Source organism: Eubalaena glacialis, chromosome 15 (assembly GCF_028564815.1).
Source record: "Eubalaena glacialis isolate mEubGla1 chromosome 15, mEubGla1.1.hap2.+ XY, whole genome shotgun sequence".
NCBI lineage: Eukaryota > Metazoa > Chordata > Mammalia > Artiodactyla > Balaenidae > Eubalaena > Eubalaena glacialis.
In genome coordinates this window covers 79479001-79622824 of record NC_083730.1, presented here as the reverse complement: position 1 = coordinate 79622824, position 143824 = coordinate 79479001, and the positions used below count along the sequence as shown (strand labels likewise).

At 47.5% G+C, this 143824-nt stretch overlaps 1 protein-coding gene across 1 annotated transcript; it reads left to right on the top strand.

Moving 5' to 3' along the window:
• The first annotated feature begins 50429 nt into the window (after nt 1-50429).
• Nucleotides 50430-93353, top strand: TBX5 (T-box transcription factor 5). The gene is made up of 8 exons (XM_061169902.1): nt 50430-50576; nt 52209-52303; nt 54443-54562; nt 55398-55545; nt 59108-59260; nt 67361-67452; nt 83344-83570; nt 92776-93353. Exons 1-8 carry the CDS (start codon nt 50430-50432, stop codon nt 93351-93353), a joined length of 1560 nt encoding a protein of 519 aa, XP_061025885.1.
• Nucleotides 93354-143824: the final 50471 nt, after the last annotated feature.

The following is a 143824-nucleotide window of genomic DNA, read 5'->3' as shown; positions in this document are numbered from 1 at the left end:
GCTTCTGACCTCCTGTGATGCTTTCCTGTGTCCACAGTTGACTCTGCATGAACCATAAGATAGACAAGTGAGAGGAGAACAGAGGTAGCCTTGGGGTCACAGAATGAGAACTGGACCAAAAGTCAAAAGACCTCTTATTAGCCAGGTGACCTTAGACAAATGACTTGACCTCTACGAGTCTTGGATTCTTCATCCATAAATGATAATGATGATAATAATCAAATACAGAGCTGTTGAGAAGTTCCAATAAAATATTATCCAGAAAAAAATATGCATTGATATATAAATGCAAGATATTCTTATGAGAGAAGGGGAAGGTAGACTGTTATAATGGACTGAAGGTGAGGGATAGAATCAGAAGCCTGGGATTTGAGCTCTGCCCCTTGCCAGCTGTGTGTGTTCTTGGAAAAATGACACCACGTCTCTAATTCTCAATTTCCTTATCAGTGAAAGGAGGGTCGGGTGGGAATGCCTGCAAGTCCGCCTCACAGAATTGGGGGAAGTTCAATTGAGATAAGAGATGTGAATGAGATTTGAAACCCATCCAATGTTCTATTGATGGGAGAGGAAGAAAAAGAGAATAGATATTTGTTGAAAAGGCGTAGGATGGGGTTACAATAGATGTCTTAGGCAGGGTCCCCAGAAGCAGATCCTGAGACAAGGTTCCCCGTACAAGTAGTTAGTTTGGGAGATGATCTTAGGAAAAGGGAAGGGAGGCAGATGGTGGTACAGGGTAGCAAGTTACCCAGCTGGGCTCTGGAGCTTAATTCCACTGGGGAATTGTGGGAATCAGTGTAGACCACACACCTCAGAGTAACCCACCCCAGGGGCAAGGAAGGTGAGACATTAATTCTTTGGCAATTTCAGTTTGCTCGTGAGCGAGCCGAGAAGGCTCCAGTGGCTAGAGAAAGTCCTCAGGCAAAGAATTTCAGGTGCTGGCCGTTGGAAGTTCAACCAGCATGCAGAAAATGGAGATGTGACTGATATGGACAGGCACGAACGGCGCCTCTATACATAGATGACCACGGTTACCTCTTACATCCAACCTACTGACAAGATAGGATAGAGAGGGTGGCCATAGTCAGTTCCAAGGTTGTCTACAGCCCAAGGGGTATTATCTTGTTTAATTCTCACGCAACCCATGAGGTTAAACAAGATAACGCTGGTAGAGGGTTTGCCCAGTGTCTGGCATGGAGTGAGCCCTTGATTGCAATTAGACATTCTTCTTGTCATCCTTATCACTGCAAAGGAAGGGACTTTCACTAAGAAGGGAAGGTCAGAATCTCTTCTCCCTGGTCCTTGGTGACCTTAGAGGAGCCCCATTCAACATCTGAGTTTCTCCATCCTTGAAAGGGGATCCAGACTGCTTCTTCCCTCTCTCCATCTTTCCACTGGGCAATCGTCATGAGTGTTGGACATTTAGGGTCCCTTAGCACGAAGGCTTAGGGCAGCCCTAAACTTCTGAAGTGCATCTCACTCCATCCTGGTCCAGGGCCCCCTCGCCCTCTTCTCAAATCTTGGCTTTCGTGCATCTGGAAATCCTTCTCATCCCACCCAAATACCCATAAACCTCTTTTTATTAGTCTTTTTCCATGCCCCCCCACCCCGGCCACCTCCAGTCATTTTACAATGATGACTTCAGAGATATTTAATACACATATAAAGGAATCCATCCCATTGAGAGTGAAGACGGGAAACTCATTTTCTTCCTTCCTTTTAAAAAAAATCTACAAAAGAGTTCTTTTTAATGCGCATTTCAGAAATATCAGAAAGCAATGTGGAAAACAAAAGAGGAAAAGTGGAAAAACACCCACAAACCAAGGTACCTGGAGGTAACCAACTCTAAATGTTTAAATGTCTTTTTAAACGTTTTCCTCTGCATAGAGATTCACAGGTACTCTTTGACGATTTATTTTTAATAATTTCATTATTTTCATTTACTTTTAATAGGCAAACATTTACATGGCTCCCATGTTAAAAGCTACAAAAGCATAAAGAGTGAAAAATCTGCCTCCTAATTTTGTGCCATGCAGCTCCATTGCCCAGCCCAGAGCAACCAAAGTCATCACTTCCTTGGGTATCTTTCTCCTTTTTATACACATTGACATATTCTAGACCCACTGCTATGAGTCTTAGCTTTTTCTTTAGCCATATATCTCAGAGATGGGTCCCCTTTTCCTCTTTTTAATGGCTGTATATTATTCCACTGTGGGGATTAAATCATGGTTTATCTAACCACTTCCCTACGGTTGGGTATTTAAAATCCCTTGTAGATACATGGTTGTGCAAATTTGCAAGTCTATATCAAACTATTTTGTGACCTTTTTTTAAACTTAGTGATACGTGTGTGTGTGTGTGTATGTGTGTGTGTGAGAGAGAGAGAGACAGAGACAAAGACAGAGAGAAAACTAATAATAAAATTCTACACCATCAGGGATGTTGGGCATGTTTCATTTTGCAGACGTATCCTTGTTCATTTAAGCCATCCTTAATTTGGGAATGATCGGCTGTTTCTGCCACTGTAGAATTAAAAATTGTTGCGGAATGACACCTGCTTTGTGGCTAGTAAGAAAGCCATTTGCAACCATGAGATTCAATGCGAAAAAGAACAGTGACTCAAAACGCCACTCCATTAGACATTAAGACGATTCGAAAGCATGAGAAAAAAGTATCAAGAGCCTGGGTTTTATTTTTGTTTTGTTTTGTTTTAAGTCAATAAAGTGTCAGAGATCCTTTTTAGTTATTTTTTTCTCCAATAAGGATTCAATGTTTTAACTCAGACTGTGCAAATAAATTATTTATAAATGACATTCCTTTCTTTTAAAATAAACACCCTTCTTCCAGAAATTTAGATAAATAAAATGTCATCTATTTATCAAATTGACTCTTCATGCCTAATAACCCACAGCCCAGCTAAAGGAATTGTTATCTAACAGCTAGGTCAAAAGTGCAAGAGTCCAGACTTATTAATTCTAAGCCGAGCCAGGCCATTGATTAGGTCTGTGGAGGGAAGGGGGAGGGAGGGGCCTGTGGGCACTTCAGTTCCCTGGGTCTTCTCCGCTCCAAGATGATACCATTTTCCCTAGCCTCGGCTTGTGTGTTTAACAATGTTTGTGTAGCACTCAGATAAAAGGCGCAGGGTGAGACTTAAGTGGTTGTTAAAATTGTCAGCCCCAAAGTCATCAGAATTCCGATTGATAACCCGCACTTACAGTGAGAGGAGAATTTGTTTTCTTAGGGAGGCTGATTTTCCCTTTTTAATGACTGGGAAAACTTCCACTTCCACTTTGCAGCATTTTGGTCCTCAGAATCTTACACACACACACACACATATATATATAGAGAGAGAGAGAGAGAGAGAGAGAGAGAGTTTTTTTTGTTTGTTTTTTTCTGTAAGAATTGAGCTTCTGAGCTAGGAGAAAGGGCTCATAGAGATCCTGAACTGGAAGGTCAGGAAAGGTAGGGTTCAGGAACATAGGGTCTTAGAATGATGGTACAGTCGTGGAAACTGAGGCCCGGAAAGGGGGCTGCCTTGTACATGATGAGTTGGGGACAGCTCTGGGATCAGGACCCCAGTTCTTCACTCTTGGTCCATTGCGCTTTCCGTTAATGGTTCCTTGACTTTCCTATTTAACCCCTTGCCAGACCACTCGCAGAGGCCAATCTCCCCATTTAACAGGTGGATAAACTGAGTAAGAGACGACCCCACAATCATTCAAGGTTAACATCCAGAATGCCTAAATTTTGTTCTCTACATCGGCTCTGCTCCTCAGAAGCCTTGGAGCCTATTTGCACCAAGTCTAGTCTATTCTACTAGACTCAAAGCCGCTCTAAGTTTTAAAAATATCTAGCCATGTAGAGAGAACGGTTAGAGAAACAGAAACAGCCTAAACAACTCCTCACATCCTGGAGTTTTTAGAAGTTATGACTTGGGGTCAAATCCCACCATCACTGCTTCTCACCTCTGTGGTCATGGGAAGCGGATCTCCCTAGGACTCAGTTTCCTCATCTATAAAATGGGGATAATAATGATCCATACCTTATAAAGTTGTGAGAATGAAATTAAATAATCCATGTAAAGTTACATGACACTGATTAAATGAAAAAAATTTTTTTAAATCTATGCTTAGCATAGTGCCTGCCTCCCAGGATGCCCTCAGTAAATGGTACCTGTTATTGCTATTGTTGCTGTTGCCATCGATGTTGTTGAAAGGGGTGTGGCTTCGGGCAAGTCACTTCACCTCCCTATGCAGCAGTTCCTCTCCTGCAAAATGGGTTTACTGTCTACCTGAAGGGATTGTTTGAGGATTAAATGAGATAATACATACACAATTCTCGACACAGTGTCTGACACAGGATTCATGTGAAATAAATGGCGCATATAGTATCTAAGTGATATTTATCTATAAGAAACACCAAGTAAAAGGTCGTAAGAATATTTATGATGACATGACTTATGTCCTTCTCTATACCTTAGGACTTTCTTCTAGAAGTGAGCGGCAGTGACGCCTCCAGCAGTGCTGTCATTGTGAGTGGGCATAAGAACAACCCAGGTAAGTGTTAAAATCGCTGATGCTATGTATCAGAGATTCTGATTCATACCGTTAGGCTGGGGCCTGGGAATCAGTGTTGGAACCCATCCATCGGGTGATAGGGTAGCAGGTGGGCCTAGACACACACTTGGGGCAATAATGCAATAAAAGTGGGGCCATTTTGCATAAGGCCAAAAAATTTTCATGAATTAATTGATTCGTTTGTTCGCACATCAAGGAGTTATTGGTGCCTCTGAGTTCCAGGCACCACAGAGGAGCTGGCCACGCAGAACCCATGGAAGACCCTGCCCCGGAAACTTACAGGCTCCTGTTCTGGTGGCCGAGCCAACAGGTTCTGTGTCCAGCTGTGACAGATTTCCACTTCTTCCTTCTCTCAAAAGCCAGCCTGCAGGTCTTCTGCAGGCTAGTGGGCAAGAACACTTACTTCTGGTGGTTCCTTTAAGGATTTTGGCAAGGGAGGGCAATAATTAACCTTCTCTAAAATGGCTCAGTGCCCCAAACCTCAGCCCCTTTGTAATGGGACCTCTGCTCCCCTTCCCCACAGCCCCCAGGCCTCAGTGGCCCCGCTGTCAGAAGGTTTCAAAGACCATTTGGAATTACTTAGCCCCAGGGTCACTGGGCCTCTCTCCAGCCCACGGAGATGCCCAGCTTTGCCATTTTCCCGTTTCAGCTTCGCTGGGTTTGTTCATTCATAATAGCAACCAAATGTCCCCCAGGCCTAAAAGGCCCTCCTTCTCACTCCCCTTTTCCACGAGCCTGTCTACGCTAACTCCAAGCTCCTTAGAACAACCTCTTATTGCAAACCCACCTAATTGACTTCTCCTGACTCTGCCTCTTTCCTGTTCTTGCTGACTCTTCCGGGACAGCTCATTATCAGAACTGGAAATCCAAGCAGGGAACACCTCCACCCACCCACCGTGGCCCCATTCAGGGTTAGCAGGGTGTCATCTGGGTTTGTGAACCCCCAGAATCCAGAACCCTGGCTGCAAGGGCAAAGAAAGCTTCTGGGAAGCTCTAAAGCAAGAGCCTCAAAAGGGAAACGAACGTGAATTACGTCTTTTTCTCTTAGCCAATGAAAGAAACATGCATCACTGTAAACATTGAAAATATGTTATTATGGAAAAGTTTCAAACATACACAGAAGTAGAAAGGACAGTATAATGAACCATGGTGATTTCATTACCCAGCTTCATATATATATATATATATATATATATATATATATATATATATATATATATATATATATATATTTAAATTGAAGTATAGTTGATTTACATGGTGTGTTAATTTCTTCTGTACAGCAAAGTGACTCAGTTGTACATATATACATATTCTTTTTCATATCTTTTTCTATGATGGTTTATCACAGGATACTGAATATAGTTCCCTGTGCTGTACAGTAGGACCTTGTTGTTTATTCATCCTATTCATTACCCAGCTTCAAACATCGACCTTTGGAGGAGGGAGATAGAAAAGTACAAACCCTTCAAACTCTGTAATCCTGCCTCCCAGTATTAACATCTTGATGTATACACACCATCGTTTTAATGTGTATGTAATACACACACACACAGATGCACACACATAAAGAAAATGGCATCATAAAAATATACACTACTTTAAATCTACTTTCCTCCCTTAAAATTGGATTTTTAGTAGCTATGTAGTATTCCATCTGTAGCTAAAACATAATTTTACCAGTCTTCTATTTTGGCACATCTAAGTTCTTAATTTTTTGTGTGTTATTACATATTTCAAGATTATGGACTTTTTTTTTAACATCTTAATTGGAGTATAATTGCTTTAAAATGGTGCGTTAGTTTCTGCTTTATAACAAAGTGAATCAGCTATACACATATATCCCCATATCTCCTTTCTCTTGTGTCTATAAATAAATATTTGTCCACATTTCTGGGGACTTCTTGAGAAAACTTTTCTAGAAGTGAAAGAGTCATTGCGTGTACTTTAAAAATAAAGTGCAAACTGCCAAAGCATCTCCAGCAATGTTGTTTCACATGTACAGTCCCCATTGTCAAAGAAAACTTGCTGTTTCAGTTAAAATCAGGTCCCCAACGACCCTGAATTTGAAGGCCCCAGAGACTTGGTATGCAGTTCTCATTGTAAATCTCCCTCCCGCAATAAGAGAGCTCTGAGGAGAGAGGAAAAGATGGGATGAGAAAGGGCGATGGGTGTCGTGGGAAGAGAGAATGACAGATAGGAAGGAAGGAAGGAAGAAAGGGAGAAAGGGAGAAAGAGAAAATAGGAGTAAAAGAAGGTGGGAAATGGAAGAGACCAAGAGAAAAGGGGGGATGATTATTCTTTGCTAGAGAGCTAGAAACTGTTGGGCAGGAGACAGAAGCAGCCCAAACCATTGGTCACTATTATTCTAAACAAGGAACAAGATATTGTGGTCCAGGAACTCTTCACCAAAGTACTCTCCCCTGCCTTGTGTTCTGGCCACTCTACCTTCTCTGAACAGATTCCACAGGCACTGGCCCTGCCCGCCTGTCACTGGGGGGGCACAGCCTAGAAATCTTCACTTGGAGCTTCATGGGTTTGTCAAGAGGATGCTCTCTATTTATAAACACAAATACCATTTGGGAAAACAACTTTGCAAAACATATACAAGGGAAATTTATAAAAATCATGTGCTGACTGTTGGGGGTGGAGGTGAGGAATGGGATCAACAGTATGGTTTCTTAAACTTGACTGCACCCTGGCAGGGAAGACCACACGGGGAGCCAGGACCAAAAATAGACAAGCCTCATCTCCCCTGGTTCCTGTTTGTCCAGCGGGTCCGATGTCGCTCAGCCCTCCATCCTGAAAGCCTGCCCCTCCACACAAAACAGAGAGTGACTAGGGCTCTGGGAGACCATTTAAGGCTTTGAAAACCTCCTGCTCTGAAATGCAAGTCTGGTGACACCCCCGTGCCAAGGGCGGATGAGCATGAGTTGTTCCTGGGACGTGTGCTATCTCTGATCGGAATGTAAGAGCTGTCTGAGCTTCCTTATCCTCTCTCTCCACCCCCCTCCCTCCCTCCCTCCATTTCTGTCCTAAGCAGCTAAAATGACCCTGAGCAAAACTTGACCCTGCACCATTCCCCAGGACCCCAGCCCCACCGATGCCCATTTTTTTGTGCAGTTGGCAAGATCTCTTTTTTGGGTCCAGTGATTAGTGATTAAAAACCCACACCATTAAAGTGCTTCATCCAGTTAAGCAAATAATAAAAATGCAAAGTTCAGAGCAGTTTCTATTGTGAGCTCCATTTGCAATCTAAAAGGTGGTAGAATATAAAAAGATTTGCAAAATACGAACTTGGATACCAGTGTTTGGGTGAGGAAACCAGAGGAGGAGGAGTCAGGGGTCATTTCATATCAGACTCTTCTCCTGCTTGATTTTTTAAAATTGCATTTATGTGCATTCATTTAAAAAAATCTATTGTTATTATCATTATTATTATTATCAGTAGTAGTAGTAGTAGTAGTAGTAGTATTTAAAGCCTTGTGGACCTGGTTTGAATCCTGCTCTACTAGCTGTGGGCATGGGGTATGTGACTTCACTAGTTCTCAGCTGTGAAATGGGGCGATTGGACTGTTTGCCTTGTAAGGTTGTAAAGCACAGTTAGAGTGTGCAAAGCTCTTAGCACCAACCTGGTGCATGTGGTCAATAAATGTTGGTCCCCAGCATCATCATCATTATCACCATCATCATCATCATCATCATCATCACCATCATCATCACCATCATCATCATCGTTAGTGTGTCTGTGGTTGTTATTCTGCCCACAAAGAACCTGGTTGATTGTTTGTTTGTTTCCTGAAAGCCAGGAAACCCCTGTAATATCACCCACTGGCTGTTCTTTGAAGTAGGGCTGCCTGCTCCACCGACCGGGGAGGGGGGGAGGGAGGGAGCCATGTGTTACGGTCCTGAAGCATATAGATCTTCCCCTGCAGATCATTAGGCTCACGTTTGTCACATTTATTTTAAGGAAACTGGTAGGGAGAGGGTGGGTGAGGTTAATTGCTCGATGGATGCTGGGCGGCCCTGTTCTCCAGATGGAGGGAGGTTCAGCAGGGCCCGGAGTGACCCTAGAGGCATGACTAAGGCCCCCGAGCCCAGGCCTGACCAAACAGAAACAAGACTCTCAGCCTGGATTGGTGGCTGGAGGCTAAGCTTTCACCCCTGGGACACTGGGCTAGCAGGGAAACCCGAATAGTTTGGTTGTGATTCTTACCAAAGCTTGGGAAAGCACCAGACTTCATCCTATCCAGAGCGAGTCAGGCTGGACTCCTCTGGAACCCACTCCCAGGGCAAGTCAAGGGCCATTCTGTGTGGAATTCTTCTCTGGCATGAATCATTCCATAGGGCGGGGAGGAAATGGTATGGGGCCTTTTGGGCTCTAACTGCTTGTCCTTCAGGTGGCAAACAGGTCCCCAAGACAAGCTAGTGAAGGGATCCGCTCTGTCCATCGTCAAGGGTCAGACGTTCCACAAACTTTTATCAGGGGCCTTCTGTACGCCTGGGTGAGGCACAGTGAGGGCCATTTGGGGCTGATCTTCCTAGAGCTGTGTGACTCTGGGACATCACTTTACCTATTCAAGCCTCCAATGATTCATCTGCAAAATGGGGAAAATAAGAGTTCCCACCTTGTAGACTTTTTCTGAAGGATTAAAACACATAAGTGGTCAATAAATGGTAGCTACTATATCATCCTTATGATCATGACCCAAGTTTAGCTTTCTCCTGAGAATCCTCTCCTAGCTCCCAAACTCTCCATTTTCCCAAAAAGAAAACAAATTAATCCATTAAACCGTATGCCTCAGCCCTTCCAGAAAATAATCAGGAATACACAACAGTCCTGGATAAATTGGTTGGAAATTATCTCCTGGTAGATAGGAGAAGGAAGCGATATATCTATTCAATGTTGATTTTTCTGACCACCAAAAATATTCCTTTTTGCGGACCTGCTGGAGCTTCATAGATTAACAGCCTTGGCCCAGCACTCAGGCTCTCATCGCCCCGACCCCGGCAAAGCTCCCCAGTCCCGCGGAGAAGGTGTGACTTCAGACAAAATGGTAAGGATGAGGGGGTGGGGGGCGGAATGCAAGCCTGTGTGTGAGGTGATTGTAACCAGAAACACCTCGGCAGGCATCTCGCTGCCGTCCGGAGCGGCCGCTGGCAGGCAGCCGGGCCGGGAGCCGGGAGCCGGCCCGAGGTGCCCTGGTTCCCCGCTGACCGCCCCTCTTAGGCCCGGACGGCCGATAGCTTATCGGGCCCACTCCGGGGGCGCCCGGTGCAACAACCGGAAACGCGGCTGGAGGCCAGGGGATGCTGCATGGAGCCATTTGTGGCGCGGTGTGCGCGCGCCAGCGTTTAGGCTCCGAGTGCGGGCCTTCGTCCGTCCACCCTCGGCCAGGTAAGGCATCAGGTGGGTGGGGAGAGACGGACGCGCCTCTGCTCTCAGGGAAGTGTTCGCTCTGGGCCAGTAAAATGCTGGCAATTTATGGGCACCGGGGAGGTGGGAAGGGGGTGTGGAGGTGGAGAGCCAAAGCAGGGATGCCAGAGGTCAGTGCAACCTCGGAGCATCTGGGCTTCAGGGTGGGGATGTCACGAAAGCAAGGAGAGGAGAGACAGCGCTGGGACCCAGGCTGTGCACCCCAAGTTGTCAGTGAGGGAGCGTCTGCTAGGTGTGCCTGACCTCCGGTGCGCTTTCTCACAGCTGGCCGGAGACTCCTGGGCTCAGGCAACAATGTTCTGTTCCGCTGCGCGCCAGCATGCATTTGGGGGTACCTGTGTGTTGGGGTGGGAAGCCCTGAAGTAGAGGCTGATCGTGGTGCACTAGGAAACGACAGGGGTTTGGAGTCTGAAGCCCTTAGTTTGAGTCCAGGTTCTCCACTTTTTACTGTGCACTCTTGGGCTGACTGCTTAACCTCTCTGGGGTCCAGCCCCCTCGTCTTGGAGAGAGACATTCTAAAGGCAACTAAGTGGGTTATTGGAGTTTAGTAAAATGATGATTTGGAAGATCGTTATAAAATAGAAAAAGCCTTATTTGGCGTGGTCTATTATTATTCGAAATTTGGGGTACTGTCTAGGGAGAGTCAACCGGCTCTGGGATGTGTGGTCCCCTGGAAGGAGGCCAGGGCAGGATCAAACAGGTTGAACCATGGCCTGCTCCTGCTCTGAGCAGGTGTCCCCAGACTCGACTCGGGTAAAGACGTTTGGGAGGAATGACGTTGGGAGGCAAGAGTTGCAGACTTCAACCATGTGCATCTCCAGGCCTAACTCCAGCACCCCTAACAAGTCGCTCGGGACTGGGACCCTGTGAGATCGCGCCCAGAGCCTGGCCCCCAGCGCGTGGTCTCCACGGTGCGCCCGGGCTCACCGCGCGCCCTCGCACCGGGCTAGCCGCGCGCTCCCGCAGCGCGTCGAGTTCACTCGGGACAGCCGGGGACCCGCGGGCAGACGCGCAGACAGACAGACGCCGCGGTGCCGGGCGGTCTCCGGCTGCGCCCGGGTCTGCGAATCAAAGGAGGGGCGGGCGTACTCCTCTCACCCTCTCACCCTGCTCCGCTCGCCGGGGAGCCCTGAGCGCGGCTCGCACGAGTCAGCTCACGTGGCCCCCGAGCCCCGTGGCATCCTGGGGTCCCTTCCAAGGGCACTGGTCAGGGTTTACGCTCCGTCTCTTCGCTTTAAGCAGGGGACTTTCACCTGCTCAGGGACTCCGAAAAATTGTATGCAAAATCGCCTATTTAAGTGCTGTTTTTTCTTTCTTTCTTGGTGCGGAGGAAGTCCATTTTTAAAATCTGCTTCTCAGTGGGATCCACATTCCCCCAAAGGTTAAGAACCACCTTTCCCCACCAGGAGCTCCGGGTCTTATCCTGGATGCAAGGTGGAACATTCTAGGTTTTGTGTTCTCCTACATATACCTTCAAAATCAGTTGGCTGTGAAAGAGAGTACCCCAGTGCTCGCGCGCGCGCGCGCGCGCGCGCGCACACACACACACATCTCAAAAATGTCTCTTCCAAAAGTTTAAAGGGAAACTGAGGCTCAGAGAAGATTTGCTGCTAGCTCAGGGTCAGACAGCCAGTTAGAGGCTGGAAGCAAAGCTCAGGCCCCTTGGATCTTAATCTAAAGCTTTAAGAATCCTGAGTGTCCTGAGTCCAATCGTTACTCTTTAATGGCGCAAGCTAACCTGGTTTGAAGGACAAAAACTTGTGGAGCGTGCAGCTGCCAGCAGCACGGTGAAGGTGAAAGACCCAGCTTAGCTCTTTCCTTAATTAGAGGGTTTTTAACCTTTCGGATCCACCGAAAAGCTAATGAAAACCGAGTTTTCTCCAGAAAAATACACCAATGTCTATAATTTTGCAAATAGCATCCAGTGCTCTGCAGATCTTTGATGGCCACCCATGTAATCACGTTAAGAACCTTCATTTTAACTGATCCGAAGATCAGGCCTGGGGGAGAGGCCTATTTGGGGGACCCCCTCTGCACACCCTCTCTCTGAAGAGGCTTGTCCCCGGGAATGTACTGAATACTCTACACACGTGTACACGTAGACACAATCCATCAGCAGACCCGCATGGGCACACGGCGCAACTATTGGCATGGTCCCGCAGACCCCTGGCTACGCACCCACAGCCAAGCTGCGGGGCGCCAGGAAAAAAGTTCAAGTCGCCAGCCCACTGCCAGCTTAAGCGGTCTTTAGCACCCAGGCCCCTTTAGCCTCATTGTTTATCCATCTGAACGACTCCCCTTCCCGGCCCACTCCCACTCCCCCCCCCACCTTTTCTGAGGTCGACTATAAAAATAAACTATTTTTCCTTGTTAATAAATCTCCGCCCGGCGCCCTCTTTTAAAGAACTCAAAAAAAAAAAAAAATCACTGAGCCCAACGCGAGCGAGCAGAGAGATTAATCTCGAAGCAGGATTTATGTGGCGCGGGCATCCTCAAACAATTGGAGTCATAAAGTGAAATGAGATTCGGAGGCGGGTGGGGGAGGGGGAGGGCCTCGGGAACCACAAACACGTTTGTGTAGCTAAACAATGTGGAAACTCTTAAAGACCCTTTTCTGCAGACATCTTGCAGCAACGGCGCTTCCCTGTCAGCCCGCGGGAAAGGGAGAAAGATATATTAACTGAAGACACAATCTAAAATTACTTATGGGTTTTAAACATGCGGGCAATGGGGGCGGGGGTGCTGATAAACTGTTGTCCATATTTCCTTCTCTCCGTGTATTATTTCCAAGATATTTCACCCCCCTTCACAATGTCCCCTCTCTCCCCGCCCCTTCTTTTCTCTCTCCATTCATTACGTTGACTAGTGTGCAGCGGCCGAAGCCTGGCGGGACTGGAGACCAGCCGGCAGGATCCTGGTTTGCGCCTATGTGCGGAGCGCAATTGCGCTTGTGCGTGCGTAAAGACGCGGGTGGGGCGCACGGCGCAAAAGCACGGGGGCTTAAATCGCTCACATCCGCCTCTGGGGTGACCTTTTTCAAGACCCTTTCTGCCGTTACCTGCGGACGTTCTAGAGTTTTAGGGGCTCTAGGAATTTCGAGCAGCATATGTAAGAGTGGCCTTGGGCAGGTTGGCAGGGGAACCTTTCCCTTCTCGCCTGAAGAGTAATGGCGCAGGAACACACGAATGCCCAAGCAGTTATGGGTCCCAGGCCTGATCTGTAAATTTAGAGCTGGCTACAGCTCTTCCAAGTTTCCAGTCTTAGTCTGGCTGGACTGCTTAGCTTAAGGTGTTCAGCTAGGGGAGAGGCGGACCCTCCGTGTGGTTGGAAGGACTTGTGTAGAATTATAGTAATTCTGAAGAAATGGGTGGCCACGGGCTCAGCACCCTGGAGCGATGCCCCAGAGCAAAGGACTCACACGGTCATCAGAGACCTGCATGAACCAGGCAGCCTGAGTTAATTAGCCTGTTTGAGCTCCAGTTTGCTCGTCTGTAAAATGGGGACATAACAGTACCTACCCCTAATAAATGAATGTAAAGCTCGATGAAAAGAGTAGGTGGTCAATGAATGACAGATGTTTTTTGTTATGACTGAGTTTTTAACAATGACAGATGTCACTTGTTATGACTGAGCTGTGAGACCCTGGCGGGGGCCACTAGACTGCCCTGTTATTCTACAGAGGGGACATCAGAGAGAGTGACATTCAGTCTCTGGGAGGGAATTATGATACACTTAAGATTGAAACCCTGATTTCTGGATTCATTCATTGATTCAATAAATATTCCATTAGTTTCAGCCTCCATTCTGGGCCCTGGGGACCCAGCTGTGACCAGGATGGCCCTCTGTCCCGTCCCGCAACCCACCGATCACTAGGAGAGACCGTTGAAACCAACGGTGTCTAATTTGGTGCCGAACTCTCGCCTGCGCATTTCCTTAACGCCTTTCTGGTCACAGCTGGGGCGATGCAGACGGAGTCCTGCTCTCATGGGGCACACAAACGTGGAAGCCACTCACACACACAAAAAGATAAAAAGAAAAACCCGCAAAAGGCGGAGACGTTCTCCTCCACCGAGGACGCCACGGTGGCCGCCGCTCAGCGCCAGCCTGGGACCCGGAGCGCAGCTTCGCCCAGGCCGCCGGCTGCTGCTGTCGCCCTCGCGGGGCAGGCTTCCAGCAAAACATTTCTAAAAGTGTCTGGGCCCGATTCCGGAGTGTGAGGCAATTCCTCCGGCCCACGCTGCCGGAGGACCCTTTATTTAGGCGCGTTTCAGCCGGGCAGCTCTCGTCAGCGCCACTTAGGTCATCTTTTCTGGGTGCGCGCGGGCAACTTTTCTCCGCTTACGCCCAGCGACCTTCTCTGAGTGGCCCCCACTTCGGCCCTGCGGAGCCAGCGATTTGCTCCCGGGGAGCGGGGGGAGGGGTTGGCCGCCGAGAAAAAGTGGCCGCCGCGACGGTGTTCTCAGTGCCTCGCGAGTGTGGCCGAGGAAATTCCAGCTCAAACCGCGCATTTTAAATTAAAACAGAACGAAAAACAACTACACTTTTTTTTTTTTAACTGTGGCTCGAAATCGCCGCCTAGTTACAAATTCTCCCATCATATGTCTCTTGAATTATCCAGGCGAAATTGCCAAGTATCCAGATGTTATCCTGAATTTTCCAAAATTTCCTGGATTTGCCAGGCGGTCAAAATCTACTCTTATGGGGAGTAGGCTGTATTAGCAAGAGTAAAAGGTTCCATCCACCAGCTATGACTCTGAAGGATACACAGTCTCCTGAATTTTCCAGATACTTCGGGAGTGTCTTCCTTTGCCAAATTTCCCAGTGGCCCCGAGGTTGGGATGGAAGGAGAGAAAAATGGATGTGGTGTTGAGGGTGGTGAGGAGAGCTCAACTGGACCTCTTCTCAGAGCTTGTGGGTTTCAGGGTGCTTTCATGGCCTAGGGAAGAGCCTCAGAATCAGCACCAGGTTTCCCAAATGGATGTTCGGCCCCCTCCCCATATGCACACACAACTCCCCCACGTACACACAGACATAGGAAATTAAAGGGGTCCTTCTGGTCGTCCAGACATTAATCCTCTAAAATTTCCCCAAATATCCAGATAATTAAGTGTATGTGGGAGAAGGCAAACTAAGGCCAAAATTTCGAGATAATTTTCTAATTTCCTTTCATCTCCATTCTCTCAACGAAGGTGTAGAGACACGTTTTATCTTGAAAGGCAAAAGACAAACCCAAAACCCCTGTATGTGTTTGTTTTACACAACTCCCTCCCAGCACTTAGCAGCCTAGAGCTCCTCAAACCCAGCCGAGGTGACTGGGGAGTGGGAGAGGCAGGTCAGGTTTGTGGATGATTTCGTCGACTTTTTCAGCTTCGGAAAAGACTGTCAGATCTCACCCGGAGCGGATATGGCTTTGCAGCCGAGGCGCCAATTTCTGATCCTTCCGTTTCCTGGAGGGCCCCTGCAGGGGAGAAGAGGGTTTCTTTGGCGACTCTCGCTGACACAGCCTAAGGATAGAGGCCGATTCTACACTAGCAAAGCACGAGGTTTCACCAACAATTTGGATATTTGGAACGGAAAACCCGCGGCTGGCTGGGGGCGGGGGTGGAATAATCCGGGCGAGCTGGGTCTTGACTCCCCTCCCTGCCGTTCATCTCAAGGAGGTAGATGTCTACTCGGAAGCAGGAAAGTCTGAAAGTCAAGACTTTTCAGAAGTCCCCTCCTCTGGGGCTCCTTGAGGATTGGGGTTGATTATTGTCCTCTAGTTACGAGGGGACATTTTTTGAGGGCACAGTGGTGCCTTGAATTTTACAGCTGGAAAGAGGGGATTAAACTGTGTCCGTGGTTGTCCCCCTGGCTGTATGCTGCCACCAGCAGCCTACAAAGAGGAGGGAAGGTTAGGATATGTGAAGGGGCCATCCTCTGCTCTACTGTCCCCAGGAAGCCTGTGATGGTTCACCCAAGTCACAGGTGAGGCCCTAGATCACAATCGTGGTTCCAGAGACTTTACTATCTGGGTTCATGGGTCTCTGCCCCCTTAGAGAGAAGATGCTGCGTTTTTATTGCATCCCAAGGATATTCCTAGCCCCCAAATGTTAAGGATACTCTCACTAGAATCTGTTTCCCACCAGCGGTTCCCCACCTACCTATGGACTCTAATTAAACTGAAATAACTCGGTATGGGGTTGGGAATGCAGTTATCAAAATTCAGGGTTTTAGAGTCCCAATACCTGAACCGTATTACTCTCTTTACTTGCTGAGTGACTGTGGGCAAGCTATTTAACCTCTCTGAACTCCTTCTCCTCTGTGAACCATGATAGCAACGCTTCCTTCACATGGCTGTTAGGAGGAACCAGCCGAGGAAGGGGGCAGGAGGAGGGGACAGCCACACCAAGGTCAGGTCTGATGACTGAGTTCTCAGCCAGAGGGTTGCAGAGCGCAGGCTAGCAGCGCTCATCTTGGCCAGATGGTGCCAACATAGTAAAATAAATATATATTGATGGGCTATTGCAGAAACAGCAGTGTGTGGTGTGGGATATCTTCCTACCTCAGCTGTGTGGGTGGATGTCTGCTTCTCACTGCCAAGCCCTAAGCTGTGGGTTCCAATCCAAGCCCTGCCCCTTTCTAGCTGGCTAACTTTGAGCAAGTGCCTTCCCCTCTCTGTGCCTCGCCTGCGCAGCAGAGGTGAGTCCTCCCTCTGGGGTGGTTGTGTGGATCAAATAAGTAGGTGCCTGGCACATGGCAGATTGAGAGATACAATATCACAGCACGTCGTAACAAACACGTAAGCAAGCCTAACACAATACACACATACTAATGGAAGGTAAACGCGGTATAATATCCGATATTACGATGTGTTATATTGTATTATAATCCTGGGCACACGTGTGCGCGCTGGGAGGGACGGACCGCCTTAGCCAGGACATGCTTCGCCATTGCAGTGCCTGTGGGGGACACTTGGGCTTGCTCTCCCACCTTTTCTCCAGCGGTCAGCTGGGGTTTCACAGCGCGCGCCAGCGCTTGGCAAAACGCAAGAACTTTCGCTTTCTCCGCGTGGCGCTACTCTGAGCTGGCTTCACCCCACCCGCGAAGGTTTTAGGAGGCTCCCGGACACTGCGAAACCTTGGCTGGGTCCGGCCGTTCTGGGAGGTATCCAGTAGTCCACAGGCACCAAGGAGACCGTGCGTCGGAGGAAATCCGTGCTTGAGCTGGGCGCAGTGCTATGCAAACACCCGCCGCTGCTTGGTTCGCGCCGACCTCTGGGAGCAGGAAGCTTGGTGGAGGCCAAGAGAGGACCCGAAAACACCCACCGGTTCTTTCCACTCTCTGCTTTTCCGTCCACGCCGGGAGCGGGCAGAGCCCGCTTGGAGATGGCACGGTTGGAAGCAAGGCTATTTTTCTTTTACGCGCTGCTTCTCGGGACGTAGCCAGTCCCGCAGATGTGCACTCTGACCAACCATCGAGAAACGATTTGGAGGAGCCCTTTCTTTGGCCCTGTAAAGGCAACACACACCCACACAACTGTTTGCAGCGCTAGAAGCATTGGCGAGAACACCAAATCTCTTGCACTCTGAACAATTTGCCCAAAGAATTAACACCCACATAGAGGTACTCGCGCACCCCAGATCCCAGATCGTCGGCACATGGGCACGGAATTGTTTGCACATCGATGATCGTTTGCGTATGTTCTTTGCACTTTCTGACACGGATATTTATATTCTATCTGTAGACAGAATCACCTTTTCGCACACACAATTATTTGCACGGGCGTTAGCGTGTATACACTTCATTATATACTCGCAAATCAGGGCACACCCGCGGCCATCGCGCTTCTGCGCCGCCCTCGGCGCACACACACGCGCATAACTCAGGGTGTTAAGAGGGAGGCGAGGTCGAGGTCTCTTATCTTCTCGGGAAAGGCCCAGGGTTTGGAGGAAAAAACTCTCTCGGGTCTGCGTTGGTTCTTTGTTGTCCTCGTTCTTTTTTTTTTTTTTTTCCGGACAGAGGTCGGAAGCCAGACAGTTTCCCCGCTAGGAAAGACGGGGGTGGGGGCGGGGTGGGGGACGGGACAAAGGCCAGGCAGCGGGTCACCAGTTTTGAATAGAGGTCCAGGAACGGTTCTAGGGTTACGGGCAGGGCTGTGAGCCCCGAGTCTTCGGAGCAGCCTCCCTGGCCTCCCCGGGGCCCGAGAGCCAGGTGGAGCCGGGAGGGACCCACGGCCTGCGCTCAGAGGGCCGGGGAGCTGTGTTTATTTTCTAGTTATTCTTGGCCGCCTTCCACGCGATTATTTGTAGCAGCGCAGGGAACTTCAGGGAGAGAGGGGGCCTCGGGGGGTGGATAGAGGTGGAGGTCACTTTGCCAGGCCTCACGAGTTTTATGGCACCGAAGCTCACGCTCGGAGGGCGAAATTACAGGCGGCATCAAAATGTGTAAATTATAGGTTTGCGTTGTAAAGAGGCCTAAGCGCGGTCGCTGGAGAAAGGCGGGTTGTGGGTTCCAAGCCGACTCCGAGTCCGGCGCCGCGCGCGCCAATGCGCCGTGGGCGTTTGCGCACTCCGTTCCGAGGCGCGGCAGCCTGGGCGCCGGGCCGCTGGAAAAGACTGTGTCCCAAACCGGGTGGCCCCAGCAGCCGGAGAGAAAGAGACCAGGCCGATCTCCGGCGGCGCCCGAGGCCCGAAGGTCTCGCAGCCAGAACCGGGGGAATTGGGGCCCTGCCTCCCCCACGCACCCCGCACCCCCATCGTCACCGGAGACGCCTTTTAGCCCGGCTTGCTAATTCGGTCTAATCGAAAATGGTTTTATACGCTTAGCCTTGGGCAAACGCTCATTTAAGAAGTTAGATGTCTGTGCGGCTGTAAAAGTGGAGCGCGTTGGAGACGATTTCGGCAACATTTCAGTTACGGGCTGTCTTAACTTCATTTCTCATCACTTAGCTTTTTCCTGGATCTCTTCTGTTTTCTTTTCTCCTTCATGTCTTAACTTTTTCCCCCTTCTTCATCGCTTTTTCTTACGTTGCTTCCTTTCCCCTTCTCTCTCCTTCTCCCCATCCCTCCTTGTCTCTCTCTCACCATCATTTTTTCTTTTCCTTCTTTTTGTCCTCACCTTGGAGATATTTCAAGCCCCCCTTCTTTGTAATATCTTTTTCCTTATTTACACTATTTTGCATTTCCCTTTTACTCTCACCCCTTCCTCTTTTTATAGAATTACCTTTTTCCCTTCCTTCCTTTTTCCTTTCTACTTGGGTTCTCCACTTCTTGGCGTTGAATGTGCAGCAGTTGAACTTAAACTTTCTTGATTATAGAAAATCCAACTGAAGCAGGTCCCATTGGCCTGGAGAAAAGCAGAAAGGGGGAGACAAATAACAGCCTCCAGAAGCCCTGCATTTGGTTAGCACCAGCCTCTTCAGGATCGGGTGCATTGGAGAGGAGGAGTGGGCTGGAGGGTTAATAAGAACTCGAAAGTTCCATAGGCAATGGGACTGTCCACTTGGGTGGGGTAAAATACCCAGTTATCAGCGGTCCACCCTGTGTGTTATCAACCACATGTACATACCAAGGTCTGTGCATGTCTGCCGCCCATTCGATTCCCATCTTTGTCTGATCTGAGAACTCAAGAGAAAACCTTGCCAAGAGTTAGCAAGAATTTCAAGAAGAGAAACAAACCACCCACTGTTAAAATCCTTCCGAGACCACCTAGCTCCCTTCCTGGATGCCAGATTTCTATTTTTTTTTCCCCCCTGTGAGCCCAGGTCTCCCTCTTCTCAACAGCTATTCGTCCATTGTTATATTTATTAGGTAAATATAAACCCCATAAATATGCCTGAATGAAAACCTTCATGTTCCCTAATATGCTGTGCAGAGCCACCAACATTCATCTTCCAACCGTTTGACTTCTTTGGTTTAACAAAGAGTGTAGGAATTCTACACTCTTGCTCCTTTTCATAAGTGATGAGAATATTAACATCTGACCATTGTGCCCCCATAAGTAGCCTCCACCCCATCTACCTTTCCAAGGCTTCCTTATTAATAAGTCATTTCCTCCCAGGCCTTAAACTCAGCCTGCAATTCAGACCAGACAGGGAGAAAATGTTGACATCTCGGAGCCACTGGCCACACCAGGGTGATTGTAGCCTTGTGCAAGGAGTGGCCCCCTGGGGACCCACGCTGGGAACTTGTGCTTCTAGGGATGGGGAGACACACACGGGTGTTCCTGTGTGGAGATCAAGGAGGTGACTTCTGGGGAAGAAATACTGGTAGCAGCATCACTGTTCATTTTCCTGAGCACATATTCTTTAAGTCTGGCTTTCTGGAATGACTGAAGCAGCTGGCTGATAAGCCCTATTTCTGAAGTCATTGATTGCCTAGCACTCATGAAGCTGGAAACCAGTAAGAAGACTGGTGAAGATGAAAATATTTAATTAACTCGCAATGCTAATGAGGGTGTGGGAAACAGCCACTCTCAAACATGGATGGGGAGAGGATACATGGTTACAACCAGTATGGGGGCAATTGGGTATACCCATTAAAAATAGGAGAGCATGATCCTTTAACTCAGCCATTTTCTTCTGAGGTCTTGGTCCTACGGATGCAGTCATACATACGCAAAATGACACACGTATAAGGACAGTCAACGCAGCACTGCTGTAATAGCAGAATTTGGTAAGCGATTTGATAGATATTAACAGGGATCTGGTTAAACTAATGATGGTAAAAGGAGCATTAAAATATTATGCAGCTAGAGAAAAGACGGAGGGCTTTCTGTATGTCCCGATAAGAAAAGACCTCTAAGGGTCTTCCCTGGTGGCGCAGCGGTTAAGAATCCGCCTGCCAATGCAGGGGACACGGGTTCGAGCCCTGGTCGGGGAAGATCCCACATGTCGTGGAGCAACTAAGCCCGTGTGCCACAACTACTGAGCCCGCATGCCACAACTAGTGAAGCCCGTGCGCCTAGAGTTCGTGCTCTGCAACAAGAGAAGCCACCGCAATAGAAGCCCGCGCACCGCAATGAAGAGTGGCCCCCACTCACAGCAACTAGAGAAAGCCCGCGCACAGCAGCAAAGACCCAACGCAGCCACAAAATAAATAAATAAATAAATAATTTTTTTAAAAAAAGGTCTCTGAGATGTAAGTAAAAAATGATTAAAAGCGAAGGGCAGAATGGTTTGTAAAGGATGTTTGTCATTTGTCAGAGGAAGTACAATTGCATGTGTGTGTACAATTGTGTGTGTTTAGGCTCTACAGAAGGGGATACAGGACCCTGTCACCCTGTCACCATAGTTACTCCCAGAGGCATGGTTGAGGGAGGAAAAGTTACTTCCACTGTATAGTCTTTTCTACTTTTTCAGTTGTTGTGCCTTTTGCATGTCTGTACCCACAGTGACTTTTAAATGAATTGAAAAAATAATAAAAAGTGGTAGCTGTCCACATGGTCATTTCCCCAGTAGCCCCTATATTGCCATCTTCTGTCCTCCTTTCCCTTCCAGAATAATAGCCACCATCTGATGCACACTCACCATGAGCAGAGGCTGGGCCAACCACTTCTAAAACATCTCATTTCATCGTCACATCCGGTCTCCCAAAGAGGCATCCTTAGCTCCATTTTACAGGTGGGTAAACTGAGGCTCTCAGAGGCAAATCTCCTACCCAAGGTCACACACTTAGTAAGATGCTTTCTATCCCAGAAAGCCTGTTTCCTAAACCAAATAACTGCAGTCTGACCTCACTTCAGCGTCCTCCTCTTTGTCCACTTTTTTCTTTTTCCAACTCCTCCAGTTCCTGTCCCATCCCGTGATTCCCACCCCATCTTGCACCACTCACAAGTGGATGAGTGCAAATAAAATACTTGAAAGAGAACAAATAAGTCCAGACCAAGGCAGGTCAACTTGGTTCCAAGGTAAATCCAAAGATAATTTGCCAGAATACATGGCAGCAGATGGCCTTGAGAGGTGGACTTGGACATGGAGACAGAAGCAAGTCAGGCACGTCCCTCAGCTCTTCACAGGAAACCTATTCGGTGCTTCAAAAGGATTTGGTCCCAAGTCCTGTCCTTTTCTCCAGCTCCTACAGCCGTTCCCATAAATCCTAGCTGGTCTTCATGCCTGGAGCCAGCTCTAAGCCTTGAAAGGTAATGGGGTGTGAGAATATGGCTTCGGAAAATTGCTCGGTTAAGATCTGGATGTGGAGCTAAGATTCCTGTGGGGAGCCCTTTAACATAGGAGCTGGGGCCGTTACCAAACTTCCTCTTATCTGAGGATTGGCCTTCTGCATGTGATGCCTTTCAACTTCAAATGCATTCCTTTCCTACCAGAGCAATGCCCCAGGAAGATACCAGGAATCCTATTTTTTGGCAGCTGGGACTAACTCATGGCCAAGTCAGCGAATAGCTCTTGAGCACCTAGGATGTCCAAGGTGCTTACTGCACACCCAAGATATTAACATGTGTGTTAGTTTCATATATACTTGCATATTATAAAAATTCAATTTGAACTCTTTAAAAAGTTACACAGTGGAAAACATGTCTCCATCTCAGCTCCTTCCGCAGTCTTCCAGTTTCCTTCTTTCCAGGCAATCCCAGCTGTGGCTCCTTTCTTGTATATTTTCTGGACATAATCTATGCATGATTAATTTCTTCTTAATGGAAGCTTTTAGACTCAATGAATAGCCATGGCCTACTGGGTAAGGGCCCAGGTGCCTGGGTGCACATACTGGGCTGTGACTTTTTTGTTCTGGACCTCTGGCAATTTCCTCAACTTCTCTGCCTTGGCTTTCTCATCTGTAAAATGGGGTTGATACCTGCCTTAAAGGTTTCCTATGAGGAGTAAATGTGACAAAACATGCCAAGCATCTAGGATTTTGCCTGCCACAAAGAAAACGTGCAATGAATATTAGCTTTTAATATTAGAATCAATAATAAATAATTGTGCTCCATTTGCAGCGTTTCTGCCCTATTCTCCTTCACTGGGTTCCTTTCTCATGTAGGTCATAGTGTCTTAGACCTTTGCTGGAAAAATAACTGAGGAATTAAGTTTCTACCATCAGAGGAACAATCTTACAATTTGCAACATTTGAAAAAGGGGAAAGGATGCTTGACTTCTCTAATCCTGGCTTCTTCCAAATAGAGAGATGGGGTGCGGTGGGGTTACAAAGTAGAACTGGTATTACCGTTACTACGTGTGTTTGCTACGTGTGTGTGTGTGTGTGTGATATCAAAAGTTGAAGGTAATGCCTGAACCCAGAATCTGGTCACTTTGAATGTGGGTTGGATTCACTAAGGAGTGGAATCTGCATTAAACTCGAAAATGTTTGTGGTCATATTAAAAAGTAGAGTGGCATTTACAAATTTAAATAAATTTAAGGCTGAAACATACTATAAACTATTGACTTTTTCTTTTTTTTTAATTAATTAATTTATTTATTTTTGGCTGCGTTGGGTCTTTTGTTGCTGTGCGCGGCTTTCTCTAGTTGCGGCGAGTGGGGGCTACTCTTCATTGTAGTGCATGGGCTTCTCATTGTGGTGGCTTCTCTTCTTGCGGAGCACGGTCTCTAGGCACGCGGGCTTCAGTAGCTGTGGCTCGCGGGCTCTAGAGCGCAAGCTCAGTGGTTGTGGCGCACGGACTTAGTTGCTCCGCGGCACGTGGGATCTTCCCGGACCAGGGCTCGAACCCGTGTACCCTGCATTGGTAGGCGGATTCTTAACCACTGCGCCACCAGGGAAGCCCAAAACTATTGACTTTTGAAATGAATTCTTCTGGATAAAAATTCATTCCCTTTCATAAGTGTGTTCCAGCATTGTTTACTTAAATTGAATCCTTTCTCTGCACCGTGTTTTTTTGTGTGGCCATTGGAAGATGGTATTTCCCCTGTATTCTTTTGGGATTCTTTTGGGATTCAACTGGCAGGTTGGCAATGGAGGGCTTTCTCAGGCCGGGGTCTGCGGTTTAGGGCGTGGCTGGAAGTCTCTGTACCTTATAGAGACAAACAGTAAACGCTGGGTTCCTCCCTGGAGATGTGTTTTGAAAATGATTTCATAGTTCTTTGCAAAGATCATTGTACAGTTGGATGGTAAATGATGCTTTTTTCTTTTTTGGTCATCAGTAAGTAAAATTTATCCCTCCTCCCTTCCAGGAAAGAAGCCAAAAACACAGGAGGACAGCAAGATCACAAATAATGCTGAGTGTGAACTTCTTATAGCAACATAAGCAAAAACTCTGTGTGCTTTTTCTTTGCACCTGGAAAAAATTCTTTAAATACATGGTGCATAGATTAATAGATCTAATTCCTGTGTACTTAACACCCAGAAAGAAAACTTCACATATTAACATGTGGTCATATTCATTTCAAACCTTTTTTTTTAATAACACAAGTAAAAAATATTATAAAGTTGACGTGCTTTTCCCTTTTCTGATCTCATCTCCATATTTCTTCCTCTCCTTAGAGGTAACCACTACTGTAATTTTGGTAAATACCAGCAGTCCACATTTTTATACTTCTATAAAATATGCACTTCTCCAAAAGCACTACAAAAATTTGGTTTGTACTTTTTAAATTTGCATGAATCTCATATTCTGTACATAGTTCTCCAATTTGCTTCTGTCACTCAGTGTTATATTTCTTTCTTTTTTTTAAATATTTATTTAATTTATTTATTTGGTTGCGCCGGGTCTTAGTTGTGGCAGGCAGGCTCCTTAGTTGCAGCACATGTGCTTCTTAGTTGCGGCTCGTGGGCTCCTTCATTTTGGCATGCGAACTCTTAGTTGCGGCATGCATGTGGGATCTAGTTCCCTGACCAGGGATCGAACCTGGGCCCCCTGCATTGGGAGCGTGGAGTCTTAACCACTGCGCCACCAGGGAAGTCCCATCAATGTTATATTTCTGCGTTTAATTTGTATTGGTAAATAGATATGACGTGTAATTGCATATATTATATAAATATATAATATTTAGTTCACTTTAGTTGCTACATAGCAATTTATTTTAGAATAATAATTGTGGCTGACACATGCATAGCACTCTCCATGTGCCAAGCACTGTTCTAGCATTTTCTATAATGAATTCACTTAATCCTCACACCTATGAGATAGCTGCTATTATTATTCTCATTATCCAGATAAGAAAACTGAGGCATACAGGGTTAAGTAACTAGCCCAAGGTCACTTTCTCTGTTGACGGTTATGTAGATTTTTTCCCTTTTTTCACCACTATAAACAGTGATACAGTGAACATCTTTGTACCCACTTCTTCTTGTATACCAGTCATTTTTCTGTGCGCAAGAGTTTCTTTCAAGTAGATACCCAAAAGAATTGCTGGGACTTGTACACTGCTGACTTCACGAAACATTTTCAGTGTCACATTTGCATATGTGACCTTGGGCAGCCTTTGCTTTACTGAGCCTCAGTTTCTTCCTTTGTAAAAAGGGGACATAAGAGCTAACTTGTGGGGACTTCCCTGGTGGTCCATTGGTTAAGACTTGGCCTTCCAATGCGGGGGTGGTGCAGATTCAATCCCTGATCGGGGAGCTAAGATCCCACATGCCTCCTGGCCAAAAAACCAAAACATAAAACAGAAGCAGTATTGTAACAAATTCAATAAAGGCTTTAAAAATGGTCCACATCAAAAAAAAGCTTTAAAAAAAAAAAAAAGAGCTAGTTTGTAAAGGTTGAGGTGGGGATTAAAAGAGCTATACACGTGGTAAACACTCAGTAGCTAGTAACCATGATAGTAGTAAGAATATTACTGCTGCATTAGACTATGGCATTGTTGGCCAGACTCTAATCAAGGATACACTTTCCCAAAAAAAAAAATACACTTTCCAAAGTTAAATGATCTCTAGGCCCAAACTGGACAATTCTTCTTAGCTGTTATCATTTTATAGGCTTGAAAATAAGCAATAGGAATTTTTGTTAAATTTATATATGAAACCACACCAAACAACCCAGAGTGGGCAAAATGAAGCAGAGCCTTGAAATACAGAACTGGGCCATTCTGGGCCAGATGATGACTGCTGTGTGACCCTAGGCAGATCACTCGACCTTTCTGGGTGTCTAGTTCTCCAGCTCTCAAGGAAAAAATAATTTTACTTTTTAGCCTTGCAACCTAAGGCTGCTATGAAGAAACATAGACGGATGGATGGAGGTGATTCCTTTTGAATTATTGAAAATAAAAGATCTGATGTATAAAGATATTATTTTCTGTACCTTATATTTGGCTGGACATCCAGAAACCATTTTTCTGTTGCATACGTATCCAAAACATTTCAGAAAAAAAAAATCTTAACTTTTGAAATTGGTTTTCCTTAGGAGATAAAAGGAGCACATTATAATGGTGTGTTAGGGAATTTTTCTCGTTACTGTGCCAATTTCTGGTTTGTGAAAATGTTAAGACTTTGTTTTTCTACTTAAACTAATTTAGGTAGTAAAGAGATGACACGGAGAGGAAAATACACAGATGCAACTCAATCCAACCGTTGTTTTGCAAACAATTGGTTACTTGATGGAATTTAATTAGTTGTTTTCACAACGTCTTGCCTAACCAAATTCATTCTTTTCCTTTGCCTCTCTACCCCACGGCCAAGATTTTATACTAGTTGCGTTTGAAATTTCTTAAATCAGTTGTCAGCTAAATTCAGCTTATTTTTATATCAAGATAGCTCACTGGTAGCTTAAGTCAAACCAACTGGCTTCTCTTCAAAGTGGTTTGTCTGAGGCTTGAGGCCACCGGAAATGCTCCGGCCTTGCTCCTAGCTGAGACCCCACTGATGTCAGTTGGAGTTGGGCCATTTTCATTTGCTAGTAAAGCCTCAGAATCCATGGTGAAGAACTGATGAAAGATGCTGGCTGCTGCTGGTTGCAGGGAAACAATGCAACATCTCCTCGGGGGAAGGGAGAAAATCAGAAGTAAACGTAACCAATGGTCCAAACCTACTGTTTCAGCCAAGTCCTAATGGTATACTGGGTGGCTTAGTTTTCCAAAGATGATGTGGGGGATAATAGGGTTGGGGAGAGAGCGAGAGAGAGAGATCGAGAGAGAGAGAGAGAGAGAGAGGGAGAGAGAGAGAGCGAGAGCAAGGGAGAGGGAGAAGGAGAGAGAGAAAGAGAGAAAGAAAAAGAGAGAGATTGAAAGCAAGGTCAGTGATGAAGTAGATGTTTTTTATTTGTGTAAATTAGCTAGGAGAAGAAAGGAGACTGGACATTACTCAAAGACAGAAAAGGGAGTTTGTATCCCCTGGTGGGGTAAGAGTTAGCATGCTGTCAGCGGTATGTGGGGTAGTTGTATCATGTCAGGCAGAAGTACTGCTTTGTTGATGTCGTTATTTGGGGATTAAATACAGTTTAATGAGATGTGTGGGTGTGAAGCTGACAAGGAGTGGTGTGGGGACTTGGTACTGCGTTTGTGTGCATTTATATATTACAAAAGTCATTCCTTCCTCAAATCTAGTCCTTATCGAGCTCACCTCATGATTTTTGCCATATCCAAGCACTCTCTATTCTATTTTCTTTTTATTCACTTTTCTAGACCTGAATATCTACTTTGGGCTCATTTTGAGCCCATGAGTTTGGTGGGTTAGTCTTTTTAAAAAATAATATGCATGAAAATGAATATATAAATATTAACCTTTTTTTCTTCCTAAAGTTTATCTGGTTACACTTCAAAGCACCTTGAGAATGGCCAAAGTATGGGCCACTTGAGGGTGATGGTTAAAAACATAGGATTTAGTGTCAGACCTGATTGAAATCCCAGCTCGAACATTTAGCAGCTGTGTAACTGCATTCAAGTTACTTAAGCATTTTGAGCCTCAGTTTTCTCATCAGTAAAATGGGGATGATCGTGTCATCTTTATGGGGTTATTGTGAGAATTAAGTCAGATGAGGCATGTAAAGTGTCTGCACAGTGCCTGGCACCTCCTACGGTCCTCAACAGGTAAGTAAAAGTGTGTTATGGGCTGAATTGTGTCCTTTAAAAATTCTTATGTTGAATTTCTAAACTCTGGTCCCTCAGAATGTGACTGTATTTGGAGACAAGTCTTTTTTTTTTTTTTTTAATTTATTTTATTTACTTAGGCTGTGTTGGGTCTTCGTTATCGCATGCAGGCTTTCTCTCGTTGCAGCGAGCAGGGGCTACTCTTCGTCGCGGTGTACATGCTTCTCTTTGTGGTGGCTTCCCGTGTTGCGGAGCACAGGCTGTAGGTGCGCGGGCTTCAGTAGTTGTGGCACACGGGCTCAGTAGTTGTAGCTTGCGGGCTCTAGAGCACAGGCTCAGTAGTTGTGGCGCACGGGCTTAGTTGCTCCGCAGCATGTGGGATCTTCCTGGACCAGGGATCGAACACGTGTCCCCTGCACTGGCGGGCAGATTCTTAACCACTGCGCCACCAGGGAAGCCCTTGGAGACAAGTCTTTTAAAGAGGTAACTAAGGTAAAATGAGGTCATACAGGTGGGCCCTAGTCCATTATGACTGGTGTCCCCACAGAAGGAGAGATTAGGACACACAAAAACACAGACAGAAGAAAAACCATGTGAAGACACAGGGAGAAGGTGGCCATCTATAAGCCAAGGAGAGGACTCAGAAGAAACCAGACCCACCAACACCTTGATCTCAGACTTCCAGCCTCCAGAATGGTGAGGAAATCAATTTCTGCTGTTTAAGCCCCCCCCTCACCCCTCAGTCTGTGGTACTTTGCTATGGCAGCCTGAGCAAACGAATATAAAGCATATAGAATATCTATTCACGGAAGTCTCTACTTTATAATCCTGGTGATTAGCCATATACAGACATGGATTTAGGCTCTATTTAGATCCAAGATGATGACACACAAACCACAAAAAAATAATAGTGGAAACTGGCTTGAAGTACTGCCTTCTTGTTGCCTTCTTGGCAAATTCACAGAGATGTTGTCATCCAGAAATGTGGTTATCACACGAGAAGGGTGACTAATCCCCAGTGATTCTAACTCATCATAATTTTTAGGTAAAGATTTTTGGGTTCGGTGAAATGCAGTCATTTTTTAATCAGGCTGAAATGTTCTAAAGAGCTTCTGGCCCAGATTCATGGTTCAAGATGCAGTTCATGTTGTCAGATGTTTCTGATGGTTTCTCAGGCCTGAGAAATTCATGTTCATCTAAGAATCTTTCTTCAGCTACTCTCTCTTGGCAAATGTCATTAACCGCCCCCCTCACTACCACATGCCCTTCCAATCACCAACTAGACTATTCATATGATTTAATGAATTCCAAAATAGTTCTTAATTGTGATTACAAACCAGTCTCTATACACTTTATTCCCATGAGCGATGAACAGATTTGGCAAGGTAGGGCATGCATTGTCATGCACCATGGATGTTTGATGGTTTGAGCTTTCTGTAAACAGTGGTCAATGAAGGCTCATGAAGGAGAGTGCTTGGGCTGGCCCTTCCAGGCCAGAATGAGATGAGAATTTGGATAGGCAGAAAAAAAGAGGAGAGGCTATTTCAAGCAGAGAGGAGAGGTTGAGAAAAATCAGATGCCATCATATTGTAATCGTTTGCTATATGTCCATCTCCCTATTAGACCATGGTGAGGCCACTGAGAGTAGGGACTGGATCTTATTCGTTTTTGTACACCTGTTGCCAAGCAGAGTGCCGGCAACCTAGTGGCCATATAACATAGCAGTAATTGTCAGGACCCATGCAGAAACACAACTCAAAGTGGCTTAAGTGAGAAAAGAAATCAAAAGGAGAGGATTTTATTGCCTCATTAAATTGGGAAGTCTAAGGGCATGTCGGCTTCAGGCATATTTGCATCAAGGACCTCAACAATGCCTCTTCATCTTTTGGCTCTGTTTCCTTCTCTGTTGGATTCATCATCAGATAAGGTCTTTCCACATAGTAGTTACTGGATGCTCTGGGTTTATAGACAACCAGTGCTCACTTTCTCTCTCTCTCTCTCTCTCTCTCCATATATATATATGGATACCTTTATGTGCACATGTAGATACGCACACGTAATTTTTAATGAACCATCTAAGTTAGAGACATTGTTCCTTTTATTCTCAATGCAACAGCAACCATTTACTAAACACAAGGAGGTTCTCTTATGCAATCACAGCACAGTTACCAAAATCAGAAAATACAATATTGATTCAATACTATTACCAAATCCACACTTCATTTCCATCAGTTGCCCCAATAATGGTCTTCGTAGTCATCCCGTCTCCTCTGCCCCAACCAGTTCAAAATCCAACCCAGGATCATGCATTGTATTTAGTCGACATGTGCTGCTCTCTTTCAATCTGGAAGAATTTCTTAGCTTTTCTTTGTCTTTCTTGACCATGACATTTTTGAAGAGTACAGACCAGTTGTTTTGGAAAATGTCCCTCCATTTGGGTTTGTCTGATGTTTCCATGTGTATTTTTGTGAACATAATGTTTCTTTTTTTTTCTTTCTTCCTTTCGCTCCCACCGTCCCCGGCACTGCGATGGTGGGAGAGAAATTATCCTTTGGATAGTGATGGCTTTTTCACTAGAGATCTAATATGGCATTACCCCAGACCTTTGGCTCCTGTGAACTCCATGGAAGTGGGCTGTGAAGGAAGCCCGTCAAAGATTCCTGTGTTACTGGCTCACGGTTTCTTGAGGCTCGTTGGCCAAACTTTTATGGGTGCTGGGTTTTCAAAGACCATGTGACATTTTGGAGCTACCTTAAGCCCACAGGCCATTCTAGGTCATCTTCATCTAGGTGTGTCTGCTTACAGGTTTGGGTCACTCTTAAGATTTGTTCAGGAAGGCAGCCTTCCTGTAAAAAACATGAAGGTCTTTGGTTTCCTTTATTGAATCATTTACACTCAGACCATTTCCATTGCTCTGTATTCCAACTTGTCTGAATTGACTTCGTACCCTCTAATCCATTCCCATAATTGAGGTTTTACTCACAGGCTGCCCTTATACCAATTATGGTGGAGTTCTGAAGCGATTCTTTATTAAATCACATCACTTTTATTCTCTGAGCCTCAAGTGTTCTTATCCATAAACAGGAGACAATAACAGTATCTATTTCATAGGTTGCTGTGAGGATTAAATTTGAGTTCAAGCAAGTGCCACATTTAGTAAAATGCCTGATACGATGCCCATACTCAAATCCTTTTCTGTAGCTCGAGCTATGTATTTGTATGTGTATGTGTATCTCTATTTACCTCTCCATATGTGTAGATTCCATCCTTTACTTTGCAAGTAAAAACCCGCGTGATCCTTTCCAGAATTGCACTGGAGAGAAAACCAGGGAGGATGCAATTGATACAGAGTTATCCAAGCCCCTTATTCATTTGTGGTTGAGCAGCATGACATTTGAATATGAGCTTCTTGAACGCAGAGATATTTACTGATTTTGGTCACTGTTGCAACTTTAGCACAAAGAATAGTTCTGGGCACGTAATAGACACTACCAATATTTATTTAAGTTGCAAGCCCCTCCTTGGTAACCTTGGAGGTTGGAATAAGATGGGGTTAGAGTATTAAATGAATTCCAGGTATAACTCAGATCTCTTCCAGCTGGTCTGGAGAAAGGGGTGGAAAAGATGCTCTCAGCCTTAGACCTGTGAAGCATTAACTAAGTGCCAATGTTTGAGCTGAAGGGGGGTGTAAAGGGAACAGCAGTGAACTAAAGCTCAGTAAATGCAGTCTCATGGGTGTCTTGATCTGATTCACCACTTAGGATTGAAATTATACTCGATTTCCTGCCATTGTGCTTCTGCACTGTGCCAGGCATGCCACAAGCCTTACTTATAATCCTCAAAATCTCCCTGCAAGGTGGGTGTTCACAGTCTCAAGGCTTCAGATAAATCGTGAGGCAGAGAAACAATCTACTCAGGATTGGCTTTTTTTCCTCCTGTTAAAAGGCCTGAACGCTTTGTTGTGGGTTAAAGGAAACAAGCTTTCTCAGTTCTACACATTCTACACATGGACCACAGAGAGGAAGAAGGATGATATTATCACATCTGGTGGCCCTCTGTCAGTGGCGTGTTAAGTGATAAACATGAATATCTTACTTAATCCTCTTAGCAATCCTAGAAGAGAGGTACAAGTATGTCCATTTTGTAGAAGAGGAAGTGAGACTCAGAGAAGTTTAGTAACTCACCTGTAGTCACCCAAGTCCACTAATGCCCTTCACAGGGGATCCAGCTACTGAGCTCCACTGGAAATGTGCTTCATGGAATCCATGGGTGGTACGTGAATGAAGGCAACCGCCCAGGGCTACTGAGATGCAAAAACTGGGCAGTGGCTGGTACGAGTGACCGCTAGCTCGACACTCTGGCCATCCAGATCCAAACAGACGGTAATGACTTTCAGCCAGAATGTGGACAGAGAGATGAAAGGCCTTAGTTCAGATTTCCCAACCCTTAAGCCAGCCACCTTGACTTTAGAACCATTCTTTGAACCGTCTTCAAAATCCAGCGTGAGAGGAGCTATAAGTCAGCTCCGAGCAAGACCACCCCTGTTATTGCTTAATAACTTCCTGGGGGTCTCTTGGTATATTGCTTCCCCCAGTGGTCTTCTCCTTTTTAGGGGTGTGAAAGGGGAAATAAGGCTTTGATATAAATAAATGGAGACTAATATTCTTGGGAAAAGAGGACGTTGTCCTTGTGACCCACGTGGGCTGTGCAAACATCTTCCTTCATTGAAATGTAAGTTGTTCCAGGTCAGTGACTGAGGTCTCCTGGCAGATGGGTCAACACACGTTCTTTCAATGTCTCTTTATGTAAATTGAGTCATGACTACTTGATGAGCTACAGGGGCGGGGGTGGGTGTGTGGTGGGAAAACTGGACCGCAACAGCCTGTAGCTGTGTTGTCATAAAACGGTGCCTAGATATCTCCAGGTGTTTGAACCAACACCCTTGCTTTTGGGTGTTGAGCTGCTGAAGACACTTTGCAATCTTAGCTTCATTCACTGCCACATTGCAGATGCTTCCTTGGGAACGCAGCGTGAGCCGATGTCTCACCTGGAAGTTTCCTCTTTCCGAAGAAGCGTGCCCCATCTTTCCCTAGAGATTTGAGTCAAGTGAGCTGAGGCAGAAATTTTGGGTGATGTACCTTGCTTGACAAGTCTCAGCTCCAAGACTGGCCTCCAGAACTGTGAGATAATATATTTCTGTTGTTTAAGCCCCTCAGTCTGTGATACTTTGTTACAGCAGCCCTAGGAAATTAACACAGCCCCAGAGGAGAGGGAGACAGTGAGGATGGCCCTGAGAATAAATGTAACCCAAACTCAACTGACCCTCTGCACACAGTACCTTGTGCGGTGGCCACATCTGTGCCTCTGGTGACCGGGAGAGTTCAGGGTGGCTCATTTCAAACCTCCCCTCACTAGAGCAAGTCAAAGGACATGCCTGATTAAGATTAGGATTTTCTTTGCTTAGAAAGACCAGCTTGGAATTTTACTAGCTCATCTGGAAGTATATGCCATACAATATGTTTGCCGGCATCCATGTACACATGGAAAGCATCATTATATGGATCTGTTTATTTTTAGTTACAAGTTAAATATCAGATACAGATCTAGGCCGATGGTTATACCGAATTCATCACAATAGCTAACACTTATGGATCACTCGCCTGGTAGCTTTTCATGTATTATCTCATTCAAACCCTCCTAATAATTCTAAGAGGGGACACAATTATTATCTCTTCTTACATGTGGGAATACTAAGTCCTAGGGATGTCAGGCGCGTGTCCTTTTGGGCAGCTCTCCCTTGGTGGAGCAAGATGGTTATCAGAAGCACTAGGCTTTCCATCCTTAAAACTCTAAGTCCAGTAGACAGAGACCTTCTTTCTTTTTTTTTTTTAATTGAAGTATAGTTGATTTACAATGTTTCAGGTGTACAGCAGATTGATTCAGGTATACATATATAATATATATAAATTCTTTTTCAGATTCTTTTCCATTATAGGTTATTATAAGACACTGAATATATCTGTGCTGTATAGACAGAGATCTTCTTTTTCCAATATTTCTGGCAAAAGTCCCACAATAGCCTCTGATTGGATAGGATTTGGACACATGCTCATTGTTGAACCAATCACTGTAGCTGGGGGATGGAATATGCTAATTAGCTGTCTCTTCGGTAATTGAAGAATGGGTTGTTTCCCAGGGAGTGTCAGGGTGCTGTATCCAGAGGAGGAAATGGACGTTGTCTACTCTGGCCTGATAATGCGTTCTACAGAAAAACCTGCTGTAGTGTTTCTCAGAAAGCACTCACTCATCCTGCCTCACTAAACCCATATCTATGCGTTTCAGATTAACCAGGAAATTGTTTCAATGTAGACCTGACTTTATAGGAACTCTCCCCGACTCCTTGTCTCCTCCAGTTTCCATGGTTTGAAGCCAGAAGCACCAATCTATTTCTCATGCTTTAAATAACCAACCCTTGAAATTAAAGCCTGAGAATTTGCAGCTGGAACCTTAAAACGTCTTTCCTTAAAAACTGGAATGTGGGGATAGTCAGGGCTGGATTTGGCACGAGACCTTGTATCAGCTACCTACTGCCATGATAGTGCTGCGTAACAAATAAGCACTACCACCAGTGGCTTACAACAATAACGTTTATTTTTGCTTATGAGTCTATGGGTTAGCTGCAAATGTCTGCCAATTGGTGCTTACTCAGATGCTTGTGGTCACCTTCAGTCAATAGGTGGTTTTCCTGATCTTGGCTGGTCTTTCTTATGTATCTATGGCTTTGGCTGGGACAACTGGGCTGGCTCAGCTCTGAGTCTCATGCTCCAGCAATCTAGCCCTGGCTTCACACGGAGAAGACAGAGGGACAGGATAGCAGAAATGTACAAGGTGTTTAGTCATCCCATTGGCCAAAGCATGTCACAGAGGCCAAGTTCAGTGTCAGTGTGGGAAGGGGTTACCCAAGGGTATGGGTATCAGGTGGTGGGCAATGTTTGGTCCACTACCAGGAAGTGACAGGGTCAGGATTTGAACCTGTGGCAATGCCTGGGAGCTGAGCCAGGCCACGCACCCAGCTTCCTCTCCAGGTGTTTTCTACCCCAGATATTTGCTCTCTCCTCAGTTCCTGGTCATACTTTGGGTCCAGATCTGCTCTAAATATAATAGAATACAAGAAATAGAAATATAATACAAGAGTGCCCTCCTCCGTGAACCCAAGAGAGAGAAGTGGAGAGATTAGTCTAGAAAAATCAGTTTGGGAAAAGCCCAGCAAATGTTCCTTTTAAGCTGACTCTTCACTCAGCTCCCTAAATCTCCCCTCTCACCAGGAACCCAGTTGTCCTCCTCCCTGGCCCCTGGGAGCCTCCACCCAGGGAAAAACAGGAGGTCAGGGAGCGGGCGACAGGCCAGCAAGATCAGCGAGAAACAGTTCTTTTTTTTTTTCTGCCGGCGACGGGTCCACACCCAGGGTGCATAAATCCTTTCTTTTATTTTTATTATTATTACAGCTCAGGGTCTAGCATGGGCCATAAATGGATTTAAGAGGCTGCAAGAGTATAGAATTTAATACAGTTGGCACCATTAAATAGTGGCATAGCAAACCCACTTGGAGAAGTGCGAACCCTCCCTCACCACCACCCGCCCCCTTCCCCATCGCCTCTCACCTCCCTCCTGATCCCGAAAATCCTTCTGGCAAAGGTTTTCCCCCTGGCAGAGGGGGAAGGGCAGAGGGGAACGGGGCAGACGCAAGGACAGAGGCAAGCGGGGAGAGTGTCTGCAGCCCCAGTGGAGAGGGCATTGGGCAAATGGCCAATTAGGGACATTGGGGAGATGGGACAGAGCTTTCTAGATAAGCATGGTTTTTTATCAGCCTATAAAAATACCACTTTCACTTATCTGCTGGCTCCTTGTCCAGGCTCCTGGGAACAGATGGAAGGGGGCACAAAAGAAAGGCCCAGAGGACATGGGAGGGACAGTCCAGGGTAGGGGGCATTTGGGGCAGGGAGAGAGGAAGCGGCTCTGAAAGCCAAAAATATGCTGCAGGGACGTTTTCTTCCCTCCAAACTTACCACTATTCAGACTTCTATTCTTATTTTATTGCATGGAGCAGGGAGAGTCCTACAGTCTTGTGCGTCCTGTGCATTTTATTGATTCCGTATATATGCTTTGTCTGTGTCTCCACATCGTTGGGTCTGAGTCCATCTGTTACAATACCTTCATATATTCTAGTCAACTGATATTTATCTAGCGCCATATAGAAGGGACAGATGCTGTGTTGAATAAGACAGTCACGATCTCTGTCCTAGGCAGTGTAGAGCCTATGGTGGAGGCAGATAATAAACAAGCACATAACAAAGATGATAGAAGGAGGCAGCCATGAGGAGAGCTGGGAGCAGCGGCAGTGGCACATGCAAAGGTCCTGGGGTGGGAACAAGGGTTGGTGCAAATGAGGAACAGAGAAGGAAGCAGATGGAATGTGGTGGCACAAAGGGGGCGGGAGATGAGGTGGAAGGGGCAGGGAGGGGACAGCTCGTGCAAGGCCTTAAAGATACAGAAAGGAGTTGGTTGGTGTTTTTTTTTTTGGTTGTGCCGTGCAGCTTGTGGGATCTTATCAATAGTTCCCTGACCAGGGATCGAACCTGGGTCTTTGGCAGTGAGAGCATGGAGTCCTAACCACTGGACTGCCAGGGAATTCCTAAAGAACCATTGACTTTTTTTTTTTTTTTTTTTTGGCCGTGGCACAGCTTGCAGGATCTTTGTTCCCAGGGATTGAACCCACACCCCCTGCAGTGGAATTGTGGAGTCTTAACCACTGGACCGCCAGGGAAGTCCAGGAGTTGGGATTTTATCGTAAGCTCTTTGAGCTGCCCTTTGGAGGGTTGTAAGCAGGAATGAGATATGGTCTGATGACTCACTTTTGCTTATGGGCGGGTCGCTCAGGCATCCTTGGGCCAGTAGGTGGAAGGGTGGTGATGGCAGTGGTGGGTGGCGCGTCCAGTGATCTTGCAGTGTGGTCTGCATGGGGGGCAGAAGATGGGGGCCCCAGCCCTAGCTCTGCTCCAAAATCCTTGGGAATTGTGTCTGTTTCCTTCCCGGTCTTTAGACCTGTGAACTGTGCCTCTAGACCTCAGTTTCCCCAGATGTAAAATCACAGAGTTGGACTAGTTATTGCTGAGGGCTCCGTGGGGTCCCACTCCCTAGATGAGTCTACGTCAGAGCCCCGGGACCTCTGTGGGGGGTTGACAGGCAGCTAGGGAAGAGGCGGGCTGCAGGGCTGAGGGCAGAGCTGGAGAGAGGCTTCTCCCTTGCCTGCTGCAAAAACCCATGTGTCCTTCCTCCTTCTGAACTGGTGATTTCCTGCCTGGGTGGGGGAGTTAAATCAAGGGGTTCTCTCCAGAGGAACCCCCCCGTGCCTTGGTAACGATCCCTGATCGTGCCCACCCAATAACTGCCAGGCTGGGCAGGGGCAGCCCGACTCTAATGGCACCGTGTGCAGGCTGCAGGAGAGGAGAAGTGAGTGTCCAGGGTAGGGGTGGACACAGTGACTGAGTGCGAACCATGGATGAATGGATGTGAATATGACTGTGTGTGATCGTGTGTGTGTGTGTGTGTGTGTGCGACTCAGGGTGAAGGATTGTAATTGTGTGTGTGGCTTTCTGTGCGTGACTGTGGGCCAGTGTGACCGCTTGTGATTGTGACTGGGTTAACGTTCACATATGTGCAGGTGTGAGCCTGCGGTGTGTGTGACCATGATTGTGTGTCTATGTGTGTCTGACTCTGTGAATGTGGGCCGGTCTTTGTGTGACGACGAGCCTGAGAGTGTGTGTGTGACTGAACAGGTGTGTATTTGCCTGTGGGAGCTTATGTGAGACCGAGTATGGGAGGGTGTCTGTGTATTCGTGTGACAGAATCAGTGTGTGTGTGTGTGTGTGTGTGTGTGTGTGTAACAGAACTGCTGCCCCTGTACAGGCAGTGGGTGGCCATGCATGGCTGTGTGTGCTCCAAGTGACTCCCAAGTGGCTGGGTCTGGGGTATCTTGTTGCTTGATCCCTTGGGGACAGAGGGCCAGGACAGTGGCATCAGCGAGGGGCCAGGACACGGGGCTCAGGCAAGCCAGCTCCCTCCCAGCACCGTGGGGCAGAAGTGGCTGGAAACCTCACTGCTTTCCGTGCAGGGGTGATGGAAGCATGGGCTCAGTAACCCGATGAGCGCTGTGCCCCAACCTGGACCCCAGAAGGACCGGCTGCAAGTGGCTGTGGCCCTGGATGGATGGGGCTCCAGGAGCAGATCCACCCAGGAGCAGATCTACCCTGGAGCGAGCCCATCAGGCCCACGGCCTTGGGGGACAAGGTAAAGGCCACTTGGACGGGGGGCGGGTCAGGCACTTGTTGCAGGGGCAGCCAAGCTGCAGCACGTGATCCCTTGGAACCAACTTCCAAGAAGGAAACATGGTTAGGACGTAGAGTCACCTCCTCTTCCTTCTGGGACTGGGGAGGGCCCTGGAGGTGTGTGCAGGGCGCATGTGCACACTTGGGTGTGGGCGAATGCTCTGGGCCAGGGGCTGGGGCGTGCTTGTGTATCAGCTGCCCCCCTCCTGAACTCTGCCTGCAGAGGAAGTAACTGCCCTGCCTACTGTCCAGGTGTGTGGCCAGCACATTTATTGCACCTGACATTTTCAACCTGCCAGGAGTGTGGGCCCTAAGCTCCCGGGTGGCGGGCTTGAGAGGGGACTTCATTTACAACACTGACCCTTCTACTCCCAGGCATCTTCCAGCCAGTCCCCAGGAAGTGACTGTGGAATTTGTTTCCAAATATAGACTCTGGTGGCCCGGGCTGCCTGTACACGGCCCCTTTGGCCTCCTGGCTGAACAGCTGGGCTGTGACTGCCTTTCAGGAGACGCAGGCGCTCAGACCTCCGCTTGGCGCTGTTGGTAAAAATAATAATCATACAAGTGGCCCATAAAAAAGGAGGGTAGCTGAACACTGGGTTATGAGCCCAGGACACCAGTTGCCCCGTGATGATCTTTGGATGGTGGCTACCCTGCAGGCTATACACAGACACAAGGCATTCCACAAGGACACACGGACCCACACCAGCCTGCACCACACACACTTGGGGCCCCAACACCGTGGACTCACGAGTGTTTTCCCATAAGGAGACGCACAGAAAAAATATATATGTATTTTCAGTGCTCTCTCTCAAGGAAGGACACACAACAACACACACACAAACACAACAGCAGAGAGACACACAAAGTTCCTCCTCAAATGACACACAGTCATCAGAGAGACTTAAGGATAATGTCATATCCTTAAGGAGGAGACACACAGCCCACCTCTCCAGGTGGGTAGTAGAATCTCCGGCTTTGTTACAAGATGGAAACTGGGGAAGAGGTTGGGGAGTGAGCTAGAGCCAGCCCTTGCCTGTGCGCAGATTCAGGTGTTGTGGAGTCAGGCACCCACTCCTGGGTCCTGGGCACTCACTAAGATGTACCAGGAGCCAGTCCTCCTTGGGGGAGCTGTTGTTGGAGAAGGACTGGCATGGGAGAGGTCGGTGATAAAACCCCAAGAACCCAGCTGGTGTCTGTCCCCCAGGGTCCTGGGAGCGGGAGGTGCGCAGGTGGTGCCGGAGATCCTGGAGATGGGGCAGCCCAACGGAGCGCGCATTTTGCATGGAGGAGGGAAGCATTGGTCCCTGAAGGCCATGCGGTCCGGCAGGTCCTGGGAGGAAGCTGGAGTGAGGAGCACTTGCGCCTCCCTTTGGGGCGCTGTCCTGGGGTTTGGATCTCAGAGTTCCTCACTTTCTAAAGGAGTCCCTCCCTTCCTAACTTGGATTTGCGGCAGCCGGTGCTGCGCCAGGAGCCAGTGTGGCAGAGGTGCGCTCCTGGGCAAACGGGTGGCAGGAAGAAGGGTCTAGAAGCAGAAGCGGGAAGGCGAGGCAGGCGCGGCTGGGGAGGCTGCAGGACTGGTGGCAGGCGCAGACTCCTTCGGATCCCAGGTCCGGAGCCCCTAAGAGGTCTGGGACTTCCCTGAGACCCACGCCACTGGCGCACTCTCTCCTCCCCGAGCATGGAGTGTCTGGGAACTGCAGGCTGGCTCCATGCCTTCAGCAGGCTGAGCCTACAGGCCCCGCACACTCCCAAGCAGCTAGGGTCCCCTAGGGATGGGCACGGAGCTGGGTGAATTTCTAGCAGAGGCTGTGTGACTCTGCCCACCCTCTCTGAGCTTATTTGTTTCAAGAAAAGGAGCCAGGCACATCTCCTCTCGCCCTCTATCCTACCCACCCTATTTCTCTCCCTCCAGGGGACAGCGTGTACTGGCTTGAAGCTGTGATAAATACGGGCCAGGGTTTGGGAACAGAACACTGAGGTTTGGAGAGGAGGACTCAGCATCTCCCCATCTTCTGTCCCATCCTGCAAAGTGCTGTGGATCTGGGGCTTTGTGTCCACAGGCCCTCTTCTGGGTCCCTCTGCCTCCTCGGTGAGAGTGGGGAGAGAAGATGGTGACACGAAAAGAGATCTAAGCCTTTATCCCACGACTGAAGGAACAACTGACTTCAGCTTCAGACTGTGCTTTTAGGTGCTTACAAAGTGCCCTTCGCACCCCCCCTCCCCCCCGCAATCCAAGAGACCTCTTCCCACTCCTTCCCTTTCCCCGGTCTTGTCTTGTAAAAGAGGAGCTCCTGGCTTCTGGAGTCAGAGCGCCTGGGTTCCGGTCCCACCAGCATGTGACTGGCCAGGAGCCACCTTCTCATGGAGCTATTTACAACTAGCTGAGCTGAGTGAAACCATATTACAAGAGCTCCTGGCCTGCCATAAAGTTAGCTCTGATGGCACCTCGAAAGCTAGTGGGCATTTGAGCCTCTCTCCTTGTGGCTGTGTGGACACAAGCAGGACTCTTCTGCAAATACGAATGCAAAATGCTGGGGAGGAAAGAAATGGGAGCTTGAGTGTGCTAAGGGAACCCCTGCAGGTTGTCGTCCATACTCAGACGGAAAAAGTGGGTAGCAACACTGTAAGGCCAGCCCAGAGTTTTTGCAGACATTGGATGCCCCATTGGAAGTAGAGGGAGAGAAGTTTTGTCTTTCCTGACCAGCTGGGAGATGAATGAGGTCCACAGCAGAGAGTGAAACGAGGGGGAGATGGACCCAGAACAGGAATTGCTCTTTTGGCTCCCTCCATTCCGCCAAACCCGGCCGTCCAAGCTGGTCAGCAACCTGTTTCTTTCTGAGAGCTTACTGCCTCCAAAATGGGAACAGAAAAATTGTCCTGTATTGCCCAGTGGCCACCCCGCAGAGGGGCATTTCCCCGTGCAGTTTCAAGAAGAAAGCAATGCAACCCCCAAGTATTATTTAATGCTCTTTATAGTACACCCACAATCCAACATTTTTCTCTCTTAAAGGAAAAGGAGTAAAATTTATTTTTTCTCTCAATGAGATCTGGCAGACATTAATGCCATGAGTTTTTAGCTCCTGACTTTTCTCCTCCCACTTTGGAGACTTTTTCCAGGCAGGAGAAAGGGTTGCCTGGACGGACGCGAGGAGCCTCAGGTGCCTATGGGGGTGGGCAGTATGCGTGAAGAGACCCCCTAGGATTCCTCAAGTCCCAGGTCCCTAGCTGAGATGTGCCGGATGCGGGCTTGGATGAAAGTATCCCACCCACTGCGTGAGCGCACTTCTCCGAGGTCATCATTCGCCATTCAAAGTGGGGGCTTTTGCTGGAGACCCGAACTTACCCAGCAGAAGTTCTACTAAATCTCGATTTTCTCCCCCAGTTTAAAAAAAGAGGGGAGTTCTTCAATCCCTGCCGTGTTGAACCCACTGAAGAGGCTCCGGGAAGCCAAGAGCGAAGGACGGAAGCGCCTTGCAGGCCTCAGGGCCCGCGGCAAAAGTGCGCGGCGATTGTCCTCCGGGCGCCCGGTGGTTGAGAGAGGTCGAGGGGACTCCAGGGTTGCCATGGCGACCAGGAAACCCAGGGCCCTTGTGGAAACAATTGCCGGGAACTTTTCCACCGTGAACCTCTGTCAGTTGCACCCCACGGCCAGCCTCTGTTGGTTTCACCCCAGTGTTTTCCGGGTGTGATTGTGGCTGTGTCGGAGGAGCAAGGCGTTTGGGGTCCCCGCTTCCGGACCCTTCTGTCGCTGTCGAGGCTGCCCCCAAAAGCCAGAAACCCAGTACAAGGAGCCCAGAGGAGACCCGCTGGGGCGCTCTCGGCCCGAGCTGAAAGGGAAGAAAAATTAGAGGTCTCGACCAAGCAATCGTTTTGGTGATGGATCCTTCCAATTTGGGGTTTGGCCGCCCTCGTCATCCACGCCCCCACCCATCTCCCTTCACCTCCTCAAGGTCATTACTAGAGTTTTCACTCGCAGCTCCAGGCGGGGTGGCCTCCTCCATCCTCCACCCCTGCACCGGTGCAGAACTCCTTTCCGGCAAGTTTCTCCCAGAAAGAAAAGAGGAAGGAATGTGAGGTTTAGCCCTGCAGATGAATCTGCCTATTCCCGCGTCTATAAAACAGCCTCTAAGGTTCTCTTAAAACAGATAGGCCCAAAGCCTGATCAGACCTTAGAGTTTTCCAAAATCACTGGCCTGGCTCACTCTGGCCACAGGGTGAATGTTACCTACCTAAATCACTGGGTTGATTGGGAGATAGCAAGCTGAGCTTTCTTAAAGGAGGTAAATCTTCTCACAACTGCCATCTCCTGTGTTTTCTTTGCTGTTATGTGTTCTGCCTCTCCGCAGGTAGACGGAGAGAAACCATGTCCCTTCCCCCTTAAATAAAACGCTTTATGAAACATCGGATCGAATTGTCTCCGGTGGGGATGCCATGCTCCGTGAGACCCGGGCTGGCTGAAAAGAGGCCTGCGGGCAGCCAGAACTGGAAGAGTCAGAGTTTCGTCTCCGTTTTGAATTCTGCCCTTGGAGCGAGCTTAACACGTGTGGATTTAATTTCCCTTTCTTTCTTGCTTTCTTCCCCCCAGCCCGCCGCCCCACCTTGTGAGGAAACAAGAAAAATAGTCTGCCGTGTCGACAGCGCGACACCGTTCCCTTTGCCAAAGAAAATTTGTCTTTCCAGAGCCCCGGAGAGCTGCAGGCTCCCAAGTTTCCATCGCACCCTCCAGTTGAGGGAGGGAGTATCCACACAGCCACCTCCGCCCCCCCATCCCGCCTGCATCCCAGACCTGGAGGTATTAGCCTAAATCTCTATCTTTCCAGGGTCAGAGCCCTGGAATGTAGTCTCTTCCCCACCCCCCACTCCTTTCGGGGCTGTGGGGACATTGTGACCCTGCAGACATGGTGACTAAATGAGGAGGCCTTTCTACAGGTTCTAGGCTGCGGGTACGACTTGAGTTCTCAGGCTCAGAGCAGCCTACGGAATGGGTGGGTGTGCTCCAGGTTTTCTCAGCTCAAGACCCTCACCCTTCTCTTCCACTGGGGACTTGCCAAAGTGGAGGGAAGCAAGAACAGAGACTCCTCTGCATCCAAGTGTGGTACTGCCTTCTCTGTTCTTCTGCAGGTCTCCAGCGCTGATATTCTCCAGGCTGAGCCTCTCGAATGAAGTTCCCGTAGCCATTTCTTATTTCATTAACCTGACTGGGGTGGTGGTGGCCGTGGGGAAATCTCGTCCACCAAACTCGGGGGAGTGGAGAGGAGTATTTCCAAAGCACAGGGAACAACATCAACATGCCTAATCAGTAAAGTAAGTAACAAAACTAATTCTTGGTGGAAATATTGGATCTTGAAATAATAATAACCGCCAGTATTCCCGGATACTTCTGGTCAAAAAGGAGGAAACCAGGAACCGAATAAAACATTGGGAAGGAGGATCCTGCAGTCCTGGAAAAAAAATACAACAGAGCCATAATTAACTAGGCAGCAGGGAAAGTGACCGCCTGAGAAACGAGGGAATTTCCCACCCTCAGTCTGACCCTCTCTTCTGCAAAACAAGTTGGTCAAAGTTTGCTTTCGCCATCATTTCTACTATTGTTATAATTCTTATTAATTATCCCAGTCCTATCTGCACTTCTACCTATTTTTTTGCCTTCGACAGAGATCCGAGTCAGGCGGGGACACATCGCGGAGAGAAACGGAAATGGGGTGAATTCTTAAGCGAGTTCTCTTTTGGGAGGAAAGAAATACGGTGGTTTGGAAGGCGACTTTCTTAAAAGTAGAAGGCAAGAGTGAAGGAAAAAGATCAACAGCGGTCGCCCTTGCTTTTATTGTTTTCGACTTTTAACATAGGAACCTCTGCTTCCCTATCCATTGCAATATTAAAATCAAGGCAGGAATTTTGCAAAATGAGGAAAATACATTTCGGGAGAAAACCGAGCGCGGGTGGGGGTGGGGATGGGGGTAGGGATGGGGGTGGCAGTTCGGGGAAAGCATCGGTCCTCCGAAAGAAGGAAGGGAGGTTGCAGATCGAAGCCTCTCTTTCAAGTTAACTGTCCAATGACTGGGGAAAGAATGGAGATTCTCAAACCTAGTTGCGGTCTTCAGTTTATTCTACCAGTGGTGCGGCCTCCGGACCCTCTGGGACAGCGGGTCCGGAAGCTGAGCATACGGAATCCTTTGTGAGTCGGTCGGGGTCGTTGCGGGGCCCGCGCCAGGGATGCGAGAGAAAGGAGCCAAACGGAAAAGAGCTCGCCCCGCTCGGAGTTTCGCTTTCCCCTTCCAGTCTCGGCGGGGCCCAGGCCTCCGTTTCCGGCCCACCTCGGCCCAGAGGTCAAATAGAAACCCATCTCCAGGTTCTGGGTGAGGGATTTGGGGTTGCGCTCTTGGGCATCTGGGAACAAACGCTGCACCCAAAGGGCCTCGGAGTGGGTAAAAGATAATTATTAATAATTTGGGAAATGAAAGCGAATCTCGGGAAAGTCACTGCGGCCTGGCCGAGAGGAGAGACACGGGTTGTTTGCTGGAAGCAGCAGTCTGCGGCCGGACTGGCCCGGGCGCCCGCGTCCGGCGCTGGAAACCACTGCCAGGTCTCCCCGCGGGCCCGACCTTAGCTCCTGAGGCTGCTCGGTCGACTGCGTTCCTGCACTTTTTGTTGCTGCTCCAGCCCCAGACCGACGGGGCCTGGAGCCAAGCCGTGCTTCGGAAAGCCCGGGGGGGTGGGGCGGGGCGGGGCGGGGGGCACGCGCGCAACCCAGGCTCGAACCCCGAAGCCGCGGGCAAGTCCAGAGTCCGATGTCCGGCTCCTTCGGGGCCCCTAGGAGGGGAACTTACCCTTTCCAGAAGGCCGGGCGCTCGCTCGCTCGCTCCGTGCTGGGTAGGCCTAGCTCTCCTTTCAGCGCCGCCCGGGGCGTCTATGCGGTACGTTTCGCAACTGAACGTAGTGGGTTTCCAGTTGCGCGCAAAAGCTTGTGCGCATCCGCCAAGCGGCTGCTTAGAAGTTATGCCCCCTGACGAGACTAATATTAATAATAATAATCGTCATTACAAAACAAAGTAGAGCGCCTCGTCCCTCTGCAGGACCCGGCACTACAATTTTTCTCGGCACAAATCACCCTCCCGCACCCCGCCCCCGCCGGGCCACGCTGGGACCAGTTGCATCCCCCGACCTAGCTAAAGGAGGATTCGCAGAATGGACTTTTTCTCAGCGAGAAACGATGCGGACGACTCTCTCTTGCTCCAAACGTCTCTGTCTCTTTTCCCCTCCGCGATTAACCCAGTAATTACTTCTATGCACGCCTGCAAGCGGGCAGTGAGTTATCGCGTCCCAAACTTAATCAGCTAGAGAAGGCGCCTTAATAGTCATATGCTGAGAGCTCCTCCTGGGAAAAAATTGTTTTTAAATAATGAGAAGACTCTTACCTCCTGAGAGAGACCTCGATTCCAACCCCCCCTCCCCCACCCCCGCCAACTCGGTTTTTTTCCAATCTATGGACTGATGTGGGCTCCCACCTCCCTTCGCCAAAAGACCCCCTCCCCCTCCCTAAGAAAATCGATCTTGGCTTTATTTGTGGCTGATGTCCGCCACCCGCATTTCCCCAGAGAGCGCTGGATTTGTTTATTTCTTTATTTATTCCCGTGGCCCAGGCGTCTGAGACTTGTGGCTGCGCAGACCCGGGCGGGAGTGATAGGCGAAGACGGAGAGGACTCAACCTCCCGCCGCTGCCCCCCAGTCGAGCGTGACAGCGCGCGGGCCGGTTGCGTGACTCGTGACGTCTCCAAGTCCTATAGGTGCAGCGGCTGGTGAGATAGTCGGTATCGCCTGATTGCCTCTTTATTTTATTGGGGTATGCCTGGTAATAAACAGTAATATTTAATTTGTCGAAGACCACGAACCAACTTCGAGCTGGGAGGTACACACTACTCTTGAAAGACGCTGGAAGAAGGCTTGGCCTAAAAGGGGTCTCTTTTGGGGGGTCCTTTCCAAACTCTTCATCTGAACCCCTCCCAGCGAGGCGTTACTCTCGGCATCTGCGCTGGAAAGAAAAGGTGGGAATTTTGGAGGTGAGTGTCGCCCTGGAGAGCTCTGGGGTGGGGGGTAGAGGATTCTCTTAGCACTGGCCTGCCCATGGCCCCTTGGCTTTCCTCCCCAACTCGGCCCTGCTGAATCCACTCCACTCCCAGCCTTGCTCCTTTTTTTTCCACCGTGGAAATAAGAATGCACTCTCTTGCTCGCGAGAGTGTCACCTGGCAAGAATAGATTCGCCCTTGAGATTTCAAAATCGCAATTTAACTTGGTGACCCGCAGAATCTGCACTTCACAAACTAAGTGAATCTGGGCCCATTACTTGGGGGAGTACAGATTCTCCCTCTCAGGAGGGACCTGCAGATTATTTATGGGAATTTATTTTATCCGCAAATCTCTGAGAATTTAAAGGGATTGGAGAGCTCTTTCTGGATTTCCCCTTCCTTTTTGCCAGAGATGCAGGCTCTTCCTGAAGCCATGTTTGTTTTCCGTCGTTGGCCGGGGGTCGCCCCCTGAGCGAGCCCAAAGTCCTCTGAGCTGACATTTTGGAAGAGTGAGGGTGTTTTCACAAATAAATAAACTGTCTCAGCAAAAGGCTGTTTGAAAGCAAACCTGGAAGGTGGAGTGAGAACTCTAGAGAATGCTTGGGTTGGTTTTCTCCCTAGTTGCCCCACTTTTAGGGTTGGACAATCCACTTTGGAATTTTGCAGCGATGCATCAGGCCTGCCCTGGGATTTTAGTTCCCGGGGCCATAGAGGATGGCACTGAGGCGGCCTCAGATCTCCCTGGCGCTTCTCCTCCCTCCATCCCTCTCCCCAGACCTTGGCCTGCAGGCCTGAATCTCTAGACAGAGGCTGAGAAGAGAACAGGGTGACAGAGACATGGGTGAGAAACAAAAACGGGGACCCTGACGTTTGTTCCAAGCACTAATTCTTGACTTTCCAAGCTGGGTCTGCTCAGGCTAAGACCTACTGACTGTGTTTACGCTTCTATTGACCTCTTCAACTCGACCCTCAAAATAATACATTTCAGATAGGGGGAGGGCAGGGAGAAGAGCCGAGTGGAGATGAAAACCCCAGCCAGCCCCCAGTGACTGTTTGATTATTTTAATAAACCTGGGCACTGCCTTGTGTACACCTCCAGCACGGGAGGTCTGGTGGCCCTGAGGGGGTTGGAGCGCAGGGCGGTATCTGGGCATCTTTGATCTCGGCCCCCATCCCCACGCACCTTCACCCTGCCTTCACCCCGGAGTCTCTCAGAGTCGGGGTGATGAGTGGGGATGGGGGGAGATATCAGGGCGGCTAGCGGCGGCAGACTGGGCCAGGCGGGGTCAGGCAGTTCTCCGTCTTGAGGTCAGCGGTGGAGAGAGAACGCGGGCAAGGCTGCAGAGGAGGCTCCCATCGTGTGTGTGCACGCCTCGTGCGTTCATACTCCGTTCTCTGCACAGCCGCGTCACCGAGATTACTTCCCGGGCAGAAGCCGAGCGGGTTTGCAATGATTTGTGCAGGATTTTTTGCAGCCACCGAGCCGCGCTCAGAGAAGCAGAGATGGATGGAGGTTGGAGAGCGGGTGGAGAGGAGGGGGTGATCTTGAGGTCTGGGTTTGAGAGTCGTGTTGTGATTTGAGTGTTCGGCAAATCTAATGGAAAAGGTGGTTGGGGGAGGGAGTGGGAAGGGAGAGGGAGGAGGGAGGAAGGGAGGGAGACAGACAGAGGCAGGCGGCGTGCAGTGGGAGCTAGTTGGATACGCAATTTCAGTACTTTGTAAGCATCAAGGCAGCCCAACGTCACCGAGCTCAGCTGAGTCGGCTTGTATTTCTGAGAGAGAGAGAGAGAGAGAGAGAGAGAGAGAGAGAGAGGCAGAGAAAGAGACACAGAGACAGAGAGAGAGAGGGAGAGAGACCGACTCTTACCTCGGATTCCGGAACTTTAACCCTGAAAGCTGCACTCAGAAAGGACGTCTACCATTCCCAGGCTCCCTCTTGTCTCCCAATTTTCCCTCCCTGTGGGTACAAGGGAGAAGCAGGGCACTGAGATTATATTATTGGAGGTGCTCCCGGAGGCTGCTGTTTTGCTTTCTTCGGAGCCCTTCTGGCGCCTGACAACTTGGAAGTCTTTAGGGAGCGCGAGCGCAAGCGGGGGAGGTGTGTGTTGAACTGTGGGCAGTCACTGCCGAGGCTCCCGCGGTGGGTCCTCCTTTGTAGGCAGCGGTAGCCGCTGGTCTGGGGAAGCACTCCCCCCCATAGACCCCGGAGCCACCATGCCCGCGCCCCCGCCTCGCCGCCGACTTCCCTGCTAGGAGCCAGAAGGGATGCAGTGAATGCACCGGCTTCACCGAGCGAGGTAATAGTTCCGCAGATGGCCCGGGAGGCTGGGGAGGGAGCCCGCCGGCCGAGCCGGCTCAGGGAGGCGCGGAACGCGGCACTCGAAGCCTGGCCTCGGATTTTGCAGGGCCCGGCTCGCGGAGATTTTACGCGGCCCGGAGCTGCCCGGCGCGTGGAGCCGAGGAGGCGGCCGGGGCTTGGGGAGAGGCGTTGAGGTTCGCAGGACGCGCGGCCCGGTTCTGTCAAGCCGCATCTCGTTCGGCCCCGCCAGCCCCGAGCTCCCCGGGACCCCGGCCAGGGCTCGCGGTGGGATTGTCCCCGCGGCCGGCGGTGAAATGGGAGCGCACGTGGGGCACGCCAGCCCCACTTTCTTTTGTTATGAGCAGGCTTCGGGGCTCCCATCACCGCCTCCCCCAAACCCCAAGGGTGTGGTGAAAGAGGCGGCTTGGGTGGGAGTCGGGCCTCAGAAGCTGATCTTCTCCTCGGCACCATTTCTGGGTCTCCTGCCACTGCAGACCCGGGGTGGGATCCAGCCTTTTGCCCAAGCGGCTGCTAAGATTTGGGGGAGGAGGGAGGCATTTCTTGCGCCTCCTTCCCAGTCTTCCCGGGTTTTGAGGGAGGAAATCCCTACTTGGGAACGTAGAGGATGTTGGAAGGAGATCAGAGCAGGAGGCAGGCTCCTCCGGGCTTGAACCGTTCTGCAGCTGTTATTTTGCGTGTTCCAACCTCACATGCTTGTAACCCCGGGCCATTTTGCAAGTTGTGTCGGACCTCAGTGGCCGGTTCAACGCCGGAAGCCCAGGATTTATCCGGGCACCACTTTGGCGTCGCCAGCCCCGAGCTTGGGCCTGCAGTTCCAGCGAGCCAGGCCCGACGGAAGCTCGGAGAAGCTCCCCTCGGCCAGGCCGCTCGACAAAATGCCCGTCTCGGGCTGGAGAGCCGAGAAAACGAGGAGAACGCGCCCCCAGCGCTGGCCTCCGGCACCCAGCCGCGCGCCGCCCTCCGAACCGCTGCGCCGCCGCTTTCCTGCCCTGTTTGGCTCCTTTTTACTTTTCATGTTGCTTACGGTTGAGGGAAAGGGGAGGACTCAATGTTAAAGGACTTTTAATTTCAAGGCCTGTGACCGATAGAAGATGAACGTGAATTCTCAAGACCTGGTTTCTCGATCAGCAGATCTTTCCTTTCCTATGTTTTTGGTTTTTGCGAGAGGCGAGTTATTTCAGGCATTTTCCCTGCTGCAGAAAAATATTCCTCTTGTGAGTTTTCATAAACAGGGCTCTGCTGGCCTCTTGTAATTTGACGAAGAAAAAAAAAAATCTCAGAAGGGCACCAGGTTTGTGTTTTGTTTTGTTTTTGGTTCGTACCCAATGGCTTCCAAAAATACCCAGGCCTTATCTTTATTGGCTCTTCCAGAAGTCCAGACAAATTTGACGGGCAGCTCGCTTATCGCGGGGGAGCCTGCGAAGGGGAGATGCGGGCCTCGCCTCCTCCCGCTGTGACGCGGGTCTTTCGCAAGAGGTTGTGCGTGGTCTTAAAGTAATAGTAATGATAATCATAACGGGACCTTCTGCAGCCTCCTTCAGCTGGGGACGGAGGTGCTGGTAGCTGGAAACTGCGGGTGGCAGCCTAGTCACTGCTCTCTCCTGTCACCAGAACTGTGCTTCCAACCTTCTCTTTTTCTTCCTCTGCGCCCACCCCGTCCCCCGCCATCTGTCTTTCTCTTTCCTTCCCGTACTCAGAGCAGGACCCCGAGCGGTCACAGGGCCCCGGGCTCACCATGGCCGACGCAGACGAGGGCTTTGGCCTGGCTCACACACCCCTGGACCCAGACTCCAAGGATCTACCCTGTGACTCAAAACCCGAGAGCGCGCTAGGGGCCCCCAGCAAGTCCCCGTCGTCCCCGCAGGCCGCCTTCACCCAGCAGGTAAGAAGGGCCTCGGGGCCCTTTGCAGAAACCAAAGCCCCTCTTTCGAGTGTTTGGGCAAGGGGGGCGGGCAGTGCCCATGATTTGCCCCTTTTCTTTTTATCCTTGCTCAATTCCACCCTTCTCTGCCGTGCCTCCCTAAATGCCAGTATAGTGCCATACACTTTATTGTGACGATTATCTTTATGGCCAGAGGATTTTTGAAATACATTGAAGTTGTTAGGGGAGCCTCAAAGATCCGGCTCTTTGGGGCCAGCGAACAATGGCCCAGATCATTTCTTTCCTGCTGCACTAGGTGTAAACTCGGCTTGAACGCCTCATTAAGGGTCGGGTCAGCGGCCGCTTCAGGCCGGCATGAGCGATGGCTTGACCCCTCTTCAGATCTTTCATAGCCTTTGCCTCCTCCCGCCTCCTCCGCGCCACCGCGCAGCCTCGCGCGCTGCACCGTTTGTCTGGCGGCTGGGGCCTGGTGGGCTGGCTCCGCGGGGCCGGCGGCGGGGAGCGCGCACGGCTGGGCCGGGAGGGCGCGGGGAGCCCGGGCTCGCCTGGCTGGAAGCTGGGCCCGAGCCGAGCGTGAAGCCTCGCCTCTCGCTCTGTGCCCTTCACCCCCGGCGCCCTGGGCGCTCAAGGCGTCGTCCGCAGACCTTGATGGTTTTGGAATAGGGTGTCAGAGGGCTGGAAGCGGGGTGTCTTGACAAGAAAAGATGTTTGCACACAGCTAAAACCCTTCTTTGGGATTTCGATGTCCTTCCTGGCTTTTTCATTGTCTCTCTCCTTTGCCCTTCACATCTCAGGAAGATGCGCGTATATTTGTAGTGAGACAGTGGGCACGCATTTTCAGAAACTTAAGAGGTTTTCTTTCAGGGAAAAACAAATCTACTTGTTAGACGTTTACAAATTATTGCAAAACGAAGACTTTGTATGTAATTTTTTTTGTATGGGTTTTGTAAAATAACTTGTAGTTGAAAGTAGAAATGTTAAATCGCTTCGCCCGTAATCCAAACAGCTTGAAATGAACGAAGCTGGATGTGAGGAGGGCCTAGGAGGTATGTTAATATAGACATTTGAGAATTAATTTTTGTTTGGGATTGTGGAAACTTACTATATAAATATTTAAAATTTTATATTTCACCTATGTCTACATATGCACTGCCATGGTGAGAATAAACACGCATATATACAATGCACATCTGTCTATTTTCGTGTGGACATCTGAGTGTCTACATAAGAATATCCTGGGTGGGTTTTTCAAGATTGAGGTTTTTTTTTTTTTTTTTCTTTTAGCTGCCCCTTGGCTAAAGCGGATTGGGATTGGTCCCATTTTTTTCTCAGTCCCCCTCCTCCCCATGCACATTCTGGAACACCCTGATGGCTGGGGTTTTTTCTCTAGCCTTGTGTTGGTGGCATTAGAAGGAGACAGCTCTGCACTGTGGGATTAAGACCTGCCCGGGAGAGAGCATACACAGGGATTCCTGGGCAGGGGCTGCTCCAGAGCCAAGACAGTGCTGCAGTGGGCTGGGGGCAGTTTTCAGCCTATGAGCCCACTGCCTCGAGGGAGAAGGAAGAGAAAGCTCTGTGTTTTGGGGGAGTTTGGGGAGGAAAGCCTCATTGACTTTTCTCTCCTTCTTATAGGGCATGGAAGGGATCAAGGTGTTTCTCCATGAAAGAGAACTGTGGCTGAAATTCCACGAAGTGGGCACGGAAATGATCATAACCAAGGCTGGCAGGTGAGATGGTCACCTCTGTGGAGGAGGTACAGGGAACTTGTGGGAGAGACTAAGAAAGGTGTGGGAGACCAGGAAAAGGGGAGAATAGAAACAGAGAGGGAGGGAGAGAGACAGAGAGCGAGAGCGAGAGAATATGAATATATTTTATTTGACTCTATTCTGGTTAAAGAGGAGAACGGTGAACTCCTCCAGTGATCTCCACCGGTGTGAGGGGAAATACCTGAAAGATTCAACTCAGGGAACTGGGCGTTTCTTCCACCTCGTATATAAGAAGAAGCAAGAGCTTGGGAGGCTGTGCTATCTGGATGGATTAGTAATAAGAGAAGGAGGGATGAGGTGGGAGAGCCAACGGGAGAACAGAGTTGCAGAGACACACAGAGATGAGACAGGGTTTGGGTTTCATGGGATCTCAGACTTGATTCCTGGCCCAGACCCTCCTTTCCCACCCTCCCTGACCTTGGAGCGGTTCCAGAGTCCCACCCGATCGCCAAACTCGGAATCGTTGAATGTATTCGCTACCTCTTTCATTGTTTATAGAAAGCAAGCGAAGCCTTTGAAAGTGAACCGGGGCTCGGCAGGGCTCTATATACAGACACCGATAAACACGGCCGTTTCATCAAGACACTCACCCCGGAGTTCCTCTTAAAAGCTCACAGTTTTAGCTAGAAATGCGAGACTTCTGGGGGAGGGGGTAGGAGGGTCGTGCAACTCGGTATCTCAGCGTCTGAGTGCGCCCGGGTGCGGGGACAACCCCGCCACGTCCCTACCAGTGCTGGACTGGCCCTCCGCGTCCCTGAGGGCAGAAAGTCCCAGTCTGCGCACAGCAGGCGTGTGAAGCCGAGGATCCGGTAGGCCGAAGCCACCGAGTGTGTGAAAGGGGCGGGTCGAGCCGCCTCCCCAGACGCCCACCGCTTGTGCAGCCCAAGCCTCCCGCAATAAACTGACAACAGTGACATTTATTATTATTTGAAATTAAACAATGTGTGCTCCCCCGCTCGGCCCGAGCGAGCAGGAGGCGCGTTCTGTTTATACCAAAGAACTCAGGTCCTCTTCCCATTCCGCCGAGGAAGGAAAGGGCGACCGGGGCCTCCTTTTTCCCTCCCAAGCCTGAGCCAACGGGATTTAACTATAAAAGGCCTGCGAAGCCTCCGGCGCCTCCGCCTCCAGGCGCGCTCGCTCGGGCAGATAAACACCGAGAGGCGAGGCTCCAAGGCCAGAGGGAGAGGTCTCCACTTACCCCTTCCCGCCATCCCTGAGCGAGCCAGGTTCCAGCAACTGGTCCTTGCGCCCCGGGCGGCCTTGGGAAGGCTTGCTTTCCGGGGCGCCCTCCTCCCGAGGCCGGATGGAGATGGGGAGCGCGCCTGTGCGCGGAGAGGGAGCGGGCACGGCACACGCGGGGCGGCGGAACCTCCTTGCAACCACCCGATCCTCGCGCAGAGCCCGGTTCCTTCCGAAACTAAATTTCTTTGAGGCGGGCCAAAGCGTTTGGACTCTCTAAGGAGGAGTGCCAGGCGCCTCGGAGATGTGGTGGGGACATTTAGGAAGAAATTCCTGCGCGACACTCGTGTCAGAGGTCACGCACCGAGCTGTACCCTGGGGGCGGAGTGAAGCCAGGACGTGCCGTGGGTATCCACGCTCGGGCAGCCCCAGGGAGCACCCACCTGGGTGCCCACGTGACGCGCAGCGCTGCTCAGAGCGGCCAAAGCACCTGGCTGGGCGGAGGAAGCCAACTTTTTTCTTTTTCTTTTCCTTTTTTTTTTTTTAACAAGCCTTTTCCTGCCCCCAAATAAAAAAGTAGGTGTCTGGTTCTGAAAAGAGTCTTTAGCAAGAGTTGAAATGAGGAGTCCCTTTCAGGGCTTCCTCGAAACCGGTCTCTAGAAGTCCTCGCCTTCTGCTTTCTATTTCCTTCTATAGATAGGTATAGTCCCAGCCTGCTTTCTCATCTCTTGGCCTTTCTCCTCCCCATAACTTGGAGGGAAACCTGGGATGGATCTTGGCAAGAGCGGAGCAGGGGCCGCGTTTCTCGTCCACGTTTCTTAAAAGATCGATTCTTCCATCAAATTTGTGGACGCGCTCTTCAGAATATTTGCATTAATTCCCTGTGCCTCTGTGTCTCCTCCTCCTCCCCGTCTCTCCTAGGCGGATGTTTCCCAGTTACAAAGTGAAGGTGACCGGCCTTAATCCCAAAACGAAGTACATTCTCCTTATGGACATCGTCCCCGCCGACGACCACAGATACAAGTTCGCAGATAATAAATGGTAGGCACCGTAGTGGCTGGCGGGGAGGGCGGGGAGGACCGTGCAAACCAAACTTCCCTCTCCCCACGGAACCAATAAACATTGTTTTGAGCTCCTACTGTGTGCTAGAGGTTTTTGCTGCCCCTTCCGCTGCATCCTCCTGACCTCACCCTGAGAAAAAGAAAGAGCAGCCATTAGCCCCCATTTTATAAACGAGAAAACTGAGGCTCAGAGGAAGTAAAGTGCCCATGTCTGTTGCTGCATCGGAGGATTGTGGATTTTTAAAAAGGGTGTTGTTACCAAGCGTTGGAGCTATTTCTGGGGGCATAAACCATTAACAGTTATTTTTTATGAGTTACCTGCTTTGAACATGCCTTTTTTATGAAATTGCAAAATCAGTTCGGGGCATTTGAGTTAAACAGGCAAGAGAGGAGAGGCCCATTCCTTGGGTACATTGCTCCGGCGGCTGCCAAGAGTGCAGAGGCTTGAAGACGAAGCCCCTTTGGAAAGCCCTCAAGGAGTCTTCCCGAGACTTTTTTGCACATCCAGGCTTCCAGAACCCGCCAGTTGTTCATGGGCAGAGAGACGCTTCGAGGCTCCCCACGGCGCCCTTGGTGCTGGGGGAGGAATTAGGTGGAAGGAGAAAGAGCCGGGCGGCGGCGGTGGTGGTGGGAGTGCTCGCCTGGACGCCAGCTCCAGGCTTTCTGCGCATCTGGCATTGCAGATGCCCAAGCAAGACCTGAGGGTCAGGCCATTTCCAGATCATTCTCGTATTCAGCAGCCGTTGCTTTGCTCAAGAACCAGCCGGCACCACGGTGCACTAAGTCTAGGGGGGTGGCGCCTCTCCTTGGTCTAGGTCTGTGACGGGCAAAGCGGAGCCCGCCATGCCGGGCCGCCTCTACGTGCACCCGGACTCGCCGGCCACTGGGGCGCATTGGATGCGGCAGCTCGTCTCCTTCCAGAAACTCAAGCTCACCAACAACCACCTGGACCCATTTGGGCATGTGAGTACCTCGTGCAGATCTTCTTTGTATCTTCAGGTTCACACCTTCTCTTCCTCACCTGACTCTCCTCTCCCTCTTCTCCAGGACTTTCTCTCTCTTCTTGGCTCCTCACGCCGCCCACCCACGCTTCTTTCTTTGCTCCATTTCACCTGCCTTGGTCTTTTACTCTCTCTCCCTTCTTGACCTGGCCTTCCTTTCTCTTCCCCTTTCTCTTCTCTCCTCTTTCTCATCTCTCTTTCCTTTTCTCTTATTTCTCACACCTTCTAATTCTTCCTGGCTGTGTCCACCTCTCTCCTACCCAGACATCTGCCCCTTGCCATCCACCCCGTGGTCCACTAGTTCACGCTCTGGGTGTGTCTTTCCTGGGGGGCTGGCGATCGAGCCCCCTAGGTCTCCTGGCCTGGGCCTCTCACCCTGCATCCCTGCTGCCAGCACCCAACCCACCTGCCTTTGCTGAGGGACAGGGGTCATGGGGTGACTAAGGCAGTTCATTCTGGGCCTGGAATTCCTGTTCGTTCAGCCCCATCTGTGATGAGGGGTGGGGAGCAATGTTTCAGTCCTGCAGAAAACATGGGCCCTCTAGCTCGGCAGGTACTCAGCACAGACTGCAGAGGCTGGACCACGATGGGAGCTGTATACCTTACCTACCTCCTTCCAAATCCTGCCATATTATGGGGATGTTCCGGCTGAAAGGGAGACCTTAGGCCCCCTGCTTCCTCTTTTACAGATGGGGAAACCAACCCACCAGAGGCGAACTCCGGTACTCGTGCCCCTTTTAGCTCGACACTCTTGGGTTTATCTGTTTTTTTCCCAACTTCCAGCTTTCCCCCCTCCTCCCACCATGCCCAGAGTGGGCAAGCCAAGATCAGGGTCCTACACCTGGAATCTGGATTGGCCCCGAGACAGAGGGGCCTGATGAACTCCCTGAAATTGCAGGATATTGAGCGTGCAGTCCCCCACCCTCCAAGAGAATGTGTAGCTTCTAGTAGATTCTCTATAGGGTATCATCCTCTCTTCCCCCAAAGAAAAACAAATGAACAGAACACTGATTTGAGGGAAAACGTCCCTAAATCTCTTCATTGGAAATAATCACCAGGACAGAACGCAGTCTCTGAATTCAGAGTTTACAACCCTTAGTTTGATGATTCCACCAAACAAGTAGGCTGGTTCGTCTTAGGGCATTTGATCCTCATAGCAGCCTAGAGAGGAGGATGGAAATACACAGCCTTTATATGGAGTCCAGGGGAGGGGAGGTTACTTGCCTGAGGTCACACAGCTTGTATTTGGGAACAGGGATTTGAGGCCAGGTCTCTCTAATTCCAGAAGTGACCTGCATCCTGCCACTTTGGAGAATCAACACACAGGGTTCCCAGTTTGGAGACATGAGGGGACGGGGTACGAATGCATTGGATCCGGAGGGAGGACAGTTTGTGAAGGTCCAAATGAGAAATCCGTTCTTGTGGGGCCTTAGGGCTGAAGCACTGAGTCTGTGTTGGGAAGGGGACCAGGGCCCTCCACTGATGCGCTCAATGCCACTGTACATGTGGTTGGTGCGAGATCGGACTGTTGACCGCTGGAGAAGAGAGAAGGAAGGCCTATTCCCCTTCTACGCTGTAGGAAGGGAGAGGAAAGGGGCGGGGGGGGGGCGTTTCTAGGCAAAATGCCGGGCCTCCTTTGCGTTTAAACCAGGGTGTTTTGCCTGCAGCGTCCAGCCTGTGGTGCATCCCAGCGCAGAAGTGACCTCCACCTTGCGTGGGTGTTGGCTGGCTGACGGTGTACCTGCTGTCCCTGCGGATGCTGAACGGATGCTTTAGGTTAAGCGCTGGGGAGAGAAGGGACCATTTTGTAAAGGTCCTGCGTGCATCTCCCAGGACCGCGTCCTTCTGGAGGCTGGCCCTCCATGGCACCTTGGTCTGGGCTCCTTAGCTTTCCCTCTGCGGCCCCGGGTGTGCCTTTGGGGTGGCCCCTCGGGGAAGGCGCGCGCACGGTCCCGAGCCCTGGGCGCCCGTGTGAGTTTCAAGTCCTTCCAATTCCGCGGAGGAGGGCGCGGTGCTCTGAGCCGCTCCGGACTCCCCAGTTGCCACGCATTCCCACCCCAAACTCCGGACTTTGAGTCCAGAGCCGCCCTAATGAAATTAAGGGCCATTTAGATCGCCCTCGCGCTGATGTCTCCACACTGTCCCCAGCCGTCAAAGCAATTTGGCTAAGCCGGGACGGTGGCCGCGCCGGCCCGCAGGGCCCCGCTGCGTCTCTCTGTCGCCACGCCGCCCCGGCCGGCGTCGCTATCGGCCAGGGAGGCGGCCGGGCCGCGGCGGCCGGAGATTAGAGCCGCGCGGCCCGGGGTCGGGGAGCCGCGGGGTCCCGAGCTTTTCGCCCCTCCCCCGGCCAAGTCGGGCCGCGCTCCCCTCCCCCTCCTCCAGGTCGGTTTCAAGGGTTGGCCCGAGAACCCTGCCCCAGGGTCAGCCAATCAAAGACGCTGAGACTACCTCAGTTTGCGGTCCTGGGGAAAAAGCAGGCCAGATTTTTCAGCTCGTGAAACGCGGCAGTTCGCCCATTCGGTGGGTATAGATCAGAACGTTTTGAGCTACCAGCTTCCCGGGAGCATCAAAAGCACGGCGCCATCAGAACAACAAACTCAGTTTTTTTTTTAGTAAAGATGCTCATCTTCTCTGGATAGTTCCGCTCCAGCAGGAGTGGGGTGACTGCAGACCCCCTCCTAATATTCACAATGGTGGTTGTAATAAGAGCTGCAACAGTGAGACCCCCCCACTAGTCCCTGGGACCCCCCCCCCAAGACATGGAGAAGATAGAAAGGAAGGAGAAAAATATTCCCCCCAAAGGAGATGCCACAGTGCTGTCTGGGGCCAGGTCTGGGGATAATTCCGGTGGCAGATCCTGAAATATTGTGAAGTTGGAGACAGGGAATCTCAAGGGCAACCAGATCCCTGTTTGATGTTAGGGGTGGGGTGGGTGCTTCCCTCCCGCCCAACTCACATCCTTAGAGTCTCCTCCTCCCCACCATTTTCCTCTCTTTTTCCTGCGATATTTCTTCCAGTTCTGCAAATGCTTGGTCTCTTCCTTTCCATCTCTTTGAGCCTTTTTTTCTTGGGGGGGGGGTAGTTATTTATATATATATATATATATGTTTGTTTATTTGTTTCTGCTGTCCTTTCATTCCAAAATTGTTGCCCAGGCTTCCTTGAGGGGGGCACCAATTCCTTGCCCCAAACTTGCTTCACTCCCACTGGGGGGGGGGGGGACATGCCCTACGCAGGGAGTTAATTTATTAAACTAACTTTATTAAGCATTCTGATTTACTGCTGTGTGTGCTTTGGGTAGATTCCTGGAATATTACCGTGGCTTTTTCATATGGAAATTGTCATTTTTGAAATGTTTCTTTTTAATGAAATCACTGGCTTCTCTTCAAAAACAGGAGAAAAGAAATGGGACCTTTTTTCCAAGAACCTATATAAGGAACGTAATTTTGGGGTGGCGAGTGGGGTTTTATGGAAACAAAGGGGTTTGATTTTTCTTACAATCTCATTTTCTTTATTATTTTTAGATTATTCTAAATTCCATGCACAAATACCAGCCAAGATTACACATCGTGAAAGCGGACGAAAATAATGGATTTGGCTCAAAAAATACTGCGTTCTGTACCCACGTCTTTCCTGAGACTGCGTTTATTGCGGTGACTTCCTACCAGAACCACAAGGTAAGCTCAGTACCCAGGAACCGGCGGGCCTGGGGCCACCCGCTTGTTTGCATGAATCGCAGTGGTCTCCTGCTAAAACCTTTAGCTTTATGGGCACCTTTATTCCTCAGCACAGTGGGCACCAACTTCTACTTCAGTGGGCTGGGGCAGGGACAGAGCTGCAGCCTAAGGATCACAGCTGTTTGTACTACATTCATGCGGTTGGCACGAAAGTCACACATACACACACACACAGCCCAGATAGAAACGAAATTATCAAACCATAGATGACCACGTGGTATCAATGCTTGGTACTCAAATGTAACAAGGAGGCATCTCGCTGCAGTCGTGAAGTGATCAGTGAGAAGAAAGGTCACCGTATTGGCTGGCTCCGTGCTCTTGGGTGGGGACCTGGTGCCACCCTTCCTGGGACCACCTTTTCTGTGGGGGGTCAGTCTCCTTCCCTCCTCCACTCTGCCTTTTGAATGCATTTCAATTCCAATCGGGGCAGGTGGCAAAGTTGCCGGAAACCTTGAGCTTGGGTTTTCCCAGATGCTTCCTTAATTGTTTCAGCGATTACTGACCCTGGACCACATACTAAAGCAAGGTTGGCATTGCTAAAACAAAAGCAAAAACTGAGCAACCTGTGTCACCAGCTGCCTGGATCAAAGCTCTGGGGACTTAAATATGATCCTGCAAAAACACAGCTTGGTGAGGGGAGGCATGCACGCGACCAATGCATCATTTGGTGGCTGTAGTGTGGTATAGAGGTAGGATGTCACAGGTGGATTGTGTCACTGTCAGACCCCCACGCTGTTCGAAATCCAGGCCCCGATTTGGACCATTCAAGGCTTGACAGTAATGTTGGAACAGGGTGCCCCATAACCGCAGGTTGGGGGGAGTATCTTCTATTCTTGCTCAAGAGAAAGGGCTTGTCTTGACTCGTCATGGTTCATGTCTGTTCTTTAGAAACCTGAGTGCACGTGGATTCACTTTATTGGGAGGGAGGGCAGGACTGAATGATTCCTAAGCCTCGTTATGGAAAGATCTGGAATCGGGAAAAGCAAGATATAGGGGCTGGGGAGAGGCAGCTGCCGCTGTGGGACTGTAGACTGTTGGGAGTATTATGAAGTGATGTGGAGTTAGAGGGCTGTGGGAGGGGAAAGTAGGGGGTCCATATGGGATCAGTGAGGGCGGGTCATGTGGACGACTTACCGAGATGGACATGGGGATGGGGTGCCCCTCCCCCTCTACAACTCCTATCCCTCCTCAACCTGCAAGGGAAGAGTGGGGTGGAGGGAAGGTATAGGGACTGTGGAGCCAGGCAGGAGAGGCCAGGGTAGGGTGAGAGATGGGCTTAGCACCCTAAAGCCTCCAGTCACCCCTTGAAGGTCATTTCATTGCAGGCTGTGTGTTGGTTAATCCCCGCCCACCCCCTGCCCCCATGAAGCCAGGGAAGTAATGAAATGCTGTGGGTAATCTCCAAATTCAGGTTGTCAATGACCAAGGCAAGCTGTGATGGATGGTCACTTCCAGGCCACACGGCCTGTCTGGGATCCCAGGCCTTGAGAGAGCTTCCTTTCAGCAGAAAACTCACTCCCCCCCCCCTACCCCCATGCAATTACTTTTTAAAGGGAAAGAAGGATTCCTTTTTTTTTAAAGTTCTTCCCACTCGTTGAACCAATAAGCGCGAAAAAGTAAGGTCAAGTGCCCTGAAAGTTCCAGCACTGTTTCAGGCTTATTTGAGACTGGCTGCTAGAAACCTGTTTCCTGGATGGCTGCTGTAAACCTATGTTTAACTTTGTGGTGATGGCCACAGGGCAAAAAAAAAAAAAAAAAAAGGAAAAAATAGCAACCAGGATGCTCAGTTCCCCATATATATGTATGCTTAGAGCCTCCTAGTTCTGACAGAGGGTCTAAAAATATGTTGGATTTTTTTTTTTTTTCTGCCAAGGAAACCCATGTTCATCCACAGAGGAAAGGAAGTGATAGACACATGAAAGTGATCTGTTAAAGAAACACGTGGGTGTTCAGGTCTTTTGGGGGAAATTCCTAAGTTTTATGTAGTAAAGATCTTAGGGGTCCCTCAGGAGTGGGTAGATCTGGGGGACCACGCATTCTTTCTCTGTTTATAGCTTTATTGAGGCATAACTCTCATACAGTAAACTGCACTATTTGAAGTATTCAATTCGCTAAGCTTGACATATGTGTATACCCATGAAACTATCACTGTAGCCACTTAGGGACATACTCAACACCCCCTAGATTTCTATTTAAAAAAAAAAAGTCTTCTCCGATGAATATATTTGGTGATATGTGTGAGTGGAGTGCCTGTCCAATGGGGTGTGTATGTGTGAGTTTTGAACACAATCTAGGAGATTGTGTATCTAAACGCTCACGGGTCTCAAAACGTGGGTCTCCAAGTATGCATTTGGATATATGTATTTTTTTTGTTTTTGTTTTTCTTCCAGTTTTATTGGGATATAATTGACATACGTACTGTTTGAGTTTCAGGTATACAGCATCATGCTTTGACTTACCTACATCATGAAATGATGACCATGATCAGTTGAGTGATAGATATAGGTATATTTGAGGATCACACAGGAATTACTGATTTTCTTCATTGGTTGGGCCAGGGAGCCCGGTTGTGCTGTACATATAGGTCTTTTTAGCCAGCCTGACATCCAGAAGAGGGATTGCATAGGAGACCACTTTCAATCACTCTCCCCCGTATGAGGTTTTCCCCAGTATTTAGTTACTGAGTACCAAAGACACCTATTTTCTTTGTCAGGAGGAAGTCTAAAGCAATGGATTTTTCCAGTAGAATCCAGGCCCTTGCAGACATTCCCCCCATGGATATATGATGTGTGACTTAAATAAGTGGGTCAGGTTGAGTGTGATTTGTGGACTCTGTTTTGTTACTTTATTGTCCCACCTGGACGGGATGTTGAGACTCCTGGCTTCATGGGTAGAAGCCACCTGAGCTGTTCCTCACCCTCCTGTAGGGTTAGGGTGAGAGTCTGCAGGCAGACTGCCTGGGTTCAAACCCATTTGACTTGGGCAAACTATTTAACTCAGTTTTCCCCATCTGTAAAATGGGGATAAGAAGAGAACTTCTTTTTTTTTAAAATTTATATATTTTAATTTTTTAAATTTTTTATTTTTGGCTGTGTTGGGTCTTCGTTGCTGCGTGTGGGCTTTCTCTAGTTGCGGTGAGCGGGGGCTACTCTTCATTGCGGTGCGCAGGCTTCTCATTGCGGTGGGTTCTCTTGTTGCAGAGCACAGGCTCCAGGCCTGGGGGCTCAGTAGTTGTGGCTCACAGGCTCTAGAGCGCAGGCTCAGTAGTTGTGGCACACGGGCTTAGTTGCTCCGCAGCATGTGGGGTCTTCCCGGACCAAGGATTGAACCTGTGTCCCCTACATTGGCAGGCGGATTCTTAACCACTGCGCCACCAGGGAAGTCCCTCTTTCTTTTCTTTTCTTTTTTTTTTTTTGTTGTTGTCTTTGTGGGGATTAAAATGAGATAATCCGTGGAATGAGTTTTGTGCAGAACCTGGTACAGAATCAGCACAGTGTTAGTGATGATTCCGTTGATCGACTACTTAACTGATCAGTTTATTAACAGGGCAACTCCATCCAAAACGCGCGTGTTGGAAAACTCTTTGCCTACCCTGTTTTAGAATCTGAAAGACTGAGATTTTTAAATAAGTTCTCATTACTGTGGTTGAAACACAACTACAAATGTTAGTGTTTGTGGTTTAGTTGCTTCATTCCGTGGTTGCATTGTCAATCCAAGGACTGTTTGCCCAGCGTTATGCTTTGGATAAGTGCGCAGGGAAAGAAAAGCAGTCTATGAGATTAAATTGCCAGGACAATTTGGAAAAATGCGAGCCACCAATTTTGGGTCCAAAGGGCTTAGTGCCTCCAGACTGATTTGGAGGCAGGTACCAGGTACCAGGTGGAGGCAGGTACGCGGCCGGGTTCATTTCTTACGCTGCTGTCACACACCTGTATACCACGGGGTTCCAATGACACGACATATTTCCTGATCCCAGCTGTGATCCCAAGCTGGATTTGGGAGTTATTTCGCCAGATGGTTGACAGCTTGGAAAAGATATTTAAATGCTTGACTCTTCCCCAGCGACGTTTACTCTGTGAAACATGTTTTTGTAAGGTTTGCGCTGCAGTTGTCAGCAGCTCCCAGAGCAATCCCTAGAAATATTTAGGTGTTAAAAAAAGGTCACATGGGCATTTCATTTCCCTGCTTCTGCAACAGTGGCTTTGTATGCAAGCATGTCTCTCCCCCGATATTAACTTACTTTGCCATTAAAAGGCACTTTCCTCCTGCTTAAATCATTGTGTATGGAGCCTGTATTTATGAGATATGAGCTTTCTGCTTGGGACCAGGAAAAGAACCCCTAATAGAGAGACATAATTAAGACTTTTGGCCTCCGCGAGGGTTTTTTTTTTTTTTTTTTTCAAAAGTGAGAATTCACAACAATTATTCTCATTAATTTTTACAACCTCTGTCTCACTGGTTGGAGCTGGCATTTATATTTGTTTTTCCCCCCCACCCGTGCCCCTCCCCCGGATATCCGGTTTTATGCTGATTTTGGAGGGAGTACATTTGTATGACGAATGGAAGTCAATTTCAGTGGAGCCTTTGGGTAGAACTCAGACATCCAGGTGTATCAGTTTATGTGCCTGTGAGTGACTAGCTCTGTGTTAGGAAGGGAATATCATAGACAGGGTTATGGTAAGTGAGGGGACAAGTATGAAATAAGTATGAAATCAGATGGACATTTTTACCTGCACCTAAGCTTGCATGTTAACATTTCTCACGGGTAATTCTTATGTCTAATAGGCATCTGCACCAAGACATAGGTAAGATCCACACACCTAAGTGTACATCTAGCAAACTGTGCGTATTTTTGGAAGCTATGGTGATAAGAGCAAGAATTAGGTAGTAGTTAATCTGTTTGAGGTGCAAGGAATGGGTTTGAGCAAAAAAATTTTGTTGATAAAATACCAAAGCCACCCTTTTCTTTTTTTTCTCAGGGTAATTTTTTTTATCCTGAGCTCTTGGTGGAACAGTGACGTCATGGAATAGGCATTAATTCAGCCCTGATGCCACACCCTCATTGTCTTACTCTCCTCGGTATATTCAGGGGCTGCCTTCCGTCACGGGGTGGGTGGGAGGTACAGAAAGCGGGGTAAGGATTCCCTCCACCCCTTTTAAAAATGATCTAATTTTTACTTAACTTTTTGAGAATTCCCCTCTCCCCCTTTAAAAAATGATTTATGGTCAATTGGGTTGCATTTTATTGTCATAAAACCGGAGTGAGAAAGAAAACCCCACTAGGTGATGGGCTTTTGGACTCAGAACTGGCTTGAAGAGTACACATGTTCAAGACTGTTTTCCAAAGAGATTTTTTATTTTTTATTGCAGTATCATTGATCTACAGTATTGTGCCAATCTCTGCTGTTTTCCAAAGAGATTTTACAGACGTTTCTACTCATTCTGAAGAGTTAATTCAAAATCAGAAAGTTGCAGGAATGGGTACAGTTAAAAAAATGAAGGAGGAGGGAATGTGCATACATAGAAATACCCAGACATATTTAAAAGGTTTTAAAATTGATTTTATTTTTTGGAGCAGTTTAAGGTTCATAGTAAAGTTGAGTGGAAAGTACAAAGAGTTCCTGTATACCCTCTGTCCCCATACATGTACAGCCTCCCCTGCTCCCAGCATCCCCCCCACCCCGAGTGGGACATTTATTACTGTTGATGAACCTACATTGACACATCATCACCCAGAGTTCGTAGTTTGCGTCAGGGTTCACTCTTGGAGTTGTAGACTCTGTGGGTTGTTTTTTTTTTTTTTTTGGCTGTGCCATGCAGCTTGTGGGATCTTAGTTCCCCGACCAGGGATGGAACCCGTGTCCCCTGCAGTGGAAGCGTGGTGCAGTGGAAGCGTGGAGTCCTAAGCACTGGACCGCCAGGGAAGTCCCTAGACTCTGTGGGTTTAGATAAATGCATTATGACACATCTTCACCACGATGTGTCCTACAGAATCATTTCACTGCCCTAAAAATCCTCTGCGCTTCTCTCTTTCATCCTTCCCTTCCTCCTAACCCCTGGCAACCACTGACCTTTATGCTGTTTCCATAGTTTTGCCTTTTCCAAGATGTCATACGGTTGGAATCACATAACATTTAAAAAATGTTAATTTTACATATATATTTTATTGTGAACATACACACACATATGTAGTAATTTTATGTTCATGGTAGAGCCTTGGAGTTAGAAGGAAACTCTATAAAACCACCTCTTCCAGAAAACTGAACAGACCAGAATGCTTGCCCCCAAATGGACAAATTATGGGTGCGTTCATTAATTACGCCTAGTTTCTCAAAGCAGCTACTTAGTTTCTCAAAGTCTATAACAATACTGCTGGGGGTAGAGGAGATGGTTTTGTGGGTACTTGAAGATGATGGTATCACAGAAAAAATGGTTCTTGTTCCAATTATCTTTCTATTCATTTATCAGAGAGGAGTCTTACTTCAATACCAGTTTATCATAAATACTTCTCTAAAAGTGTCGAATTTCCCCTTGCAACAAAGAGAAGGCAGGCCTTAGGTTTGGAACTTTCCGTGGGTACCAGTAGAGGGAATTTTTTTAAAAATTTAATTAATTAATTAATTTTTGGCTGCATCGGGTCTTAGTTGTGGCATGTGGGATCTTTCGTTGCAGCACGCGGGCTCTCTAGTTGTGGTGTGCGGGCTTAGTCGCCTCGTGGCATGTGGGATCTTAGTTCCTCGACCAATGATCGAGATAGTTCCCCAACCAGGGATCGAACCCGTGTCCCCTGCATTGGAAGGTGGATTCTTAACTACTGGACCACCAGGGAAGTCCCAGTAGAGGGAATTTGATATAATTATTTTCTTTTTATTGACTAGCAGGTGATTCCACTTTGACATATAGAGAAGTGATATAATTATTTTTATAATATAAATTTAAATCAAAAGTGGTTTGATTTAAATAAAAGTATTAAGCAGACCAGTGAACAGGGACTATATAGATACGATAATGATGGTGAAGGTGACCTTTGAATGACTGGCCTCTGATGAATGCTGCCCTGGTTTCCATAAAGTGATTTGATATATAAAAATTCAGTTCACACACAGCTTTTAGGAAATACTTCTGGCAAACTCCATAGGGATGCACTCTTTTCTTAGACCTGCTACTTGTACGCTCACGCTAACAGAATATGTGTTGATGGTTTCCATGAAGGTTCTGGACCTTGAGCCAAAGACCCTGTTCTATCACTAAGTTTTGTATAGTGCAACAAAAATTTCCAAGAAGAGGGCTCTCTCTTCCTTACCTAGACAATTTTTTTTTTTTTCCCCTACCGTGCGGCATGCAGGATCTTAGTTCCCCGACCAGGGATCGAACCCCACTGCCCCCTGCAGTGGAAGCACGGAGTCTTAACCACTGGACCGCCGGGGAAGTCCCCTTACCTAGACAATTAAAGAGGTTTGAAGCTGTTTGGTAGCTATCATATATGTTATAATTTTATATGTTGGTCTTTATTTAATTAGACACCATTTTCCACCTGAGCTAGCAAACTGTATCTGTGAAACTATGAAATGAACATGAAATGAGGCATAGTAGGATTTTGAGAGCAATAATCAAGACCTTCCCAATGGAGATTGCCACGCTGCAGGAAGTTGACACCGTGTCAACATGGTACAATTTTCCAAGGAGCAGGGGGTGTACCAAGTGTTGAGACCAAGATTGTGTTGAAACACAAAATGCTACGATTTAGGAAAAAAAAAAAAAAGCCACTCCAGCCGGAATGATGCAGAGTAGGACTCCAATTAATGGGCAAACTGAAACCAGGTTTTCTTCCCCTTTTAAATACAATCTGATCTAGGACATTTTTCAAAGCCTCCTTTCGAATGAAATGGTGGGTTCCGTTGATGTGACTGGCTTAACTTGCTTCTTTGGGTTGCCAGAGGTTGCGTTTCCATGACACTTATTAGCCGGGTCCCAAGGTAGTCTTGTAACAATCAAGTGAAAACGGAACTCTCTCTCTCTCTCTCTCTCCCCTTCTTTCAGATCACCCAGTTAAAGATTGAAAATAATCCCTTTGCCAAAGGATTCCGGGGCAGCGATGACATGGAGCTGCATAGAATGTCGAGAATGCAAAGGTAAGAAAATGGTGTCCTCGGCTCCCCGCCTCTGCACTCCCCACCCCCACTAATAACCCAGGTGAGCCAGCAGCACCAGAAGAGCAGACACAGAGAAATGGGGCCCTCTTTGCCATCAAGAAAAAGGAGAAAGAGCCTCTTCAATCCCACTTTCTGGTAACCCTCCAGGTGGTTTCCTCTATCAGGCAACGTGGAGCGCGTAGCTTTAGGGGAGAGCATGTCGGAGGGAATGTGATGGTCTCCATCTGCCTCGGGAACAAAAGCTACAATCTTGTCCTCTTTCTCTGTTGTCTCTCTCCCTCAAGTGAAGTCCGCTCTCTCTTTCTTCCCATAAGTCACAGCCGATGAATGATGTTCTTTTTGGCAACAGCTCTTGATAAATGAAAGGGAAGTTAAGGGCTTGAGTTCCTGGGGGTGATATACAGACAAAGTTGACACCACGTGGTGTCCCAGGCATGGGGGGATTGGAAGCTGGTGATAAAAATTGCTCGGTGTTTTTACATATCCTGTGGTCACGGTCGCTGATATGATGAATAGAAGGGGCTGTGGAGAATGGGAATTTGGTCTGATTTGAAAGGATTGTACAAGCGTTGCCAATTTTGTTAAATATTCTCTCTACCTCTTGGTAGAGTTCCAAAATAACTTACCGTATGGCAAGAGAATTAGAAATACATCTTGATCCCTTTGACCAAGAAAGTTTTTTTCTTCCCCTTTTGGTGGGTTTAGTATTTCAAAATAAAATGAGGTCATTTAGGAAGCTTTTCCTTATCCCTTCTGGAAGACACGAAAAGGGAGAGTTGGGCAAATGGACAGATGTAGTCATTCAAAGGAGGACAAGAGACCTAAGAAAGAGAAAGAGAGAAAGGCCGCAGCTTTGTGGTTTGAACATTGGGTTTAGAAATACATGCCATGGAAATTGTTTTCAGATAGTGGGCTTACCAGATCTAATTTTGCATACTCTTAAAAAATAAATATGCCATTATCTTCAGATGGGACACGTACACCACACTCATATGAATTCCTGCATTCATAACTGGTTTCCTTCACAATTGTGGATTTGTAAAGATGCTTTTTGTGGCGAAAATGACCAAGTTCTTAAATGATTATTTAGAAACATTTTTGGCTTTACGTGTCTACATTTGGGAACTGGAGTTGGGTTTAATCTATGGCCGTTGGAAAGGTTGACAACAAATACCACTTAAAGGTGAAAGAGGCCAAACTATTTTCAGCCGTAGGCGCGGGATGCCAAGTTTTTATTTCTATGGTGTCTAAACCCCCATCCTATCCTGATGGTCGTCTGTCATCACAGCAGCTTCGCCGTTGATGGACAGTGTCATCTTGGTCCTCCTGCAGGTAGGGGCTGGTTCCAGCCTGCAACTGAAGACCTTCTTCCCTCCCCCACTTCTTCCCTCCTTCCCACAAGGTCAAGAGCAGGTGGGATCATGGGTTTAAGGTGTTGCGAGTCGCCCCCTCAATCTTACCCAGTCACCAGGTCCTGTTGATGCTACCTTCTTATCATATCTCTCAAGTCGCCTCCTTTCTCCATCCAGGCTGCCTATTCCAGCCACCACCAACCTTGCCTGCTGCAGCCTCCTAACCTCTTTAGACCTGACGTCGGCTCTGTTCCCCTCCCGGACGTGCTCCAGGCAGCTGCCAAAGACATCTTTGTACGACGCAAATCAGACACGCTTACTGCACAGCCTGGAACACTCCAAGGCTTCCTATTGCTCTCAGTGTCAGGTCCAGACTCCTTGGTGTAGTTGACCACGCCCTTCCCATCCAGCCTTGCCACGCCCCCTAGCTTTGTTCCTCACCAGCGTCCCCTCTCCCTTTCAATCATGCTGAAGGAGCTGCTCCAAGTCTGTCTTCTTTCCATTATTTTTGGCCCTTTGAACACCACAGTTGGTCTGCCTCTGTCTTTCTCCCCTCCTCTTCCATCTCCTGCCCATCACTAAAGCCTCCTTGTAGCTATTTCTTCCTCCAAGAAGCTTCCCCTGGCCACAGACTGCATAGTCAGGGTGTGTCTATGCCCAAGAGTCCTCACTGCTTTCCTTTGTCAGGCCCGGGCCCTGTGCTCTGGAAGCTGGTTGGACAGATGATGGACATCAAAGGAAAGGCAGGTGGGGAAGGACAGGTGTTTGAGAGCTCACATGTCAGCGATCCTGGGGACTCTCTATTACAGCTCTGAACAACACGGCTGATTAGATATTTAGGCAGATGACTGTACTTTGATCTGAACGGGCTGCCCTAACCATCCCCTAGTTACTGCAGATTGGCTGAGGGGTCCTTTCCGGGTAGGCCCTTGGAGATGGAAGGAAGGCAAGGTGGTTGGTCCTCAGGAGTCAGTGATTGACGTGTTGGATCGAAACTCTCAGCCTCCGAGCCACGTGTGTCTCTGTGGCCGCGTTAGGAGTTGTGCTGGGGAACAGGGAGTGGACAGGGTCATGCGCGCAGTTCTCTAGAGATGGCCCCTGGGGAGGAGAGGGAGCAAAGCAGAGAGGCTCCAATAGGCTTTGGAGTCAGACAAACCTGGGTTCAATCCTTGCTCTGCGTTTATCGGCATGTGACCTCAGGCAAGCAATTTCACCCCACGGAGCCTCAGTATCCTCATCTGTAAAATGGGCATAAATAAATATAGCTTCCCCTTTCTGGGGTTCTTGTAAGAATTATATGAGAAAATGCCTGAAGAGTGCTTGGTTCCTAGACCACACTCCAAAAAATGATCCAAGCTGGGGAAAACTCATGACTCCCAGTTTTGCCCTTGTTCAGAATTTATTCTGGGCTGTGGTCCCAACTCCCAGCTCGCAGTAGGTAGTGACAAGTGGGGAAGATGGCTCTCCGGAGACGGCTGTGATAACAGCCTGGCTGGAACGGCAGGCTCACTGTTGATCTTGTAATCCTGTTTCCTGTCCCCCACACACCCGGTGACAGCTGGCTCAGGGAGCAAAGCGGGAGGAATGAAATTTCCTCTAATTCCAACAATCGGACGAAGGGAGAAGGGTGGGGTTAAGGAGGGTTGAGCCTTCACTTGCAGTGATCCCACATAAATAACGTTTGGATTAGCTTGGCCAATGTCTGGGCACTCACCGCCCCCTCCTCTCTCTTCACCCAGCAGTCTGGGTTTGGAACATGCAGAGGGTGTCTTAGTTTTCCAACATTGATGTACGTTTTCTAGTTACAGAAGTAGTAACTGCTTATTCTGAAAATGGGGGCGCGAAGGGAAAGCACAAAGAAGAAAATAGAATCATTCCACAAATCCTGCCTCTAGCCGGCTGATTAAAATACATGCCAAGGTTATTTTGAAAGGTTAGTCTGCGGCTTAAAAACATCTTATCCCTAAAAACCAATATTTCCCAAATTGCAGCGCCCCCTCCCCGGGTGAGAGGTGAGATGATTTTAGAGGGTGCCCACAGACACACAGTTGCATCAGGCTGATTTCATGGACAGTATTGCTTAGAATGCGACTAAGTTCGTTTTTGTTTTTTTTTTTTGGCCACGCCGTGTGGCATGTAGGATCTTAGTTCCCTGATCAGGGATTGAATCTGCGCCCACTAAGCGCGGAGTCTTAACCACTGGACTGCCAGGGACGTGCCCGAGACTAAGTTCTAAGGAAGGAAGGGAAGAAGGAAAGGAAAGAGGAAGGGAGGGAGGGAGGAAGGAAGGAAAGTTAAGGCTGATTATTTAAGGAAAATATTAACTAAACGGCAGGACAGCTGGTGAACATTGTCAAGGTGATATGCACATCGCAGAAATCTGGGAGTTGCACCTAAATAAATGCTCACCTTAACGAGAAAGTGTGGGAGCTTCACTGTCAAAGGTGAACGGGAACTTCCTTGGCCTATGGGGCCAAGGCCAGGGCCCTGGGGTTGGCGAGGGCACCGTTATGGAGAGGATGGGATCCAGGCATTGCCCCAGCAATGGGATTTGAAACTGTTGGGAGGAAGGGTTTTCTGGGTTGGATCAGGGAAGGAATGGACCGGGAGCTACCTGTCTTGGGCTCTGGAGGAGGCGTCAGACTCTAAAGATCTCTGAAAGTCGGCTGGCGTGGCACGATGGCAGGGAACACCGTTCCTTAGAAGCGTGGGGTTCTAGAGGTAGAAGGGATCCCGGGAGGTGGCATCTGGTCCCACCTTCTTCCTTTTGCGGAAGGGGAAACTGCGGCCCAGACACTCTTTTATTCAGTTTTTGATGTGTTGCTTGCTTCTTCAGCTAACACACATTCATTCAGGGCTTACTCTATGCCAGGTCCCGGGGATGCAAAGGTGAATCCATGCATCGAGGGGCAGGGTCCACTGATGGTAAAGCAGGCTCTGGAGCTGGGGTCCAGGCTATCACGCTGATTAGCCCCGGGGCTCCCCTACTCCATGGAGCTTCTATCTCCTCATCTGTGAAATGGGAGATAATTATAGAACCTACCTCCAGAGCTGTTGCAAGGATGAGATGAGGTAAAGCGGGTGTCCTAATTACTATTGCTACGAAACAAATTACTGCTAAATTTCACATGGACCGGCTGCGAAGCCCTGTGCTCTGAGCTGTGCCATCAGCTGTGTGTGAGACTAAATCCAGGACAGCCAGAGCTCTAGCACTTAGCTTCCGACACCTCCACAGCCCACTCAAGGGGGAGGAGGTACAGGCAGCCTTGGTCCTTCCATGGGGAGCTCAGTGCGCCAGATTTCATCCACTTGCAACCTGCTAGCCCTCAGGAATGCTCCCTCAGTGCTACTTATGGTGGAAAGACCAGGCATCGGTTGCTGTCACTATGCATGAGGTGAAGCAGGAAGTCCCAGGGAAACACTTTGGTTTAGTTCAGGATTTGTGGGTCGGGAATTTGGGAAGGATGCTTCTGGGCAGTTGTTGCTCGCTGTCTGGTGTTGGTGGGGACGGCAGGTATCTGAAGGCCAGCCAGACAAGGCTGGACGTCCAAGATGGCACACCCCATGACCCGCAATCGACTCTGGCTTTTGGCTGGGAGCCCATCTGGGTTGTCCACTGGAGCGTGTGCATGTGACCTGTCCAGCATGGTGCACTCAGGGGAATCAGACTCCCTCCGTGGTGTCAGGCTGCCCCTGGAGAACCACAGGGCCTTTGCTCACTAGACCTTGGGAAGCTGTAGTGTCTTTTCTGCTGCGTTCTGTTGGTTGAACGGGACTCACTGAGGCGGGCCCAGATTCCAGGAGGAGGGGCAGGGATCCTTCCTCTAGATAGAAGGAGGGTCAAAGAGTGTGCCCACATGTTTTAACACTGCCCCAGGGTGCCCAGGAGTGCCTGGCACGGTCCCTGGCCTGGAGTGACCCTGGATCATGTTGGGTGCTGAGATGGGATCCTTCCCCTCGTGAAGCCAGAGGCCAGGTTGACTGCCAGTTAAGGCGCAGAGGCTTGGCTGTGAGCTTTGTTTCTTTTGGATGGAGAGAATCCCCCCTCCGCCCCGCCAGGCCGCCACTGGTCTTTTTGGAATGACAAACCCCAGAATCTGAACAAACAGCAGCAAAGTGCTTCCTTGGGCACTTCTTGCTTTAATGCACACAGAGTGGCCGTGAGCAATGCCTGGTCTCTGGGGCATACACAGCATTTACTGAGTATTATTGGGAGGCTAGCAGAGAGCAGCAGTGGTGGCTTCAGAGCTCTTCGTGGGAGAATTGCAGTTGCCTCTCCTTCCTCACTTTTTTACTGGACTGCCGATACCTTGGCAGGAAGTCATCTCCAGAGCTGGGGTACTTGGAGTCTCTGTTTGGCTGGCCTGGATTTTGAGCCCCTCAACCAGAGAGCAGATAGAAAAGCTTAGAACCCAGGATGTCCCAGGTAGAGCCAATAGGTTGGTTTTGTCAGCCCCAGGCCGTGGATGTCTCTGCCCACCCACGTGAGAAACCCACCATTGTTGCCCACCTCTGCAGTGCATGTCACCTCCTCCTCTTCTACCTTTAGGGCGGGGCTTCTTAATCAGAATCTAAGATCCCGTTGGAAAATCTGATTAAAGCAAGGAACGCTGAAAAACTCAAAATATATAAATAGAAAAAAATGTCAAAGAATTTCAAGGGATTCATGGGGTCCGGGACCCTTCAAAGGTTAAAATCCTTCTATTGGAGCCGTCCCTCCTTTTCCAGCCCTTCGTTCCTGATTTCAAATGAACGTTCAGCTCCCTAACCTCAGATGGCCTTTTTCAAATGAAAGGCTCAGCGCTCTCGTATTGTCATGCTTGTGGTTAAAGGTGATGGGGAAGTCCAATTAATGAGGCGTGATTTCCAAGACAGTGTTCTGGAGATGGCGTTAAATCCCCACTTCTTGCTGTACTAGACACGTGGCTTCTCTCAGGAAATTGTGAAGTTATGTAAAACAAGAGGGGGTTTATGTTTGGGAGGCCAAGCCAGCCTAACTTGTGAATGGAGGTTTGTCCCAAGGGGTCCCATCCTGAGTCCTGGTTGTCCATCATGTCTACCATCGTTTACCGGTTTCCCATTCATCTGCAACATTGTACCCACCCCTGCCCTCCCTAGCCCCTGCCCCAGCGAACCTTCTCTTCAGGGATAGTGTCTAAGGGCAAACCACATGGAAGCAGTGCTTCTCAAACTTTGGTAGACATCACATTAGCTGGCGGTGGGGAGGCTCGTGAAAAAAGCAGATTTCTGGGTCTCACCTCAGAGGTTCTGAATCAGTGGCTCTAGGGAAGGGGTCCGAAACTGCCCTTTAACAAGTTATCTCATGGAAGGGTCCCCTGGTCACACCTGGATAATTTGTTTTGGCCCTACAGAATGAGAAAAGACATGCAGGTAATGTGTGATCTTATTTTCTGGAAATAGAGCTCTTGTGCTGGGCTGTTTTATAAAAAAGAACCCTTTTCTGTACTTGGTGGTCAACTTTGGCTGAACATTAGGAGTTCCTGGAGTGTGTCCCAGTGTTTCATTGTGAAGAATGTAAGACATATAGAAAACATGGAAGAATTGTATGGTGACCACCCATATGCCCACTGATTAGGGTCTGCAATTAACGTTTTGCTATATGTTTGCTCCGTCACACATCCATCCACCAATCTGTCCATCTGTCCATCCATCCATACACCTACCAATCTATCCATTTATCTATCCATCTATCAATTCATACATACATTTATTCTTCCACCAATCTATCCATTCACCAATCCATCCATCCATCCATCCATCCATATTATTTTTTTTTGGATGCATTTCAAACTCAGTTGCAGACATGAGTACCTTCCATCCTTGTATACTTCCGCATGCATACCATTAACTAGGATTCAGTTTTTGTTCGTGATTCTCTATTTCAGGTAAAATTGACATACTGTGAAATGCACAACTAAGGGCGCCATTCACTTCCTGACAAATGCCCATACCCGTGAAACCCAAGCCCGTATCATGATATAGAGCATTCCTTCACCCCAGAAAGTTCCCTCACGCCCCTTCCCAGTTAATTCCTCCTCCACTTCCCCACCAGAAACAGTCAATATTCTGATTTTTTTAAACTGTAGGTTAGGTTTTTCTGTTATACAATTTTATATAAAAGGAATCATACAGTGTTTACCCTTTTGCTTAAGGCTTTTTCCTCCTGGGTAGCTTTAAAAACTCCCAATGTCCAGGCTGCACCGCAGAACAACGGCATCAGTATTTACATTCCACAGGTGACTGCAGGATGCAGCCGAGTTTGAAACTCACTCCTCTGGAGAGATTTCCCTATCTCTACCCATCCCCACCTTAAGCCCTGTCTCTCAACTATCCCATCATAGTGGTTAATGTTCTCACATTAGGAATTTGTTTTCCTAGAGACCCATCCTCCCATAGGTGTTTTTTGGTTGGTTGGTCTTTTTTTAAGGGGGAGAGGCAGACTTTTATATTAGTCCACAGAACATTTAGTATTCCTGCAGAAGTGGCTGCTTTGGGGTGACTTTGTCAAGGTCATCATTTCACTGACGGTCATTCTGCATATGACCAAGGAGCCCCCGTGCTTCCTTTCAGAACACAGGAGGCCTTAACACAACCCCTTGAGTACAGGAAGCAGTTTCAGAAAGGTCCCTGTCCCAGGTTAGTCCCGGTCCCTCTGCACTCTGGCTTCCAGAAGGACCGAGGCCCAGCCTCAGAAGGCATCCCTCTACCTTCTCATCCTCCCTCCAAAATCATTAAAACAAAATAAAGCAAAACAAAACTAAAACTAAAATCAGTAAAGTATTGAGCTCTTCAATTTAGTACTAGATACCTGGGAATACTAATTGATGTACTATTACTAAGAGCCCGCCACAGGTTTAGTTTGCTTTGATCTTTCATGACTATAGCTTCACATCCAGCTTTTACCTTGGGGCTCACAACTCAACTGTGACGGGGGCCTTGTTATCCCCATCTGCAAAGGGAGAAACTGAGGCAGAGGGAGATATCCTGAATCATCCACATAACTGGTCCAGGACTTTTCTCTTTTTTTTAAATTAATTAATTAATTAATTTATTTTTGGCTGCGTTGGGTCTTCATTGCTGCGCGCCGGCTCTCTCTAGGCGCACAGGCTTCAGTAGTTGTGGTTCGCAGGCTCTAAAGCGCAGGCTCAATAGCTGTGGCACACGGGCCCAGCCGCTCCAGGGCATGTGGGATCTTCCCGGACCAGGGCTCGAACCTGTGTCCCCTGCATTGGCAGGCGGATTCTCAACCACTGCGCCACCAGAGAAGCCCCAGGACTTTTCTCTTGATTCTGGAGCTGCTTCTGTAGTGTTACTCAAAACCTTTTCGTGAATCTCAGACCCTTTCAGAGTAACCGATGCAAGTATGGACCTCTCCCTAGAAAAACTGACAAGCTCTACTCATCTGATATTAGGGGTTGATTCATAGATCAGTTGAAGCCCTTGCAAGGTAAGAACTTCTGCTTCAAAACATAATTGTGTGGTTTATAAGCTCGTGTTTATTGAGCAGTGTGTCCCAGATATATGCTAAGTCTTTCCAAACATTGTATCATTTGACCATCCTGAGAGGCGGTGAATCTGATATTCCCATTTTACAGACAAGAGACTGAGGCTCAGAGAAAGGAAGAACTTAGCCATCCCCACAGTGGCCAAGTTGGTGGCTGGGTACCAAAGGAAGGCACATCCACACAACCTGACTTCAGAGCTGCAACTTGAAATGACCACCCTGGTATGAACTTATATAGAGATTTAAGAGGTTGCCAACCAAAGTTGTCATAAATGGTGGGTGCTCATGGCTAGAGAGGGCAGTGTCTTTGAGTTTCTTTTTTCTTTTTTTTTTTGGCGTGGCATGCGGCATGCAGGATCTTAGTGCCCCCTGCAGTGGAAGCTCAGGGTCTTAACCACTGGACCGCCAGGGAAGTCCCAGTCTTTGAGTTTCTTGCTGTCCCTTACATCAGACAGCCCTGGTTGAATCAATGGTGGGAAATTCACATTACTTCTTTGTATCCCCTTGGCCTCGCCAGCGAGATGGAACAGCCAGCGTTCACCGTGCTTTTCTCCAGCTCACTGGTGTGGTGAGATCTGAGTCATAAAACGGTCGAGAAGCACTTTGTAGACAAGGAGGAGGGAGCGATTCATTATTTGCAGAGCAAAAACCCACTTGGGGGTGAGCTGCCTCCTGTCCCTTGAGTGTCCACACATGTTAGATCAGAATCGCTTCCCCAAGCGTATCAGAAAGTTAATAAACCGGGAAGGCTCTCATGGGATTTTGGGCCCCCCCCCTTTTCATTTTAATAGCAGATTGAAGTGCTAGTGAGAGGAGGAATTTGCTCTTGGAGAACAGAGATCTTACAGTCCCCAGCCTTGCCCCAGTGCGCGGCTTTAGTCGTTTGAGAAAGGCTGCCAGAAACTGAGTAAGCCTCGCCAGGGGAAAACAACAACCGAAACCTCCCAGCACCCCAGAACCTCTGCCACCTGCTCCCGTGAAAAGGCCAATTCAGTCGGCTGCAGTGGAAAACATTCTCGGGGCCGTTCGTTAGCAGGCTGCTACGCCGTTTGGCCGTGGATTTCAATATTCCCTTGTAACGTTTTACAACCCAGACCCGGCGACAATGGTGTCATTCATTGCATCCGCTCACGTGGAACAGAATGTGAGAGGGAGGCGGAGCTGGGGAGAAGCTGGTCTGCAGCCCTGACACCCAGGGCGAGCTGAGGTACTCAGGACCCTGGTTGGTGTCCAGACTGGGCAGAGCGTGTCTGTGTCTGTAGGAGACAGCGGAGAGCGGTGGGATTTGACATTTGGTAAAGCAGGATTGATTGACAGTTTGACCGGTAAAGGTTGATGGTGCCTGGTGTAGCCAATATCTAACTCTGGCATCATAGAGGAGGATGCTGTATGTAACAGAATGGTTGTGACATCCCAGCAACGATGGGAAGGCAACAATTCCCTATTATCAAGTATAAGTTGGCAAGAGCTTTGGAATAGCCCTGACCTGGAGTGCAGCTCAGCTTTACCTCTTCTTAGCTGGGTGATCCGGGGCAAGTTGCTTAACCTTTCTGAGCCTCATTTTCTCTATCTCTAAAGTAAATCTAATCATACTGATGAAATGGGATTCTTGCCAGGATCAGATGAGGGAAAGCGTGTAAGTCAACCAGTACAGTAGCTGGGACATTAGGACGCACAGAGAACAACGTGGATGAAGAAGAGGAAGATGAGGATGAGGATGGTGGAAAAACAGTCCCCAGTTGCTGCCCTCTTCCCAGACACACGAGGGCTTTTCAACTTTCACTTTAATTCTCTGGTGTCCTGGATTCTTCAATGATGCTCTCAAACTGTGGAGGAAAATAGTCTATCTTCTCATCATAGGGACTTTAGAGGCTTTTGCTGTGTTGCTACTGACTGAGTTCCTTTGATTGGTCCATTGATGAGCCCAGGGAAAACAATCCCGGGAATTCCCTGGCGGTCCAGTGGTTAGGACTCGGCGCTTTCAGTGCCAAGGGCATGGGTTCTATTCCTGGTCAGGGAATTGAGATCCGAAAGCACTGTGGCCAAAAAAAAAAAAAAAAAGATGCCAATGTTGTTTGTTGGTACCATTTTCTTCTCTTTGCCTCTGTAACCCCATCCTGATTGAGAAGTCACTCTACTCTTCCATGCCTCAATTTTGACACCTGTCAGATGGATTTGGGGATGTTGCATTTCAGGCATCAAGAAAGATGTGCGTGATTGATGGTGGGAATGATGTTTCAAGTTCTTCAGAGAGGAACAAACTGAGAGGGACAAGTGGTTATTGGGATAATATGCCTTTCCCACTTCTGTGAGTGTTAGTAATCAAAAGCAGAATTTGGCCTTTCTAGAGAGTAATTTTGCAATTTGGCAGTGCTGGAAGGGAGAATTCCACGGAGTCCATTGATACATTCTCTTGTAAATTCCCTCAGCCAACATTTTTTAAGAGTTATTTTCTTTAATTAAAAAAATAACGGTCCCCATTAAGAATATCAAACTAAAAGAGATTCCCCCCTTCCTGTTGGATCTCTGACAGTCCAGTACTTGAACTAAGCAAGACCTAAATAGAATTGCCAGTGAGATTTGACAACTTTTATGTTTTTTTATTATTATAATATTTCTTCCTCTTCTTTTTTTTTTTTTCCATTACGTAGCTTCAGCAGCCAAGGGAGAACTATAAAGCTAATTTCATTCCTTTCAGCCTCCTGGCCCCAGAAGGAGAGTCTGAGCAGTGGAGCTACTCAGGATGGCTCCAGCTTTAGTTCTGAGATGACACAGGCCACGGGAAAGCTGGGCTAGGAGACCCCTGGGTGTCGTGAGGGTGTCTGTAGCCTCATGGAAACTTGGCAGACACTCCATTGTCCCCTGCCTGGTTACTCTGACGTACTTTCAGATGACAAAGGCAGGGGCCCAGGGTGGAGATGGTCATCCCCCTGAGGGATGGGAGAAGTGAGAGAGGAGTCTTGGGCCCCAAACACCCGCACCCCCAAAAGCATATTATGTTTTAAAATTGAAAGAAGTCAGTAGGAGATTGGCTAGAAGTAATTCGGGGACAGTTGGGTTAGAAATCTGGTGGTGTCTCTTTGTAGCTCTGTGATCCTGGGCAAGTTATTTAATCTGCCTGGGCCTCGGTTTTCTAATCTGTAAAATGGGGACTAAAGCAGTACCCACTTCATAGGGTCATGGAGAGGACGAAGTGGGCGGATGCAGCATTCTTCAAAATGTGCTAGGTGTAATGCTCTTTGAATGTAAGATAATTTCAGGTGTACCTTTTGATTTTAATAGGTATTTCCTTTAAATTGCATTAGAATAACTATAACTAGTACCACAAACCCCTAATTTCATGGATATTACTACTCAGAGTGAGGCAAAACATATTTAGATAAAGAATTCATTTTAAAAATGGAATAAGTTAAAGAACAGTTGGTTCATGGCAAAAATCACAGCTAAGTTCGGGATCTCCTGATACATATTTCTTCTAGAGAGGCGTTCTTACTCTGTTTAAGGCCATGGGCCTCTCTGGCAGTCTGGTGAAGCTTAGGGATCACTTCATAGAATAATCTGATTAAACGTGTAAAATAAGATGCATCGATTGCCAAGGAAGCCAGTTATATTAAAACATAGTTGTCAAAATCTTTTCTAAATGGTGATATAGTAGTATGCGCACTTTATGAACGTCTTAAGTAACAGGATCTAGTGGCAGGTCAAAAACGACTGTATTTTTGTAGTCATCATGAGCATAAATGGTGTCTGGAGACACATACAGCTGCAACGGGATGTGAAGCTATTTTGTTTCTGTTGATGACAGTCGCTAGGGCTGCTAACTGAACTGTGGCTTGTTGCCGACACCCAAACAGAAAGAAATACTAAATTCCAATTCAAGATTAGTGAAAACAAAGACATCATTTTGAAAATCTAAGTTTACACCCCTAAGTTTTTCCCCAAAGTTAAGATCTCCAAGTTAAGGAGACAGGCTTATGGCACTGCTCCCTCCCGAGAAATTTTATGGGCTGAAAGCACGAGTCATTTTGTAACGGCAGTCACGATAGTTTCTACTATGTGCCAGACATTTTCTAGAGTGTACTGTTGGGTAATTTCAACAATCTTGAGAGGTAACTGATGCTCAGAGAGATTGTGTCTTGTCCAAGATCACACAGCTGTTAGATGGTACGTCTGGTATAGAACATATATTTTCCTGAATCTAACACCTTTATTCTTCCCACTATACCCTGATGCTTAGATACTCAAGTAAAAATCACAGCCCAGTGGGTTATCAGGGAAGGGACGGTGTCCGGGGGACTCAGGGCTGACTGCTGTGGTTTCTCCAAACTATCTCTGTATTTCTCCCATTTTGCAGATGAGGAAACTGAGGCTTAGCTAGGTCACCTGCCAACTCTATGACCTTTAGCTGAGCTCTGTGCTACAGACTTGGTGGATTGGAGAACCCATTTCTGTGGGTTGCGTGAAGAAGGGACATTTCCTGAGGGGTATCGCTAGCAGCTTTGCTGGATCCACAGATGACCGGAGATCGGATTCAAATACTGCTCTGCCCCTCTCATTTCTAGGGACCCGTCTTGGGGGAAATGCGGGGGAAACTTGGAGTATCTTCAACTTCATTTTCATTTTGCTTTCCAGCCAAGCAGGTCCTCCCCTGGGAATTTCAGCTCTGTTTCCATTGCGTTTTGCCAGGCGCGGTGGTGCGGTGGGTAGGGATGGGGGGAGGATGGATGGAGAGCCTGGAGGGTCACACGTCACTCCGGGAGGCTGTACGCGCTTCCTTTATTTGTGTATTCCTCCTAAACTAGTCCTCCCTCTCCACTATAATAATTATTATTATATTAATAATTCATATAATAATTCTGTTAATAACTGGTAATAGTAATTATTGTTTTCAACATGGAAGTATTCATCTAAACTTCGTAAGCGCTCACTGTAAAAAGAGCCAAGCCGTGCAGACGTGCAGAAAGTAATAAGTTGATCTAAAAGGTCTCCCGTAACCCCAACTTCTGGAGGGAACCTCTGGGATTCATTTCATAATCTAGACCATGTTGTTTCCTCCTTCTTTAACTTAATTCAGCTCACACAGATTTCTGAATTTGTGCATATCCAGACTTCTCATCCTTTTCAAGGCTGCATAATATTCCATCGTTTAGCTCTATCAAAGTTGACGCTACCATTAATGAGGACATTTAGGTTATTTCTGTTTTTTTCCCTTGTTACAGACAGTGCTGCAGAGAAAATCCTTATACTTACGTCTTTGGGTACTGACCTGATGGCTTCTTGGGAAAATCCTTCGTAATGGGATTGCTCGCTCCATGTTACTGTATATTATTATTATTTTTTTTATTATTATTATTGTTTTGGCCATGCCTTGTGGCAAACGGGATCTTAGTTTCTTGACCAGGGATGGAACCCATGCCCCCTGCATTGGGAGCGTGGAGTTTTAACCACTGGACCACCAGGGAAGTCACTGTATATTTTTAAAAATGGATGCTCTCGGGAATTCCCTGGTGGTCCAGTGGTTAGGACTCGGGGAATTTCACCACCGTGGTCCCAGGTTCAATGCCTGGTCGGGGAACTAAGATCCTGCAAGCCATGTGGCGTGGCCAAAAAAAAAAGGGTGATATCGTATTGCCTTCCAGAAAAGATGGGCAAATCACCCTTCCATCAGCCTACACACTGTACTAGTTACTCTCCTGAACAAGATTTCCTTTCCCCATCCCAAACGTTGGCAGCCCCCTCCTCTTTGTGCATGTGGGAATATTATGGGTCGGGCTGTTCTCTTCTTATCCCCCCCGGATGTTTCTCTCAATTCTCCCTGTTATCTTTGAGCTGTCCCTCCTCTCAGCTCCTTTGCAAACTCTCACTCTGATCCCTCCCCCACCCACCTGGCTTCCTTTGGGACTCTTGTGATGCTCAGCACCACTTTCTTCCTTTCCAGGAGAGGTTTCTGTTGAATTTCCCAAACTCTTAGGAGGAAAAAAATGGTCTGAAAGCTGAAGGGAAGGGAGTGTGGAGGACGGATCATAAGAGTGTGAGGGACCAGATTTTGAGCACTTTGGAGGAGGCTCTACCTATGGCGTCATAAGCTGAGGCTCAGAAAGGTTGTGGTCCAGAAGTCTGTAAGTGGTGGAGATGGGACCTGACTTTGCATCTGCCTGGTCTTAGTTTCCATGCTCTTTTCTCTATCTCCTTTGTCCTCCTTTTTCTTCTCCTTTTCCTTCCCTCTCTCTCTCTCTCCCTCTACTCTGCCTCCAAAACTGTGACAGTCCTGCTGATGGCTACCATTTGTTGTGCCAAACACCGTTTTAAGCCTTTCATGTGTATTAACTAATTTCCTCTCTCAATAACCCTTTGAACCTAGAGGGTTTTATTATCCCTTTTTTACAGATGGGAAAACCAAGGCACGGAGAAGTTAAGTGTTACGTCATTGGCGACAAGTACAGCAACTCAAAAGGAAAGTCTAAGGCACAAGGAGCAAACTATTCAGATTAGGATAACCTAGGTTCTTACATGACTACCCCAGGTGGTCAGCTACCATTCTTTACTAATGTTGGGCAAAGGCCACAGCCCCATGTTAAAGATGGAGACCCAGAAGTTAAGTCTCAGTGAGCTCTCAGCTCTTTAGCTTTTGAATTAGGGAATTCAAAGATGTCTAGAATAGGTTGAAATATTTCAACTGCCATGTGTGCTATTGATTGTTGAGAGGGGTTCTCAACTGGGGGTGCTCATTTACCTTTCTGCATATGTATAGAACTATTCATAAATCTACTTGCCTAATGTATAAGACATGAAAAGGTGGTGACTAAATATATACGTATAGGATAGGATGCATTGGATGCACTTGAGTATAACTGGATCTATTCATTCATCAAAGATCCCTTTGTTTCTTATTCTGTGAGTTTTCTGGTAGAGTCTTTGACCCTGTGGTTCAGCCAGTGGAAGGATCTCTATCAGGCCACTGACCAGTGTTACTTCGCATCTTCTCTCTTTCAGTAAAGAATATCCCGTGGTTCCCAGGAGCACAGTGAGACAGAAAGTGGCCTCCAGCCACAGTCCTTTCAGCAGTGAGCCTCGAGCTCTCTCCGCCTCGTCCAACTTGGGGTCCCAGTACCAGTGTGAGAATGGTGTGTCTGGCCCCTCCCAGGACCTCCTGCCCCCACCCAACCCGTACCCGCTGCCCCAGGAGCACGGCCAAATTTACCACTGCACCAAGAGGAAAGGTGAGTTTGACAGCCCTGCCCTCCTGGCCACTGTCTGTACTTCTTCCTTCTTTTCCTTGAAAAAAAAAGTACACATAACTACATGTATTTATTTTTAAAATGTAAGCAATACAAAACTACATGGAGATTGTAAGAAATTCAAACCATTCAAGTAAAGCTAAAGATTCCTTTGACACGTCCCCCCCCTTCCTTGGGGAAAACTTATTTGAAATGTTCAGACCCATTTATTTATTTACACTTGCACACACCCACAAATACAAAGAGTTTTGCTTTTAGTTTTAACAGTTGATATCATACTGCATCTATTTTGCAATTTGCATTTTTTTAAACTTTAGAATGCATCGTAGGTATGTTTTCATGAACTTAGAGCGGCCTCATTCTTTTTAGCTGCTGAAGAGAAAGTATTGCCCCAAAAGGATAAAGCTGAGTTTATGTTGCCACTAGTGGTCAGGGAGTGTGCTTCCAGGGAACCTCCTTGGAATTGGATGTGCCCTTTAGTTCACGTGCAGGGTTTCTCCCAGGTGGATTTTGAGTTCTTCTTTCCTTTCCAGATCAAATCAATACCGAAAAAGGCAGGGAGGGAGAGAACAAAATCACAATAGATTTTTCTCTCCTGTGCATCCCTTCTTTAAATCTACTAGGCTGCTGTCTGAGACACAACCTCGTTTCCTTTGCCAAATGAGAAATGGATGATTTTTTCCTAAGGTATCTGAGTCCAGAGGGTAGGTTAAGGAAGGAAATTTCTGGTGGCAGTTTTTCAAGGCAGAATCAAAGGCGTTGATGCGGGCAGTGGGACCAGAGAAAGAGATTGGAGTCTCAACTCTGCCACCAGCTTCCTGCGTGACCTCAGGCAGGCGTCCTAGCCCTGCTGTGTGTCACTTTCTCACTTTGTAAATGATGCTAAGTTCCCTAGAGCAGTTGGTGCTTGGTAAGCTGGGTGACAGCTATGAAGGAATAAGTGGCAGGTATCCCTCCAGAAAGTGAGTCCTGGGAGGAAGTGAAGAGAAGGCTGCTCATCTAGGTGAAGGTTTGGGATAACAGACATAAGGGGAGGGGGCCATGTAGCCTCGTGCTTACGTCCGTGGTCTTCAGAGTCAGAAAAGCAAGATGAATCCTACCTTTGCCATTTTCAAATGTTTATGATTAGGGGCGAGTTACTTAGCAAACATCACTAAAAGTTACTCTAAACATCACTAAAAGTCATCTGTGGGTTCGGGCCCGTGATTGGACCTGTCTCATAGACTTGGTGTGAAGATGTCATGAAATCATGCTTGTCCTGTGTTCAGCACAGGGTTGACTTAATAAACCGGCCCTGTTTCGGTCCAGCAGGCCCACGGCTCCGTCTTTAGAGTGGCCTGTTGGACCTCACAGCCCTAGCAGCCAACACGACGCCTGTCAAAGCCCAGTGCCTGGTGCCTGGACCCTTTTTTGGGGCTGTGCTCGTGGCATGCGGGACCTTACTTCCCCAGCCAGGGGTCGAACCCGCACACCCTGCAGTGGAAGCACGGAGTCTTAACCACCGGACCGCCAGGGCAGTCCCCCATGGGCTTTCTTTAAAAAAACAAACAAACAAAACCCAACAACTCCCTAACCAGAACCGATGGAAAAGGATGCTTTGGCAGCTTTCTCTGGAACAGGGGTGACATGAGGAAAGGAACACGGTTTGGTGATTTGACATTTACCAAACTCACGTTTTGAAAGAGGGAAGGGCTATCATGCGTCCAAGCCTGGGGCTGGGGAGCTGACTTGGGTGAGACTGAGCTTTCCAGACTTACCTGAAGCCCATCCAAGCTCCTTGGATCTGGAAGTCCTGAGCAATATCACCCCATCAGGCCCCCTGGCCCAACTCCCAGCACGACCGCTGCCAGATGGGCTGGAGACCAGATGCCTGCAAACATGCCTCTTCAGGCACAAGCAGGGGTTAAGAATGTCCCATGAAACACAGGTCCCTGCACAGAGATTCTGTTTTATATTTTATTTAAGGGTGCCCTGCCTAGGTTCCAGACTACAGCCTTTTCAAGAACGTTATTAAGTAGGGACTCTTATTAACCCACTTTACAAACGGGGAAACTGAGGCCCACAGAGGGAAAATTGTGAGCTAATGGTTCTTGAAGGCAGCATTTGAACCCAAGCCTGGTCTGCAGACTCTGCCTGGGCCCTGAACCACCACCCTATCTGCCTCCATTACCTTTGCTTATGGGCTACGGTCTCCAAATTTCATCGTCCACCAGAGATCTGCTCTTGAGGCTGGGTCAGACATGCTGATTAAGAGCTCACCAGGTTTGAATTAAAGAGTTCTTTCGATTAAATTAATGCCAGACTAGCAGAAGAGGAGGAAGTTACAAAGAATCAGGGCGCTGTTTTGAGTTCAGTATTTACAGCAGCATCCTTGTAAATGCACTCCTGGAGGATGCAGGGTGCAGGCTTTGAATGCAAGCCTGATGAACCTCTTTGGGTGATGTGAGCACTTGGTTTGTGTGGGGTGTTGTGTGGGATCCTCGAGTGAACTTGGGATCAACTTGAGGTGGCCCCTGGGGAAGCTCGAGTCAGTGGCTGGTCCGTTGCAGTATGTTCCAGCAGCTGACACTTCCCAGCAGTGTGACCATGGGTCAGTTGCTTCAGCTTTCTCAACTACCTTTTCTGCAGAATGGGGATGACAGTAGCACCTACCCTGCAGGGTTGTTAGGAGATGAAATGAGATAATCCAGGTAGAGCACCTAAAACAGTGCCTGGTACCTGTTAAGTCCTCTATGGAACGTGAGCTAGCGCTGCCCTTGGGAAACTCACAGGGTTGCAGACAGCTCACACATTAAACGACTCACTATAGATTTGTTTGATGACAGTGGTGATCGAATGCTCGAATGCTATCACGGAGATACGGACAGTGTTAACAAAAAGCAAAGTGGGGTATCAATTGGACTAGGGTAGGGCGTCAGGGAAGAATTTCAGCTGAGGTCTGCGGAGAGTGGGAGTTGGATAGGAGATTGGGGAGTTGAGTGGGTGTCCAGGCGTTGAGAAGAGCATGCGTGCAGCCCCTCGGAAGATGGGGAGCCCGCTCCCACTGGGGCAGGGGACAGGAGGCCAGGGTGGCTGGAGCGCAGAGCAGGGGCAAGTGACGGGAGGGGAGGCTGCCGAGGAAGGCAGAGACTAGCACGACACCGGCCCTTGTGAGCCATTTTGGGGGGTTCGGATTTTAGCCTAACACCGATGGGCGGCCATTGGAGGGGTTTGAACCCCCGAGTGGCAAGATTCAGGTTGTGTTTTGAGGCGGTCACTTTGCTGTGATAGAACTGATGCCAGGGCCCCGTTCAGAGGCTGTTGCAGGCTCTGAGGTGTGAGATGACGGTGGCTCAGACCAGGGTGTGCGGAGAAGAGCTGGCAATGTCGGGAGAGTCAGGACCTCGTGACTGGTTGAAGATAACAAGGTGAAGAATTGCCCCCAGTTCACGGATGCGGGCACTGAGGCTCAGAGAGATTGAGAAACTTGCCCGGAGTCACCCAGCTAGTGAGCCGCTCCGCCCCAAATTCATACATACTGAGGTCTGTGCACTCGGGGTACAGGGCTCTTTTCACCTCTGCAGAAACCTCTGCCCTTCTCACCTCCGTCCACCCCCCAAAAGGGAGCTCCCAGGGACAGAGAACATTCCAGCCAAGCTCGGTCTGTCCTGCCTGCCTGCCTCGGAGACGACAAAAAGCAATTCATCATCAGCCTCCATTGTAAAGTGATAAGGAATCAGCCGAGGTTTCCTTCCAGTTTGGGACTCCCGTTAAGTGATAACTCCATGGGTGGCTTCCCCCGACCCCAGCCCCTGACTGCCCCACTATCTGACTTCCCCTCATTGTCTGTCTCCTTTCCAACCAGCCCAGGAGGCAGCCCCAGTGAAATGTCAAAGGGCCAGGCCGGCCAGAGGGCCCCTTGTGTTTGGACCCAGCTGTCTCCAAACTATCTCTCCCGATGGTTGGAGCCAAAAAAGCTGGGAAGGTCTTTTATCAATGCCACTCAATCAAATCCAGGACCCCAGGGCCTGGGAGAGCACTTGTCTATCTTTCTTTCCCCCTCCCACCCTGACTACCCTCCCCACAATTAGAAACCAAAGGCAACCCAAATAAAGATTTTAGCAAAGCCATTTTCTGCACTGGTATGGAGAGGGAATTGGATATAGTAAAGGGTTTTGCATCTTCTCAGTCTCCGTAGTTTGTAGAGCGATTCTACCTCCTTTTCTTCACTGGATCCTCACTGCAATCTTTGAGCCATGGGAGATGCCCTCCCATCCCCATTTTGCAGGGGGGAAAATAGAGGACTAGGAGCTTGGATTCCCAAGGTTATGTGGCTGGTGAGTGGCCAATCTGGGATGCGTTCATCAAGTAAATATTAACGGTACACTTACTCTGTACTGGGCACTGTGCTGTGTGCTGAAGACAAGGGGAGAGCAAGATGGAAAAGGTCTCTGATCCCAGGAAACTTGTATTCTCACTGGGGGAGACAGATAGTAAGCAAGTCAGTACATTTCATGGCTTCAGATAGTGGCTGAGATCTGAACTGGAGTCTTTTGATTCCCAATCTAAGATCTTCCCACAATACCATCCCAGTTCTTTTCACTTCAAAGTTAAGAGCTAACAGCGTGGGGACAAACACACACACAAATCCATCCAGCCATCTGTCCATCATCCATCCATAAGTGTCAAGGTTACCACCTTGTCATACTCTCTGAACACAGTGGGTTGCATGAAGGCTGAAAGGTTGGGGCCGTCTAACAGAAGGAGCACTGTTTGAGGAGTCCAAAGGCCTGAATTAGAGTCCTACTTCTGACTTGCTGAAGGTCACTCAGCTAAGGAGTGGCTGCTCACTGCCCTACCTCCAGGGTCTCTGTCTGTGAAGATTCCACCACGGTCTTTCATCTGAATGAACTCCATCAGCAAGGGAAATGACCCATTTGGGAATGGTGACAATATTTACTCAATGGCATCAGTGATTTGAAAGCAGCTCTGTGAGTTTTCTAGCCCTGGAATCCACCCAAACACCTTCAAGTATTGGATGACCTTCACAGAGCCATCTGTCCAATCTTCTACGAGGGAAAACAGAGTCAACCCGCATTACTTGGGCAGATAAGATTTGAATACTTACTTTAGGTACAAGGAAGATAGAAACTAGACTGCACTGTTATTATCTCAATTCCTACATGAAATTTAGGTATTAGCCCCACGTACAAACAAGAACTGAGACTGGAATTGTCCAGCGGTTCGCCCAAGGTCACGTAGCCAGTGAGTCAGAGACATAACTGTGCCCTAAGATCTGTGTCCTGGATTCATCATTAAAGTCACTTTATCCAGAATCGACAGCATCCGGAAACACGCAAGGCACCAGGGGTTTTCACACTGCTATGTGGTGATCAGTGGTCAGAATCAGGAAGAGGTTTACTATTGTCCAAGAGGCTTCTCTGGGTTCTGGACATTATATCAATATAATTGACCACCCTTATGCAACTTTCTGAAACCAAGCCGTGGACTCATCTGATTTGAGGACTTGACCCTTGACTACAGCCCATTCCCCAACCGTGGAAGAGGAACAGGACTCAGCTGGGACAGAAGTCTTTGCTGTTGATCAGCTATCAGGCTCCCAATAAAAAGATAGAAACCAAACCATCACGAAAATAAACACAGAGATTACATCCCAAGCATTTATCACGACCGACGTGAAATTTGGATCCTGGCTTTGGAATTTCTTTACAGTGTGATGCGGAGCAAGAGGCACTGGAGAATGCTCACGTCCTGTTTCCATCAATAAGCCAGCAATGAGTTTTTCTTAGGACTCTGCATCAGATCTTTGGGGTATTAAGGATTGGAATGTGTAATTTTACGATTTTCCAAAATGTGCTCTGGCCTTTTTCATATTATTCTTCCTTTTTTACTTGTAACCGGTCTGGAAGGGGATCAGAAACTCGGGAATGGTTAGTTTGCCTTGTGTTTTTTTTTTTTTTTCTCTTGCCAAGGGTACCCTGCAGCTGTACTTTCTATTATTGAAAAGGGGAACGCCCTGGTTAAATGGAAAACCCAAAGGTTATGATTCCAGCAACAATGGAAACATTCAGATTTATGGATCTTGGGGGGCGGGTGGAAGGAAGAATGGAGGGAAGGAATCAAGGGAGGAGGTGGCCAGGACAAAAAAAAGAAATAAGTCGAGAGAAGCAGTGTCTTTAAGACGCCCCCAAAACGCCCGGTTGAAAAGTGAAAAACTGTGGACATTTGCTCATCTGGATGTCTTCAAACATCTGGATGGTTGGCATCATGTAACTAGAACACCTGGAAGAGTGATGACTGCATTTTTCACTTTTTTTTTTGGACCAATGTTTGGGCATCCTATGGGTCCCAGATGTGTCCCAGAAAGAGTCTAGCTAAAAATGAGTTAGGTGGGTACAACCTTCGTGTAGGTATGTGTTATTTGGGGAGATTTTTGACTTACCTGGGGGTATCACTCGGAGAATGATGCGAGTAGAGGTGTTTGGTGGAACCCACACCTGTTGGTTTATAGCCCAGTGTGAAGCCATAGGGCTTCCTGTGGGGAGGATGACTGACTTGGAGCTTTACATCCAAGGACCACCTGCTCTTCACACAGTGTCAGCCTCCTGCCCTTACAGGTCCTGCCCCTGTGCGGGGGAGGATGGAGAGGGGCCGAGGATGGAGAGGGGTCAAGGGTGTGTGCCGAGCAGGACCGCAACTACCAGTTGACCAGCACCTGGCACTTGGTAGGGGCTCAGTCAGTATCCGTTGGATGACTTGAGTGAGTGGCGTTGCATAGTAGAAATCGAGAGAGCTTGGAGGCAAGGTGTGGTCGGCAAGGTGAAGCAGACCCAGCTTTGATTCCAGCCCCTGCTTCTTCCCAGCTGCATGGCCTTGAGCAAGTCACTTCTCTGAGCTTCAGTTTTTGCCTCTAAGAGATGAGAATGAGAGCAGCCACCTTGAGGAATGACTCTAGGAGATTAGAGTCAGGTCACTTAGTAGGTGCTCAATAAATCATAGCTCTTCTTTCTTCCCTTATTTAGTCCTGCGTCCTGCCCACATGCCATCAACCATCACAGTGGTGACAGTTGTGGGAGTGTCCCAGTGTTTCATTTTTCTTCATACTTGCCAAACTCAGGCATATTTCTTTTTTTTTTTTTTTTAAATAAATTTATTTATTTATTTATTTTAGGCTGCGTTGGGTCTTCATTGCTGCACGCGAGCTTTCTCTAGTTGCGGCGAGCGGGGGCTACTCTTCGTTGTGGTGTGCAGGCTGCTCATTGCGGTAGCTTCTCTTGTGGAGCACGGGCTCTAGGCACGTGGGCTTCAGTAGTTGTGGCGCAAGGGCTTCAGTAGTTGTGGCTCGCGGGCTCTAGAGCGCAGGCTCAGTAGTTGTGGTGCACGGGCTGAGTTGCTCTGCGGCACGTGGGATTTTCCCGGACTAGGGCTCGAACCCGTGTCCCCTGCATTGGCAGGCGGATTCTTAACCACTGTGCCACCAGGGAAGACCAGGCATATTTCTTAACGTTATTCATTAGAAAGAGGTCGGAAGTGAGGAAAGAAAAATCTCCAGTTTGGGGAGTAAAATTCCAGCCAAGGAATGAATCTGTGTGAGGTTTACATCTTGGTAGAAACTCCCAAGTATTGCTTCCCTTGAAGGAAACACCTGGAGGTGTGTTATTACAGACAAGGTCTGCCATGACACAGGTGGTGTTACCCTGGTAACAAGAGCTGCCCTTGGTGATGGATATCAGGAGATTTACATGCTCGATTTTATTCCTTAGCTGCCCAGTGAGGTAAGTATTGCTAACTCTGATTCAAAGGTGATAAAAATGAGTCCCAGAGATGGCAGATGCCTTGCTAGTGTCACACCGACATTAAGTAAAAGAGCCGGATTCAGACTCATGCATGTCTAAGTTTCTTAACCTGAGGTCTGCATCTTAGGGAGTCCTTGAGCCCCCTGAAGTTGTGTGCATCACTTTGGTCTATACATACAGTTCTCAAAACTTCGTGTTTCAGTTTATTTTTCTAGGAGAGAAAAGAGCCCAGCTCTTTTGTTAGTCCCCAGAGGGGTCAGTGACCCCAAAGTGGTTAAGGAAGACCCTCTTTCAGAGACAGAACTCTCTCTACTGCTCTCCACTAGGGATTAATTAGTGCTTACAGAAGGGAAGTGACTTGTTCAGCGATGAAACAGCGACACATTAATTGGTACCAACTCAACAGATCGTAACTGGGTCCTTGTTCACATAAGGCATCAGGAAAGGATTTGGGGATTCATTCGGGCTCCCATCCATTTATCCACTTGTCTATCCACCGTTCCATCCATTGCACAAGTATTTGCTGCGTGTCTTTCTGTCTAGCATGGCATGGAAGAACAGGAATTTTGTCACGAGATTCCTAGGATTCTAATCTTAGCTCCACTGTTTATCAGCCATATAAGACCTTGGGCACGTTTCTTGACCTCTGTGTGTCTCCTTTCATCTATAAAGTGAGGATACTGAGAGAACCCATCTCATGGGGTTGTTGAGAAGATTAAACGGGTGACCTCATGGAGAGTACTCAGAACAGTGCCAGGCAGAGTAAATGCTGTATGTGTTTTTACCGTTATTGTTGATGCTGTTGTTATTATTTTTGTTACTAGGTACGTCCCAGGTTCTGGGAATACAGTGATGGGTAATCCAGACCATGTCTTGCCTTCATGAAGTTCACATGCTGGGGAGGATGGAAGATAATAATAATAATTGTGATTTATTGAGTGTTCCCTTGTACCAAGCTCTGGACTAAGTATTTAATCTGTATTTTCCCATTTCATTGTCAACACTTCCCTTTCTAGAAGGTGCTGTTATGACCCTTTCCATTTTACAGATGAAGAAACTGAGCTCAATTTCCCCAGTTTACTAGAAACTATACAAAGCATCTTTTCTAATGATTGCATTAATGTTCTATTGAGGGAATATACTGAAAATTATTTAAAAAAAAAAAAAAAAAAGAGAGAAACTGAGCTTGGAAAGGTCAAACTGTTTGCTTAGAACTCCGTAGCCCAAAGTCTTAGCCGTGACAGTCCACCCCCTTTTTATCAGAATGGAGGTTGGAGCTAACCATCTTCCGGACTTAATTCTTCCGTCCTTGGGCCAAATGGCTGTCTCTGCCTTGAGCTATGGGGTGGCTGATCCTGGCCTCACGGGTGTCTGTCCTCCTGTCTCAGCAGATGAAGAATGTTCCACCACAGACCATCCCTATAAGAAGCCCTACATGGAGACGTCGCCCAGTGAAGAGGACCCCTTCTACCGCTCCGGCTACCCCCAGCAGCAGGGCCTGGGTGCCTCCTATAGGACAGAGTCAGCCCAGCGGCAGGCCTGCATGTATGCCAGCTCGGTGCCGCCCAGCGAGCCCGTGCCCAGCCTGGAGGACATTAGCTGCAACGCCTGGCCCAGCATGTCCTCATACAGCAGTTGCACGGTCACCACCGTGCAGCCCATGGACAGGCTACCCTATCAACACTTCTCTGCTCACTTCACCTCGGGGCCCCTGGTCCCCCGGCTGGCTGGCATGGCGAACCACGGCTCCCCGCAGCTCGGAGAGGGAATGTTCCAGCACCAGACCTCCATGGCCCACCAGCCTGTGGTCAGGCAGTGTGGGCCTCAGACTGGCCTCCAGTCCCCCGGCAGCCTTCAGGCGTCGGAGTTCCTGTACTCTCACGGCGTGCCAAGGACCCTGTCCCCGCATCAGTACCACTCGGCCGTGCACGGAGTCGGCATGGTTCCAGAGTGGAATGACAGCAGCTAAGGCGAGGCCTACTCCTTCACTGCCATTTCCAGAGGGAGGGGAGAGAGGGAGAGGGACAGTCGCAGGGAGAACCCCACGGACGAGATGTCTCATTTCACCCCATGTTCACGTCTGCACTTGAGAACCCCCCACCCTGCCCCAACACTGATGTAATCAGTCGCTTGAAACCACAATTCAAAAAATGTGACTTTGTTTTGTCTCAAAACTTAAAAAACCGACAAGAGGAGATGAGTCTCCGCCTCCCCCCCCACCACACTCATCAACCGGCCACATTCACACCACCTCCAGATGCCCTCCTTGATTTCTTTTCTTTTGGTCTCCAGAAAGACCTGCCTCCTGGAGTGTTTGATCCTCATGCGTAGTTAAGAGTCCTTCCCTGTCTTGGTGTTAATGTTGACGTTGTTATATAATAAATAATAATATATTTTTTTTCTTTCCATTTTCTTAACGGGACCCAGTCCCTTATTTTGGGGGAGGTCTGAGGCAAGTATGTTTCAAAATATGTATTTGTGGGGTTGCCCTCAAATACTCCTCCACCCCCAAACCTAAATCCGCAACCCTCCGCCTTGACTAAGAAATTACCTACCTCTGCCATGTGGTGTCTCCGATTTTGTCCTCCCTTCCCCATCCTCACGAAGTCCAGTTTCGCCTGCTACCAACCAGTGGAGTCAGGGTAACGCCAGACTCCATCTGGCATCCTATCTTACTCGGCCCTCCCTGTCTTCCCGGCTCCGTGTTTTTCCCGCCCGCTAAAACGTGGCCTATAGCTTCCCGACCGGAAAGCTTGCTTTGAAAAACTTAAAAAGCCCCGGTTTACATGCGGGCAGAACTGCGATAAGCAAGGCGCAAGCTCTGTGCTGACAAGAGTTGTGAAAAAGCCAAAAGAAATATTTGTCCTGATAAAAAAACAAAGCCAGCCCCTAGCTTCCAAACCTCCATCACTGACGACCCAATCTGGATACAAAGGCAAAAGCCACCGTCCTAAAGAAGCAGCCAGACATGCTTACTGAGGCGCCTTCTCCAGAGACATCACACCAGCACCAAATGCAGGCCAAAACTGTGGTTATTGAAAGCGGAAAACAGTATTAAAAAAAGTGTGTAAGTAAAATGTTATTGCAGGGTTCTTCAGATGTAATATTTCACTGGTACTATTTATTTATAAATAGGAGTTCTAATTAAGTAATAACCTGAAATGAAATCCAGCATGGGAGCTGGCCAAAAGCTTTTAATTTTATTGATACTCAAAACCAAGTTTGCTTTTTTTTTTTGTTTTTCCTTTCAAATGTGCTTTGCTTTCTTGATTAAAAAAGTTTTGTTTTGTTTTTAACTGACCCTAATAAAGAGAACAGGGTAATATGTGAGACTGCGTATGTTCAAGTACGTGAGGGCGTGTGTCTGTCATGTGAGTGTCTTTATGCGATTATGTCTTGTTATGTTGCTAAGGGGGGGGGTGAGAATTAAGTACTCGTTTCGTATATTTGTGTGCCAGTTAATGCCTAATAAATACCATGTGCTTACAAAAGTACAGGGACTTGAACACCCATTTTTTCTCCCCTGTTCTTTCGACGGACTGATTTGAGAGGAAATTTGGTGGAGGAAACTGCTTTCTCCGGTTGTTCTCAGGGGTATTTGGAATCCTGTACTTGAGTGTAATGGAGCTGAGTACGTTTACCCACTGGTTTAGGTCTCTGGAATGGAGATATTTGTTTTAACTGAATTTGGGTCGGCATCGGAAAGGAAAAATCATCAGGAATCCCAGCTGATCAAAAAATGGTATCGGCCATACTATACGTAACACCTAATCCTTGGTTTCCTGAAGGATCGCCTTCTTTGAGTTAATTTACTACAATCAAGGGTTTTGGAGGTCCCAATATAGGCAACTTTACAGACCTTCAATGGATATTTACTTAAAACCCACGAATTTAGGATGTGTGAGTTTGTCCTATCTAACACGTGTAGGGCAGAACAGAGCAGCAAATTGGTAAGTAAGTCGGTGCTGCAATTTTTTTCCTATTTTTATAATTTCAGCTCCCACACCTTTCAAATGATCTAGAACCATTGAATATGTCACATCCCCTTAAAACAGGAACAACTGGTTTGTTAATTCCAAATTGTTCACTTCATCAGGTCCCCCTGGACTTTTCCTAGGCAAAGAACTCCCAGGAAGTGTGAATTAATTATACAGAAATGACAATTCAGCTTCTTTCAAGTACAATGGAGAAACTAGGTCAATGGCCTTCCTGTCCTCACAGAGAATGAATGAGGAAAGTTTCACTGGATAAGTTCAACTATACTCTAAACAGATACATACTTTGATGGGTTAAAAAAAATCTTTGAAAAAATCACCTTCTAAACTAATTTACCAACTATACAAGATAGGCAGTCTTACTTTTTCTCAAGAGCATCGTAAGAATACAGAATTCACGTCCCCATCCCCAGCACTCAAACAATTGCCTCATAGGAAAAATCATTAAAAGCATGTCCACAGCAAGTTTCATAAATCAAAAAAGGGACACTGTCCTTCCATAACAGATGCAGGTTGACCTCTTTGTGTTCCAGACAGTGGTAATAAAGGAGCTTTTCAGGGAATTGGTAGGTTTAAGGATGTCATATCCAAAGATTCATGTGGTTTTTTCGTCGTTTAGATGTCAAAAGGCACAACACAAATTACTGTATTTCTATAATATGTTTAGTGGATGTTTGCTCTGGACTGGACATGTGATAATTACTGAGGACACAGTGATAGAGGTTGTGTCCTCCTGGAGCTTATGGTTTACTGAGAAAAACAGCCCTTAGGTAATCATCTGCGTAATTAAAGGATTGCAAAGGCGGGGAGAACTATGAAAGCAGCGTTCATGATGTCATAAAGAGATAAGACAGGGAGTTCTAACCTGGGTTAGAGGAGCTGAGTCCTGAGTGATGAGTAGGAATTAGCCAGGTGAAAAGTTGGGAGGGAAACATCTCAGGCAGAGGGAACAGCTTGTGCAAAGGTCCTGAGGCAGAAATGGTGATGGAGAAATGAGATAACAGATTCATGAATGGGTAGTAATCACTGAGTCTGCATTCATTCATTTGTTCAACAAGCATGTGTTGGAGTCCAAGCCTGTGTGACAGATAGACACCCTTACTTGTTGAGGACCTACTAATGGTGTTGAGGTCTTTCCCAGTTTGTTCCCACAGCTGCATATGGCAGACTGGATTTGTGAGCCCGTAGGCTTCTTTGTATAATACTTGGGAGAGGAGTGTTACAGCATTCTTTTGGCTGCCTTGCCCAACACTGAGTACTCAAGTGCAGGACTCAAAATTGTGGGGCAGAGGATCACCAGAGCCATCAGAGACTCTGATCATTAGTATTCTTGAGCTCAGAGAGGTTGGGAACACCCATAACATCACACAGCTGGTGTGTGGCAGAGCTCAGCATGGAACCTAAGTTTGTCCAAGCCTTAGCTTCCTTGGTCACTAAAAGGAGCTATTTTACCTGCTTCAAAGGACTGTTATGAGGTTTAAATGAGATAATATCTCTGGAAATGTCCAGTTAAGTACCTAACACAGTACGTGCTCAATAAACACTTAAAAAGAAAGACTTTGATCCATGAAATGCAAGTTACATAAAACTTTTTATTCATTGATTTAGCAAATCCATATTTAAAAAATAATAACACAGGGAATTCCCTGGCGGTCCAGTGATTAGGACATGGAGTTTCACTGCCGAGGGCCCAGGTTCAATCCCTGGTCGGGGAACTAGGATCCCACAAGCTGCCTGGCATGGCCAAAAAAAAAGAATAATACATGTTGCTAATGAGGAAATAGGAAATTTCATAAACTCCTGGCTAGAATGAAGATAGATAAACTCTTTGGGAGGAGACTTTAGCAAAACAGATGAAAAGCCTTAAAAAGGTGCCAATCATTTAATTGGACTATTCTGCTTTAAGGAATTGGTCCTAAGGTCATAATCTGGGGTGTGCATAAATATTTATTTTCTGGGATGTTCATCATGATTGTTTTTTTATCGTGTTTTTTTTAATCGCACAAAACTGGAGACAGCCTTATTATACAATATGGAGTTGCGGTAAATAAATTAATGTCTGCCCAGACAGTGTAATATCACTTTGCCATTAAAAACCACATTTGTGAAGACGATTTGAAGAAGATTTCAAGATCCATTGTGAGTGAAAGAACGGGTTACATGAAGCATGCCCACCAGCATCTCAGTTTTACTAAATACGACAGCATTCATTCATGCTCAGAGGAAAAAAAAACCAGGATGTGTAACACAATTATAATAGTGGTGGGAATTGTGAGCATTTAAAATTTTCTTTGTGTATTTGAATATTTTCCATTTCTTGTGATGAAGACGAATTCTCTTTATAATTAGGAATAGAATTAGTAAAATAAAATCTAGTTTATTTTTTGGTTGTTGACCAAATCGAGTTTGTGAGGAAGGTGAGGCACCGGTGTCTGCTTTGAGGATGAAAGGTTGGAGATTCCATCAGGGGTGATATTGGCCTCGGCAGTGACAGAGCTGGGTACCAGTACCAGTCGGCCGCCTGCTCAGCGTGGAATGTTCTCCTTGGCAGAAACAAGGAGGCATCTGGATGTATCTCTGGCTCCGTTTTCTGGGATTGATTTTTTGCAGGCTTGGTCCTCTTATTGGGTTAAACTATTGTCCTGGGAAAACTGTCCTTCTCTTGTTAACAAATACACACCCACACATACACACAAACACACAAGCACACACATACACACACAAGCACACACACACACATGTTGAATCAGGCAGTTGTAAGAATCTCTCCTTTGTTCTCTACCTGACCCAGCTTATAAAATTCACCTTACCACTTAGTGCTTCTGTGACCTTGGGCAAGTCACTTAACCTCTTTGACCCTCCATTTAATCATCTATGAATTGACGACAATAAGAGTACTTACCTAGAAGAGTTTTTCTTGTAAGGATGCAATGAGACAGGAGTGTAAAGTGCTGAGAACCGTGCCTGGTGTAGAGGAAATACTCAATAACTTTTAGCTAATAAGAGTATTAATTATTATTATCATCATTGTTAGGAGTCCTTCTCCTCCTCCCCTTCTTCCTCCTCTTGCTGGGAAATCTACCCCTATGTTCTTCTTCTATTTTTATAGTAGACTTAAGCTCACTAGGGGTTAGGAAGGCATCACCACCACCATCACCATCATCACCTTCAACAATAATTAAAACGTAGCTTTCCCGAGCAGGCTCCATACTGAAGGCTATTTAAACAGCTGGCTTTGTAAGTGGCTTATCAACCCTGAATTTTCTATGGCAACAAGAAGGAACAGAAGTTTCTACATCTTAGAAGGTTGACAAGCCAGCACCTTTTCTGACCTCAGAATGCATTCTTATACCTCTTCAAAAAGCAGTCAGGCATGTTAATCCTACCGAAGATATGAATTTAAGAATGTTTGGTCCCTGTTCCTGGAACTGTAAGGGCTGAGGGTGAGAGACAGCCTGGAGAGTAGATTGAGGGTTATTCCTGACAGAATTTTAATATCTGACTGACACCCCTGCTACTGTTGATGTTAGTACCAGTGATAGTAAGAGTGGCTTTCATTTATTGACCATATACTATGTGTGCCAGTCCCTGTACCAAGCAGCATACCTATATGGTCCCATAACTGGGATTGTAGGGGCCAATCTGATTCCTGTTTTACAGATGAGAAAGCACCTTAGCAGAGACTTTAGGTGACATGTTCAAGGTCACTCCGCTTACGAGTGACCATTGCATGCTGCCAGACTCCCTTATGTGATGGTTGGATCCAAGCCACCTCTGCAGGACCTGCAGGAACAGGAGAAGATGGGCAGCTGGAGTGTGCCAGGGCGTGTGTGCCTTCAGGTGGCGTGTCCTTGGAGCCTTCAACCTCAGGGAAAGTAAAGGAGGTTTTGTGACTTGGTGGCTTCCTGGTCTCGGATGCCCAGCTAACCCTCTGGTGTGTGAGCAAGTTGTACTCACTTCCCCAAGCCTCAGTCTACACCTCTGTAAAATGGGGGCAATCAGATCTGCCTCCAGGCTAGGGGTAGGGGTTAAATGAGAGTTTAATGTGTTTATAGGAGAGACACACTAGGAGAGACTTCTTTTCTTTAACTTTCATCACAGTTTACCCTTCTTCCTTCGTTCACTGCAGGCTTTCTCTCCTGGGGTCAGGAGAGCTTTGTGAGGGCAGGAATATTCCAGTCTCGTCTGATTGTATTTTCATTTAGAAGGTGTTCGCCGTCTATGTCCTGAGTGAATTAATGAATGACTCACCAGATGTGCATCTCGGAGGACAGCAAGTCAAGGACTCTGTGGCTGGTGATTCTCGTGCCCGCTTTTGCATCCTCCCGCCCACCTCAAATTTCCGATGCAGTGAAGGGGGACAGTTGAGTGCACGCCGACAGCATGCCACCTCAAACATCCCCTGAGATCTTTAGCCACAATCAAGGCAGCAGGACCATCAACCACAAAACCTCAGAGGCATGTGTGGAAAAACATTTATTTTTGCTCATGAACTAAGTGAGCAACTGAGTTGTTCTGTTGAATCAGCTGAGCGGTTCTGTGGATCATGGCCAAGTTCCGCTAGTCTTGGCTGGGCTTGTGTACCGTGATCAGCCGATGGTTCGGCGGAGGGCAGGTTGGTCTAGGATGTCCTTGGATGGGTGACTCGCTTCTGCTCCATGTGACTTCTCATCCTCACATTTACGTTCAAAGCCAGGAGTGTGTATGCTGTGCCTATCAGTCATTTACAGGTCTTCCCTTAATAGTTCTATAGCCGGGCTTCAACCAGAGAAGCAGAACCAGTAAGAGATGTACAGATATGTATTAAGAACTTTATTGAAAGGAAGTGGCTTACGTAGGTGAGCCAATTCCTTTCAATAAAGGTAGGTAAGTCTGAAATCCATAGGGCAGGCCATTGGGAAGGGCAGTGTATTGGTCTGCTCGGGCTGTCGTAAGTGAGTGGTTTAAATGACAGAAATTTATTTTCTCACGCTTCTGGTGGCTGGGAAGTCCAAGAACATGGTGTGCTTTGTATTATAACCCCAGCTCACTACCCGGAGAACCCCATTTTAAAAAATCTTATTTATTTATTTTTCATTGAAGTAGAGTTGGTTTACAATGTTGTGTTAGTTTCAGGTGTACAGCAAAGTGATTCTCTATATATAGACTATATATTCTCTCTATATAATCATATATATATATTATTTTTCATATTCTTTTCCAGAGGAGCCCCATTTTTTTTGTAACATCTTTTCTGGAGTATAATTGCTTTACAAGTTTCTGCTGTACAACAAAGTGAATCAGCTGTACATATACACATATCCCCATATCTCCTCCCTCTTGCGTCTCCCTCCCACCCTCCCTATCCCACCCCTCTAGGTGGTCAAAAAGCACCCAGCTGATCTCACTGTGCTATGCGGCTCCTTCCCACTAGCTATCTATTTTACATTTGGTAGTGTATATATGTCCATGCCACTCTCTCACTTCGTCCCAGCTTACCCTTCCCTCTCCCTGTGTCCTGAAGTCCATCCTCTATGTCTGTGTCTTTATTCCTGTCTTACCCCTAGGTTCTTCAGAACCATTTTTTTTTAAACATCTTTATTGGTGTATAATTGCTTTACAATGGTCTGTTAGTTTCTGCTGTATAACAAAGTGAATCAGCCATTCATATACATATATCCCCATATCTCCTCCCTCTTGTGTCTCCCTCCCACCCTCCCTATCCCACCACCTCTAGGTGGTCACAAAGCACCGAGGAGCCCCATTTTTACCCTGAGTTTTAGGGTCCTGGAAATGTCAGATATTAATACTCTACAGACCTTTAGAGAAGAGGAAAGTGAGGCCTTGTGACTCCAAAGTGGAGGCGGTGACTTGCTCGAGGCCGGGAGGCTACTTAATGGCAAAGATGGGGCCAACACCCGGACAAAACTGCATTTGTTCTGGATTCCTTGTGTGATGAGTATTTGGTATTTCGTGACCTCTCTGCATCGTTCTTCCTTCTTTGGGAGATGGCACCCCGATTCTTTGGGATGGTTTATATCATTCTCATTGTGTGTGGGCACAGCAGATGCTGTCAGGGCCCAGCCCTGTCTCCTGCGCCCATCCTCCGGGTCACCTGCAGCTTGGGTGGATGGTTCCCAGACACCAGTGACTGTCTGCTTCCCGCCTCTGGGTCTCTCTGCTTGATGTTTTTCTCTGGCCTTAGGTATGTGCTTGGCCAGGGAATTAAGTAATGAGGGACCGGAGTACCAACTTGTAAATATCCCAGCTTTCTGTCCCCTTGGCGGGACCATTTTGAGTATGTTTTGCAGTCTCTTACGGGGTCCCTAGCAGGACTGAGTCCCAGTGGCTCACAGAGGTGACCTGCTCGTTACCACGCCCTTCATTGGTTTCCTTTCCTGCCTTATCTCGCTTCTCACTCCCTCACTCAAATAGACCACTGCACTCAAATCCTTTTTTTAGGGTCTGCTTGGAGGAAACTTATACTGGGAGAGGAACACTTTAATCCAGAGCTCTCCCCGGCCTTAGACAAGAGGGTGGGAGCCCTTGACCCAAGGAAGGCTTATTGTCTCTCTCTCTCTCCTTCTCCCAGAAAGAGAATCTTGAGTGGAGAAATAAACAGACTGAAACTACTAGTGTACACTCAGTTTAGTCCCTAACAAAGCTCTTTTTTAGTTCTTTCCACCTTGATCCCCCAGATTGTCCCTTTATTATAATTATGATTTTCCAATATTCCCTTCACCTCTGTTAGTTCCCTTTCAAAGCTGCCACCCACACTTGTAAAGATTGATCAGGGAACACCCCTCAGAGCACGTCATTCACGTCTAGCCAAATGGGGCCACCTGAAGTTGTGCAGTGCACACCTGCCCAACTGTTCATGGCGGCCCTGTACAACTGATACTTTCAATACATGCTTTTCTTTAATATTGTACCATAGCGGATAAAACCTTGATATGGAAGTAGCCTTCTGTCTTCAGGTACGTGAATGTCTAAACTATGGGCATGAGATAGTTGAAACACCATTCAGGTATTCTTCAGGCTAAAATTTGTCTCTAAAACAAGAGTCCAGAGGAGAAAGAACCAGGTATCACAAGGGAAACTGGGGATAGAAGATTTGACTTTGCTTTCCCAATACCAACTGTATTTAGGGAGTGAGCCTTATTTCTGTTACTTTCATGAAGTTGAATTTACCAGCCCGAAGCCCAGCTATTGCCAGCAGCCTTTCCCAACTCTGTCTGGTATCTGCTTCCTTTCTCTGGAAAAAACATTTGAAGAAAAAGAAGGGGAGAGAGAGAGAATGACAGAGAGACAGAGAGACAGACAGAGACAGAGAGAGGTAAAGGAACCTGAGAAAAGTTTTTACATAACTCTAATTTCTGAAACATAAAAACTATTCTTTTAGAGTAAATCCATTTTTTTCCCCTGTGGCATTGAGGATAGAGAAATTCCTGGGAAAATAATTTGTCAAGTCCTGACTGATCAAAGATACATATGAAAGGAGCTCACCTTTTTTCCTTCCCAAGGAAAAAACCAGCCCCATCTAAGCTCAGAATGAATTGGCAATTCATTTACTGACTGTCAGATAAAGTAGCACAATCTCCATCACATCTCTAACTGGGACAGGACCAGAAGGAAGCAATTCTGTGCCCACCGAATGTACAAGCTGGGGGTATGTTAGTGATTAAGGACTCCTGGCCTAGGGGGAGGCAGAGAGATATGACTCAGATTCGAAAATGCACCATAAATCTCTCTCTTTTATTCAAAATGTGTGTTTTATAGTCGTTTCCTGGCCAATTGCTGCCTTGAAAAAATATATAACATATCTGGATTTAGCTTTTAGGCCCAGAGCTGGGGTTTGTCTTGAGGGCCAAGTATTCTTGATATTTCCAAGAACTTAGCAAAGAGCAAATAATGAAGCTCTCCTTTCTTTCAGCCACATCCTACATGGAAAATAAAAATAAGAGGTCGGTGCTAATTGGGCAGAGACAGATAAAGCAACACCTGGTCAGCTGAGCTAATTTCTTGTATTCTCCAAACAGGCTGCCACTTTACCCTCTTGACACTCCTCAGCCAGGTACACCCCAATGAAGTTGCCAGCTCCGAGCCATTGACAGCATTTGGTTAGATCGATACATACTAACTCTGACATTTGGTCAAGAACTTTGGTTTGGAGGATTCAGGTTTATAAAAAGGTTTTTAGGAGATTTCCATTTGATTTCATCCATTCTCTTTTTCCCTCTTGCTATCAACTTCAGTTGAGTTTGGAGTTCAAGCCCCAGAGTGCTTTACAGTCCCGATTATTGAGGGTCCATTATATGCTAAGCATTTTATATGATTATCATGCATAGGCTCCAAACTTGCTATTGAGTGCTTTAGAAGTCAAGGCCAAAAGGGAGACCTACTTAGTTACAAGATTCCCAATATAGCCCTGGGAGGTGTGCAGGGACCATTCTTAGCCCCATTTTACAGGTGAGCAAATAGAGGCTCAGAGGGGCTGTCACTTGCCCAAGTTTTCATAGCTGGACTAGACAAACACTTCTGGTTCCTCCAGCCCCGATGCCAGGCACTTGCAGTGTACCTAATACAAAGCCCAAATGGCACAGTCCCTGCCCTTCAAGAGATCTCAGTCGAGTGTGACATTAAATGTCTTGTGCCTAGATTCCTGAGAGTTAGCTCAGAGCCTGGCAAGAAGTGGGTGCTTAGACTTCCTGCCAAATTCCCCAATTCCCGACAGCCTGGCTGATCTAACTTGGAGAGAATGTTAATCTTGATATATATGCAGAAGTCACTGAATACTCTCTTATTTCTCAGAGAAAGCTGCACTTGAGAACGCTCGGTGGTCAGAGGAGACATTTGAGGGAGGACAGAGCTGAATCTTGTAGCGCTTTCATGTTACAATACCATGTCAGGATCTTGTTGTGGAATGAGGTTCAAAAGGTTGAGAATGGAGGCACGTGGGGTGACTCTACCTGCGACAGCTGAGTCAGACTGCCCGGAATGGAACCCCACCTCTGCCACTTCTCCACGATGCCAGATCTGGTAAACCTCTTTAATTTCCTGCGCTCTGGTTTCTCTACTTGTAAAATATTGATAAGAGGATTGTTTGTGAATTAAAGCAGTGAAGGCATAAGGAAGGATCTATTTACATGGCTCTCAGCAGAGAACAAACACTCAGAAAATGGCATTGATGACATGCATTGTCTATCTCCTGCCTATTTCCTTCAAGAATCTTTGACTGCAAAAATGCATGCAATCCACAGGTGGCAAATAATAAAATAATGAGGCCAAGAGTGATTAGTATATGTCAGTGAATTCCGTTTGGTCACGTGTGATAGACTATATTTTCCAAAAGTGGCCACCACAATATTTTTGTCCCACGCTGTCTTCCAGGGCCATGATGCTTCTCCCATCAAGAGATGGAGTCTGGGCTGATTCATTTTGTTGCGCAGCGGAGGCTAACACACATTTTAAAGCAACCATGCTCCAATAAAAATTAATTAAAAAAAAAAAAGAGAGATGGAGTCTGATTCTCCCCTTGACTTTGGGCTGGACTTACTTCTGGCAAATAGAATGTGATGGTGGTGGGGTAATGCTCCCCAGCACTAAGGACTGAGCTAAACACAGGCCAGGCCCAGGGTAGGCGACGGGTGGTGACCCCTTCAGTTGGAAGACCTCCCAAGGCTAGGTCATAAAAGGTGATACAATTTCTGCCTAACTTGCCCCTGCACTGGGACACTCACTCTTGAAACCCAGCTGCCATGCTGTGAGGAAGCCCAAATGAGCTTAGCGGGAGAGCCCATGAGGAGCAGCCCGTGTGGAGAAGAGCTGAAGCCCCAAGCCCACGGCTAGCACCCAGCCCCAGATGTGCGAGCGAAGCGCCTTCAGATCATTCTGCCCTCAGCTCCCAGCATCGCGGTACAGAGACTGCCCCATGCCATGCCCTGTCTGAATCACTGACCCACGGGATCCAGGAACGTAAGAAAAGGTTGTTTTACATCACTAAGTTTTAGGATATGTTGCTTCTCAGCCTTCGGAACTGGAACATCCTGTGTAGTTAATAGAAATATATTTGGGGCTTCCCTGGTGGCGCAGTGGTTGAGAGTCTGCCTGCCAATGCAGGGACACGGGTTCGAGCCCCGGTCCGGGAAGATCCCACATGCCGCGGAGCAACTGGGCCCGTGAGCCACAGCTACTGAGCCTGTGCGTCTGGAGCCTGTGCTCCACAACAAGAGAGACCGCGATAGTGAGAGGCCCGCGCACCGCGATGAAGAGTGGCCCCCGCTCGCCGCAACTAGAGAAAGCCCTCACACAGCAACGAAGACCCAACACAGCCAAAAATAAATAAATAAATAAAGGAGGTCCTTTAAAAAAATAAAAATTAAAAATAAAAGAAATATATTTGGCTCTGAGTTTTCGAGCTGCCAAAACGAGGAGAGAATTATAGTTAGTTACAAGAGCCCTAAGAGTTCATAAAAGACAAATACATCGAGATGTTTGCTAAACACCAGGAGGGAGATTGTCCTTGGGTTCTTACAAAGATGATGTAGTGCTGTGTAGTTTTTTGGTGATTTTCTTGAGGGTACCATCGTGTTAATGAAGCCCAATAGCAAATATTACAGGACTGTCTCTCTTGGGTTCCCTGGATGTGCTACCACCCTAAATCACAGTTGGACAAAATCAAGTGGCACAGAGGCCAAAATGATAAAATCTGGTTATTAAGTTCTCTGCAGGTCTGGCTTAACGTAGGGGATATGTTGTAGAGATCAGTACGCAGTTGGGGTCAAGTCTTTATTGTCAGTACCCAGAGCAGAATCTGGCACCACGGCAATAAAAGTATTTGTTGAATGAATAGAGAACAAATCCTTCATCCAGAGGAGTTGCAAGAAAATCCCCTGGTTAAAGAGGTAAGAAGTCAGCTTTGGAGCTGAGAGAAATCCACGTTCAAATTCCCCCGACAACTCTGATTAGCGGTGTGGCCCTCGGTGAGTTACTTAATGTCTCTGAGCCTGGCTTCCTTATCTCTGAGACAGGGAGAATCAGAGCCCCCGTTTCACAGGGTAGTAAGAGCCACAGCTGGTTGTTAAAGGATCGTGGGGTCGGATGGCTGAGGTCCGTTTGAACAGCAGCAGAAAACTTTTCTCTTTTGCTCACTCTCTCTTTCCTGCGTTTCACACTCTCCCCCAGCCACTTGAGAAAGACAAGTTTCAGTTTCAAGTGGTTCCCCTGGGAACGGGGCCCAGGTAGGGAGCCAGTGCTGAGCTAAAAACAGGCCTGGCCTAGGGTGGGGTGACCTTCCCCCTCTGCAAGCTGTGTCTTGCTCTTGGGGGAAGCTGGCCGCCAAGTGCCCGGTCCTAAATGCCTCACTCACTTCCTCCCCTCCCCCAGCATCGCCTGGTTAGGACTCCTCTCCAGGAGGGGGCTGTAAGTACTTTAGACAACAGGCTGATAGTGTCCAAGAGATGGATGGGGCTGCCGCTTATCTTGCTTAAAGAGACACAGCTGGCTGGGTCTGTTGCTTCTCCCCCTCCTCTTCCTTCCCAGCCTGTGAATTTAATTTTCTTTCACACGCACACACACACACACACACAGACACAGACACACGCACACACAGGCAAGCACACGCAAGCGCACATGCACACAGCCTCTGGGAATCTTCTTTCTGTTTCTTAGGACCACTTACCTTGTCTTCCTCCCTCTTGTCCATCCTTTTCATGACCTATAAAACTCAGAGAGCCACCGGGACACAGACTGTGGTCTTAAAAAGCCTGAAAAGTGTAGGCTGGAAATTTGAGGTGGGGACGAGGATGAGCGAAGTATCCTCCCCTCCCCTCAGCAGAACTACCTTAAAAGAGAAAAGGAGAAAGAAGGAGGGAGGGAAGGAAGGAAGGGAGGGAGGGAGGGGGGAAGGAAGGAAGGGAGGGGAGGAGGGGGGAAGGAAGGAAGGAAAGAAGGGAGGGAAGGAGGGAAGGAAGGAGCGAAGGAGGGAGGGAGGGAGGAAGGAAGGAAAGAAGGGAGGGAGGGAGGAAAGAAGGAAGGAAGGAGGTATGGAAGGAGGGAAGGAGGGAAGGAGGGAGGGAAGGAGGGAAGGAGGGAGGGAAGGAGGGAAGGAGGGAGGGAAGGAGGGAGGGAGGGAAGGAGGGAGGGAGGAAAGAAGGAAGGAAGGAAGGGAGGGAGGGAGGGGGGAAGGAAGGAGGGAAGGAGGGAGGGAAGGAAGGAAGGAAGGGAGGGAAGGAGGGAAGGAAGGAAGGAAGGGAGGGAAGGAGGGAAGGAAGGAAGGAAGGGAGGGAAGGAGGGAGGGAAGGAAGGAAGGGAGGGAGGGGGGAGGGAAGGAGGGAGGGAGGGGAGAAGGAAGGAGGGAAGGAGGGAGGGAAGGAAGGAAGGAAGGGAGGGAAGGAGGGAAGGAACGAGGGAAGGAGGGAGGGAGGAAAGAGGGAAGGAAGGAGGCAGGGAAGGAGGGAAGGAGGGAGGGAGGGAGGGAGGAAGGAGGGAAGGAAGAAGGAAGAAGGAAGGAAAGATATAAAGAAAATAAAGAAATCGGTTTCTTCTCACCCTTATTTGATAGTCCCTTCTACTCCAGACCTCTGGGCTCATATTCTAGATTCTGGAATTGTGTTCCAAACATGATAGGATTCCTGGGCTTCGGGGTTGCAGGAGGTATTTGAAGGGAGAGATGCTCAGGGTTCAAGCCCAAATTCTAAGTCCAGACTCCCAGAGACAAAGGGACAGGCTGTTGGCTGGCAGGATATTCCTGGAAAATTAGACATTGTGAATTAGTGCAGGAACTTTAGAGCCATGTGGACTCCAAGAAGAAGTATATATCCTCTGTAACCCTTCCCTTCTGGGTTCCCACCCCAGAGAAGTTGTTCTCAGCCAGGGGCGATCTGGCTCCCCGAGGGGTATTTAGCAGTATCTGGAGACGATTTTGATCGGCGTGAAGTCCCGGTGTCTAGGGGGTGGGGGCCAGGGATGCTGCTCAACATCCTGCAGTACACAGGACAGCCTCCCACCCCAACCAAGAATTACCCAGCCCAAATGTCAACCGTGCAGAGGCTGAGAAACCCTGCGCTGGAAAAATACCAGCACAGATGCGTAAGAGAGGATGTACAAAGAAGTGCCCAGCAGGCTTTTTTTTTTTTTTTTAAATCAGCAAGGACTTGGAAATAGCTTAAATATGCATGAATAGGGGACTAGCTAAATGAATCAATCTTGACTCTGGTTGCAAGTTAAAATCGCTGGAATTGTAACATTCTGATACCTAGTTCCTGCCTTCACATCTCATTCAATTTGTCTGGGGAGGGGCCCCGGCATTGATATTGTAAAAGACTCCCCCCCCCCACACACACCTTGGTATTTCAACATGCAGCTAGCGTTGAATAAACTAGGTTCTCTCCACCTTCGGGAGTACTATGCAGCAGTGAAAAAGAACGAGGTTGATGTGTATGCAGCTCTATGGCAAGATTCCCAGACACGTCACTAAATGAAAAAAAACCAGTTAGAGAATCGTAGGTTCAACGTGGTGCCTTTCAGAAAAAAACAAAACACAGCAAATCAACACACCCCACTGGAAAAGTCTACATACCAGTAATATATACACATGCAAAATAAGGCTACCTATTGTATGACGTACAGGGTATAACAAGCATCAAATGGGTTCTAGAAAGATACATACATCCTGAAATGCGGTCCAAGGTTACTTCCTGGGAGATGCTGAATGGACCAAGATGAGGGTGAGGTCCATGTGACCTGATCTGCAAGGTTAGTTTTTTTCAACGAGGAGAACGTATTCATGATTGTGTAAGTAAAACTTCATTATAATAGGAAATCAGAGGAGAAAATTGGGTTTATAGTCACTTAAGACCATCGAAATCCAGAGAGGTCCGATATTGCCAAGGACATCGGGCCTTTCTAAGTTGTGGCCTGGGCTTATTTATGTATTTAATATCTGGAGGCAGTGGCTTCTCCCCAGCTCCCCTTCCTCTACCCCCAGCTTTGCGGCTGCCCCGAGCCTCCGCATCTGCCCCAAGCAACGGACAGCTGATTGGAGCAGAGGCTGAGAGCCACTCGTTTTATTAATAAGTGTCATGTCCAGGGAGCTTAAATTGCCAGATTTCTCTCTCTCTCTTTCTTCCTAGAAGTCTCCTGTCAGTGATCAAAGCTGTTCTGCGTCTCTGGGCAAAGTGGGAAAGATCAGAGGGGGCTGGGGAGGCTGCCCTACCACAAGGAGCGGAAGAGCTCCACCTGGATTCGAGAAGGAAGAAGGGAAAGGCTTGAAGCGGCAGTGGCAGGCAGTGGGGATGACTAGGAATTTCTTGCACACCTACTAAGTGCCAGGTCCCGTGCAGAGTGATGAAGATTAAAAAAATGAAAAGGCATATAATCATCTCTGCCTTTTGGGAGATGAATAAACATTCATTTCTCCCCTTAACAAGTATTTGTTGTGCACCTACTATGTGCCAGCCTTTGCTAGGTACTGGGGATCCACATTCCCATTACTCTAATAGCAATACTTATATAACACAATACTTAATACATAACATGCCAGGCACTGTGCTCGGCTTTATATGTTATATGTTAATAATATATGTTATCATTTAATCTTTAAGACAACCTTATAAAGCAGATTTTATTCTTAGCCTTATATACATGAAGAAAAGGAGGCACAGAGAGGTTAAGGAACTTGCTCAAGGTCACACAGCTGATATGTGGAATAGCTGAGATTTAAATCCATGTAGCTTGGCTCCTCACTCCATTATGATTTTGGTAAGGAATGTGGACACCATCCCTGGCCCTCTTGGAGCTAAAAGTCAAGTGTATGTGTGCTGGGAAGTGGGAAAGTTAGACAGACTCAGATTAACCACCTGGAAAAAAGGTTAATTTATGTCATGGTGTGGGGACCGGAGCAAAGGCTGCTCTGAGGAAGTTTGTTCAGCTGCAATCTGAAAGGTAAGTAGGAGTTAACTAGCAAAATAGGGGGACAATTGTTCTCTAGGCAGAGGGAACAACAGCATGTGCGAAGGTCCTGAGGTGAGACTGAGCTTAATCAATTCTTGGAACAGAAAGAAAAAGTCAGTGCAGCTGGAGTACAGGGGGCCTGGAGGCAGCGGGTAGAGAATCCCAGGGGATTGGCAGGGGCCAGGTCACAGGGGACTTTGGAGATGGGGGTAAGGAATTTGGTCTTTACTCTTCAGAACATGGAGAAACATGGCAGGGTTTCCAGCAAGGGAGCTTTGTGAAAGGCTCACTCTGGCTCTAGTGAGGAAGGCATGGGGCATTTCAGTACAGTAAATGAGAAGGTGGCTACAGAAGGAGGGGACCCTTCACCCATCGGGGTCTCCTTTCTCTTCCTGCTCCTTCCTTTCCAGCTGCCACCTCTGACTCCCCCCCATTCCCCAAATGCTGCTGGAGTATCTACACCCACTCAGCACTCAGGTATTCTGTTTTTGTCCTGTTTACTGATATGTGCCCACATGTGGCCTCAAATTGTTTCATGCATGGCAGCCTTGTCTCTCTGAGTAGATTGGGGTATGGATGACCGGATACCCACCTTTGAGGCCTCTCAGGCAAACACTGTCATTCCTTGCCTTTTTTTTTTTCACCCTGATCAAGGCAGCAATATGCCCATGGCAATCCCATTCTTTTTTTGCTCAAGTACTAGCTTTCCCAGCTTCCCTTGCAGCAAGAGGTGGCCATGTGATTCAGTCCTGGCCAAAAAATCGTGGAGGAATCCTGTTGGGGGTGCTTCTAGGGAAAAATTTCCTTCTTTTTAAAAGGAAACACCTTGCTGTTGGCCCGTTCCTCTCTGAGTCAGACACTGGAGCGAAGTGTGATATTTGGTGCTCTGGCAGCTATCATGTGACCACGAGACAACAAGGATGAGATTGAAAGCCAACATGTTAAATATGGTGAAGAGAAAGGATTGAAAAAGTCTGTAGCTTTGATAAAATTATTGAGCAGCTGCAACAGCTCTGGAAATTTTTACCTTCAGATTTCTTGTTAAGTGACATTGTAATATACAATATATTTTAATGCTGTTATGGTTTATTTGTCTGTTACTTGCAGCTGAACATATCCCAAATGACAGAGCATGATAGGAAGGATAGGAGCCTCAGAGACCATCTCATTCAATTCTCATCTTGGACACAGGAGAAAACTAAGGTTCAGAGAGGGGGAGGGGCTGGTACAGGTCACATAGCAAATCACTGGCAGAGCTGAAGGCCAGAACTTCTGCCTCACTGGTCCAAACGGAAACCTAAGATATCCCAGCCTGGCACTCTTGTTTGTGATTCCATGGGAAGGTCTCAGTGGATGACAGGAACACTCAGGAAATGTACATTCTCACTCCATTTCCCATTTACAGAGATGTCAGGTACATTAGGGAAGAAGCCAGAGATGTCTCAGATTTCTTGTTGTCATTGACACAGGGGAAATAAAAAGTCTTTAAAACAACCGTGTATATTAGCTTAAGCCTATGGGCCAGGGTTTGAGAAACATCAGATATGAGTGTAAAGACATCAGGCAGTAAGGAAGGAAGTGTTGTCAATCATCCATCTAAGTAGATACACATTCATCCATGCCTCCAGTGAAGTTCTGAGAAAGGTTCAGCAAAGTCAGTGGGGAGTCTGACTTTGCTGAAGCCATTCATCAGAGGAATCCCACATCTCCCAGGAACACATCTGCCTTAGTATCTCTGCTGTGTTCAGTCCTTGGAGAAGCAGCTCAAGGGAAGTGTCGCTTTGGTGCAAATCTGGTGATGGATTTCAAAGTGCAGCAGCTGGAACCCTTGGTCAATTACTCCCCCTGTAGTTTGGGGGTATGTGAGGTATATTCTCATGGCTACCACAGCATCATTTCATTCAATTCTCCAATGCCCCCTATGAAGTGGCAACCTAAACTGATTTAGTTAGAATGCATTAGGCTGTCCTAAAGAAAACTTGTCCCATAGCAGTCTCCAGGCAGGGCAGCACCGGAGTTGATTAGCTCAGTGATGTCAAGCCAATCAAGGATCCATTGTCTTGCTCTGCTGTCCTGAGCCTTCTGACCAGCTCTTTGCGTGGGTGCCAGCTGACTTCAGCAGTTACAGTTTCTACAATGAGTTAACAATGTCCAGGGTAAGCAGAGCAGGAGCCGCCCCTCCTGTGTGTATTTCCTAGAAGCCCTGACATACACCTCAAATCTCACTGGTCAGAATTGGCTCAGGGGTCTCTTCCTAAAAGGATCACTGGCAAGAAGAGGATTTTCATAATAGGTTTAGTCCAAGCAGGATGCAGCCCAGGGGCTGAGATCTGCCTCCCCGGAAGCATACGGTCCCTTGGAGGAGGATCAAGTCAACAAAATCAGGGTTTTGTCAACAAAGTGGAAAAGGGAACGCATGGGTATTGGATAGATGTCACAGGTTGGATTCCCAGAAGCAGACCCTGAGATGGGGTTTAGTGTGCAAGAAGTTTATTAGGGAGGGCTCTTGGGATGGACTATTGTGGAAAGGAAGGAGAGGAAGCAGGACAAGCAGAAGGAGGAGTTGGGGGCTTCCCTGGTGGCGCAGTGGTTGAGAGTCTGCCTGCCGATGCAGGGGACACGGGTTCGAGCCCTGGTCTGGGAAGATCCCACATGCCGCGGAGCAACTGGGCCCGTGAGCCACAACTACTGAGCCTGCGCGTCTGGAGCCTGTGCTCCGCAACAGGAGAGGCCGCGATAGTGAGAGGCCCGCGCACCGCGATGAAGAGTGGCCCCCGCTTGCCGCAACTAGAGAAAGCCCTCGCACAGAAACGAAGACCCAACACAGCCAAAAATAAATAAATAAATTTATTAAAAAAAAAAAAAAGAAGGAGGAGTTGGACTGTGATGTTGTCTTAATGAAAGTTTTAGCTGACCCTACAGAGAACCTCGTATTAGTTATAAACTTAGCAGCTTAGAGTAGCACACATTTAGTATCTCACCATTTCCGTGGGTCAGGAGTCCAAACACAGCTTCACTTGTCCTCTGATTCGAGGTCTCTTGCGTGGTCATAATCAAGATGCTGGACAGGGTTGGGGTCTCATCTCAAGGCTCAACTGGGAAAGGACCTACTTCTAAGGTCACGTGGCTGTTGGCAGAATTCGGTTTCTTGCAGGTTGTAGGACTGAGGGCCTCAGTTTCTCGTTGGCTGTTGGCAGGAGGACACCTTTGGTTCTTTGTCGTGTGGGCCCCCCCCACCATGGCCATTTGCTTCATCAAAGCCAACAAGGGAGAGAGTCTGCTAGCAAAACAGGTGTTGCAATCTTATGTGAGGTAATTGAACAAGTGACATTATGTCACCTTTGCTACGTTCTATTGTTAGAAGCAAGTTACGGGTTCTACCCATGCTCATGGAGAGGGGATTGTACAAGAACGTGAGGACCCAGAGGCAGGAATGATGGGAAAACCATCTCAGAGTCTGTCCACCAGAAACTCTGAAGCTGGGATGGCCCTTCAGAGTTGTCCTGAGTTGGGTCAAGGGGGTCAGGTCTTTCTGTTTCCCCACGGACCTGTCATTGGATGTGGGCTGTCCCAGGAAAGGGTCGTGACCTTGGATGAGATGGTTTTCTGCTGATGAGGCAATTTCTGACAGCTGAGGGCTATCAGCTGGCAATCTTTCCAGTGGGGAGTCCTGAAGGGGGCATGGAGAAGCCACAGCAACCACGACAGCACACAGCCAACAGGATGTGCTGCAGACATTATCACTATTTACAAGTGAGGAAGTGAAAGTTAAGACTTGACCAGGTCCACACGTTAGCATGTAATTAAACCACATTCTAACTCAAGTCTGCCTGCCTTGAGAGCCCATATGCTAACCCGTTTTATGGTTTATTCCCTGATGGAATTTAAAATCTAGTTGTGGAGCAAACTGATAGCCTGATTTGCAATTAGCTAGGTATAATCCCAATAGTTGATGTTCCTTGCCACCAGGTATAGTGTACTGCTAATCACAGCATCTGTGGCATTTACAAGTAAAAGTGAGCTAGGGAAGGTGATACATAAGTGGGTTGCAGTTATATTTCGAAAGCTAATAGACTTTTCTGAATCTAATTGCATTAGTCAGGGTAGGCTAAGTAATGCTGCAGTAACAAACTCTCCAAACTCAGTGGCTTAATACTCTCACTTGCATCAGAGTCTAGTATGGGTTGAGTATTTTTGGCTGTTCTCCTCCAAGTGGTCTTTCAGGGATCCAGGTTCCTTCCATCTTAAATACATAGTCTCCTAGGTGACCAAAGAAAGAGCAGAAGGTTATAGATGTGCAGGAAGTGTCGTGGCTGAACCTGGAAGCAGTAGATATACATCTACCTCCCTCCCATTGGTCTGGACCTAGTCACATGTCTTTAACCTAACAAGGGATCCCGGGAAATAAAAGATTGAAATGGCATTTTCTGAATACATAGCATTATCTCTGCCACACCCATCTATGTGTCCAAAAAGGAGGCAGGCAATGTGAAATGTGAACTCTCTAAAACTAACTAATATTTACAATTGTGTTTGGAAGGCCCATCCCTTTAAGCCTCAAGCTCCAGCTTTGGACTTTAGATTCCCCATATGGAATATTTGCTGGTGGAAAAAAATCAAATGGCCTATATTTACCAAGCCTTTGGGCATTGATAAAGACCATGGTCTCAGGCCTTCTGAGTCGGTTTGACCCTCTCCCGGGTTTCTTGACGCTCTCTGCAGTCTGTGGATCCTGAGGGCCTCAGGTCGGAACCAAGAGACCCTGGGAAGGAAGACAAGCTACCTGGCTTTCAACTATTTCCAGACGAAGGGGCTCTCAGCACCTAAGCCTCGAGGGGAGAGACACTCGCCTTCAGAGACTGTCTGAGCCAACACCTGGAAGAGATTGATTGAGAGACAGTTACCATGGCTGCATGATTTATGAGGAGGAGACATTGTAGTCAAGGTGCGCGGGCAGGGGGCTGGGCAGGGTGAGCACAAGGGATGTTGGGTACTTACTGCTGGGTCAGGAAACGCTTGATAGTGTTCCACAGTGGGAGTGGGGCTCGTGGCTGAGGGAGGGGGAAGGGCCGGACAGCTGGCTCCAAAGCCAAGTGCGGAGGGGGCTGTGGGATGCACTTCTCCCAGGGATGCTGGTTTCGGTGGGACCCAGGGCTCAGCCTTGCTGCCTCAACATTCATCATGTGGATGAATGGTCCCGCGTGAAATAGCACATCTGTCAGGAGCCCTCCGCACTTGCTGGCATCCATCGCTCCAGCTCCAGCTCACGTCCATCCAATGTCTACCTAGTGCCAAGTACTCATTCACACAGTGTCTGAAACCACACATCTCCGGGAGAAGGAGTGTTCCTCCGGCTTGCTGCCCTCTGAACCTCGCTCTCTTTTTCTGAATTAGTAAGAGTGTTCTCTTCCAGGAGCTTAGCTGATCCTTGTGGCCTTTGGACGAATTGGTGACTTCTTGTGAATTTCCTAGTAATTGTCCACCTTGAGTTCCCATCTGGAAAGTGGGGAGGAGTGAGTTTTCTTTGCTTGCCTCACTTGCAAGAATATAAGCATAATACTAGTTTAATGCTTAAGGCCAAGGGTTTTAGACATGAGTTGGAGCGCTGGCTCCACTACCTGCTGGCTGTGTAGCCTTGAGAAAGTTACTTGACCCCTCTGAGAGAGTCTCAGCTTAGTCACCTATGAAATAAGTGACAGCTACCTCTTAATGTCCTACAGAATTAATATGATGATATAGGTAAGTTGCTTACCTCGGGAGCTGGTACACAGCATGAAGTCAACAAATGAGACATCAAATAATGACTACTGATAATATTAATATTAAGGATGGCTAAAGGGCATGCACAAGAAAGTGTTTACAAACACATTGTCACCGTTGATTACATACCCAAGGAGCGTGCCCAGCTCTGTCAAAGAGGTAAGTTCTAGGATCTCTACAAACTTTTGTATGGCTTCCTTTAGCAGGTTTCACACATTTTGGCCAAACTCCTATCAGCCAGTTGGAGAACTGAGCCTGAATAAATCCATATAGAATTTCTATTGTCTAGAGGATAGTCTTCGGGAAAGTTCCATTGTATATGTCTTTATAGGTCAGTGGAGGAGAGGTTTAAATAAACAAATGAACAAAAATATAGTCTGATAAGGGCTCCTCATGGACTCAGTACAATGAGGACTGGAGGTAACCCTGAAAAGAGTGATCAGTGAATCATTTTCTGGAATGATCCAGGAAAAAAATTCCAGAAGGTTGTGACATTAGAGCTGGGTTTGCAAGGATAATAGGAGCTTGCCAGGCACTTTTTTTTTTTTTAGGTTTCTGCTTATTGAATCTTTTCTGTCAGTGGATGAATAGGATGCCTCTAAAATCTCTTGGCTGATAGCATCATTTATACCTTCAGGGAAGACGAAAGGGTCCCCAGAGAAGCCCAAGTGCTGGCAAGCATGGGTGATGGAAAGAAGGTAACTAAATTACTAAAGTTGTGAGCTGGACATTTTTTGTACAATCTCTTTGTAGTAGCTCTCTTATGGTTTTTGCTGTCCCACATTCCTTCTGTCTTTTTCTGGCAGAATCATCATCTCCTTTTCCCTTTGTAGAACCACTTATCCTCTGATCCCATTGTGACTGAGGTGGAGTTGATCGTGTTCTCTGGTTCCCAGGGTGTAGACATGTCCCAACCCTGAGCAGTCAGAGAACTCCATTCCTAACAGTGATTGGTTTAGGGATGGTCATGTGACTTTTAGCCAGGCCAATGAGAGTCAGCCTTGGCACCTTTGTTGATACTGTTGGGAAATCGAGGCTCTCTGTTTCTGCAGGTCTGGAAATTGGGTGGATGTCAGCCTGGAGTTCTAGGAGGCCACTCTGGGAAGAAGGTTGGACTGGGAAGAAAGCTAATAGGGAAGAGAACAGAGCTGAGCAAAGGAGTGAGAGACCAAGTTCTGATGGCATCAACATGCTTTGGCTTTTTGGGTACTTGAGTTATACGTCTCTTATGTTGCTTTGGCCAGTTTGCATGGGGTTTCTGTTGCTTGCAATCACAGCAATCCTAATACATCATTTATTCTGCAACTATTGATTGACCTTGACTACATGCTAGGCACTGCATGATTACTATGATTATGAAAATAGCTAAATAATAACACATCTAAAACATTTATATAACACTTATACCTACTAAAACACTTAGTGATAATAATTATTATTATAATTACTGAGCTTGGCCTAGACTATACATAGCTGCCTCATTTACTCCTCACATTGATTCTACAAGGAAAGTTCTACTCTGATCCTCGTTTACTGATGAGGACGCTGAGCTTTAGAGAGCACGAGTCAATGGTCAAATACCTTACCTGCTTATCCTAGGCTAGAAAGTCAGGGCATCCAAGGCATGAGGAAGTGGGATTTAAATCCAGAAAGTCTGTGGCTCCAGCTCTGTTCTTACCCCACGAGGTGCCCGGCCCAGTTCTGGCACTGGGGATAAAAGCCAAAGGGATTAACATATACACACTACTGATATGTGTATATGTATAACTGATTCACTTTGCTGTATACCTGAAACTAACACAACACTGTAAATCAACTATACTCCAATAAAAATTTTTTTTAAAAAGCTATATTTGGAAAAAGTTCAAAGAGAAAAAAAAAGACATATACACACTACTATATATAAAATAGATAACCAACAAGGACCTACTGTATAGCACAGGGAACTACACTCAATATTTTGTGATAACTTATAAGGGAGAAGAATCTGAAAAAAATAGATATATATGTATGTATAACTGAATCACTTGGCTGTACACCTGAAACTAACACAACATTGTAAATCAACTATACTTCAATAAAAAAAAAATATATATTCCTTTTAAAAAAAGCCAGAGGAAACAGTGGCTCTTGTTTACAGAAGCTCTGCGTCTGCAGGACTGACTGCCCCATAGAGACAGAGAAAAGGGCCAGATGGTATGTAAAGAAGCAAGGAAGATTCTGGAAGCTCTCAAGACTTCTGGCCTGTCTATTTTGCTTTGCCTTCACCAGCCCAATGGCAGCAGGTACTCATCTCCCATCTCTCATTTAGGCAGTTTTTCATTTGTTGAATTCATTCATTCAACAAATCTTGTTTACAAGCCAAGTGTTGTTCTAGATTCTGGAACCACAGAAGTCAATGAGACTGAAAAGGAATCTGCCCTCTCTTGTGGCTTTTATTCTAGTGGGGGGACACTGGCAATAAGCCAGCAAACAACTAAACAAAGAAGGTAATTTCTCATGGTGAAAAGGAAATAAACTGGTTGATGTAATAGAGCATACCTGGGGACAGCCTCCTTTAGGTCGGATGGTCAGGGACGGCTTCTCAGAGGAGGTGACAACTGGGTTGAGATTTGATGGTTGAGAAGGAGACACCTGTGTGAAGGTCTGGTGGAGCCTTCTGGCTGCAAGACCGCCCATTTGCCATGTCTTCCTTGCGGGAGGGAAAGATGAAAGAATCGTGCTCCTAGCTTCAAGCTGAGCACACTAAGGGGAGAGACTTTATTGACTAGCCCAAGAGCACAGGGAATTGGATCTGCCTAGTCGGCACCCCAGGGAGCTCTTTCCAGCTGGGCATTTGAACCTCTGTCCACTGGTTCTTCCAGAGGTCAGTCTATAGATGCTCAGAGGACCTTGGGGGACATGCCAGCCCTGGAGCCAAGGCTGAAGGCAGCCCATGCCCACCCTCCACTGGCCTTAAGAGAATTCATTTGTCAGTCACCCATCCCGGGGTCTTTCACAGAGGAACAGCCAAACCAGGCTGGATCGCAAGGGGGTTACCGTAAGCTTTTCCTCGCCTCCATATAATAAAGACAGCTGCTTTAAAACCAATTTGGCTTCTGTGTTTTTATAGAGGAATGAGCTTGCTCATAGCTGCAAGGGATTAGAATGTCATGGAAAGGCACAGATGCTGTATTATTAGTTCTTGGGTGAGGCTGATGATAACACACACTGACCCCTGGTTACCGCCTGTTTGGGCTGCGGGGGCTGGTAGTTACTAGGGTAATCTAATCTTATCATAAAAATAATAGAAGGAAAGGACAAACCCCATCCAGCCCAATGGTACTGTTCATGCTCTATGGGTTTTTTTAATTGGATCCTTGGTCACTATGGCAACAGCTCTGAGTTGTGGTTTGTTGCAGTGATTAAGGTTTTGAGTCCTGTTGACTTAGGTTCAAGTCCTGGCTCCAGCTCTTACTACTATATAACCTTGATTAGGTTTATGCAACCTGTCTGAACCTCAGTTTCTTCATCTGAGAAATGGGGATGCTAATGATGCCCTGCATCTCAGAGGGTTGTTGGAAGTGGATGAAGCAAAGCGCTTGGAACGTAATAACTGAGAGTTGTTACTCTTACTATAATTATTAATGGTTATAATTGTCTTATCATTAGTACTCAGAATTAGTAACAGTAGGCTATGTCATATTTCCCCATGAGGAAACTGAGGCACTGAGTGATATGGTAACTTGTTTTAGTCAAACCTTCCCATCTTTCATGTCAATAATGGACTTTACAGACCCGAAGAGTAGGATTTTAAAAGTCTTCCCCATAAATAAATGGGAAAAAAGCAATCTCTTGGCCCTGGAGACAACATTCTAGCCTAGGATAAGCAAGTAAGATATTTACAACACAGCCTCAATAGAGGGGGTACTGTTCTGGGTGGGTCAGAGGGCACATCTAAAACTCTTCCACTTTTTTTTTTTTTTGCTGAGGTTGTCTTTTTCCTAAAGAAAGATCTTATTGCCTCACATAGGGGCCACTGGGATAATTCCAGGTGGTAGCTCTGGGGAAATCCCAGGAGAATATTCAAGCGAGGAAGGATTTGGGAGGGGAGCAAGATGAATTACCTACTCTGGTTTGCAAGGAAAGGAGAGGAAAACATAAAAATGGAATTAAGCTTAGTAAGGGAAATCAGCCAAGGGCCTTTTGGGGAGCTATTAATAACAGGAACAGCAATAAAGTTTGGCAATTATGAAGCACCTACTGTGTGCTATGCTGTCATTGGCCCTTGATTTTCATTTTCTCATTTGGTCCTTCAAAACATCAGGCAAGAAAGATAGTAATTTCCTATTCTACGGTTGATCAAAGTGAGTTCTAGAGAAGTTATTTTCTACTGAGCCCTAGATTCCAGTTTAATCCTGGTTAGCTGCTTTCAAAGCCCACTCCCACTCCGCATCCCTGCAGCAGCTATCAAATTGCCAAGCCAGGATGAAGAATGCAGACCGTCAAGATCTATCCTAAGGAAAGGGAGGCCCAGCCTCGTGGGGGGCAGGTGGTGCATACTTGACTTATCCTGATGTCTTGGCCCCCTTGCTGGATGGAGGAATTCTGGCCTCTGCAATAGCCCTCCTCTCTTGCCAAGAGGCCGGAGGCTGCAGCCTTGCTTCCTCTCCCTCCTCCTGCCACCCACATACCCACGAGTCACGTCCAAGGGTGGAGAAGCCTTGTTAAGTCAGTGGTGACGCTGTGGAAGGTGAGAACGTTGGGGAACCATGCAAGAGGTGAACACGGGGCCAGCAGATAAGCAACCTAAACAACCACGAGCGCCCTCCCAGTCACAGAATGAGGAATTTCCGACAGCGGGTCCTCGCCTGGGTTTTGCTTAGTCTAGTTTTTAGAGCTATGAAGGGTGATGTTCCCAAACCCAGCTGAGCCAGAAACGGAAGGCAGCATGGGCTCAGCAGTTGTCGAGGAGCTTTCCTCAGGGCTAGAGCTCTGGTTTGCTTGTCCCCGTGGCTGACTCGCCATGGCTTCCTCTCTCTCTGTCTCCACGTTGAGTAAATCAACCTGGGGCCCACAGAGTCCTGGAAGGTGCAATTTATGTGAACATACATCTTTCTCTTGAGAGTATCCAGAGCTTGCATCAGAGCCTCAGTGATCCCTTTCTGGAAAAGGTAACAATTTTTTGGAATAGATGAATGAAAAAATGTAAACTGTTAGCAAGTTGGTGGAGAATGCAAACTATATTTTTGTTAATAACATTCTTCTATTGTCTTAGGTGGAGATGCCCCAGAAGTAGACCCTGAGATAAGGATCTGAGTGCCAGTAATTTTTGTTTTGCTTTTGGAGGTGATCCCAGTAAACACCAGTAAGGGTGTAGAGAAGTTTGAAGGAAAGCGGTCAATACAGAATGTATTCATGAGCAGGTTACTGCTGTGGGAAACTGAGGTTCAGTCCTGCTGGGCACCTCTGAGAAATAATGCAGAACTTGCCTCATCGGGGGGAAAAGAAGCTGGCACGTATAACTTCCAACTCCAGCCTGTCCTTGTCTGAGGGCTACTCCTAGACTTCTGGTCTACCCTGTGAGCTAAGGCCAGGGGATGCTGTCAGGTGGAGAGTTGCAAATTCTTGCTCTAGGAAGCCATCAGCTTGCATAGGAAGGGTGTGGGCTGAGAGCATATGGGTGAACTCCCCACGGCATCTACTACATCCATAAATTCACATTTACTTGTTTCATTGCTCAGTGCAATTTTCTACTTGCGAGAGATACAGCTCTAAAGATGACGAGCTTGGATTTTGTAGTAAATTAGGAACGGGGCTCATGTAATATTAATGATATAAGTATTTACATAAATGCTGTGGGCTTATAGGTGAGCTTCTGGGATGAAGCATCATAAAACATTTCTTTGCGTGGAAAATAAATATGTGCAAATGTGGCAGAAGACCTAAAGGAAATGTGAAATTAAGGAACCATAAAGTCTTATGAGGTTTCTATAGCTACCCTAAAAGTTAAGAGTCTGGGTTCAGGACTCAAATGGTTCAAGTTTTAGGTCTGACACCTAGGACTGTGTGACCTCCAATAAGTTACTTAACCTCTGAGATTCAGTTTTTGTCTTTTTTTTTTTTGAACCTGTCAAATGAATACTGGTTTTGTCTTTTTTTTTAATTTAACCTGTCAAATGATATGAATATTGATCACATACAACTGTCATGAAAATTAAGGGAGGTAGTGCCTACAGACAATAGTTATAGGTTATATTATTTGTTTAGTATTCTTTCTTTTTTCCCCACCCTTGCCATGGTTTACTGTGTCAGGGGTATACTTCCTGTCCCATTGACTTAAGACTTGGCCATATGGCTTACTTTGGCAAACAGATGTGAGCAGAGGTAACATATACTCCATCTGAGTGGAGACTTTAAATGTGCTTATATAGTTTTGATTTACTCTTTTGTATTCCTGCCTGGAACCATGAGAAGATCATGCCTTAGGTCGTTAATGAAGCTTTAACTTGGATTCTAGAACTATAGACACATAGAGCAGAATTGAACTCAATCTACAGCCTGAGGCACACCAGCTAATCACAGACCAATGAGTGAAAAAGAATATTATTCATGTAAGCCATTGAGATTTTTGTGGTTGTTTGTTATGCAACATTATCACAATAATAGCTGACTGTTATACAATGTAAAGCATTTGGGACAAGGCCTTGTCGTGTACTAAGAATTTTACACATACCGTCTCATTTCATTCTCCCTTCAATGCCACCAGGCAAGTGCTTTGTTAGCCCCACTTTATAGAGGGGAAAAGTGAGATTTGGAGAAACTGAATGGACTTGCCAAAGGCTACCCAGTTAATAAGGATGGCACCATCACGCAAACACAAATCTGTCCGATGCTAGTTGGCTGTAAGCATTAAGCTCTACTGCCTGTTGACATAGAGAAGAGACTGGAAGGTGAACAATTCATTTTCCATTCTTTTATCCCTGCCACACCAAGGGAAGCCGGTGATAGTGGAACTAAACCATCCAGGCATATGCCAGGATGGAGAAGTAGTCAGGCAAGAGGTAGATCAGCATAAGAAAGGAAGCTGTCTTGGGAACCAGAGAATCAACAGATTATCTGCGATGATCAGTGTCTTGCCCAAGGTCAACCTAGCCAAGTGGAGTCAAAGTGGAGATGAGAACCTGGGCCTTCTGACTCCCAATTTAGTACTTATCTGAAGCAGAGCCAATAACCATGCTTCCTTTTTCTCTTTAATAAAAGTCCCTTGTGTTGTTGGGAGCAGTATTATGCCAAGATAAAAAGAAATTACAGCTTGAAGAACCCCTTGCAGATAGGCGTGGTAAATGAGATAGATTTTAGCAGAAGTTATTGATTGGAGTTTCCAGAGAATTCTCGGACTTTCTTCTTTCCTTCCTCTTTCCAATATGATGGCTTGGAGCTCCAGCAGCACCTGTGATTATGAGGCAACTTTAATGATGAAGGCCAGTGCTAAGCATGGTAGGGCAGAGAGACACAAGTAACCTGAGATACTGATGACATCATGGAGTCACTAACAGCCCTAGTTGCTTAACCCCAGTGGGTGCCATTCACTGTTTATGCTGTGAGTGATGGTCCCTGGAGTTATGCAACATGGTGACCTTAGCTTCCTATGGCTTTTTTTTTTTTTTTTTACATGAGAGAAGATAAATCTCTGTCTTGCTTATTCCATAGCTCTTTGACTAGCAGCTGAATGCAATTCAGATGGATATGTCGTTCCACCAGGTTCATATGCCAGGTATCTTCCTGTATAGACCCCATCAATGGACTCCTTGTCTCTGGCTTCCAACTGGATTCAGATAATGGGAGGTACCAGTAGGAGATGCAAGGGACGGAAGACAGTGAAGCTGCGGTCTTGATTCCCCTGTCTCCTTCCCTGCCATGGCATCTAGGGCTGGCAGTGTCTTGGCCAAAATCTCAGCTTTCATCGGAAGCCCCCTCTTTGCTCTTTGTCTCTGGATTCTGATGACATTCCCTCCTTTTGCTCCTTCAGGACTGGCGATATTAACAGCTTCCCGATGTCACTAGACTCTGGGTGCTTCCCATCCGTTGCTGGTTTCCTTAATTCTGCCCACATCTTAATAAATATCACCTCTATTCAACTCTCCCAGTTACCCCATTTGAGTGGGCCACCTGTTTCCTGCCAGGGAATGTCACTGGAACCCTGACTGGTACAGTTTCCTAGCCCATCTTGGCTGGGACATCCCTTTCAATTCTCTGTTGCAGCTTGTCTCTCCAGCTAGACATCCCTGAGTCTCTACTCTTCCCTCTCTTACTATCCTAGCACCTTTCCTACTCTTACATGTGCCCAGGTTTATTATTATTATCGTAAAAATCATCATGCAAGGAGCACTCACTACATGCCAGCCACCCCCATAGGGCACTTTATGTATACTATCTTGTTTAATCCCCACAACAACGCAGTGAAGTAGGTCTTATGCCCATTCTATGCCAGGTGAAGTGACCTACCCAAGGCCACACAGCTCAGGGAGTGGTAGACCTGGGACTTGAACCCAGGGTCATCCAATTCTAATGCTAGTGTTCACGCCAAGGACGATGCTGTCTTGTCTCTGGCTTGAATATAGAGATAACCATGACTGTGGTTGTCATGACTAGCTCAGCATCTATTAGGATATTCTCAGATGTTCTAGTGCCCACAGGAGATCAGTGGCATCTCCTAAGTGTTCACAAGAGATCTGGCGTCTCTTTTACCCCAAATTGTGAATACTAACCCTTCAACACACTCACATTTAAACACAAACGCGCACACACACTCAATATGTTCACACTTGCACACTGTCTCACAAACACACTCAGACATGTTCACACGCTGTCACATACACACTCACACACACTTATATTCACACACACTCACACCTCTACACGTCTTGAGTGACACCAGGAGACTTCTGGGCATCCTTGGCAAATGAAGGCAACTAAACTCGATTCTACAGCAGGTGAGAACATCTCTGCTCAAGGCTCTTTTTGACTTATGACTTAAAAATAACCCCACCAGCTTTAGGCACCTTGGCTTTGCTGGTCTCCCCAAACTTCACACCGTGATGGGTTCCAAAGAAAACTTCACCAGGGCCCAGGGAAGCCAGAACATCTGCTTTGTCACCTGCGGGGAAGATGGAGACATGCCCTGTGTGTTTCACCAGAACCGCTGTGTCTGAGGCCTTGACTGGCACCTGCCTGACCTAGGTAAGCAGAGTTGAGGTGTGACAGGTTCTTTCTCTTTCCTCAAACCTGGATGGGTGTCAGAGTAACGAACCCATTAATATCAACACTTTCGTGTGGGGCTAACAAAGGGCTGAAAATCTAGTGGGCGAGACAGACCCCAAGTTGCTTCAAAACCTGGCCTTTGGAATCAGATCCATCTAGAATCAACATTGGCACTAAAGTTGGGTAGCCTTGGCATGGCACTTACCCTGTTAAAGCTTCAATCTCCTGATCAATTTATAAGAATAGTAATAGAAGTTTCTTAGAGTTTCTTTGAGAATAATTGAGGTAATGAACATAAAAACTTGAGCCCAGTGTCTGTCCCAGAGTTAGTTCTGAGGGAAAAGGGGGAGTTTATTTCTAAAAGAAATTAGGCAAGAAGAAGAACTCAAAGTTCTGAGTACAGAATGCATATGACTTTAATCTCTCTCAGGCTTTGAAAAATGAGAAAGTGTGCAAATCTCAGCGTATGGCTGCTTTTTGCATTCTGGGAATTTGCCTCTGAGAAGCTGCCATAGGTGTGTAAAAGACAAGTCATACCACCTGTTTAATCAGAATGATACAGGAAAGCAGGTAAAAGCTCAGACACCACAATCCCGGATGTCCTAGCACCCCTTCTTAGCAATGACGAATTGGGGACCACAGCATATTTCCTTAGCTCATATTTTCTCTGTTTGAATCCAACATAAGTCAGATGCTCTGCTGGTAGTCAGATGAGGGAACTTAGGTAAGTTCCTTTCCCTATCTGTGCCTCAGTTTCTTCATCTGTGAAATGGGTGTCACACTATTTACCTCACGGAGTAAAGGAGCAAAATACCCAGCACATAATAGGTGCTCAATGATTAGTTCCCATTCATATAGAGGTGGCTTGGGACTAGAGGAAAAACTAATGGTCAGCTTGGAGAAGGGGTTTCTACATTATAAAGATTTCCTCCAAATGTTCAAAGAAGTCCACTCTTTGTGGACTTGGCCAGAAGTCTCCAAACTTTTAAAATTAAAAAAAAAAAAAAATAGAGGATGGATTATATCCATACTTATCCATATACCATATAGCCATGTAATATTAGCATATTATAAATATTATAACTATATGCAAAAATTAAAAATGAGAGGGATGAGCTAAAAAATGAATATAAATAGATGTTCTGATATTTCCCCCCAAATCCCAAAGTATTACTCTATGCACCCTACTTCGTATACCACAGTCTAGGTCCTTGCTATTTAAAGTGGAGTTCCTGGCCCAACAGGATCAACATCACCTGGGAGCTGGTTAGAGATGCAGACTGTCAGACCTCACCGCAGACCAGCTGTATCCGAATCTGCATTTTTTTTTTTTTTAAAGCATCTCTTTCTTTCTTTTTTTTTTTTAATGGAGAGATGGTCAAGAGCATGAAAGCAGACGATCATGGATTTTATTTATTTATTTATTTATTTTTGGCTGTGTTGGGTCTTCGTTTCTGTGCGAGGGCTTTCTCTAGTTGCGGCAAGCGGGGGCCACTCTTCATCGCGGTGCGCGGGCCTCTCACTATCGCGGCCTCTCTTGTTGCGGAGCACAGGCTCCAGACGCGCAGGCTCAGTAGTTGTGGCTCACGGGCCTAGTTGCTCCGCGGCATGTGGGATCTTCCCAGACCAGGGCTCGAACCCGTGTCCCCTGCATTGGCAGGCAGACTCTCAACCACTGCGCCACCAAGGAAACCCCGAATCTGCATTTTAACAGGATTCCCAGGGGATTGAGTGCACACCGAAGTTGGGGAAGCACTGCTTCCCTCAATTTCAGTTTCCTTATCAGTCTTGGACCTTCTCCTTATTACCTGAGGTTGAATGAGTTCTTCTCATTGTCTTCAGTCCAACTGGCATCTAGGCAATTCGCTGGCTCCCTGTGACATGGCACCAAGTTCTGTAAACCTTAGAATAGATTGTCCCAAGCCAAGCCTGCTGAATGTGTCTCATTTAGCCTATATTTAGTGATGCCAGCCAATTTGGAGACATCCTCAAAGAAAGGGCTGCTGGTCTCCATAGTATGAAACATGACCGCCGAGCGATTCCATAAATCTGCTTGGGAAAGGCCTGGCAATATTTTTGGAGGTAAAAAAGCTAACAAAACTAATCCCTCGCTGTTCTTGAAGTGGACTCAGATGGAAATAAAATCTTTCCACAAAATGAGCTTTGGCCTCGCTTCCTCATTTCGGGTCCAAGAATGACTTTCAGAGAGCATGTTAGCAAGAGCTCTGGCTGGAACACAGAAAGGCAGGCCTGTGGCAGAGAGGCGGAGGGGCGCCGTCACCAGAGAAGCATGCTAATGGGCCGGGCTGCACAAACATTATTTTTTCATTCTGAGGGTAGAAGCAACTGTTGGAGAATTCATCAAAGTCTAGACAGGGAAAGGGCTTGGTTTCTGCTACCCTGGCACTTCCCCGAGCTCGGAGTGGAGTTGAGTCACCTCTAGTCGTGGGGACACAGCCAAAGCCAGGTCTTTGGTTACCAGCCGGCCCAGTGGACTTTACGGGAGTGGAAGGGGGCGTGGTGACCAGGCCAATGGCTCAGAATGAAGACTGTGAAAGGGACTACAGCGTGACTGTCTGGTGGAGGGCAGGATTGGCCGGCCCAGTGGCAGAATGTGCTTGTTTCTTTCTCCATCTGATTTTGCCCCTTTGGCTGCCGTGTTGGAAGCCAACAGGGTGTTAAGATGGCCAGCAGATGGCTGATGAAAACTACAATTCCCAGTGTCCTTTGCTTCTGGTTAGGTTCAGCCAATGGGAACGTCCAGTGGGGGGATGGCGGGTTGGTGGATGGGATGATGGGAGATGCTAAGGTCATTCTCCCACACTCCATGCTCTCTCTGATTTGGGGGACCTCTCTGGGCTTAGTGGTGACTCTAGCAGTGGCTGTGTTTCTCTATGTCCCTCCATGGTCCCAACTCCCTGCATGGTAGCAACAGCTCCCAGGTTCTGGCGACGCCCCCTCCTCCCTTGGTCCCTCCTGTCCCAGATGTTAGTGACTTACTGCTCCTTGCTAATCTGAGTTGTCTCCCATGCCCTGTTTGCCCTTTTAGCTCTTCCAACACCTTTGCCACTAGTGACCTATATTAAATCCTTTCTCTTGAACTGCCTGATGGGGTGGCTTCGTCTTCCAGGCTAGAGACTACCAAAAAACGTTGAGACTCGGCAGCAGCAACTTGAATGCTGTCAAATGAGTAAGTATTCAGAGACTACTCCCGGACTCGATGACTCAGGCTAACCTAAACAATGTATGACAAGGACACAGGTTCTTCCTGTGATTTGAAAACAAAACAGAACAAGAGACCCACAACGAATAGAAAGCATGAAGTTTCCGATCTCTAGGGAGCAGGAACTAATAGGACAGTCTCCTTAGGATACAACCTTTGAGATAAATCAGCTCCAACTGCTTTCCTGGCACTCATGATTCATTTCTTGGAAGAGAGAGGCCCTCATGGCCTTAGCTTGGGTCCCATGGCCACTGGTTGACCAGAAAGCCCAGGGCACTGTGACTGACAGTCCCAGCAAAACTGCAAACAACTGGGAGAGGAACTTGTATTCACTGGGGAACCATGTGATCTTGTGGGGGACACAAACGTTCATTCTGAAGCAGTTTCCTTCCTTCCTTAATTTAATAGTAAGGGTGTCCTACATGAAACTACAAACCCAGAGTACCTTGAACATAGTAGGTGCTTTTAGTAGACTCTGTTGATCTGTATCCTCACCATCTCCTTCAGAGAGCAGCATCTCGGTTTTTCTTTGAATAACGTCTGTGGTTAGACTGCTGGTTCCCCCCTCCACCCCCAGTATCTGTTCTCTCCCTCTTCCACAGCAAGGAAACAAATATGTCAGTAAGAAATCTGTAGTTATAGAGAATAGAGAGAAGAGCAAGGTAAGGAAATAAAGAGTGACAGGGTGCAGTCAAGGGCAGTCTGTCTAGAAAGGTGAATTTCAGCAAAGACGGGAATGATTTAAGTGAATGAGCCATGCAGATATCCTGGGCAGAGCATACCAGGCCGAGCAAACAGCAGGTGCAAAGGCCCTGGGGTAGGAACATGATTTACATGCTGGAGGAAGAGCAGAGGCCAGTGTTCCTGGAGTGGAGTGAATGGTGGGAGCCAAGGTGGGAGCAGGTGTTGTAGAGGCTGAGGATCATGGTTGGGACTCTGGATTTTACTCTGAGTGAGCTGAGAGCCATTGAAGGTTTTGAGTAGAAGAGAGATGGGATAGGATATGTTTTATCACCCCCATCAGCCAGAGGATGAGCGAATGTGAGAAGATAAAAGAAAGAACGGATATTGAAAGGTAAACAAAAAGAGATTTAAGTAAGAGTTCCAGACAAGACTGGAAGGGTCACTGCAGGCCCGTGCATGAGTCGTTGCCAAATGCAGGGAGTAGACAGGATTTACTCTGGGAAATCTGAGGTGGGAGCAAACACTTCAACCTGTGGAGAGAAGAAAAGGTGTTATGAAGGAGGTGGGGTTTGAGCACGGCTTGAAAGATGAGGTGGACAAACTCTAGTCCTTGCCACCACAGGAATTCACAAGCAGAGGAAAAGCTTGGGCCACATGGGTCTACCAGTTATTTTCTGGCCAACCAGGATTATTAATCCATCCAGCTGTCATGGGTGGGAGAGTGATGGATGGCTCTTGACTCTATTAGCATTTCCTGGGTCTCTGTCTCTTCCTCTAAAGGCTCTGAATTCAGCCTCTCTGGCTGGCAGAGTCTGGGCTTCTAAATGGAAGATGAGTGGGTGAGGTAGAGGGGTCTACAAGGATGAATAAAACACACAAACCCCCTCCTCAGGGAGCTTATAGACAAGTAGAGGATTGCAATGTTAAGTAAGTAAAAAGGAGAACTACTTCATTACAAATATTGGTGAATGTGATGAGGGAACACATCAGAGTTGGGGAGAGGAGGGGCAGAGGGAAGTCTTCTCCAGGGAAAGGGACATTTGGGTTGAACCTGAAAGAGTCTCAGCTTTCGTGCAAAACTGGAAGGAATAGCATCGACGGCAGAGGGAACACTGGGTGCTAAGAGTTCAGGGCAAGAGCCAGCTTCCTGGAATCAAGGAAATGTACGAAAGTGAGTATGGTGGGGACAGAGTGTACAAAAGGAGTCATACAAGATGAAGATTCTCCAGCTATTCTTTACTTTCCATTTATTTGGAGGAAAGGCAGAGAAGGATGTACAGGCAACAGCATGGGGTTCCTGGGGGTATTTTATTGCAAAGAATGATTTCTTGTATCTGGAATAATGCCAGATGGGGGTGTGAGTTGCTGATCATTGATGACAGTCGTCACTGTACTGATTTCCAGTATTCTCATCAAGAAGTAATCTCTTCCCAGACTGACTAAGGCATGAAAACCCACTTTAAAACTTTATTTGGCCAAGCACAGAGTTTTGTCTTCCTGGCTCAACGATTTGACTTGCTGCATCAGAGAGTGCTTTATCCCCAAGGCTTCAGTGGTCTAGACTGTTTGTTTTGTTGCCACTGAATGTCAGTTAAGGAGGAGTCTTTTTCAGATGCAGTGGGGCTGCCCTATGGCTTATTCCAGGTTGCCAAAAACAGAGACAAAAACAAAAGCAAAACAAACAAAAGCAGTCCCAGTTACTTACTGAAAAGTGCCTGCGGTCAGCTCTGGAACAGACCTTAAAGTTTAACAAACCATTTGTTTCCAGGACCCAGCCAATAATGCAGCTGAGTCCTTTCTCATTCCAAAGCCATTTCGTGTTCCAGGGGATTTTAATTTGTGTGATTCCGATTCATTTGCACGCAACTCATCAGAACAGATTTGTTTGGTTTCAAAAGCCGCACAGCATCCTTAGATACCCAAGAAACCTCACCATCTCTGCAGCCTCACCAGCCAGCGGTGTCCTGCCCGTTCTCAACCGGCTCCAGAATGAATTTGGAGTCCTGTAGTCAGGAGCCTTGTCAATTGTTGGCAGCTGTCTTCTTTGTTTTTTATTTTGTTTCCAATTTGGGAAGAGGATGGGTCCCTGGACAGTATTTTAAAGAGGTTCTCCCAACCTCTCCATTCTCTGTGACGAGGATGATCACTCATTCATTCACCAAGCCTTTAGCAAGTGCTTACTGTGTTCCAGGCACTGAGCTAGAACTGGGGAAACAATACACAGCATGGCTATGACTCATGCCCTGCCCTGAAAGGAATTCCTAAATGGAATTTGCAGCAAACGTTAAACCATTAATGACTCATAAAGTAGTGTTTTTTTAAAAAAAACTATTTATTTATTTTTGGCTGCATTGGGTCTTCGTTACTGCCTGTGGGCTTTGTCTAGTTTCGGTGAGCAGTGACTACTCTTTGTCGCGGTGCGCGGGCTTCTCATTGTGGTGGCTTCTCTTGTTGCAGAGCACGGGCTCTAGGCGCGCGGGCTTCAGTAGTTGTGGCACGTGGGCTCAGTAGTTGTGGCTCGTGGGCTCTAGAGCTCAGACTCAGTAGTTGTGGCACACGGGCTTAGTTGCTCTGCGGCATGTGGGATCTTCCCAGACCAGGGCTCGAACCTGTGTCCCCTGCATTGGCAGGAGGATTCTTAACCACTGCGCCACCAAGGAAGTCCCTCATAAAGTAGTTTAATTGCAAACGCAATTTTTCAACCATCAACAAATGTCTGTAGAGTATCTCTGGGTGCTAGACACCATTCGGCACTGGAGATACAGCACTGAACAAAACAGACACAGCCAAAATGGGGATATTAGCAGTATTGAGGTTGAAATGAGATCAGGCACTGTTATTATGAGTTTACCTACCTGGTTTTAAATCTTCAATGACTCCCCAGGGCTTAGAGGGTAATAATGTTCCATCTCTTTGGGCTACGAACAGCTGGGCTTTTCTTCTTTACCAAATCAGTCCAATCCTGGTTTCACCACTTAGTAGCTGTGCAACTGTGCGGAAGTCACATGTACTTCTCAGAGCCTCAGTTTCCTCTTCTGTAGAATGGGGGTAATGGAATCTATCTCAAAGGATGGTTGTGAGGATTCAAAGACAAGAGTAAACACTCAATGAATGTTAGCTATTGTTATTGAAATTATTGTTTTTAAAACTATTGCTACTTGTGGCAGAGAGTCTTAATTATTTGATTTCTCCATTTCATGATAGTAATAGAATCTTTAGCTGGACACACCGCTACTCAGCATAAAAATACATTTCCCAGACTCCTTTGCAGTTAAATGTGGCCATGTGACTTAAGTCCTGGCTGATGGGGTGTGAGCAGAAGTAATCTGTGTAATTTTCTCTTTGTGCCCTTAAAGGGGATGGATACACCCTAATTTGGCACCTACTGGCTGCTAGGTGCTGTTTTGCGTTCTTTGGATCCAAAAGAGAAGAGTAGATGGTCTCTGTTTTCAAGGAGCTCTCAATCTTCCATCGTTTCATTCAACAAATACTTTATGGCCCCTATGTGTCAGGGACAGGACTAGGCTCTGGGATTCAATGGTGAACAGAACAGAGAGGTCCCTGCTCTCATGGAACTTAAGTTCCAGAACATCCACTTATGTTCTGGTTGAGGGGCGGGGCAGAGCACAAGCACATAAATAAAAGGGCAAGGCAACTCCACGATAGAATAATATGATACAAAGTGAAGATGGGAATGCAAGTCTAGAAATGATCATCAGAGGAGGCTTCTCTGAGCAGCTGACACTGGAGCTAAGGCATAAATGATGGGAGGAACCATTCATGGGAAGGTCTGGGGAGATGCACGTCCCAGGCAGAGGAAGAGCAAGTGCAAAGGCCCTGGGGTAGGAATGAACTTGGTGTGTTCTGAGTCATGGCAAGAAAGGCAGCAGATTGGAGCAAGGCTGAGCGGACAGGAGATGATGTTGGACAGGTGGGCAGAGACCCGACCACAGGGGGCATCCTTGTGGCCAGAGTAAGGAGTTTAGATATTCTTAATGCAAAGGGAAGCCACTGGGATTTAAGTAGAGGAGTGATATAATGAGCTTTGTACACTTAACCTGACTGTGGATCATAGGGGGGAAAGAGGAGGGTCTGGGAAACCCCTTAGGAGCCTATTGTAGTCATCCAGGCAAGAGAGGAGAGAGTGGCTCAGGTCATAGAAATGCAGAGAAGTAGAGGGATAAGGGATATATTACAGAGAGAGAACTGACAGCACATTACAAAGATACCTAGGGCTCATCCGCTGGTCTCAAGCAGCTCACAATCCTGTGAGGGAGACAGATACTTAAATAGATAAATATAATACAATATATTGCCCGTGATGAGAAAGCTTCACTTTCAGACCTATTTCATAACTGAAATTGCCCTTGACCTTGTCACAAACTGAGCTCTCGTTTCCCATATAAAGTTAAAGTTCCTTGATTCCTCTTTGCATCACTGACAGCTCTTGGTCCACGGCACTGCATGTGGGGATTGCACCACAGGTATTTGTTGGATGCCTTGAGGGTTAAATCAACCTACACCATTTATCATTCATATCAATAGAATGATAGTTAATATTTACTGAGGACGAAGATCACAGACCAGGCTCTGCGCTTGGTGCTTCACATTTATCATCTCAAATCATCCCTACAATGACCCTCTAGGGTAGATTTTCTTGTTTCCCCCATTTTGCAGCAGAGGCAGTTGAGGTTCAGAGAGGGGAGGCAATGTGTTCCTGATCACAGCTTGTCCATAAATGGTGGCATCGGGATTCACACCCAGTTCTGCATGACTCCAGAACCCAGGCTCTTAGCTGCAAAATTGTATTTGTTCGTCCTATATGGATAACCGGGCCTCAACTCCATCTTTTGTAGGAGTAGATGGGTGTGCCCTGGCCTGTTTCTACATGGGCTCTGTCACGTACTCCCACTTGAGTTAGAGAATTTGTAAAATTTGGTGGGTTGGGGTGAAAAGATGGTCCCACATCACAGGGGCCTGATCATTTATGTTCCTCTTCAGGCCTGGAGTATGACGGATGGAGACTCTCGTTGTGGTCAGATGGGTCAGCTCTGCCGCTCATTGGCTGTGTGGACTTGGGCAAGTTACTTTACCTCTCTGAGCTTCATCTGTAAAATGGGAACAATAGTGACAGACCTCCTTCAGTGGGTTTCTAGAAGGATTCAGTGTGCCCATAGCAAGCACCCAAAGCATGCTGGTTGTTATCATTGCCATCCTAGAGGTGCAGGTTCAAGGTTAAGAAGACGGAGGAGGAGTTCCTTCAAGGACCTCTTTCTAAAGTTACAGAAGGAGGGAATTCCCTGGCAGTCCAGTGGTTAGGACTCGGCTCTCTCATTGCCAGTGCCAGGGTTCGATCCCTGGTCAGGGAACTAAGATCCCCGCAAACCACGTGGCAGGCCCCCAAAAATAAAAAAAATTAAAAACTAAAGTTACAGAAAGATGTAACTGAATTCCTTGCAGCATGAATTATTTGCAAGTCCAGTGTCCTCTTCACCTGCCCCTCCCTTCCAGGGCTCCCCTCCCTTCCTCTCTTGTGTTTTGAGGATTCTGAACCCAGGGATTTGGGCCTGGGAGCCAGAAGCCCAGCAGCGCTTTGGAACTATAAGAGTTAAGCATCCGTCCAGCTCACAAACGCAGAAAAACTCCACTAAGACGCGGGGGAAATATTTCCATCTCTGATAAGGAGTAAAAACCGAGCAACTCATTCCATATGGGCCGGTGAGAGGGGCGGGCAGGGGCGGGAGGGGTCCGTAGTGTGCAGGGCTGCGTGGGTCTGATGAATGACCCACCAGCTGGGACAGGCAGACTGGCCTCCACTTTGGAGGGACCAGGAGAGAGCGGGGACAGAGGGAGAGGAGCTGAGTCCTGGACGACTAGGGGGTGGGCGTCACAGGAGTCATCCCCATTTTTCTTGTGGGTGGCAGCAAGAATGTGTGTCAACATCAGTCATTTCGAAAGAAATGGCGGCTTTAACTAGAGAGGGGTGTGGGGAGGGCAGCATTCGGTGTTATTCAGCTTTGAGTCCATCTGGGTTAAGATCTGGATGGATTTTAGAGAAAAATCACCCAGTATGTCTTGGTGGGCTGTTTGGCAAGACCAAAGAATGTCATTTTCCTTCAAGTGGGTGCCTAAAAAATAAATACTGCTTGAGGTGAGTTTTGGTTAACGGGCTATTTGGCTGGATGCAGCCGGATGATGTGGGTTACAGTCTGTGTGGTTCTGTTTTTGTCTTCTGGGCCATTACCCAGGCTGTGTCCTCTGCCTAGGGTGCTGTTTCTCCTCATTTTTTTTACCTGGAAATTTACTAACAATTACCTAATAGTGTGTCCTGGCCAGGCGTTTTCTAAGTGCTTTCTAAAATATTAATGTCCTTCTAAAACATCAACTTCTTTAATTCTTCCAATAAAGCTATCCGGTCGGTACTATGATTATTCCAGTTATGCTAAAGGGGAAGCTGAAATAACCAACCCACTCCACTCAGCTCATAGGTGGCAGATCCAGGATTTGAACCAGGCAAGTGTAGCTCCAAATGCTATGCACTTAACTGCTAAGCTACAGAATTCTTATACTTTTGTTGTACCTTCAGATCTCTACTTAGATTTTCCTGACCAGAGATGCTCTCAGCCTCAAATGCCAGATGACTTGATTCTCTTCTGATCTCTTTAGTACCATTTAATTGCCCTCATTAGGGTGTGAGAGAGCCACAGGGTGCCGGGTTCAGATTTCCTTTTCCAAAGAGCTCCCTGTTCCAAGGCACGAAGCATGCTAGCCCACAGCCTCCAACTGTGGCATCTTCAGGATCCACCTTGGCTCTCAGCTGAGGCCACATCTGCAGCCCCAGCATATGACTGTGACAGAGGTCCTGGGGCCTGGCCATTTTTGTCCAGCGGTCTCTGCTCTGGAGCGCCCCCTGTGTTGACCGGGACTGTTGGATTTGAGTCGCATTTGGAATGCCCACCTTGCCCCCACCACTCTGCTTCCTTCTGTATTCTTTTTCCCTGGCCTCATGAGGGTGAGGCCTGGTCCACGTGCCTGTTGTGTTTCTAATCCCAACTTCTCTGTGCCTGGTAAGATGCTCTATACTTGTGGTGGGGGAATATTTTTAAAACGCGAAGTGAAATTTTTTTTATTTTGCTATTTAATGTTATGCTTCAGATTGTGCCTGCTCCCCCCGTTTGGCCACTCCCTACCCCCAGTTTGAGCAAGGTTCTGGGTACCCATTGCCTCGGGGAAAAGTTGAAACAGCAGAAAACAAAATTGAGTTTCATCCTGGCCTTTGAAATTCAAAATCCTACACCCTATGACTCACATCATAGGCTGTATATTTGGTATTTATTATGAGTAATAGTACGCTTTCATCTCCCTGAGTTAGAAAAGGATGCCCAGGCTGGGAGGGAGGGGAAAAGATGGAGACGATTTGAGGAGGGAAAGAGAGAAGGGGGCTGAGAGGAGAATACCCAGCTTGAAGAGGTTGAACAGATACAAGGGGCTGGATCAGCCTCCTCCTGAAGGTGGCTCCACAAACCAGGTAGGATCTGAGCAGTATGAAATTGTCCAGTCTCTGCTCCAGTGAATGCTGGGGACCACATGGGTGTTCTTCCTGGTGATGTCTGGCTAGGACCTCCTCTCAACCACAGCCAGCAGGCCCCGTGTTGAACATCTGTTCACAGGCCCTGAGACTTTGCCAGATCACAGTGTGACTTTCTCCTCTGAACAACCTCTCCTTCCATTGTCCCAGACAATGGAGGGTGATGGAGGTGGAGGTTGGGGCCCTGAACATCACCGAGATGGGTGGTCATCCAGAGGACCAGAAAGCCACCTACAAGCTGTGCCCGGGTGGGGCTGAACAGGACCAGCTCAAGTTGGTCACTGAGCTGCGGCAGTTGTAAAAAAATTCTCCTGGTCTCTGAGCTTCTAGCTTCATTTAGATCTCGGCTCAAATGTCACTCTTCAGAAAGGTCTTCCCTGACTTTGGATCAAAGGCTCAATTATTCTCCTACTTGCGAATCTATTTCCTCCCTTTTATCACCATCAGAAATTGTCTTCCTTGTTTATACACTAGTTTAGCATCTCTGTCCTTCCAGGAAGGTGAACCCCACAACTGTAGAACCAGGTGGGCTTGTTCATGGTCCCATACCCAGTGCTTAGTCCAGGGCCAGGCCCACCTCCATTCTGTACAAGGTACTCAATGCTCTGGAAAGAACAGACAAACTCCGCCTTGTCTTCGGAATAAAGTCTGGGATGTGGTGTGTTACTGCAGACCTCTTATTGGCAAATGGGTGAATGGAACCATTTAGAGGAATATGAAATGGAAGAGTGGGAATAACCCCTGAAATTATTGGCTGGGGTCATACCAGTCACGGGAACGGGGAGAAGACCATCTCAGCCGGAGCCAGGGGCTGCGTGGGTGAACTCGAGAGACGGCAACGGTCCACGTGGATATCTCTTGCTTGAGGTACAGGAGGATGCCAATCTACTGCGAGGTGGACCTAGGCCAAGTTTGAAGGTAGAGCTTCCTTCCCCCTGACGTTCATTTCAATCGGATGAAATTCCTGATCGCTTGGTTTATGGTCTTTGAAAAGCTTCTCGGCCAGAGCCACAAATCTTTCAAGGGCCAGCCCAAATGGGGAACGCCATTGGCCTGCTTTCTGCGTGGGCCCTTGGTGGGCAGTAAATCATTCTCCTCGGTTCCCTCCGCCCTTGGAGCCAAAGATAGGAGCTGCTTGCCAGAGTTAGTCAACAGGCCAGGGGTGCTCTGGAGAGGTGGATCCCCTCCTCAGAAAGTGGAGGGGCTGCTTAGGGTACGCTGAGGGAGATCTGTGCTCTCTATTTGGTTTAAGGACACGGGGCTCTCTCCAATCCCCAGGACTTGGTCAAGGGAAGGAGGAGAGGCCGGTCAGAACCTGGGGGCTGGTCTGCCCTGGCAAATTAGGGAAAGACAAAGAGCCTAAGAACAGTAAAGGCTAGCATCGTTAATGAGAATTCAGGGGGACTTAATGAAAGTATATTTGGAACCCTATATATTCCTGAAGTAATCCATGTTTTTAGAATAACAATAGAAGGGCACAGACAAGCCCAAAGAAACAAAAAATATATATATATGGATAATCCCTCTACTTAGACATAACATCATTAATAAGTTGTGGTTTAGCTTTCCAATAATTTCATGCATAAATATATATGCTTTTTATTAAAATGAAGTTATACAATACATACTGTTGGATGACCTGTCTCTCTCACTCAGCGTTAAGTTAGGACATATTTCCTTGAAAATAATGTAGAGCTACCTCATCGTTTTTGATTGTTACCTAAGATTTCAATGATGGGTGGCCTGTGATTAAAGAGTAGTTTAAGTGGGACTTTCCTGGTGGCGCAGTGGTTAAGAATCCGCCTGCCAATGCAGGGGACACGGGTTCAAGCCCTGGTTCGGGAAGATCCCCCATGCAGCAGAGCAATTAAGCCTGTATGCCACAGAGCAGCTAAGCCCATGCGCCACAACTATTGAGCCTGCACTCTAGAGCTCGTGACCCACAACTGCTGAGCCCACGTGCCACAGCTACTGAAGCCCGTGAGCCTAGACCCCGTGCTCCGCAACAAGAGAAGCCACCGCAATGAGAAGCCCATGCACCGCAATGAAGAGTAGCCCCCGCTCACCGCAACTAGAGAAAGCCCGTGCGCAGCAACAAAGACCCAATGCAGCCAAAAAATAAAAAATAAAAAAAAGAGTAGTTTAACCAAATTACTATTGTTGACGTTCAGGCCATTTCTAATTTTTTGCACCTTGAATAACAGTGCAGTGACCAGCATCCTTTCATGTCCCTTTTTTCACACGCTGCATATTTCTTTAGAATAAATTAATTTAACTGGAATTGCTAGGCCAAGGACATGCACATTTTAAATGATTTTTTGGTATATGCTGCCAGGAAGACTTTCTAAAAATGTGTATCAATTAAATTCTCATGAGAAGTATTTATGAGAAGATGCCTTGATAGAAATAACTTTTAAAGCAATATATGCTTGTAAAAAAATACAGAAATGTAAACTGAAAGCTGCTTCTTTAATTCTCCTTCCTAGAAAAGATCATATTTTTACTGCACTGATATCAGATCCCAATTTCCATTCAATCTTGATCCTGCCAGACTAACTCCACCCTCTTCGTAAGATTTGCTTCTGGACTCTTAAGTTCTGGGAGGGTCGAGGCTATATTTGTTTTGTTCATTTTTGCATGCTAGTGCCTATTTCAGGGGCCTGGCACACAGTGGATGTTTATTGTATTAGTTATCAATTGCTGTGTAACAAATTACCCCCAAACGTAGCTGTTTAAAGCAATAAACATTTATTATGTCACACAGTCTCCATGGGTCAGAAATCTGGGAGGTGCTTAACTGGGTGGGTTTGGCTCAGGGTCTCTCCTGAGAATGTGGTTAGGATGTTGCCTGGGGCTGTGGACTCATCTGAAGACTTGCCTGGACCTGGAGTATCCACTTCCAAGGTGCTTCACTCACATGGCTGGCAAGGCATGCTTGCTGTTAGCAGGAGGCCTCAGTTCCTTGCCATGTGGATTTTCCACAAGGCTGCTTGAGTGTCCTCACAACATGGTGGCTGGCTTCCCCCAGGGAAGTGATCCAAAAGAGGGGGCGAGGTGGAAGTTGTAGTATCTTTTATGACCTAGCCTGAGAAGTCACATGTTGTTATTTCTCATCAAATTTTATTTCTGTTATTAATTCAGCAATACAGACAGACCTCAGAGATATTGTGGGTGGGGTTCCAGACCACCACAATAAAGCGAATATTGCAATAAGCAAGTCACAGGAATTTTTTTGTTTCCCAGGGCATATAAAAGTTATGTTTACATGATACTGTAGTCTATTAAGTGCACAATAGCATGATATCTAAAAAAAAATACACACACCTTAATTAAAAAGCACTCCAGGGACTTCCCTGGAGGTCCAGTGGTTAAGACTCCACATTCCAATGCAGGGGGCGTGGGTTTGATCCCTGGTGGGGGAACCAAGATCCCACATGCTGCATGGCACGGCCAAATATTTAAATTAAAAAAATAAAAGGTACTCCATTGCTAAAAAATTGCTAATCGTCATCTGAGCCTTCAGTGAGTGTTAGTAGTAACATCAAAGATCAGTGATCACAGATAACTATAACAAATATAAGAATAATGAAAAAGTTTGAAATAATGCAAGAATTACCCAACTGTGACACAGAGACATGAAGTGAACAGATGCCGTTGGAAAAATGGCACCGATAGACTTGCTTGACTCAGGGTTGCCACAAACCTTCAATTTGTAAAAAAAAGAAATATCTACAAAGTGCAATGAAACAAGGTATGTCTGCATTTTACTGGTTACCAAGGTCAGCTCTATTTCGTGTGGGAGGGTCCTACAGAAGGGCATTAGTTCCAGGCAGCAGGGATCACTGGGGACCGGGTTGGATGCAGGCCATCACATTTATTAAAACAAGCTGAAAACATGATTAAGAAAATGAATAATTGCCTTGGATTAGAAGAGGCTAATGGCCTTTTCCTTGCTTTCCAGACTGTACTGTGTCAGCGATGGGATAATTATCAAAGAACTGAGTTCAGACTAGGCTGTGTATTTGCTGTAGAAGCTGCTGGCCTGAACTATCTTTGTCTTGAGTCAGGATAGGCAAGTGAGGGCCTACAACTGCCAAAGACAGCTGGGAAATTCCCAGAGGGCTGGGGTCCTGAGGTTCAGACCACAGGCCCAGAGGAAGGCTAGTTCTTGCAGCTCTAAGGAATGCCAGGCCTGCTTGTCAATCAAGGCAGGGTGGGTCATTTGGCCAAAGGGAGGTCACGCTCATCATTGAAATACTCAGTAGTTTATGACCTCCATAAAGCTATTAGCCCTGGGAGATGAGGGGAAAGTGGTTACTAGCACCCTTTGCCTCTCTTGGGTCCATTAACATTAAGGTTGTAAACTCGGTCTTAGGCCATGGGTGACTGGTTTTATTATCCATCAATTACTGTGCTTGTCAGCAAGTCCCAAGCACCCTGCCAGCACAGAATCTGGCCCAGATAACTATGGGCAACGCTGGGCAATTCACCTCTACTCTTTGTGCCTCAGTTTCCCCATCTGTAAAGAGTTGGACTAGATCAGAGGTTCCCACACTTCTCACTACCAAAGTCTACTTCCTTTATTTTACTTCGATTGTGTTTATCTCATGTTTCAAAACGATTTCCCCAGCAATTGGCATTCCTTAAATACCTATTTCTCTTCCCCATTAGTAGTATTAAAGACAATTATCTTTATATAAAAAGGAATACACAGGGAATTCCCTGGCTGTCCAGTGGTCTAGTTCAATCCCTGGTTGGGGAACTAAGATCCCGCAAGCCGCGTGGCACAAGCAAAAATAAATAAATAAAAAGGAATACACACCTGGAGATTAAAAATTCTGAACACCCCAGGTAGGGCTGCACCCAGAGTATATGGGGCCCTGGACAAATATTTTTTTGCAGGGCCCTGTCTATATAAACAATTTGAGTTACCTGAAATCAACATGTCAGGACCATTCTGGCGGCGCGATTCCATGGAAGAAATACCACGCAGGCCCGTGGGAGTGATCTGTACTCCAGGCTGCCCTCCTAGAACAGGGACCAGCCATGGGGCCCTGTGACAACCCCAGAGGTGCAAGTTCTGGGGTTCCTCAAGGTATCTGCTTGACCTCACGCATGGGTTCAAGGATCAGAGAGAGTCACAAAGGGGAGTGTCAGGGACCAGGACCCATGTGGGTCCCATCCAGACTCAGAGTGTCCTGCTCAGACAGCAGAGCCAGCCCTGGCTGGTCCCACGCACCAGAGGGGACTTAGAATATTTCAAGGAAGGTGGTCCAAAGCGGGGGGCCTGGGTTAGGGTTCCCTCTTGATTAGAACTAAGAACCATACTGATCATGGGATCATCAATGTTTCCGTGATGACTTGTAAATATTCTGTCCCAAAGGGAAATAAACACATTTCTGTTAATCTGTGAAGCCAAATCACTGGTAAATGAACAATTCTGTTCTTCTATTGGAAACATGGAACAAAAGTTGAGGCTCAATCTTGGTACCTTCTTAGATTTACAGAGGACAAAGACTCCAGTCATTATACTCACTTATTATACCCATTTATTGAGCAGCTAGTTTGCCCAAGACCCTTTACACATACTATTTCCATAATCTTTATAAGAATCCTGTAAGGAGTCCCTCTATACAGATGCATAAACTGAGATTCACAACACCTTCTTCTGGCTGAGAACTGTAGGAGTAATCCATCTCCAAGAAATATTCTCTAATAATATCATCCAGCACTTATTAAAGGTTTTCTATGTACCAGGCATTGCTTGAGCATTTCAATCCTCAGAGCTATACTTTGAGGTAAGAACTGCCATCACCCCCCGTTTTACAGATGAGTAGATGGGGCTCAGGGAGGTTACATCACAGGCCAGTGTCGCAGAGCTTATACATGATGGCCATGGTATTGGAACTCAGGCTGTCTAGCACCAGGGCTGAGTTCTTAGCCACACTGCCTTTCTCTGACCTCACTTTCCCAAGATTCCACCTGAAGGAACATCTGTTGAGCAGGTCTTCTGGAAGAAATGTGCTCGGGCAGCCAAGTTTGGAAGTAGAAAACTAACATTTGAATCCTTCAGGATAACTCATTCCACCTCTCTGAGCCTCAGTTTCTTCCTCGGTAGGATGGGGATAATCTCATCTTGCTGGAGGCTGCTGTGGAGATAAAATAAGATCCGGTGTGCAAGGTGCTGGGTTAATAAGGACTTGCTAGTGTTTCTACTCTTAGCCCAAACTACCCAAGGGAGTAATGCCTGACTTATGACAATGGTGATCTTTCTGGCACGTGCAAGATGGAATTACGCTCCCGGGTAAATGGGAGCGTACTCATGTCAAAGGAAATACGGGTACCTCGTTTGGCGGGAGTGGGGTAGGTTGGAGATTGGAAGAACTTAAGCATCTGTGTCTCAGTTTGGGTACTCTGGAAGCAGACACTGAGTGGCCTGTATCAGGCCACACTGACCAGGCATTTATAATTTTCATCTCGCTCAGTCACCTCTGTAGGCTGCCCCTAGAAGGGAGTGGCCTTGGGCGAGGCGGCAGCTGAGAGGGACGTGGGGGGGGGGGCTGGCCGCTGGATGTCATCTGTTGACCACATTTCCCTACAGCTGGACAGCAAGTCCTTCCTTGAAGAAGGATCTGGAAGGTGCATCTCCTTGTCTACCAAGCCTGCTAGGCTGGTGGCGCCAAGGGCATTGGGAGGGGGGCGATGAGGTCATTGGGCTGAGCAGACAAACCGCATGTTTAGACGACTTCTGTTCCCCTCTGACTCCCCCTACATTGTGTCTCGTTGTCCAAGTCCTACCTGACCACCAAGAACGCTCCACGACGCCTCCCCAGGTGGCTGCCAATGTGCTCTCATCTCCACAGAAACCCTGGTGCTGGTGAAATAGTCATCACGGAGCCAAATTGGAAATTCCGGGAGTCCTCGACTAGCCTCCTCATGGCCCAGAGGCTTGAAATGGAAGCTTCTGAGGCTATTTGTCCTTCAGTCCTCAACATCTGAGCACATAAGAGGCCAAC

What these genes read in the sequence shown, in the direction of transcription:
- TBX5 (XM_061169902.1), top strand. Translation starts at nt 50,430, where the DNA reads ATGGCCGACGCAGACGAGGGCTTTGGCCTGGCTCACACACCCCTGGAC. An exon ending in AAGTTCGCAGATAATAAATG is followed by an intron (nt 54,563 to 55,397) that starts GTAGGCACCGTA and finishes TCCTTGGTCTAG; the next exon opens with GTCTGTGACGGGCAAAGCGG. An exon ending in CTTCCTACCAGAACCACAAG is followed by an intron (nt 59,261 to 67,360) that starts GTAAGCTCAGTA and finishes CCCTTCTTTCAG; the next exon opens with ATCACCCAGTTAAAGATTGA.